The 144,179-nt window shown below is 43.7% G+C and overlaps 2 protein-coding genes and 2 pseudogenes across 5 annotated transcripts in view; 1 reads left to right on the top strand and 3 right to left on the bottom strand.

Moving 5' to 3' along the window:
- CAPN2 (calpain 2) overlaps positions 1-54,010 on the top strand; it is a 63,564-nt gene extending 9,554 nt beyond the window's left edge. Inside the window, exons 3-21 of the mRNA XM_003308765.5 lie at positions 22,215-22,333; positions 23,435-23,568; positions 25,156-25,324; positions 27,147-27,230; positions 29,002-29,087; positions 30,123-30,197; positions 30,933-31,093; positions 33,626-33,795; positions 35,521-35,532; positions 37,428-37,639; positions 39,737-39,773; positions 40,342-40,407; positions 42,307-42,364; positions 44,527-44,591; positions 48,006-48,074; positions 48,612-48,690; positions 49,976-50,092; positions 50,348-50,406; positions 53,000-54,010. Coding sequence (XP_003308813.1) covers positions 22,215-22,333; positions 23,435-23,568; positions 25,156-25,324; positions 27,147-27,230; positions 29,002-29,087; positions 30,123-30,197; positions 30,933-31,093; positions 33,626-33,795; positions 35,521-35,532; positions 37,428-37,639; positions 39,737-39,773; positions 40,342-40,407; positions 42,307-42,364; positions 44,527-44,591; positions 48,006-48,074; positions 48,612-48,690; positions 49,976-50,092; positions 50,348-50,406; positions 53,000-53,023 — 1,796 coding nt within the window. The 3' untranslated portion in view covers positions 53,024-54,010. The remainder of the gene's footprint in view (positions 1-22,214; positions 22,334-23,434; positions 23,569-25,155; positions 25,325-27,146; positions 27,231-29,001; positions 29,088-30,122; positions 30,198-30,932; positions 31,094-33,625; positions 33,796-35,520; positions 35,533-37,427; positions 37,640-39,736; positions 39,774-40,341; positions 40,408-42,306; positions 42,365-44,526; positions 44,592-48,005; positions 48,075-48,611; positions 48,691-49,975; positions 50,093-50,347; positions 50,407-52,999) is intronic.
- Positions 54,011-58,298: 4,288 nt separating this feature from the next.
- On the bottom strand, positions 58,299-124,015 carry TP53BP2 (tumor protein p53 binding protein 2). Of its 4 annotated transcripts, XM_063809871.1 has the most exons (19): positions 123,665-123,958; positions 99,245-99,392; positions 96,233-96,364; positions 92,420-92,533; positions 88,615-88,697; positions 85,067-85,168; positions 82,395-82,569; positions 81,492-81,673; positions 80,952-81,116; positions 80,337-80,565; positions 78,917-79,027; positions 78,110-78,258; positions 76,426-76,888; positions 74,016-74,791; positions 71,501-71,638; positions 70,585-70,718; positions 67,202-67,368; positions 62,317-62,516; positions 58,299-59,106 (listed from the first exon to the last, which is right to left on the bottom strand). In XM_063809871.1, the coding sequence occupies exons 4-19, from the start codon at positions 92,505-92,507 to the stop codon at positions 59,065-59,067; spliced, it is 3,204 nt and encodes a 1,067-aa protein (XP_063665941.1). In that variant the 5' UTR covers positions 92,508-92,533; positions 96,233-96,364; positions 99,245-99,392; positions 123,665-123,958; the 3' UTR covers positions 58,299-59,064. The 4 variants fall into 4 exon arrangements, with proteins under 4 accessions (XP_063665941.1, XP_009439834.3, XP_016795044.2 ...); XM_009441559.4 differs by lacking the exon at positions 96,233-96,364 and having other exon boundaries at positions 123,665-124,015; XM_016939555.4 differs by lacking the exons at positions 85,067-85,168; positions 96,233-96,364 and having other exon boundaries at positions 123,665-123,989.
- A 10,583-nt stretch (positions 124,016-134,598) lies between these two features.
- On the bottom strand, positions 134,599-135,506 carry LOC742751 (prohibitin 1-like; annotated as a pseudogene).
- Positions 135,507-141,776: 6,270 nt separating this feature from the next.
- LOC100614593 (actin, cytoplasmic 1-like) lies at positions 141,777-142,924 on the bottom strand (annotated as a pseudogene).
- Positions 142,925-144,179: the final 1,255 nt, after the last annotated feature.

The following is a 144,179-nucleotide window of genomic DNA, read 5'->3' as shown; positions in this document are numbered from 1 at the left end:
CAGACAAATTCAAGGGACCAGGATTATCATTACTGATTCCGGTTATGTGAAAAGTCCTTTTGCCAAATTGCCAAAGAAAAAGAGGATGGTGGAGGAAGAGAAAAGGAGGAGAAGAAAATAAGTTGGGTTGGAAACCAGATCCTTGTCCTTGAAAATTTCATAATCTAAGGGTGGAAATGCCAAAACGAGGAGAGACAAACTTGTGGCCTGTGTTTGGGTAACACACAGATTGAAACTCAGAAGAAGGAGAAACATATGGGGAGAAAATGAACACAAAGGGGTCAGATGTGCATTCCTCAATTTTAAAAATTGAATATTTAAGTGTTTTAAATAATTTTTATTTCTTTTCCTTTCTTTCTTTCTTTTTTTTTTTTTTTTTTTTTTTTTTTTGAGACAGGGTCTTGCTCTGTTGCCCAGACTAGAGTGCAGTAACAAAACCATAGCTCACTGCAGCCTTGACCTCCTGGGCTCAAGCAATCCTCCCACCTCAGCCTTCCAAGTAGCCAGGACTACAGGCACGCACCACCTCACCTGGCTAATTTTTGTGTGTGTCTGTGTGGAGGTGGGGTCTCACTGTGTTGCCCAGGCTGGTCTCAAGTTCCTGGGCTCAAGCAATCCTTCTGCCTTGTCCTCCCAAGGGCTGGGATTACAGGTGCGAGTCACCACACCTGGCAAATAATTTTTAAATTATAAATTTAAAAATGCATTTTTATAATAGGTACCTTTAAAAATGTTAATAGACTTTTTTTTAAGAACAGTGTTAGGTTTATAGAAAAGCTGAGATGATAATACAGGAAGTTCCAGATACCTCATACCCAGTTCCCCCTATTATTAACATGTTACATCAGTGTGGTACACGTGTTATAATGAATCAGCATTGATGCAGTATTATTAAAGTCCATGCTTTACGCAGATTCTCTTAGTTTTCCCCTAAGGTTCTTTCTCTATTCCGGGATCCCATCCAGGACCCCACGTTTCATTTAGTTGCCAAGTCTCCTTCGGCTCCTCTGGGCTGTGACAGTCTCTCAAGTCTTTCCTTAATTTTGATTACCTTGACAGTTTTGGGGAATATTGATCAGAGATTTTGTAAGATGCCTGTCTATTGGAATTTGTGGTGCCTTTTTAATAAGTATGCAGTGGCTCACACCTGTAATCCCAGCACTTTGGGAGGCTGGGGCAAGAGTATCGCTTGAACCCAAGAGTTTGGGACCAGCTTGGGCAACATAGCAAAACTCTGTCTCTACAAAAAAATTACCTGGGCTTGGTGGCACATGCCTGTCATCCCAGCTACTCGGGAGGCTGAAGCAGGAGGATCACTTGAGCCCAGGTGGTAGAAGCTGCTATGAGCCGTGCGCTCCAGCCTGGTTCTGGAGCCACTGCACTCCAGCCTGGGCGACAGAGGGAAAACTTATCTCAAAAAGTAAATAAATAAGTACCCATGTAGTTAAAATGTTTAAAGACTAGCAAATAGATGTTGGCTGGTTTGATGGAGAAAGCAAATCCATTCTTTTTCTTAAAAATGATCTCTTCACCACCAGTCCCAGCACCCCCCTTACCAGCCTCCCAGGGCACTGTCCATGGCTACATTGTCCGTGGGCCATCATGTCCCCTCGGCTTCTCTTCTGGTTGTAAATGCTCTTGCACTTTTCTCCCGTGTGGCTGCCGTCCACGCTCCCAGCTGCCTTCCCTCTGCACTTAAGATCTAAGATCTTAGAGACGAGATGAGACATCTCTTGCCTTAGTGCATCTAAGACAGCTCATCAACAGGTCCAGGTGAACTGCTAACACTGCTGTGTTGCTTGGAGGCCCCTGTCCCACCCTGGCTGCCTCAGCTTTGGCCATGGTACCCACGGTCTCCAGCTACATCAGATGCCTGAAGAACAAATCTCTCCTTAGCTCTCCCTGCCCCCTCTCCAGGAATAGGAGCAGTGGGACCCCCTTCAAGAATCCCCCATTTCCCATATACTTTCCTGCAAAGCCACAGGGCGTGCAAAGCGGGATTCCAGGGCTCCAGCCTGCCCCCCATGGGCCTCTGGATCCAGGGGTGACTCTTTGCCTGTTTGGGTGCCTCTTTAGATTTTCCACCAGCTTCCTGTGGCCAGGAGCCAGACCACGCCCCTATACGGCCATAGTTGTCTTATCTTGTCTCTGAGATTAGAAGGTTGGAACAGATTTTCCTGATGCCCCACTACTTCTGACATTCTGTGACTTTAGAATGTTACCTTCCTCGACAGCCCCCTGCACCCTCACACATCTGGCTTTAGCTGGACTGGTGTTTGTGAGGAATTATATCTCCACCTTGTTCAGCACCAGTCCCCAAGAAGACCAGCCAAGGGACACTCATCTGGGGATTTGAGAAATGAAGGACCGTGGGTTCCATGAGGTCTGTTGGGGTCCTGGCTAGCAACACTGTCTGGACGATTGAGCCCCAGGAGGAGGTGGCCTGGCCAGCAGGTGTGCAGTGAGGCCACTTCTAGACCACCCCTGTCCCATAGAGCTTCTAGTGATGACGGAAACCGTGTATATCTGCACTGCCCCAAACAGCAGCACTAGCCCTGTGTGGCTGTGGAGCACTTGAAATATGACTCATGCAACTGAGAAACTGAATTTGTAATTTCATTTAATTTAAATGTAAATAGCCACATGTTCCTTGTGGCTGCTGCACTGCACAGCAGCAGACTGTTGCGCTCTGGAATCCAGCCTCTCAGCCTTTACTCTCCAAAGCGGGATAGTATTCACATCGGAGCCAAGCAATGCACAGACATCAATAAACAGGCAGGGCATGGTGGCCCATGCCTGTAATCCCAACACTTTGGGAGGCTGAGGTGGGAGGGTCCCTTGAGCCCAGGAGTTCAAGACCAGCCAAGCAACATAATGAGAACCCATTTCCACAAAAAAAAAATTTTTTTTAATTAGCTGGGCATGGTGGTGTGCACCTGTAGTTCCAGCTACTTGGGAGGCTGAGGTGGGAGGATCACTTTGAGCCCAGGAGGTCAAGGCTGCAGTGAGTCGTGATTGCACCACAACATTCTAGCCTGGGTGATGGAGTGAGACCTTGTCTCAAAACAAACAGCTAAACCTACATCAATAAACATCTGTAAATATCAGGGTAGAGAATGAGGACTTGGTGTCTGGCAGTTAGGGATTGGCCTCTTATTCTGCCACGTACTGGCTCTGTCATTTTGAGTGGATCACTATCCTCTTCACACCTCAGTTTCCTCATCCGTGAAATGAAGATAATAATAGTGCCTACTATCAAGACCATCCTGGCTAACACGGTGAAACCCCGTCTCTACAAAAATACAATATGAAATACAAACAATTAGCCGGGCGTGGTGGCACGCACTTGTAGTCCCAGCTACTCAGGAGGCTGAGGCAGGAGGATCGCTTGAACCTGAGAGGTGGAGGTTGCAGTGAGCCATGATCGCACCACTGCACTCCATCCTGGGCAATAGAGCGAGACTTCATCTCAAAAAAAAAAAAAAAAAATTGTGTCTACCTCAGAGGACTGTAAAGATGAAATGAAATAATAGACATAAAGCTCAGAGCTCCAGAGGCTGGTACATAGTAAAGGTTTAATCCATGCAGATTGCACGTTCTCTTTGGGGACAGTACAGCTGGAGGGGAGTACTGTCAAATGAGGTCGGGTTGCTGAGGTGGAGACACATTGTGGCACATCTTGAATACCCGACTGGGTCCCAGCTTTAGCACTTGACATTGGCGGCCACCTAAGTCTTGGAGAGGGGTGTGACAGAGGAGATGGTGTCCCAGGGGCAAGGTCCGGAAACTCAGAAGAGTTTCCTGCTGTAATTTTCTTGGGTCACACAATGGTCATGGCCTCCTGATGTTTCCCACAAAGGGCCAAAGGCCCTTCAGTGCCAAGGAACGTGGACTCTCTCCTGTCCCAGCACATACACGTGCTTCCAGTACCTTGTGATCTTTAGCCGTAAGTTTCCACTCACCCATCTGCGAAATGGGAACAATGACGATGTTTGCGTCCTTTCTTTTTCTTTTCCTACAATGCAGGGAACTTTAAGACTATGTGACAGAAAGGTGCCACTGGAACCCAGGGCCTCGTGGGTTTCCTCCGTCTCTCGGGAGACCAGGATCCGAGTGAGAAAGTTTCCCACGTTCATTCTTGTTGGGCCCATTCTCAGGATGATGTTTCTCCTGTATTTTGCTACCCCAGCCCAAGCAAGACTTTAGTAGTTCAGCTTTGTGAATCCCCCCAGGAAGTCAGGAAAATAGATACTGTCTTTGGGCTTCCTCCAGGAGCTAAGAAAGGAGAGTTCCTGAAGAGCAGGAATTTAAGACAGGAATTGGCAGCCGAGGGCAAGGTTCCACCTCCTCCTCCCTTCTTCTGTGGGGTCTGTGATGAGAGCAGGGATGGGGAGGAAGAGGGTGGGTTTGCCTGCGCCTGGGGGGAGGGCAGCCATCAGGAAGGAGCTGCCACCTCTGCTGGGGTACTGGAGATTAAAACTCTGATATTGACTAGTGACCGTGGGGGCGATGGCCCAGGAGGGTCAGGGCTGCAGGGAACAGGGACACAAAAACGACAAAACATGCAACAGGTTATGTCCTTCTGGTCCAGGGCACGGCTGAGACAGGCAAGGGACTAGAGAGAGGAAGAGTGAACGTCAAGCCCCAGCACCCTCGCCTCCCTCCCATCCTCCCTTTTAGGGCCTCCCTTCTGGCAGATAGGGCAGGGAGAAGGGAAAGGAAAGGCCTGGGACACGTGGTTTGGATCACTGGCTGTGGCTCACAGTTCTGATGTGTGTGCAGTTTAGGGAAGGAGGCTGAAGACTTCTTGTTAATAAGGGTGGGGCATGAGTAAAATGGAGGATCTGCCCCCTCCCCTCCCAGCCCCTGATACAAATGATAGAATGATTGTACATGCATGGGGAATTCCACTTTGGGGGTATCCTTTTCTGGGCTGCTGCCAGACTCTGAAATGAGTAACAAAGGGATGGCCCAGGGTGACTCATCAGCTACCCTCTCGCAGGCCTAGCACGCTGGCGGGGTGTGCATTTCCTCTAGAGAAGCCCCTCCCTGCCAGTTTCAGAGGGGTGGCCCTGAATTGGCTTTTCAGAGGTTCCTTCTCCTCCCTTCCAAAGCGAAGACCCACAGCTGCCTGAAAATGTGGCTCTCCGCCTTCTTGGGCTGCCTAGGACCTTGAGAGATGTGTCTCTCTGGGACAGGGTGTCAGGTCTGCTGGAGATTGTTAAAATGCTGTTGTCTCAGGAAGGGTGAAATTTAGCCAGGAGCAGTCTTCAGTATCTTGGTCTGTTTATCGTGTATCTAGCTGTCAGCATGCAAAACAAAAGAACAAAAGGTCTAAAGAAATACAACACAAAACAAGTACGATTTGAGATCCATCAGGGTTTCTCAACCTTGGCACAACTGACTGGATAATTGTTCATTGTAGGGGGCTGTCCTGTGAATTATAGGATGTTTAGCTGCATCCTTGGCCTCTACCCACACACCCCCGTGTGCCACTCAAAAATGTCTGCAGACCTTGCCAAATGTCCCCTGGGGGCTTGGCGGAGTTGGGGGGCGCATGGAATGCCCCCAGTTGAGAACCACTGGCAGAGCAGGAGTGAAGGGGGAGGTACTGTGGGGGTCACTGGGCACACAGAATGCCATTTGGGGAGCCTGGTGCAAGGGAGTGGCCGGATGGGAGGTAGGAATAGCAGTGGTAATCAGTAGGTGAGTTGCTGAAGACAAACTAAATATTCTTTCCAGCATTGCTTCAATCTAATCCAGCCGCAAGTATGAGTAAATACTGTAGGAAAGGAGAAAACATTGCATGTACGGGGTCAGGGCAGCATTGCTGGGATATTTGAGCCTGTGGGAGGGGAGCTTCAAGCTTCCCACTAGCATTGGGAGCAACACAGCTAAGGAGGAGAAGGGCCCTCCCTGCTTCTTGGAGAATGGTTCCACTGGCAGGCCATTCCGTCTGCTCAGCTTCCTAGCTCAGGTGCCTTTCCAAACCACACATCAGCAGGGAGACAGTGGGAACATCTCAGGTCCAGGGTACCTTGGGAACTGCAGAGCAGCTGGGTGGCCTGACACTGGCATTTCTCAGTGTTGGCTCCATTCTCTTGCTGGCACCCCCAGGTGGGAGACTCTGTTAGCAGGTGTATCTTACTATCCCTGGCTCCCTGGTATGCATTACAGTTCAGACTCCCAAGCACAAGCTCCCTGTTTTGTCACACCTGTATCTAGTGTGTAACAATCCACCCCAAAACAAATGGCTTGAAACACAGGGCATTTTGTTCTCTCTCATGGTTCTGAAGGATGACGGGGCTGAGCTGGGCAACTCTCTCCTGCTCTCTCAAGTGGTTGCAATCAGATGGGGATGGGGACAGAGTCATCTGTAGGCCCCCTCAACCACATGTCTGGTGCCCGGGCTGAAGGGTGGATCAGCTGGGGTCCAGGGATCTCTGTCTCTTTTGTGGTCTCCCCATCACAGGGACTTGAAGGTAGCTGAACATCTTACAGCAGCTCATGTCCCAAGAGAAAGACCTGGGAGCTGTCTCATCTTTACGACCTAGGCTTGGAAGTCACATAGCATCACTTCTGCCATATCCTATTCATTGAGATCAATGAAGGCTCACCCAGGATCAAAGGGAAGGGACATGGAGCCCACTTCTAGATGGAGAGTGGCAGGGTTCTGGAAGAACATGTGAAACCAGAAATATTGTTGCCACCATTTTTGGAAGACACCACGATTCCTCCCCTTTGAATAAAGGCCTTCTTGTCCTTTACCAGTAATAACCCAAGCTGCTTGGACATTAGCTCTTCATGGTTTGCGGGGTGGGGAGGATGTGTTTTCTGGGACTTCCCAAGGTACACAGTAGTGAAGGACTTCACAAGCTGGGCTGATGTGCCAGCTTCAGGACTCCACTCACCCCCAAGCGTTCTGAGATGCCCATGGGGCTCAGGAGCCCTGACTTGCACAAGCCAGCAACTGCCTTTCTGCTTCCATTCAGCCAGCTTTACTGGGCATCTGTTATAGGAAGAGCAGTGGGCTGAGACTTCAGCAAAAAAGACAAAAGCAAAACACAATCCCTTCTCTATACAAGGTTCTTCCCTTTCTGTGTCCAACCAGTCCCTCCATTCTCGGTCCTTAACTCATCACCAAGCTGCCATTTTCTTCTATTCCCCCATTACTCCAAGGCGGGCCTCAGTTCTCACCTGGAGTCTGGCTCAGGATGCCTACAGGTGGCCCCAGAATTGTAATGGCTTGACATGCAATTTTTCAGCTTTACAATGGCATGAAAGCAATACACATTTAGTAGAAACTGTACTTGAAGTACCCATACAACCATTCTGTTTTTCACTTTCAGTACAGTATTCAATAAATTACATTGAGTTGTTCAGCATTTTATTTTAGAACAGGCTTTGCCTCCTTAGATAATTTTGCCCAACTGTAGGCTACTGTAAGTGTTCTGAGCACAATTAAGGTAGGCTAGGCTAAGCTATGGTGTTAGGTAGTGTCAACAAAATAGTCAAATTCTGTGAAATATTTAAAGAGTTTATTCTGAGCCAAATATGAGTGACCAAGGCCTGTGACAAAGCCCAAGGAGGTCCTGAGAACCTGTGCCCAAGGTGGTTGGTTTACAGCTTGGTTTTATACATTTTAGGAGAACAGAAGTTACAGGCAGACATCAATCCAGAAAGGCGGGACAACTTGAAGTGGATGGGGAAGGCACAGGGGCTGGAGGGGGCTCCAAGTCACAGGTGGATTCAGAGATTTTTCTGATTGGCAGTTAATTGAAAGCATTAAGTTATTATCTAAAGACCTGGAATCAAGGCCCGGTGCGGTGGCTCACACCTGTAATTCCAGCACTTTGGGAGGCCAAGGCGGGTGGATCACCTGAGTTCAGGAGTTCGAGCCTGGCCTGGCCAATGTGGTGAAACCTCGCCTCTACTAAAAATGCCAAAATTAACTGGGCATGGCGGTGTATGCCTGTAGTCCCAGCTACTCAGAGGCTGAGGCAGGAGAATCGCTTGAACCCAGAAAGTGAAGGTTGCAGTGAGCCAGGATTGCACCACTGCACTCCAGCCTAGGCAACAAGAGCAAGACTCTCTCCCAAAAAACCAAAAAAAAAAAAAAAAAAAAAAAAAAAAAAAAAAAACGAAAACCTGAAATCAGTTGAAAAGTGTGCCTGGGTTGAGATAAGAAGTTGTTAGAGACCAAGGTTTTTATTATGTAGATGAAGTCTCACAGAGGGCCACTCTCAAAGGCAATAGATGGCAAATGTTTTCTATTCAGACCTTTAAAAGGTGCTACTAGATGCTCAGCTAATCTCTTCAGGATCAGAAAAAGACCTGAAGGGAAGGTGATTCTCTACATCAAGCTTGTCCAACCCTCGTGCTGCCCAGGATGGCTTTGAATGTGGCCCAACACAAATTTGTGAACTTTCTCAAAATATTATGAGATTTTTTTTTTTAGCTCATCATCTATCCTTAGTGTTAGTGTATTTTACGTGTGGCCCAAGACAATTCTTCTTCTTCCAGTGTGGCCCAGGGAAGCCAAAAGATTGGACACCCCTGCTATAGAATGTAGATTTTCCCTCAAGAGACAGCTTTCAGAGACATTTCAAAATCTGTCAGAAAAATATATTTTGGGCTAAAATACTTTGATTTCTTTCAGGGCCTGCTATCTGTCATGTGATGCTCTACTAGAGTGTGGTTGGAATTTGGTATCTTATTGCTGGGAAGAGTCTGTTTTGTGAGTCTTAAGATCTCTGTTTTCAGTTAACGCTGGTCAGCTGTGCCTGAATTCCTAAAGGAGGAGGATAAAATGAGGCATGACGAACCTCCCTTCCCATCGTGGCCTGAACTTGTTTTTCAGGTTTACCTTGGAATCCCCTTGACTAAGGGGGCACCCATTCAGTTAGTTAAGGGGCTTAGACTTTGATTTTTAGTTTACAGTAGGCTGAGGTGTATTAAATGCATTTTCGACTTGCAATATTTTCAACTTCTGATGGATTTGTTCAGCTGTAACCCCGTTGTAAGTTAAGGAGCATGTATACTTGTATCTAATCCACTTTGGGCATTGCTGCCAGAAAACCTGTCCTCAGGGAGCTATGGAAGTAGTGGAGGCAAATTATTAAATGGATGGATTAATTCCAAGTTCAGATCATGTTGGGAGTCAGCTGGGAGTCAGTGTGAGGATCTGGGAGGGGAACAGTAAGGGGTTAAGAGAGATACCCCAAAGGATGATTAAGGAGGGAGAGTTGGAAGGAAGGTTTCCCACAAAGAGGAAGCAGGGAGTGATTCATTCTGAAAAAGGCAAATATTTTATTATGCTTGGAGGGTCTGGTGCAGAAGGGGAAAGGAAGAGAAGGAAGTTTGGCTTAAATTCCCTTAGGAGCCAGTTCAGATTCCTAAGCTGGCCCGGACATCCAACCCAATCCACCTAGCCCCAGCCCTCTCCAGTTCCCAATGCCCAGCCCCACAATGCCTGTCCTGCTGCCTGCCTGTTCTGGACTCTGCACTTGACCTTCCCTCTCCCTGAAAGTGCCCCTGCTCTTCCTCACCCAGCTCCCCACTCTAAGCCTTCCTCGCCCACCCCAGCCCTCCTACAGTCCCAGTCTGCCCTGTTCAGACTCAAAGCCTCATGCTCACCACCATCATCCACAACCAGTTTCCACGTCTGTCTCCTGCCGGCTGTGAGCTCACTGCCTCAGAACCAGCGCCAGTCTCCTCTAGACCGAGTACAGGCCTGGCACGGAGCCAGGAATGCACCAACAAGGAGCCTGAGACTAGATTGGAGGGGAAAGAGACATGTCCTCCAGAGTTGACTTACGCAAGGACAAAGGTGTGCAGAGGCACGGCAAGCTGGGCCCCAGGCGAGAAGCATGGAGTGAGGGATGTGGAGGCAGCGGAAGGCATCCGGGAGTCTGGGCTGCCCCGTGGCAGCTCTGTGTTCTGCCTGCTCTTCCTCCAAGATGAGCTCCCTCGGCCAGTGTGTGAAACGTGTGTGTGAGTGTGTCACCGGTAAGCTGAGTTCTTTCCCTACTTGGTATCAGTTGCAAAGAAAGAACACTCAGTTGGAAAAAAAGGCAAGAGGGTTTTATTCCTGACCAGGAGAAAGAGAAGGAGGGGGCTCTTGCTCTAAAGACACCTTCACCCCGAGCCATGGAAACTGGGGAGTTGTAAGGAGATAGGTGTGGGGCAGGGAGGTGTGTAAGCAGGTGCGGGGTCACGGTGTGGGGGTGGAGACCTCTAGACGCTCAGGCCCAGGTCATAAACATGCCTCTCCATACAATGCATGATGTGTTACCAGAAAGGGGTCCTGATCTAGAACTAAGAAAGGGTTCTTGGATCTCGCTCAAGAAAGAATTCAGGGTGAGTCCATACAGTAAAGTGAAAGCAAGTTTATTATGAAAATAAAGGAATAAAAGAAAATCTACTTTATAGAGCAGCCCTGAGGGCTGATGATTGCCCATTTTTATGGTTATTTCTTGATTATATGCTAAACTTCTTGATTATATGCTAAACAAGGGGTGGATTATTCATGCCTCCCCTTTTTAGATCACTTAGGGTAACTTCCTGATGTTGCCATGGCATCTGTAAACTGTCATGGCTCTGGTGGGAGTGTAGCAGTGAGGACGAGCAGAGGTCACTCTTGTCACCATCTTGGTTTTGGTAGGTTTTGGCCGCCTTCTTTACTGCAACTGTTTTATCAGCAAGGTCTTTATGACCTGTATCTTGTGCTGACTTCCTATCTCATCCTGTGACTTAGAATGCCTTAACCCTCTGGGAATGCAGCCCAGTAGGTCTCAGCCTCATTTTACTCAGCTCTTATTCAAGATGGAGTTGCTCTAGTTCACACGCCTCTGACACATGTTCAGAAATAATGGTGATTTTCTTCTACAGGTGGGGACGTTAACATTATAATGACATGGTAAAGTTCTGAAGGTAACAAGGGGTTGCCTGTTCCAGTTTCTGCCAGTTTTGGGGGTCTTATCTCCCTCTGGTATCTGGGCAGAGGTCAAGAAGCTCTGGCACCATCAGGGGCCAGCTTGTTTCTTTAAGCAGCTGTGCCTACAAATAAAGGGACTAAAGAAAACAATAAGAAAACCCATTTATTTCCTGGGGGTTGCTCTGGTATCCAGCGTGTTTTACTTCACCAAGCGCAATTCTTCCCAGTGCAGGCACTGGGTGTAACTGTGACAGCCAGCACCAACCTGCCCACATACCTCCTGTCCTGCAGGACTGTCAGCAGCCTCTGCACTCTAGTGTGACAGAGCCACAGGTAGCTCAGGTGTGCCTCAGCCCAGCCTCTCCTGCACTCCCCCTCCCCTGGCTTCCCAACTCTGCCTCACTTCTGTTTGTGAAGGAAAGACAGCAGTAGCGGAAGGGAAAGAAGGAGAAAATGCAGAGCAAATATTATGCTTTCCTCTTGGAAAACCTCCAGGAGCTGCAAATATTAGTAACCCAGCTGCATCCCACCCCCCAGGATGGGCTGGGCCTGTCACACAGCCAACCTTCAGGACGCAGACACCCAGGCTGGGGAGCACAGCTCTGGAAATTTACTGACATGGCCCTGAATGAATTTATCTTTTCAGTAGAAGGCCCTGGAGTTTAAAGGAGTCATTCATAAGGTCTGTCTGGGAGTGCCTTGTCCTCAGAGGAGGGTCTGGGTGGGTTGGAGTGGAAGGAAGGGCTGGCTACCTGGTGTGCTCTCCGTGGGTCCCCAAGAAAGGCAGCCCTGCTGGGGGCAGTGAAGCCCTTATCCAGGTCACATGAGTCTTGGAAGGGGAAGGCTGCTGTGCTTAACGATTCAAAAACACAAATCAAACCTCCTTTCCCAAACAAATTAGAAGGTGTGGAGGAAGCTTGAATTCAGAGAGGATTTCCCAGAGACCCATAGGCAAAAGTGGCTTAACTGAGCCCAGTGGGTGTCCCAGAATGGGCCAGAGAGAATGACACTAAAAAGTCTTTGAACAAATGAGCAAATGAATACAGGAATGCTCATCTGCCATAGGCACAAACGTGGTAAACGTTCCCTGAGAGAACTGACAGCCCAGGGGTGCAGGGAGAGAAACGGTCCCAACTGCAGACTGGGTCCCAACTGCAGACTCGGTCCCAACTGCAGACTCAGGAGGAGGGAGGCTGTTAAGGGGCCGTCTTTCCTTCTGTTATGTGAGGAGAAAAGCAGGGAAGGGACCTCAAGGCCAGCCTCTCCCAGGAGCTGCTGTTCTCAGCCCCGGGATCCAGCGCTACAGGGAAGTGCAAGGGAGGCTCCACAGTCCCGGCTGGAGACCCGGTCAGGCCTGGGTGGCCACTCTTCTTTGTAGTGGCCACCCTCGTGTCACCAGCAAATGCTTTTGTATCTACACCCTTCTCAGTGCTCACCCCTCTTTTAAAAAATGTACTTTCTTTTTTTAAAAAGAGTTGGGTCTTGCTTTGTCACCTATGCTGGAGTGCAGTGTTGCTGTCACAGCTCACTGCAAACTCCACCTCCTGGGCTCAACCCATCCTCCCACCTCAGCCTCCCAGGTAGCTGGGACCACAGGCACACACCAGGACACCTCGGCCAGTGCTCACTATTTACCTTTATTTCTTCCTTATTCGGACACCCCTTGCTTCCAAAGAAGAGTTTCGGAAGGCTCAAGACGGTGAGACAGACACCTTATGCACTGCTTCACTCTCCCCCGCAGCTCCCCTCCCTCCTCACTGACCCCCGGCCACAACCCTCTCTCCTTGCCCCTCACCAGCCGGCACCCTTGGCAACCCTGGCACCCTTTCCAGGACAATACTGCCAAATGTGGCCAAGGTCTGGCACACCATGTACCAATCGAAACTCCACTTCCCTTGAGTTTCAGTTTCCACGCCTATAAAATTAGCAAATGAAAAGAGCAAACACTTGGAGACACTGTTCTCAATGCTTTGCATATTTTTTTCATGTAATTCTCAGTGCCATGAGACAGTCTATTATTATTAAACCTATGTTATATATGAGGAAACTGAGGCACAGAGGGAGTAGTTTCCCCAGGTCACAGTCAGGATTTGAACTCCATGGTCTGGCTCTAGTGTTTCCCAACCATTCGGGGTGGGGAGCAGAAACCAGACTGCTCTCCCTAGAAAACAGCATGTGTTTGCCTGTGTGCCAAATTTGCATAAAACATTTGGGGTTCCAGGTCTCTAAAGCCCATGCATGGAACCCCGGTTTCCCTTCTCCCACGTGATCCTAACAACCTGCCGAGGATACACCTCATCACGATCCTCCTTTCACAGCTGAGAACACACCAGCTTAGAGAAATTAAGAAGTGTATCCAAGCTCACACAATCTTAAGTGGCCAGATCAGGACCAAAATCCAGGTCCTCTGGCTGGGCGCAGTGGCTCATGCATGTAATCCCAGCTCTTTGGGTGGCCAAGGCGGGTGGATCACCTGAGGCCAGGAGTTCAAAACCAGCTTGGCCAACATGGTGAAACCCCATCTCTACTAAAAATACAAAAATTATCTGGGCATGGTGGTGGGCGTCTGTAATCCCAGCTACTCGGGAGGCTGAGGCAGGAGAATTGCTTGAACCCAGGAAGCAGAGGTTGCAGTGAGCTAAGATGGCGCCATTGCATTCCAGCCTGGGCAACAGAGTGAGACTCTATCTAAAAAAAAAAAACAAAAGAAAAAATTTGTGGTCTTCTAACCACAAATCCAGTGCCCCTCCCCAACCACCTCTGGTCCAGCCTCTTAGATCTATCTAGGATGTCTTTCCACCATACTCCTTTCTGGTTTGAGAACCACCTGAAGGCTCAACGTGGCTGTGGGGTGCTCCGTGGAGCCATTTGGCCTGTGCCCAGCAGCGAGGGGGACAGCCAGCAAAGGTACCCCCGCCCCTGCCAGCCTGCCACCTACTTGGGACCTTTCTTTTCTTTTTTTTTTTTTTTTTTGAAACGGAGTCTCGATCTGTTGCCCAGGCTGGAGTGAAGTGACGTAATCTCAGCTCACTACAACCCCCACCTCCTGGATTCAAGTGATTCTCCTGCCTCAGCCTCCCTAGTAGCTGGGACTACAGGCGCATGCCACCATGCCCAGCTAATTTTTGTATCTTTAGTAGAGACGGGGTTTCACTATGTTGGCCAGGCTGGTCTTGAACTCCTGATCTCGTGATCTGCCCACCTCGGTCTCCCAAAGTGCTGAGATTACAGGGTGAGCCACCGCACCCAGCCTACTCGGGACCTTTCACCACCGAAGTGACCAGCACCCCTGCCCAGAGTGCCCCGGTTCTGTCCACCAGGCCAGCAGGGACCCCGCCTCTGGGATTGTTTGCTGGAGGGGTCCTGGACAATGTAGAAAGGGCAGCACACAGCCCTGGGCAGGAAGGGAGGCAGGAAGAGAGATCCTCAGGGGCTGGGCTGGTGGAGCAAAGCCAGCCAAAGGGGAGTGAGAGGGCAGTCAAGCACCTAGAAGCCAAGGAACCCCAGGAGGATGGCATCGGGCAGGTGCCTCCTGGTGCCCAGAGACAAAAAGATGTGTGGGAAGGTGACAGAATCAAGCGGTGAGGTCAGTGCTTTGAGGGAGCAGGCAACCACCAGCCTCCAGTGACACATGCCTTTCACAGGGATCCTGGAGGTCCCCATCTGGGAAGGTGGAAAATCTCAGTTCCAACCTAACCAAAAGATACAGGGGCAAGTTTGGCCTTGAAACCCTGGACCATCTGCCCTGGGTGATTTCCTTTCAACAGTGCTGGGTCCAGACTCCCAGAACCCTACCTCTCCCATCTTCCCCCATAAGCCTGCTTTCAGTCCTTTTCACACGAGAGCATTTAAATCCAAGGGTTCCCTTTCCCCTGGGTATTTGCAGCCCATCTGATCTCTAAATGTAGAGTGAGAGCCACTTGTAGAAATTAAGTCTAGGCTGGTCACAGTGGCTCACGCCTGTAATCCCAATACTTCGGGAGGCTGAGTCAGGAAGATCACTTGAGACCAGGAGTTTGAGACTAGCCTGGGCAACATAGCAAGACACCTCTACAAAAAAAAAGTTTTTTAATTAGCTGGGCATTGTGGTATGTGCTTGTAATCCCAGCTACAAGGTGAGGTGGGAGGATCACTTGAGCCCTGGAGGTCAAGGCTGCAGTGAACTATGATTGCACCACTGCACTCTAGCCTGGGTGACAGAGTGAGAACCTGTCTCAAAAAAAATAAAAATAAGAATAAAGAAATTAAGACCAGATGTAGGGGAGATTTGTGGAGGAAGGGACAGGAGGCCCCTGAAATCCCATCCTGTAGGCAGCCCCTGCTTGGCTAAGCATAAGGCTCATGGGGCACCCAGGTGGGCTTTTTCTGGAGAGGAAGCAAGGCAGAAAACCCCTCCATTTTCCATCCCCAGCCTCTCAGGTCTGTGCCAGTTGAGTGTCTTCCAGGACAGAAGCATGGCTGGGTATGGAGGCAGCCTGGATATAGGGATGGCCGGTCTGTCAAGCCCATGGTCAGGACCTTCACGGGGCAGCTTAGGAACCTCCAGGCAGGGCCTCATCTGCTGCCTTTAGTAATAAACATGGCCAGCAACAGCCAGGGCCCTGCTAGTGGGAGATGTCGTCGGTAGCCACCTTCCTTCTCTGCAGAGACACCGTCTGTCCCATGGATGAGCAGAGTCCCCTGGGGACCCAGCTCTGACACTTGTCCTTGCTCATGTCCAGGGTGCTGGACAGACTGAGGCAGGTGTCAGGCTCCTGGGATGAGAAAGGCAGATGAGAGATGGGAGTGGGAGCTTTACAGTGACTTAGGCAGAATTGCTTAGTATTTACATATGCCTTACCTCATTCCACAGAGAATTTAAGGCCTGACCAAAAGACACGGAGAGAGAGAGAGAGAGAGAGAGAGAATACAATAACGCCTTGTACTGTAAAGAAAAACAGTCAGTTCTAAAAGAAAAACAACCCAGAAAGAAGGGAATGTCAAAACCTGGAGAGGGGAGAGGGGAAAAAAAAGGCATACATGCTTTCAAAAGCACCTTAGGGGCTACAGATGGGCCCTATACTTAGTGTTGACACCCAACAGCCATAAAAGAATCTCACTGTGCCCCCAGGGGAGCACAGGGAAGGTCTGATTCTAGATTTTTTCTGTGCCATTTATTTATCTATATCCTCATGCACAAGTTCTATACTGTTTTAATTACTGTAGCTTTTTATGTGTTTAAACATCTAATAGAGGTAGACTTCCTTCTCTTAGATTTTTTTCTAGCTATGCTTCATATTTAATTTTTAAATAAACTTATCAGAATCAGCTAAGTTCAAAAACAATTTTTAATCTTATTACCTTTTTTTTTCTTTTTTGTGAGACGGGGTCTTGTTCTGTCACCCAGGCTGGAGTACAGTGGTACAATCATAGCTCACTGCAGCCTTGACCTCCCAGGTTCAAAGTGATTCTCCTGCCTCAGCCTCCCAAGTTGCTGGGACTATAGAAGCATGACACCACACCTGGCTAATTTTTTAAAAATAATTTTTATAGAGACAGGGTCTCACAGTATAGTGAGATTTCAGGGTGGTCTTGAAATCCTGAGGGCTCAAGAAATCCTCCAGCCCTGGCTTCCCAAGAGCTAGAATTACAGGCATGAGCCACCGTACCTAGCCCTATTGCTATTTTTATTAGCATTACATTAAGTTTATAGGCTAACTTAAGAGGACATGGCATTTTTGTGATAATGAGTTTTTGCAGTCAAGAACGCAGGCCAGTTTTTTTAAATGGGGTAAATGATTATCCAAGTGCCTCCAGGCAGGCTCATGTGCACACCCTGGAGTCAGTGAAGAAGGTGAACAGCTGACAGGAGCAGCCTCCCAGTCAGAGAAGCCCTGCACACTGTTGGAAACAGACAGCTTGTGTCTGGAGTCTTCTGTGATCCGAGGAGGAAGCGTGGCTGAGTCCTTCCCAGAAGAGGGTCTGGAGCTGTGAGTTGGGGACAATTGTCAAGATTCTAGCAGTGGAAGTGGTTCGTGTGCAGGTGCAACCTGCCCCGCAGTCACGGGACACAGCCACATGGAGCCGAGCCACGCTCTCAGAGAAGGAGCCAGGGAAGAAACACCCTAACTGCACTCCTCACTTCTTCTGGCCCCCAGCAGCCATAGGCCCTGGGCCCCCGGTGAGATACCCATAGAGGTCAGCTCCCAGGCAGCAGGATGGAGGGTGTAGACTGGACATGAAGAGGCAGCTGGAATGTATCGGGCACTCAGCTCCAGCTCACCACGATCCAGGCACTCAAGTTCCCAAGACAATAGTTTCTGCTCTCAGATAAATGGAATAATTAAGGATCAAAAGGTTATCAACAGGTAACCAAGCATAAACAGATTTTTTTTTTTTTTTTTTTTTAGACAGAGTCTCACTCTGTGCCCCAGGCTGGAATGCAGTGGTGCAATCTGGGCTTACTGCAACCTCCACCTCCCAGGTTCAAGCGATTCTCATGCCTCAGCCTCTCGAGTAGCTGGGACTACAGGCGCGTGCCAACATGCCTGGCTAATTTTTGTATTTTTAGTAAAGATGGAGTTTCACCATGTTGGCCAGGCTAGTCTTGAACTCCTGACCTCATGTGATCTGCCCACCTCGGCCTCCCAAAGTGATGGGATTACAGGTGTGAGTCACCATGCCTGGCCCATAAGCAGATTTTGTACCTGAGCAGGAAGGCTAAGAGCTTGTAACAACTGAACATTCCCCCCGGAGAGGAAGGCAGGAGTTTTGCTTGTGCCAAGTGCACTGTTCAGACAGTCCTCTGAGGTACACCAAGGTCTGAGTAGCCATCCCACCCTCCCCTCTGCCAAAATTTTTGTGTGACTGGAGAGCAGAGCCCTCCTCCAAAAAAAAAAAATGAGCACAAGGAAAATACTATTTGCAGATACATAATGTTAAAACCATAGGTCTTTCTTTTTCTAGTCCCATCCATATGGCAACATTCCAGGAGAGGCCTCCGTCACTGGAAGGCACCCTCAGGGGCTTTCCTGGAGCTAAAAACAGTTTAAGCCAAAAGTTATTTGTAGCATCTGAGTTAAACTCTTCGTCTCACCCTTCTCGAGCTAGCTGGCTTATTTTATCCGGACTAGGATATAACAGCTCTAAACAGGCTTTGCCAGGAAGAGACGTCATGGACTTCAACCAGGGCACCTGACCAGGAACAAATCACTGCAGGATGATCTGAAAGAGTTTTCATAAATTATTTTACGTAAGGTAGATTCTGACCTTGATGGGGACAGCCAAGGTTCTGGACCCTCAGCTGGGAAAGATGGGACTAAGTCTACAACTGCTGAGGTTGTAGAACAGGTTTCTTGTGGGGAGGAACCCTCTTGTGGACATGGGCCGTCGAGGTGGAGTGAGAGAACACTGTGCCACCTGGATGCTGAAACACCATTGAGTCACCTCTGTTTGAAATGCTTGTTCCCTGGTGCCGTAAAGAAATAGCATTTGAACATAAATTTAATGTACTCAGCAAGGCCATTTTTATAAAGGGTACACTCTTCAGGAGTTTTGCCACGAGAGTACACTGAACAAAGGAGACAGGGTCATTTATAACCTGACGCGTCCACCCTACTGCTGTGTCCGGTTTCCATTGGCTGGAACAGGACCTCTCATTCTGTATTTGTCCCGATTGGCTAACAACTTAGAACTTTTTAAAAGAGGCAAAGGCAGAGAAGAACAAAGGAAGGAGGAAGTAACTTGTGGAATGCTGAGAAAGGTAAAAACACCTTTAGATAAGGAAGAGGAACAGGCTATGACCTAATGCTTGCTTGGACCAGTACAAGCATGCCAGGGAAAATACTTAGGCTAAATTGTGGGAGCTAAGAACATAAAGTACATTGATTTCTTTATCATGGCTAGCAGATATTTAAGAATGTTAGCACAGGTCTTTGAATAAATTTTGCTTCTAAGAGAAGTTACTATTTATTCCTAATTAAATGGGGAGGAAGGTCTTTGAAGAGAAACCTTTACACCTCTTAAGGACAAAAGTCCCCAAGACATGTCCAATTTCGAATTCAATTAGGTGAATTCGAAATTGACACCAGCCTCTTTGCAGAGGAGACTGTTTTGGTTATACATCAAAAGCCTGTGCTTTGCAGATAGACCTGACAGCCACTAATTAGCTAGGAGCGTTGGGTGATCCAGTCCACCTCCTTAAACCTCAGTTTCCTCAACTATGAAATAGAATGAAAATAGTACCTACCTTGGAACTGTTCTGTGACAAGGAAATGAGATAACATGATAATGTGCATAAGACTTTTAGCTCGGGGCCTGGCACACCTAAGCCTTTGTGTAATCATTGTGTAGATCTTGTCACTGAGAACGCTTACACGAGCAGATATTAAAATAAAGGAAAGAAGTCAGTTGGGTAAGGGAGCTTCCCAACTTGGTTCAAAATATTTTGCTGATTGGGGTGAGGGAAAGAGTGAAGGAACCAGAAGCAAAAAAAGTAGGATTTCAAATGCTTCCCACCTTTTTAGAAATCAAGACATTCTTTAGTGGCCTCTACATCTCCTTCAACTCCAGAATTTGGAAAACTGATGAAAAACTTTTTGAATCTTTGGCTGTAAAATATATATATATATATATATATATATATATATATATATATATATATATATATATATATATATATTTGAGATGGAGTCTCATTCTTGTTGCCCAGGCTGGAATGCAATGGCACAATCTCGGCTCACTGCAACCTCCGCTTCCTGGATTCAAGCGATTCTCCTGCCTCAGCCTACCGAATAGCTGGGATTATAGGCGCATGCCACTATGCCCAGCTAATTTTTGTATTTTTAATAGAGATGGGATTTCACCATGTTGGCCAGGCTGGTCTCAAACTCCTGACCTCAGGCTATCTGCCCGCCTTGGCCTCCCAAAGTGCTGGGATTAAGAGGCATGAGCCACCACGCCTGGCCTCTTTTATCTTTTTCTTTTCTTTTCTTTTCTTTTTGGGGGGCACAGAGTCTCACTCTGTTGCCTAGGCTGGAGTGCAGTGGCGTGATCTTGGCTCACTGCAGACTCCATCTCCTGGGTTTAAGCAGTTCTCCTGCCTCAGCCTCCCAAGTAGCTGGGATTGCAGGCGTGAGCTACAAGGCTACCAACTGACTGACTGAGGGGATGTGTCTCCACTTACCATAGATCTGTCATTAGCGTATATAGGCCTCAAAGAGCTGTAAGCAACCATGTCTAAGTGCTAACAGGACAAGCTAGGTCAGGAACTCTCAGGATGCTAAGTCATCGACTAGAATTCAAAGAATTCAGTGAGCTTCAGCTGGTCCTGCTGGCTCACGCCTGTAATACCAGCACTTTGGGAGGCTGAGGTCGGCGATCACCTGAGGTCAGGAGTTAAAGATCAGCCTGGCCAACAAGGGGAAACCCTGTCTCTACTGAAAATACAAAAAATTAGCCAAGCATGGTGGCAGGTGCCTATAATCCCATCTACTTGGGAGGCTGAGGCAGGAGAATCACTTGAACCCAGGAGGCGGAGGTTGCAGTGAGCCAAGATGACACCATTGCACTCCAGCCTGGGTGACAAGAGCGAGACTGTCTCAAAAAACAAAACAAAACCAAAGAATTCAGTGAACTTCAATAACATATATATATGTTACTGATATATATAACAATATTACATATATTACATATTTTATATATATGTGTGTGTATATATATATATATTTTTTTTTTTTGAGACAGGGTCTTGCTCTTCTGTCACCCAGGCTGAGTGCAGTGGCATGATCACATCTCACTGCAGCCTCCACCTCCTGAGCTCAAATAGTCCTCCCACCTCAGCCTCCCAAGTAGCTGGACCACAGGTGTCTACCACCACACCTGGCAAATTTTTGTATTTTTTGTCGAGACAAAGTTTTACCATGTTGCTGAGGCGAGTCTCAAACTCCTGTGCTCAAACAACCCACTGACCTTGGCCTCCCAAAGTGTTGGGATTACAGGCGTGAGCCACTGCGCCTAGTCTTCAGTAACATTTTTAATAAACCTGTCAATTGGCGAAAATAAATCCAACAGTGAATTAAACTCCTTTGAGGCTACTTCCCATTATTGTCATGGGAAATTGTAGGAAAGTGCACATTCCTTAAGAATGGAGTAAACTTCCTCATCCTCTTCCCACGCCCCCTCCCCTTTGTTTGTGTTTTGTGGTGAAGATGACCCCTCCCTGCAAACCATCTGGGTGCTGTTGCTGGCATCAGCTTGCTTCTAACTGCATGAAATGATTGTGGTGCCTTCTGTGCTGAGAACCTAGCACTGGCACCAAATGGGTGCCGAGTGCTTACGCACCTGCTCTCATTATGCCTCACACTTATCCATGTCATGGGGGAGGGTTCTGAGGCTCAGAGAGGGACCAGGCTGCCTGGCCAGCTGCCCACCTCGTTGTGCCCATCCTTGTCTACCCCTTGAAGTGACCTCTGCCCCTCCGCACAGAAACCCTTCGGGACAGTCCAGCCTTCTGCCTCTGACTCAGGGCTTTTCCATCTGCACTGCTCCGTACTTACTTCCTGCGATTGTACTCCCTGCCAGAGCCTCTTTTCCTGGCTCTGACCTTCCTCCTAGGAGGCGTGCAACGTTTGTCCCCTTCCCATCTAGCACTACGTTTTCTTTCTCTCACTCAAACTCCCCTTTATATATTTGTTTGTTTATTTATTTAGAGATGAGGGTCTCCCTCTGTTGCCCAGGCTGGAGTGCAGTGGTGCAATCATGGCTCACTGCAGCCTTGAAATCCTGTGCTCAAGGGATCCTCCTGCCGCAGCCTCCCAAGTATTCGTATTATAGCTGGGACTCCAGGTGTATGCCACCACACCCAGCCCAAACTCCCATTCAAAGCCCGTGTGCTCAGAAGCCTCTGCAACTGCGCTGGTTTCATTCTCTCACTGTGGAGCATCTGCTGCGAATCAGGTGCAAGGCTGGGCTCTGAGGGCACAGTTCAGCCACCAGAGTTCTGGGTCTTTCAGGGAATGAAATTTCCCATCTCTGCCCAACCACAACACAGCAAAAACATTTCTCCCTTTGCATTTCCCTCAAAATACTAGGTTGGTGCAAAAATCACAATTACTTTTACACCAACCTAATAGCCCCCAAACCCTCCGACCCAACCCTCATATGGGGGACTGCCTGAAACTTCACTCTGTCTATTCACAGGTTGTCTTAGGCTTTAAGCCCCTGGAGGTGGAGACAAGATTTTTAACATCCTCCTGGTTCTAAGACCCTCTGATAAGAGCTCCTTGTGCTGTGTTCACAGGTGACTGCTGGCTGCTGGCAGCCATTGCCTCCCTCACCTTGAATGAAGAAATCCTGGCTCGAGTCGTCCCCCTAAACCAGAGCTTCCAGGAAAACTATGCAGGGATCTTTCACTTCCAGGTAACTTAATGGTTGGCTCAGGTGGTTCCTCAACAGGTCCAGGGGGCTAGGAACAGTCTTCTGGCTTGGCTGGGTTCATCAGTCCCTGGTGTTTGCAGACTCCCAAGACCAATACCGTTCTACAAAGGACATTGGGCGAGAGCAGGAAGCTTCCTGGCTTACCCGTGGCCAGGATGTGAGACCCGGCTGGGATGGCCCTGGGTGGTTTCTTGGGACATGTAAAAGGGAGGTAGAGCAAGGTGTTCAGGAACTAATTCCCAAGTTAAAAAAAAAAAAAAAAAAAAAAACTGTATTATTTGATGTTTGAGACAAAAACGTTAAAGTTCTCCTCCTTTTATGCCGGTAAATGAGAAATAATACTTGAAAAAGCTGGCTGGGCACGGTAGCTCATGCCTGTAATCTCAGCACTTTGGGAGGCCGAGGTGGGCGGATCATTTGAGGTCAGGAGTTCGAGACCAGCCTGGCCAACATGATGAAACCCCATCTCTACTAAAAGTACAAAAATCAGTTGGGCGTAGTAGTGCAGGCCTGTAATCCCAGCTACTTAGGAGGCTGAGGCAGGAGAATCACTTTAACCTGGGAGGCAGAGGTTGGGAGGCCAAGGTGGGTGGATCACTTGAGCCCAGGAGTTTGAGACCAGCTGGGGCAACATGCTGAAACTCCATCTCTACTAAAAACACACAAAAAATTAGCCGGGTGTGGTGGCACGTGCCCTTAATCCCAGCTACTCGGGAGGCTGAGGCAAGAGAATCACTTGCATCCAGGAGGCAGAGGTTGCAGTGAGCCGAGATCGTGCCACTGCACTCCAGCCTGGGCAGAGCGAGACTTGGTCTCAAAAAAAAAAAAAAAAAACAGCCTAAGGTACAGGGCAGAATGCTAAAGAGGCAGGTGTGGATTTGAAAGGATGGACATGCGCCTCTGTCTTCGCTTTTTTAGTGAGGACTTGGCCTGCATAGGAGAGTTAAGGGAGCACCTCCTCCCAGGATGGGCTCATGGAACCCATCCCAGGGGATCAGGGCAAGGGGAGCCAGAGGCAGCTGAGGCTCAGAGTCCCAGTGCTGCCACCAGCTCCTCCTGCAGCCCACCTCTCTTGTTCTGCAGTTCTGGCAATACGGCGAGTGGGTGGAGGTGGTGGTGGATGACAGGCTGCCCACCAAGGACGGGGAGCTGCTCTTTGTGCATTCAGCCGAGGGGAGCGAGTTCTGGAGCGCCCTGCTGGAGAAGGCATACGCCAAGTAAGTTGCCATCCTCCCCTGGCCCCATGGCCTTCCCCCAATGCCCTGGATTCCAAAAAATTCACTCATGCCTGTAATCTCAGCACTTTGGGAGGCCGAGGTGGGTGGATCATTTGAGGTCAGGAGTTCGAGACCAGCCTGGCCAACATGATGAAACCCCGTCTCTACTAAAAATACAAAAATCAGTTGGGTGTAGTAGAACTACTCCAGGACTACTTTGAGTGGAAGTCCTTTTCTATAGAAGGACTTCTTCGGCCAAAATTAGGCTCTAAATGCAAGGAGATAGTGCATGCAGGGTGCCTGGCCGCACTGTACGCTGATAAATGATGGCTATCACCATCTTTAACCAAATGCACAGGAACAAGTTATGGTACTGATTGTGCTGGCCTTGAGAAGGAGCTCTACTTCCTTGACAGGACACATTTGTATCAACTTAAAAAAGCAGAGTTTTTGCCAATGGGCAGAACTATTCATTGCAGAGGTAGGAAACTTGCCCAGAATAGATGATGTCACTGACTAGCAATGGCTTCCCCATCTCCCCACAGCTGCTTCCCACCCAGGTTGCCCACAGTTGAGTTTGTCCAGTGCTTAGGGCTGCCCACTCTCAGTAAGAAGCCCCACGCCAGCCCCTCTCCACAATGGCCCCATGTTGGCTGTGCCGCCCGGCTCCTTCCATTAAAGTGACCCCACTTTAGAGCAGCAAGTGGATTTCTGTTTCTTACAGTCCCAATCCAGGAAGGAGGAGTCAGCTGTGAGAACCTGGAGCCTGACGGATGCTTCTAAGTCCCACTGCTCAATACTGGAGTCAGGGAAGCCACCGGACTCCAGCATCAGCAGTCAGGAGCACTAAGCCCTTGCCAACACCGTGCCTGTTTCTCAGAGAAACTGCTTCCATTATTGAATGGTTGTCCTTTTTTAAGCTATCAATGCCAAACGACCCATTAGTAGACCTCCCCTTTCTTGTCAGGATGTAGAAGGAATCAATACAGGAGGTTCATCCAGAAAATCACTAAGGTCCTTCCGACTGTAAGGTTCTATGAGAATCTTTTTTTTTTTTTTTTTTTTTTTTTTTTTTTTTTTTTTTTTTAATACGGAGCCTCATTCTGTCACCCAGGCTGGAGTGAGCGGCATGATCTCAGCTCACTGCAATTTCCACGTTCTGAGTTTCAGCAATTCTTTTGCCTCAGCCTCCCAAGTAGCTGGGACTACAGGCATGCACCACCATGCCCGGCTAATTTTTTTGTATTTTTAGTAGAGATGGTGTTTTGCCATGTTGGCCAGGCTGGTCTTGAACTCCTGACCTCAAGTGATCCGCCCGCCTCGGCCTCCCAGAGTGCTGGGATTACAGGCGTGAGCTACCGTACCCGGCCTGAGATTTTCTTTAAAACACAAAATACCAGGGAAATGGTAACTGTGGACATAATACCTTGCCTTCCTGAGCACCCCGAGCTGGGAACAAGGCCAAGGAGAATGTGAGCAGGGGGTCCCTGGAGCATCAAATCTAGACGGTACTAGGGGGTGGCTGTTTGAGAGATTATAGCATCAGTAGTGTCAAGGGTAGCGGCAGCATCTAATCCCCTCTTGTAGGATCAACGGATGCTATGAAGCGCTATCAGGGGGTGCCACCACTGAGGGCTTCGAAGACTTCACCGGAGGCATTGCTGAGTGGTATGAGTTGAAGAAGCCCCCTCCCAACCTGTTCAAGATCATCCAGAAAGCTCTGCAAAAAGGCTCTCTCCTTGGCTGCTCCATCGACGTAAGTCCAGGCTGCCTTCCCTAGCCTCACCCCATCTGCTCTTGCTGAAGGGAGGCTCCCACAGTGCCCAAGGGAACCCACTGCTCCTGTGTACAACGTAATGCAGCCCTCGTCCACGTAGGGGCCAAAGGAAAACCTCCCTCCACCCTCTGAAGGTCCACTGAAAATCAACTGGCAAAAGGAAGACTAATACAAGAAATGGCATACAAATGTATGAATGTGCACAGGGGAGAATCACAAGAGATTTCCCTACCACGCATTGGGATACAGAGGGTTATATTCCCTTCCTCTTAGGGGAAGGGAGATGGGGAGGTGCGGATGATTTTAGGGATGTCGTAAATGATTTTTAGGGGAATTCATTGGGCTTAAAGAACATAAATGGTCTGGGATAAAGTCTGCTGGGCCTGCAGAGCAGACAGTGGTTTGTGACAAGTCTGTCTAGCCATGTTGACAGACTTGTCTTTCTTCCTGCAATATGAGTTCAGTTCATAATAACTCATGGAAAGGACCAGACGTCATTGTTTTTGTCTTTGGCAGGTCCAGACTTTAGGCAGGTGAGGGAACTTCAGAGAATAGCTTCCTGCTGTGCTTTGGGGGAGAGTGGATCGAGAGACAGAAGGAAAGGGGAGGTCAGAGAGATCTTGAGGCTTCTTCAGTTTAGCATTTCAAAGAGCCATCTCTTAGAGGTATTGGTTTCTGAGCACCCCAGTGTCTACCATTATTGCTCATCACCTGGAAGCCAAGGGTTGCTAGGCAAAAGTCAAGCTGGCTGGGGTGTAATGGATGGGGTGATGGTGCCTCCAGCCCTGCTGTCTTCAGTCCACTTCCCACTCTTAGCCTGCTCTGAATCACCCCCACCCCTCTGACCACAGGTTCCCTGGGAGCCCCTGCCACCTGCTGCCCCTGCCACCTTCCCCTCCATCTGCAGTGCTGTGCAGCCTTCCCCTGCACTCTTGCAGAGCTAATAGGCCTGTGGGAGACTTCGGAAGGAAGAGGAGGAACGATTTCCTCATAATAGCCTTGCTGGCAACGCTCACCAGGGGATGGGAGGTGGGCACTGTGCCCAGGAGCCTTGGAGCAAAGGCTGTGCCCAACCTCTGAGCCCTGTCCCATCCAGGTTCTGGTCTCTGCGGGGGACAGAGATAAGAAGCCCTGGCTTTTGGAGCCAAAATCTAGGTCAGACTCCCTAGGCAGGAATTCTCAAAGTTTATCAGCAGAACACGTTGAGGCAGAAGACCCTTTCTGCTCCAGCCCTTCTTCCCAGGCTCAACCTTCATCAGAATAGATAGGGGAAAGGAGAGGCTGTGAGGCGTTCTTAAAACAGAAGCAAATTCTGACTCAGACCGGAATAAACAACCGTCCTAGTATAAACCCTACAGTTGGGCTGGGCCAGACCACGGAGCATGGGCTGGTGGTGGGGCGAGGGTGTGCTCAGTGTCCCTGGGCCACTCAAGGCTGTCTGGGTATCAGCCCTGCGCCATCGAGGACCCCCTCCGGCCCTCTCTCGGCCGTGCGCCCTTTCCCGCCCTTCCCAGCCTGCAGAAATCCGTGGATGCGCTATTCACACGGGAATGCGTGTGCTCGTTCCGCGAGAGGGTTGCATTCCGCCTTTTCTCTGGTATTCTTGGCGTTCAAGCATTTGAACAGGGTAGGAAAGGTTCTCCAAGTGCAAGAAAGCGCAGCCCTGAGCCTCCGACCCCAGGCCTCGGCCGCTGCGCTAGTGCGTCCCGCGGTCCCGCCCGGCAGTAGGACACAGGGAGCGAGGGAGTCCGGGAGGAAGGGAGAGCGGGTGCGGCCAGTCTGACGGTTGCTGTGTTTGCAGATCACCAGCGCCGCGGACTCGGAGGCCATCACGTTTCAGAAGCTGGTGAAGGGGCACGCGTACTCGGTCACCGGAGCCGAGGAGGTAACGGCCGGCGCGGATGTGCAGGGGTCCTGCTGTCCTAACACGATGGCCACAGGCACAGTTTGTGGTGATGCCCAGGGGCCCGCGCGGCCCCACGGTGGTCCAGTTTACACTCGGGCCCCGCACTCCTGAAGTTCCGCGCGGGAGGAGAAGGGCGTCCCTTTCGCAGCTCGGGCGCCGGGTGCGCCGCGCTGCCACCTGGTGGCCGCAGTGGCCGGCGCCAGGGGCCCTGGTTTTACTTGTTTTAGATGTTACCCTGTTTTACAGTTACAACCTTACTATTTTGATAAGCTAAAAATAATAAAACAATGCATCTTCATAGTGTTTTATACTCTATAAGGTGCTTTCTCATTTGATCTCGTAAAAGTATTCGTGCCCATGTTCAAATCTGACTGCCTCTTACCAGCTGTGTGGCCTGGGCCAATTACTGGAACTCTCTGTCCCTTAGTTTCCTCATTTAAAAAATGGAAATAATGATAATATCCATTGGAAGGTCGTGGCGATTCAATCAAGTTAATATATGTAAAGTGCTCAGAGGTGCCTCACACATCATATATAAGGAGGTAGCTGTCCTCGCTGTTGTGATCACTGTTGTTATTGAAAATATTATGGGCTGACATGGTGGCTCACACCTGAAATCCCAACACTTTGGAAGACTGAGGTGGGAGGATCGCTTGAGCCTAGGAGTTCAAGACCAGCCTGGGCAACGTAGCAAGAACCTGTCTCTACCAAAAAAAGTTAGCTGGGCATGGTGGCATGCAACTGTCGTCCCAGCTACTCGGGAGGCTGAGGTGGGAGGATCACTTGAGCCCAGGAGGTCGAGGCTGTAGTGAGCCATGATCATGCCATTGCACCCCAGCCTCAGCGACAAAGTAAGACCATGTCTCAAAAAAAAAAAAATTATCAAGCAGCTCAAGTTCACTGTTAATTACAGAACCCAGTCTAGACTGCAGATCTTCTGCATGTCCAGTGTTCTTTTTTTAACCTTGATTTTTTTAACTACCCCCTCACACACACACGTCTTTTTATTTGAAAATTTTCACGTATACAGAAAAGTTGAAAGACTAACATAATAACTATCCAATTGCCACTCCCCTAGATTCACCGATTGCTAACATTTGCCATGTCTGCTTTATCTATGTGTGCACTTTTTTTGAGCCATATGAAAGTAAGTTGCAGACGTTATGACACTTCCCTCCTCAATACTTCAGCATTTATTCCCTATGAATAAGGACGTTCTGTTACATAATTCCTCTACTGTTGCCACACCTAAGAAAATAAACATTAATTCAGTAGTGTCATCTATTATAAAGTCTATATTAACATTTTCCCAGTTGCCCAAAATGTCCTTTCTGGCGACCCACCCCTACCCCATCCAGGACTCAATCCAGATTCACTCACTGCATGTGCCTGTTATCACCAATGATCTTTCAACAAATGGTAAAGCTTCCCTGAGCTCCTTTACCAAAAGCGCATCCTGTCAGTTAAGCTGAAGTTCAGAGATGAAGCACCAACAGCCCCATCCTCGAGAGCCGGATCCTGGGAGCTTTAAATCTCATTTTCCAAAGCTAGGCAGCAGTGAGAGGTCGGGGTGCCAAGCCCCCTCTAGCTTTTGTGATCCTCCCTCATACATGGACTCAACCCCCAAATCCTCCCCACCGTCCTCAGCCCCATACCTCCTGGCTCATGTGGAAGGGGGTTGGAGGCCCAAGCCTTCATAGCCCTGACTTGAACTCAACCTCTTCCTCCTCCCTTTTATCTAATCCTGCAGGTTGAAAGTAATGGAAGCCTACAGAAACTGATCCGCATCCGAAATCCCTGGGGAGAAGTGGAGTGGACAGGGCGGTGGAATGACAAGTGAGGAGGGCGCAGGCCTCGGGGCCCCAGGCGGGGGTGCATTGTGCTGGGAGGCTCTGGGAAGAGGGTGAGAGAAGAAGACATGTGCATTATGCTGAGAAATACAGCCAGGAGAGCCCAGGCCACGTGGACAGGGACCCGTGGACAGGGGCCCCTCAAAGGGTCTTTTAACCAGGACACTCCTCCAGCAGCCTGAGTGCCTTCTTCCAGGCCCCAAGCTGCTCGTGTGAAGTTCATTCCTGCCACTGCCTCCGGGTTCACCCCTTCCCCAGCTCAAATCCACCCTTCTATGGGGCTTTCAGGGAAAAAAATACACCCCACCTTCCCCCAGACACTTCTATTACAGGGATGTGAACTTTGTACCAAAGGCCAGAGACACATCCCTCTGTTGATTTCCAGGGCTTACTGGTAGGCATGTTGAACCCTCAACTATTTGGGTTAAACACTTGTTTGTACATCTGCTGTGGCAACCTCAGCCTACTTGCTCTGCGTCAGGTTGGAGAGGTGGGCAGTACAGAGGCCTGTGTGTAATTCCAGCCAAAGCTCAGGCAGTGGTTAGTTTACCCTGTGCACTGCCCCTGTGTACAGGGCCAGGTCCTTCTGCTCCGTGGACAGAGAGACACCTGCTGAGGCTTCCCAGGCCAGCTGCAGAGGCCAAGGCCGGAGGCTCCTCCTCAGATCTTCAGTTGTCTCTAAAAGAGCTGCCAGGCCCATCTCAATTGGGCAACTGCTCTGAGCTACTCCATCTCCCTCTAATGAACTGTGTTCATTTTCTGGACTCTTCCTTGCCACTGTCTTCCAGCACAACTCACCCGCTCACTTTGCTCCCTGGTTTGCATCTGTATAGTGTTCTATACTCTTTAAAGTGCTGTAAGAGTATTTAAATGCAGCTGTTAGCCAGATGTGGGCTACTTTCCCCCTTTCTGGAGCCTGAGCCCTCAGAGGTGAGAGCAGATGTCCCTCTTCCTCAACTCTGGGGACCTTTGGGGAGAAATCATCGTACACTAACGCCTCTCTCTTTACTTTGTTTTCCAGCTGCCCAAGCTGGAATACTATAGACCCAGAGGAGAGGGAAAGGCTGACCAGACGGCATGAAGATGGAGAATTCTGGTAAGATTAGTGGAGGCTTCAGGGAAAGCTCTGTCTGCCCCCAATGTTCTTTACTAGAAAACTGCTAATTAGAAAGAGTGTCGGCCAAAGTGAGTTTACCATGTCAAGGACACAAGGGTGTGGGATCCTGGTTTTGTTATTTTAAGTTCACTATAAGAGCCTGAATAAAGAAATTCTTAAGCCCCTTCAACGGTCCATCTTGACAATGGGGTTTATAAGCTGAGCAGCTTCAGAAAAAGGCTAAGAGGAATTCCTTTGGTAACGTTCAGATCCCAGGAAACAAGGGAAAGATGGGGCCTTTCTCCCTCAGGTTCCGGAGACTCATCCCAGCCCCTTAAGAAACTGGTCCCTTAGTGAGCAGCAATGGACCCACATGTCTGTGTGTCTGCGCCACTCTATAACCACCTGCACCTGGAGACAACATGCTCTTTATCAAATGGGGCCCAATGGGGCCCATATATTGTCACATTTGATGGGCACAGCTCCCATTTTTGCAGGTGAGAGTTCTGAGCTTCAGAGAAGTTTAAGTAACCTGCTCAAAGTCACCCAGCTAGAAAGTTGCAGCGCCAGGACTGGAATCTGGGCCTTCTGATTCTGAACCTGGTGCCCACCCACTCAGCTCTAATGAGCTGCTCTGCCTGGCTTTGGGTGGCTCCTGGTCTGGTGTTGGTGGAAAGTCAAGGCTTACCAGTGTGTCTTCTTATCACCTGTGATGGTTGTCTCTGCTTTTGCCAGGATGTCTTTCAGTGACTTCCTGAGGCACTATTCCCGCCTGGAGATCTGTAACCTGACCCCAGACACTCTCACCAGCGATACCTACAAGAAGTGGAAACTCACCAAAATGGATGGGAACTGGAGGCGGGGCTCCACCGCGGGAGGCTGCAGGAACTACCCGAGTAAGGGCTGTTGCAATGCGGGGCCACCAAAGGCCAAAGCTCCCCTTACCCCACCCTGTGTACCACACCCCAGCCTAGCAGCCCCAGGAGGCAGCTCCTGCTCACTGGAACCCTCTCTGTCTTCCTTCTCCCTGAGCCTTTTCTTTTCCCTGAGCCTTTTCTCAATGAGCCTTTTCTCCCTGAGCTCTCTTTCTCAATCCCTTACCTCCTGCCCTACCCAGGACAAACCCAAGAGCCACTATTTCTGTGATGTCCTCTCCAGGCCCTAGATTCCCTAGCGCCCATCATGACCTTCAGCCAGACCTTCCGCCATGCTCACAGAAGCAGTGCTCAATCGCACTTCACGGCCATGAGCTGCTGTATGCACCCCACACCCAGGCAGCCGAGCCTACAAGGGAACCTTGTCCCGGCACCCAGGGAGCCCTCCACATATCAGGCCCTGTTTGTTGCCCCATACTCACTTCAATCAGCAAATGTTGACTGGGCGCTGCCCAGATGGGGTGAAGATTTCTCCTCTGGTCCAGCCTTTGTTGAGCCCCTTGATTCTTCTGCCTTCATGGCTTAGTCCATCAGCAGTTGTCTGAACATGATGACATCTGCCAATTATGGGGCACACCTTCAGTGCTTGGAACTATCCTAAGTGTTTTGTACACAGGGTGAGGATCCATAATCTGAAAATGTGAAATCTGAAATGCTCCAAAATCCAAAACTTTTTGAGCCCCAACATGATGCCACAGGTGGAAAATTCGACACTTGACCTCAGGTGACAGGTCGCAGTCAAAACACAGTCAAAACTTTGTTTCATGCACAAAATTATTTTAAATATGCTATAGAATTACCTTCAGCCTATGTGTATAAATTATATATGAAACAGAAATGAGTTTTGTCTTTAGACTTGGATTCCATCCATAAGATATGTTATATATATACAAATATTCCAAAATCCAAAAAAATCCAAAATAGGAAACACTTCTGGCCCCAGGAATTTCAGATAAGGGATGTTCAGCCTGCATAACATTCTATCTAACCTTCCCAACAAACTTCTGAGGCAGGCACTTTCTTATCACCTCCATCTCTAAGATGAGGAAACTGAGGCTTGGAGAGGCTAGTGACTTGCTGAAGGCCACAGAGCGTGCTGGGATTTGAACCCAGGCCCCCTGACTGAGGAGTCACTGTGTAAGTACAGTGGCAGCAGACCATGGTCACATAGTGATTCTCTGTGACAGATGAGGAAGCTGAGCCTCAAAGTAGCATACCGGGGCCACAGAGCAAGTAGTCAGACTGCACCTAGCTGGCCTACAGCTCTGGGGCTCGGACTCCTTCCCCTCAAGTATGCAGCCACCAAGTGGCAGTCCCAGAGGCGCTGGGAAGGCCCTCTGCCCCCCACAAGGGACCCCTCCTACCCACTAGATCAGGAGTCAGAAAACTCCCTCTAAAGGGTCAGATAGTAAATAATTTTGGCTTTGTGGGCCACTCAGTCTCTATAACAACAACTCTATTGCTATAACCCAAAGGCAGCCATACTTAGGCGAATGGCCGTGGCTACGTTCCAATAAAACGTTATTTACAAAAACAGGCAGCGGCCTGCGGGGCCATAGCTGCCAACCCCTACACAAGATGGTGCCTGTAATTTCACAGTTAGGGTTTTATCCCATTAGGTATGGAAAGGCAATTAGCATAATTCCCCCTAAACATGAATGAATCTTAGATTTTTTAAATAAATAGGTTTTGGAAGTAAAGAGGGCAGAGACATCAGGAGCAGGGCAAGGGAATAGGCCTGAGAGGACAAGGGACGCAGAACAAGAAAGAGTCTGGAATTATACACAGGATGTTCTTGGCCTCCGGGCTCACCGAGGGGGCAGAGACTGGCAAGTGCAGGGAGCAGATCCCGGAGTCCCCCAGGCCAGCCGAGCCCCACCCCAGGCCCCCCATCAGAGCCCAGTGAAGAGAAGGTACCATGAGGGGAAGCCACAGCTCTAACCACCCTGCGTTCCAGAGTGACAGACCAGTCCCCAAGACAAGCCAGCCTGGAGCCAGAGAGAGAACTTCTAGGGGAAGTTTCTAATGTAGGTTCCTGTTAGATTCAGACAAGTGCAGGTCATCCTCTCTCCACAGCTACCGTCACCCGTCTCCAGCCTAACAAAGCCTGCAGTCCATACCCCAACCCTGGTGTCTCCCACCTCCTAGCCTCTCCCAACATCTCCTGCCGTCTCTGATCATCTTCTGCCATCCTCTGCCATCTCCCACCATCTCCCACTGTCTCCCACAGCCTCCCACCGCCTCTTGCCAACTCCCACCATCTCCCACCATCTTCTGCCATTTTCTGCCATCTCCCGCTGTCTCCCACCATCTTCTGCCATACTCTGCCATCTCCCACCATCCCCCACCACCTCTTACCATCTCCCACCACCTCCCACCATCTCCCTTTATCTCCATCCCTCTCAGAAGCCTCCAAGCCTGAGACCAGGGCCACCCCCCACCCCCATGCATTCCTGCTCAGGGCTGGGCTCCTCTGCCCCTTTCTGGCTGCAGACACATTCTGGATGAACCCTCAGTACCTGATCAAGCTGGAGGAGGAGGATGAGGACGAGGAGGATGGGGAGAGCGGCTGCACCTTCCTGGTGGGGCTCATTCAGAAGCACCGACGGCGGCAGAGGAAGATGGGCGAGGACATGCACACCATCGGCTTCGGCATCTATGAGGTGCAGAGCGCAGGGGCTCCTGCCCTCCCTTCCCCATGTGTTCATCTCAGCCCCTGCATGGAAAGCTGACCCCAGTGGCAGAACTGGGGATGGGATCCCAGACCGGGAGCTTGGCCAAGGAAAAACAAAACTACCAGCCTGGCCAGGCTCAGGAGTAGCCCCCATAGGGAGGCCCCTGCAGTGGGTCTGGGTTGTGGGGCCTTCTAAGCCCTTCACGGGCCCCCCACAGCCAGCCTGCAGGGAGTTCCACTCTCAAATGGCCTCCACATCCCTTCTCACATCCTCCAGGCCTGGCATTCTGGTCAGCCTACCCATCTTCAAAGAACAGAATATACTGGGCCACATCAGGCAATACTGTGAGGGCAGGACTGAGTCCATGGGTGCAGCTGCTCAGAGCTCAGCAAAGTCATTGGCCTGGATGGTGGAGAGCTTGGGGACAGGGGAACATTGGTCATGATGCTCCCCCCCAGGGCTCTGCTGGCTGGAGCCCAGATCCCTACACAGACTCCTGCTGTCTGCGTGTTTTCCTTTCACTCTGAGCCACAGCCAGAGGGCAGCCGCATTGCAGCCTCCTCTCCGCCCTCAGGCTGGGGCTGGGGCACTGAGAACTCACCCAACACGCTGGGCCCCTGGGCTCTCCCCACTCCCTTCTGCAAAACAAGAAAGAGCTTCCGTGGGCTGCAGGTAGCCATGCGAGGAGAGGGATGAAAGGAAGGCTTTAGGGCACTGACTGGGGATGCATTTCGGTTTGATGGGCTGGAGCTGGCTCCTCCCGGCTCCCAAAGCTCTTCTCTTTTCCCTGACCCATGTCTGCTGAGGTCCCTCAGCAGCCTGAAAAATGGCCCTGGCAGGGACCTGTTTACACCATGGAAAGTGGCAAATACTACAAATCAGAGCTTCCACCCTCTCCCAAGAGCCAGTTTCCCAGCACACCCCTGGGAGAATCCAGACGAGGTGTCAGGAGAGGAGGCTCTGTGCTCACCACTGGCAACGTTGCCACCCGTGGAACACTGACTTCTACCTGCTCACCCACCTGAGAAAGGCAGCTGGGCAAACACCATCAGTTGTAAAAATGCACATAGGCCCAAACCCCTCCGTCTCTGAAACAGGAGCTGAGGACTTCAGATCTGGGACAGAATCGCTCCAAGGACAATGCAAATGGAATTGTGATACACAGCTTCCCTCCCACCGGCTTATGGGCTTGGAAATGCAGCCACGGGCTTTCAGAGTTGGGACGGACCTTGGGGATCACTGGGTCCTATTTTTGAGACAAGAAAACTGAGGCCAGAGAGGAGAGGGGACTTGCTCAAGGAAATGCAGACCGGACCACTGGACCTGGCTGACAGAGGCCGGCACTGCTGGCTCCTAGCCCCAGGTGTATTTCACCTCGCCCGCTGCCTCCTCCAACAGGGCCCACCTGGCCCTCTTTCCCTGCGTGGAAGGCCGATATGGGCTTTGCCACCTTAGACAAGTCTCTTCACATCTCCGTGCCTGAGATTTATACTCTGTAAGTTAGGAAGGGAGGTGAGGGCTTATCAACATGATAAGAGGATTTTCTTCAGTGTTGGAGAGGCTTTGAGTTCCTTGGAAAACAGTTACTCGGTTGAATTAGTTGATATTGCTAATGCTACAGAGAAAACGGGGGCAGCGGAAGAGAAGAGCACAGTGATGCATTTTCTTACACTGCTTTTCCGGCATCTGAATTGCACCTCCTTTATTTTGCAGGTTCCAGAGGAGGTACGTCTGGCCCATGTCCCGGGGTGCTCAGGTCACCAAAAAAGCGAGAGGCTTAGACTGCTGGAGCTCAGGGAGCGTCGTGAAGCCCGGGCAGGGGCTGGTGGTCATGAAGGATGAGTCCTGGCCACCCCTGGGGCCCTGCTGAAGTTGCCCAGGCTCTAGAGCCCACTGGTCTAAGCTCTGGACAAGGTTTCCGGAAAGTCCTTGTGGGACCCGCTGCCTCCCTGTGACCTGGCAGAGCCCGTACAGGGTTTGGTTCTGGGCAGAAAATCCATGATCCTGAGACTGCAGGAGGCTTTTCACAAAGTCCTGTGTCACTCTTAGGAGAAGACTGAGTCAGGGAAAAGGTGAACCCTGCAGACTGTACTAGAAGACAACGCGGGAGCACAGAGGAGACCAGGACCCAATTCCCAGGCTGTGTGACCTTGGACACGTTACAGCTCCTCTCTGCATTTCAGGGTTTTGTTTTGTTTTGTTTTTTGATTTTTGGTTTTTTTGTTTGTTTTTTTCTCGCTCTTTCACCCAGGATGAAGTGCAGTGGCATGATCTCGACTCACTGCAACCTCTACCTCCTGGGTTCAAGTGATTCTCCTGCTTCAGCCTCCCCAGTAGCTGGGACTACAGGCACGCACGAGGATGCCAGGCCAATTTTTGTATTTTTAGTAGAGACGGGGTTTCACCATGTTGGCCAGGCTGGTCTTGAACTCCTGACCTCAGGTGATCCACCCCCTTCAGCCTCCCAAAGTGCTGGGATTACAGGCGTGAGCCGCTGTGCCTGGCTGCATTTCAGTTTATTTTTCACTAAAACTGGTCAACCATCCACCTCACTGCACTACCGTGGAATGACTTAAACTTTGCGAGAGCATTTGGGCCCACAGTCACCGCTGGCTGAAGCAGATGGGATGCCTGGTCCAAGGTCACGATTATTAAAGTAGACACACGGGGCACTTTGACCCACCTGTAGTACATTTCTTTCACAGCAAGGCAGTGCAACCGGTAGCACATCGGGCTCTTTTAGATGCTGCTCCAGCCTTGGTCCGGTGGATCATGCTTGGTTTAGAAGCTGGGTTGTCTTTTTCCTGCCCCCAGTCCTGTCTTTGCTTTTATAGTGCGTCATACACCACGTAGAACCGAGCCAGGTTCCTGCCATGTGGACGCTGTTCCTGCCTGAGAGTCTCTTAGAGGAAGGCTGGGAACACTGTGTGGAAAGACTGGGCATCTCTGCAGGCAGAGCTGAATGGATGTGAAACCCCTGTGGGCATGTGCTTCCGAGTTCCTCAGCAGGCATTTGTGTTTTTTGGTAGAAAGTTTGCCTTTTTTTTTTTTTTTTTTTAAGACAAGGTCTCATTCTGTCACCCAGGCTAGAGTACAGTGGTGTGATCATAGCTCACTGCCGTCCTTGAACTCTCAGACTCACGTGAGCCTCCTACCTCAGCCTCCTGAGTAGCTGAGACTACAGGCGCATGCCGCCACCCCTGGCTAATATTTTTATTTTTTGCAGAGACAGGGGTCTCACTACATTGCCCAGGCTGGTCTCAAACTCCTGGCCTCAAGCAATCCTCTCACAGCCTCCCAAAGTGCTGGTATTACAGGCGTGAGCCACCACACCTAACAAAAGTTTGCTTTTTATCTAAAATGACCCAGGCATTGTCACTGTACTGCTATTCTTTTTTTTTTTAATGTTGTTGTTTTGTTGTTGTTGTCGTCGTTATATAGATGAGGGCTTCCTGTGTTGCCCAGGCTGGTTTCTGACGCCTGGCCTCGCCTCCTTATACACCAGGACAGCAGGACTGAGCCACCACACTACCCAACTGCTTTTATCTCAGTGAATGAAAATGACACTTGCCTGGAGGCTTCCCCTCATCTACCCCCATGTTTCTCTATTTATTCCTCAGTTAAGTGGGCAGACCAACATCCACCTCAGCAAAAACTTCTTCCTGACGAATCGCGCCAGGGAGCGCTCAGACACCTTCATCAACCTCCGGGAGGTGCTCAACCGCTTCAAGCTGCCGCCAGGAGAGTACATTCTCGTGCCTTCCACCTTCGAACCCAACAAGGATGGGGATTTCTGCATCCGGGTCTTTTCTGAAAAGAAAGCTGACTACCAGTAGGTGGTTTGGTCCCTTCCTCTCCCCACCCTTCCCTGTCCCTACCCACTGGTCTGTTCCTCGGCCCCTAGAGAGCTCTTTCATCCTCTGAATGTCAGTTACTTTTGCTGTAACACCTGCCCACCTCGAAGGACTAGTGTGGGGATTTGATGGATTGAGGAAATTCTAGTGTTATAGTAAGGTAAACAATGGAAAAAGCCACTGTGGATATTTTTGGTTGGAAAGGGGTGGCTGTACAGTGAATTGCAGGGTCTAATTTCATAAGTGTGTCTCTGAATTCTCAACTTGGTACTTTAATGTTAAACTACGAATCCAGTCTCGTCATTTGAAGAAAGCTGAGCAGTGCTGGTGTAATCCTTGATTTTCCAGGCCACCTGGCCTAGCAGAGCCACCAAGGGTGTAAGGTGGGAACCATCTCAACGGTTCCCACCTCCAGAACCTCTCCCTATTATAGTCGTCATGTCACCAGCTCCCTCTCCCCTTCCTCATGGGATCCCACGTTTGGGAACCCTTTGTGGCTGACATCACCATTTCCTGCCACTGTCCAGGTGGCCTCAATTCACAATGGCTTCTGCCACTTTGACTTCTGCCTCAACCATGTATGTTCAGCTGGGCACTTGATTGGCAAAGGCAGAATCTACCCTGGGTGATTTAAGCTAAAGGGAATTCATCGAAAGGCCATTGGAGACTCCAGAACTGATGGGCGGTAGGGGGTCAGGCTAGGAAGAACAGGAGCCAAGGATGTGTTGGAGGACCAGGGTGTGAGATGACCCCTCGGACCCTGGGTCATGTGCTCAGGTCTGAAGATCTTGTGGAGTGTGTCTGAGGTGCTGGGCTTGGGTCAGCCACCTGGCCTGCTGGTTCCTGTAGAGGAAGAGCCAATGGGAGGTAGAGGCAGGGAACTGCCCTTGCCCCAAGATAATGCATGATGCAGAAATAATTTCCCATGGTGAAGGGAGACAAAGCAATGCCAGGCAGCTGCATACCAATGAATGCCACCATAGCACGGCTGTAGCCCCCCTGCCACTGACAGGCTGTCTTCATTTGCTAAAGCTTACCATGGGGGAAGGGACCTTTCCTCTCAGCTCTGAGGATGCTTAGAGGAAGACTGGTGTGTTCAGTTTAGTCCTCACTGACAAGAAAATAGGAGCATGACCTGGTGGCATTAGAATAACACTGTCCTTTGTCAAACCCATTACTCTCCCTGCCAGCCACAAGTCACTCTCCCAGGGAAGCCTCAACCCCTCAACTCTCTCCAGGGTGAGCTCCCTACCCCAAGAGGACACCCCACCTCTCAAAGGTTTCTGACTTCCTTGTCCCAAAATATTAATCCTTCTGCTCCAGATTCCAATGATCAGCACCAAGAGGTCCCCTTTTCCTTCTGCCAGGCATTGGCCCTGCAGATAGGACTCTTGGTCACTTAGTTAAAATCGCAGTGGCCCAAGGAAGAACCTCCTGAGCTTGATTACCCTCACTATGGAGCAGAAGGACCTGGCCCTGGACACAGGGGCGGTGCACAGTATAAACTAACCACTGCCTGACCTGAGCTTCGGCTGAAATGACACACAGGCCTCCGCACTGCCCACATCTCCAACCTGAGGCAGAACAAGTAGGCGATGATTTGCACTGCATGATTCTCAGTCTGAAAGTCTACGTTGGCAAAGGATATTTCAAGTGGAACTTAGAAGCTATTCCTTAAGGCTAGGACGAACACCACGCCACACGCGAAGGCTATCCTATTTGATAAAGATCAAAAACTAGCAAACAAAAATCTCCAGCTGCCCACGTTGCTTTGGTCATGACCCTTCCTTCAGATCACTTCTGCCTTTATTTTTGCTGTTTAGGGGATGTGTTATCACAGAAACTTGGAATGCAGAGAAATGTTATCACAGAAACTTGGAATGCAGAAAAATTTTTGCTTTTTAGGGGAGGTGTTATCACAGAAACTTGGAATACAAAGACCTCCCCCCACCGCAGCCCTGCCCCACCCCACCTACCCCCTGCTGGATTTAGCACTGCTTCCATTTTAGCAGTGATTTCCTTCCTTTTTGCCCTCGCCTGCCTTCCAGTAACACATAATTTCCTTCTATTTCCAGAGCTGTCGATGATGAAATCGAGGCCAATCTTGAAGAGGTATTTGTAACTCTTTGAATTTCACCCACTCTGTCCTAGACAATCCAGAGAGCAGAGGAGCAAAAAAACTCCAAGAGTTTTTGGACTTCACGAACAAAGCCTGAAACTAAGGATAAAGCCGGGTACTGGGAATCCAAGAGTCGACTACCTGCATCAGCTCTGGCCTCTGTGCTGGGGGCATGGGCCAGTCCCTTGCCTATTGGGCTGTGCTAGCCACTGTCAAAATCCATCCACAACATTCCAGCTAGTCTTTATTCTTCTGAGTCCCCACTAGAATAGATCCTAAAAGGCCATTTTAATTGGATGCTAGAGAAGATACCTCTGTGAGAAATTACAATCTATTACTCCTTCCCACATAATTTACATTCCCTCGTGTTTTAATTAGAAAAAAAAAACTTTATATTAATTCTTCACACTATACCTGATCTTAACCCAAATCACCGTAGAATTTGGGCCCCAGGGAGGGGTAGAGAAGGGGAGTGGGAGGTGGCTGCCATGGAAGGGCAGGCAGACACTTGGTGTCATGCCTCGCTCTGATGCATTCTCATGTCTCTGCCTCACCTTCCAGTTCGACATCAGCGAGGATGACATTGATGATGGATTCAGGAGACTGTTTGCCCAGTTGGCAGGAGAGGTAAATGTTCCCAAAAACGATGTTATGCACTCTGGTTGATGCAAAGGAAGAGACAGTGTGTGTCCCCAAGGGGACTTTAGTTTAAAGGGGAGAGGAAACAAACTGAACAAAAGCAAAGAGAAATTGCAAATGGCACTCGGGTTCCAGCTCAGCCCTCTTGCGTGTGTCCTCCCTAAGACCTCCGTGTGCTGCCGGGGGCTTCCATTTGCATGGTCAGCCCTGACTCTGTGTTCCTCCTTCCTTAGGATTCCTGGGCTCACCTTGTGACTGTTTTATTTTCTCTGTTCTACACCAATTGAGGCATGAAACTTGGCCCCTTATCCTTGATTTCCACAAAGGATTTGGAGAGGTGGAAGGGTTTCAAGTCTCAAGAATGCAGGCCACCTGCAACAGAGTGTTTGAATTAGGCTTCTCTGTTCTCTTTTCTTTTTTCTTTTTTTCTTTTTAGAGACAGGGTCTCTCTCTGTCACCCAGGCTGGAGTGCAGTGGCATGATCATAGCTCACTGCAGCCTCCACTTCCTGGGCTCAAGAGATCTTGCCACCTTAGTCTCCCAAGTAGCTGGGACTATAGGTGCACACCACCATGTCTAGCTAATTTGTATTTTATTTTTATTTTTATAGAGACGGGGTCTTGCCATGTTGCCTAGGCTGCTCTGGAACTCCTGGGCTCAACAATCCTCCAACCTTGGTCTGCCAAAGTGTTGGGATTACAGATGCATACCACCATGCCCAGCTAATTTTTCAATTTTTTTGAGAGACAGGGTCTCACTTTGGTGTCCAGGCTGGTCTTAAACCCCTGAGCTCAAGCAGTCCTCCCACCTCAGCCTCCCAAAGTGCTGGAATTACGGGTGTGAGCCACCATACCTGGCCACTTCCCTGTTCTTAAAAAAATCCCTCGGCCATTTAGTCCCATCACAAAGTTATTTAGCCCTCTTTCTTCCCAACAACTCCAAAAAAAAAAAAAAAGTCCTCTTTCTTCACTATGTGGAGGAACTTTCCAATCATTGAGCTCATCTGGTACTCCCTTCGCTGACCTAAAGACCCATCAAAGTACTAAGCCAGCCATCGTCTGCTCTGCGCCTCCACCGGCCTCTCACCCTCTGCTCCCTCCCAGATTCCCAAGGAAAGGGGCCATGAGAGTCTTCTTTCCCCTCTGATTGAATCCCACACATACACACCCCAAAAGGCAAAAATGACTGCAATCAATCTTGGTTTTAAACAAAGGAGTTTATCCATGAGTTACACAAATATGTGTAAGTGGATAGAGACATCTGAGCCCATGAGGGGCCCTGGCATGATGGGCATAGAGGAGGGCCGGCTAGGTCTTGGAGACAGCTGGTTTTCACCAGTTTTACAGGAAGTCTGAGCTTTGAGTTTTAAAGAATGAAGAAGACATGCCAGATAAGAGGAATGGTATAAGAGAATTAAGAAAGACCACAAACATGGGTAGAGGGGAGTATTTATTATTTATATTCTCTATAGCAAAGAAATGGTGAGTGAACTCTCCCTACTGCATCCGTACATTAAAACACCGTATCTAGGCTGGGCACAGTGGCTCACACCTGTAATCCCAGCACTTTGGGAGGCTGAGGCTGGAGGATCGTTTGAGCCTAGGAGTTTGAGGTTTCAGTGAGCTAGGATCATTCCACTGCAGTCCAGCCCAGCCTGGGTGTTCTGAAAAGAACCAAACCAAAAACACTGTATCTAAAATCCAGAATGGGGCAGTACTACTCAAAGTGTGGTCTGGGGACAGCAGCCCCAACATGGCTCGGGGGGCTTGTTAGAAATGCACATTCATAGGCCCCACCGCAGGCCTACCTAATGCACTGGTGTCCTGCCCTGTGCTCATCCAGCTCCCACGGGGGGCCAATAACTATGCTCTGGTTACGTGTCCACAGGATGCGGAGATCTCTGCCTTTGAGCTGCAGACCATCCTGAGAAGGGTTCTAGCAAAGCGTGAGTACCCCCTCATTGCAAAACCTCATCCTGCTCTTTCCCCTGTGGATGGGAGGGAACATGGAAATCTTTCCCCCTCCATGTCTGGCTGCTGTGACTAAACCACCACCCTCCATCCCCGCCAAGAAGTGGATGAAGGATTTGTATGATGTGATAAAAAAGAACAAGTGTTTGTAGCATCCACAGATCAAAGATCAAATCCAGGTTTCCACTACATACTAGCTTTGTGTGATCTATTTTTTTAATTTATTTTATTTTATTTTTGAGACAGAGTCTCACTCTGTCGCCCAGGCTGGAGTAAAGTGGCACAATCTCAGCTCACTGCAATCTCTACCTCCCAAATTCAAGCGATTCTCCTGCCTCAGCCTCCCAAGTAGCTGGAATCACAGGCAAGTGCCACCACAGCCAGCTGACTTTTGTATTTTTAGTAAAGACAGGGTTTCACCATATTGGCCAGGCTGGTCTTGAACTCCTGACCTCAAGTGATCCACCTGCCTTGGCCTCCCAAAATGCTGGGATTACAGGCATGCACTACCACATCCGGCTAATTTTTGTATTTTCCTAGAGACGGGGTTTCTCCATGTTGGCCAGGCTGGTCTTGAACTCCTGGCCTCAAGTGATCTGCCCACCTCGGCCTCCCAAAGTGCTGGGATTACAGGTGTGAGCCCCCGTGCCCGGCCACATCTTGTAACTAACTATTTCTTAAGCAAAAAAATGTCAGAGGATTGATTGTTCAACCCCTTACTGTGGATCACCAGCAGGGAGGAGCGGGAAACACAACACAGAGACATTTTTTCCCCTCAAATTATCAAAAGAATCACGCTGCATTTGTTAAGAGAGCAACTGGCAATCCAGGAAGCAGAGTTTTGAACATATCAGAAGTTAGGAATCTGCATCAGAGACAAATGCAGTCATGGTTGTTTGCTGCATACCAGCCCTAGGGATCATCTCGAGAAGCCTCATGGACTTCAAGGGACATCATTCCCTCTGACAAGATGGCCTCTAGCCTAACTCCATGAGATAAAATAAATCTGCCTTTCAGAGCCAAAGAAGAGTCCAGGGCCAGCTGGGTCTTCCCTCCCAGTGTGAACCAAGAGGGCTGGGCCAGTCAGGTTACGGTCAGTCCAGTGCAGGGCCTCCCCAGAGGAGACCCAGTCTGCACCCGCCCTCCTCTAATTTTCAGGGAAGGCAAGAAGATTGTGTTTACCCTGGAGGCCACCAAGCACAAGTGAGGTCACAGAGCTCTTCAGATATGCAGTCCTCATGAGCTGAGGAGACTAAAGCCTCATTGTTTCTGCACAGATGGAGGGTGGGGCTGGGAGGTGGGGAAGAAGCGGGCCTTGCCTGGATTCAGCCCACTCCTTGCTGGGGGAGCAGCATTCGCTCCGCACGTGCCTCTGAGCTTACTACCCTACCCCTAGCTGCCTGCTGACTCCAGCCTTCTGGAGGGCTCCACACCAGAGTCTGCATGCACAGCTGCTGGGCCAGAGCCTTACGACCATCTAAGAAGGGGTTGGTGCCCAGAGTGGCAGCTTTGAGGCAGGTCAGGCTCTAACCTCTTTCAGGGACATAACAAAAAGGCTGGGCTTTTCGTGAAGTCTGTGGGGAGCCAGGTTCACATTGGTGACCAGGGAGGGTCTCATGCCACCTGCCAAACACCAAGTGGACAGGACTCACTTAGTGCAGCACAAATAGCTCGTGGATCGATCCCAGTTCCTCAGGTTTCTCAGTCAGCTGGGGACACAGTCCATAAATGTCTGCAGATGGACAGTTCAAGTAAACCTCTTTCTCTCACGGGTCATAGCCTAGAATTAACACACCTGCTCTCTGTTTTCTTTTTCCCTGCCCAACAACTACAGGTGACTTTATATCCTGTGGGCACCTAAGGCCCAACCATTGATCATTCTGTTATTTATTTGTTCAAAAAGCACTTTTTAAAGCCCTGTTTGCCCACGGCAAATATACAGAGACATCAGGACAATGTGGACATCGTCTGCACTGTCCCAGTCTGGTAGTCACTAGCCACGTGTGGCTATTTAATATAATGGAAGTGGCTTCTATATGTGAAGGGCACAGATAAAGAATATCTCCATGATTGTGGAAAGTTCAACTGGACATCACCGCTCAGAGATTTTTCCTGTCACACTGATTTTGTCTTTTAGGCCAAGATATCAAGTCAGATGGCTTCAGCATCGAGACATGCAAAATTATGGTTGACATGCTAGATGTATCCTTTAATGTGCTCCAGGGAATAGAGACTGGGGGAGTTTAAAATCTCACTCCAGAAAGATTCAAACACATGGCCTTCTCCCTTTTCAAAATAGCCAGTTGTTCCCAACTTGCTGAGTTGCTGTCGGACAGTCAGCAGCGCTGACCTCCCTTACTAGGGAAATGCGAGAATCCTCTGATGAGGGAAAGCAAATGCTACACCCCCCCTCCCACCTACCCTGAAAGGCTTAGAATGCAGGCCCATGGCGGGCGGTGGCTCATGCCTGTAATCCCAGCACTTTGGAAGGCCAAGGTGGGCCTCCTGACTCACGAGGTCAGGAGTTCGAGACCAGCCTGACCAACATGGTGAAACCTTGTCTCTACTAAAAATACAAAAATTAGCTGGGTGTGGTGGCGGGCACCTGTAATCCCAGCTACTCAGGAGGCTGAGGCAGGAGAATCACTTGAACCTGGGAGGCGGAGGTTGCAGTGATCCGAGATCATGCCACTGCACTCCAGCCTGGGTGACAGAGCATGACTCATCGCCAAAAAAAAAAGAAAGAAAGAAAAAGAATGTAGGCCCACCAGTCCATTCCTGGGGCTGGTGCGGGAAATTCCTGACAATATGCCCATCACTTCTTTGCACAAAGCAGCTCGAATTTGTTTCCTCAGTGATGTGTTTCCATTACTTCCTCTAGGAAAATATTCCCTAACCACAGTATTTCTGATGTGAATCTGTTTTGTCTGATCAAGATTTTCTTCTTTATTTATTTATTTATTTATTTATCATTATTATACTTTAAGTTTTAGGGTACATGTGCACAATGTGCAGGTTAGTTACATATGTATACATGTGCCATGCTGGTACTTTGCACCCACTAACTCGTCATCTAGCATTAGGTATATCTCCCAATGCCATCCCTCCCCCCTCCCCCCACCCCACAACAGTCCCCAGAGTGTGATGTTCCCCTTCCTGTGTCCATGTGTTCTCATTGTTCAATTCCCACCTATGAGTGAGAATATGCAGTGTTTGGTTTTTTGTTCTTGCGACAGTTTACTGAGAATGATGATTTCCAATTTCATCCATGTCCCTACAAAGGACATGAACTCATCATTTTTTATGGCTGCATAGTATTCCATGGTGTATATGAGCCACATTTTCTTAATCCAGTCTATCGTTGTTGGACATTTGGGTTGGTTCCAAGTCTTTGCTATTGTGAATAATGCCGCAATAAACATACGTGTGCATGTGTCTTTATAGCAGCATGATTTATAGTCCTTTGGGTATATACCCAGTAATGGGATGGCTGGGTCAAACGGTATTTCTAGTTCTAGATCCCTGAAGAATCGCCACACTGACTTCCACAATGGTTGAACTAGTTTACAGTCCCACCAACAGTGTAAAAGTGTTCCTATTTCTCCACATCCTCTCCAGCACCTGTTGTTTCCTGACTTTTTAATGATTGCCATTCTAACTGGTGTGAGATGGTATCTCATTATGGTTTTGATTTGCATTTCTCTGATGGCCAGTGATGGTGAGCATTTTTTCATGTGTTTTTTGGCTGCATAAATGTCTTCTTTTGAGAAGTGTCTGTTCATGTCCTTTGCCCACTTTTTGATGGGGTTGTTTTTTTCTTGTAAATTTGTTTGAGTTCATTGTAGATTCTTGGTATTAGCCCTTTGTCAGATGAGCAGGTTGCAAAAATTTTCTCCCATTTTGTAGGTTGCCTGTTCACTCTGATGGTAGTTTCTTTTGCTGTGCAGAAGCTCTTTAGTTTAATTAGATCCCATTTGTCAATTTTGGCTTTTGTTGCCATTGCTTTTGGTGTTTTAGACATGAAGTCCTTGCCCATGCCTATGTCCTGAATGGTAATGGCTAGGTTTTCTTCTAGGGTTTTTATGGTTTTAGGTCTAACGTTTAAGTCTTTAATCCATCTTGAATTGATTTTTGTATAAGGTGTAAGGAAGGGATCCAGTTTCAGCTTTCTACATATGGCTAGCCAGTTTTCCCAGCACCATTTATTAAATAGGGAATCCTTTCCCCATTGCTTGTTTTTCCCAGGTTTATCAAAGATCAGATAGTTGTAGATATGCGGCGTTATTTCTGAGGGCTCTGTTCTGTTCCATTGATCTATATCTCTGTTTTGGTACCAGTACCATGCTGTTTTGGTTACTGTAGCCTTGTAGTATAGTTTGAAGTCAGGTAGTGTGATGCCTCCAGCTTTGTTCTTTTGGCTCAGGACTGACTTGGCAATGCGGGCTCTTTTTTGGTTCCATATGAACTTTAAAGTAGTTTTTTCCAATTCTGTGAAGAAAGTCATTGGTAGCTTGATGGGGATGGCATTGAATCTGTAAATTACCTTGGGCAGTATGGCCATTTTCACGATATTGATTCTTCCTACCCATGAGCATGGAATGTTCTTCCATTTGTTTGTATCCTCTTTTATTTCCTTGAGCAGTGGTTTGTAGTTCTCCTTGAAGAGGTCCTTCACATCCCTTGTAAGTTGGATAAGATGGTCTTCTTGATTTAGATAAGGGCTACTTTCATGAGCATCCTACTTCCCTTTTGCTCTAGCTCCTTCCCAGGCCACCCACCTGTCCCCAAGGCAAACTAGTCATCCATTTCCCCCTTGTTTCCAATGCTTAGTGAGAAGTGGTGGTAAGGGGCAGCCTAAGCTTCTGTGAAGTTTTTTCTGTTTGTTTGTTTGTTTAGTTGGTTGGTTGGTTTTTTGAGACGGGGTCTCACTGTGTCACTCAGGCTGGAGGGCAGTGGCATGATCTCAGCTCACTCCAACCTCCGCCTCCCAGGTTCAGGTGATTCTCCCCCCTCCAGCCTCCCTAGTAGCTAGGACTACAGGTGTGCGCCACCATGCCCAGCTGATTTTTCTATTTTTAGTAGAGACAGGGTTTCACCGTGTTGGCCAGGCTGGTCTCGAATTCCTGACCACAGGTGATCTGCCCACCTTGGCCTCCCAAAGTGCTGGGATTAGAGGTGTGAGCCACCATGCCTGGCCACTTCTGTGAAGTTTTATCTAGTGGATTCATGGTGTACACCTGCTAGCTCCCTTCACCAAAGGCCTCTTAGATATACTCCACATACTTTAAAAAAACAGCAAGGGCCTAGCCACTAGAAGCCATCCAAAGCCCTCTGCATGTCATCCAATACCTCATTTTTAGTAGTATCTGGGGCCTCCACAGCACCCCTAGATCAAAACAGCAACCAGAATCGGCAGGGAGCCAGCAGGTCTTTCTCGCCCTTCCTCCAATCCTTTAAATGGAGGTTTAGCCAGTGGGAAAAGCAGGAAAAGGATCCTTCTGCAAACCCTCCTTGTGTATGTGCTATGATATTCAAAAGATCCAGTTGAGAAGACAAACTAGGTGACACTATGTGCAAATGGACCCACACTCAAGGGCTTTCCTTGACTGAAGGCAGTCGGACGGGAGTGGCAAGCTGGGGCTGAAGGAGTTCTACATTCTCTGGACGAAGATTCAAAAATACCAAGTAAGATCCCAGAGATGCGGGTGGATCTGTGTTGGGGAACATTCTGTTCATATGCTTTAAGATGCAGCAACTCCTGCACAGAGTGGAGAAACATTTCCAAGGGGATTGGGATTTTACCCATAATGAAGCTCAGAGTGAGTAAAGATGGGGCTGAGGAAATGCAAACAAAAAACCAACCAGGACTTTGCAGGTGAAATGGCCTATTCCCTTCCTCCTGATTATTGGGATCATCTAAAGGCCACCATCAAGGGTTTCCTGAAAAGGGTTTTTGACAGCTAAAGTACAAAAATTATATAAGACAAGAACATGGACCTATGGGCGTTGGCTGGCTGATTTGATGGGCGTATTTACAAACCAGCTCACAGACAGAAGCAAAATACTATTAGTTATTTAAGGCAGAAACATAAGTGATTCTTCCAAGGCCAAACTAGAGGCACAGAGCTGGAAAAACTTCATCCCCACTCAGCACATACTAGGGAGGTAACTTGCCAGCTTTGCTTTGGGTCATAGTTCTTACAGCTAACTTATGTGTTCCAGAAAATTTACCGAGAAATCGACGTTGACAGGTCTGGTACCATGAATTCCTATGAAATGCGGAAGGCGTTAGAAGAAGCAGGTAACCCTTTATAACTGCATTTTCGTTCCTAGTTTAATCTGTCTGTAGAATATGTGAACACTCATCTTATACCATATAACACAAGATTTGGTAAAGCTATAAAATAAAGTAGGTGCTGGTTTAATACAGACACCTCCTTTTCATTCCCCTTTCAAAGACTAATTGGTAAAATTAAATGCAGTAGGATGCTCTGCCCTCTGTGCCTTCTTGAATCCAAGTTTCCTTTGGAGCCGCCTGGCACAGTAAGCAGGCAAAGCCAGGTCTCAACAGCCTCCTCCAGGTGCTTCCTTTCTGGTGCAGGGTTGGTTAGGCAGAAATGGAATGTCTCAGCTCAGCCCTTAGGGTAAGACCCTAGCAGAATTGGATATCAATAAAAGGACACAAGCGAGTGGTAGACCAGCAAAGCAGGAGACTGCTGGGCTTTGGGAACAAATGTGTCAGCATGAGGCTGTTCATTCTATTTGCTGGAATATAATGCTGCTGCAGAGACCCCACACAACATTGGTTTATACGAGGTATGTCTTTCTGTCGTATAGCAATCCCAGCTCCAGCAGTCCACGGCTAGGACGGTGCCTCCTACTATCCTACCATGTCACTATCTGATCACGCTTCCCCCAGCCTCCCCCCATCCATGATGCCCACCGGACCTTCGAGGGTCGCCCTCATCCAAGGGACCTGGGACAGCCTGCCACCACAAACACATGCCACCAACAGGTTGACAGAAGAAGGGCCCCTTGCCTTTAAGGGCACACAGGCCATTTCCGGTCACACATCCCACCAGCCAGACTCTGATCACAAGGCCTCTGTTGACTGCAAGGAAGCTGGGACAGGCAGTCTTGATGCTAGGTGGCCACAGGCTCAATAAAAATTATTTTACTCTGGAAGGAGGGAGAACTACTGTGAGTTTACCAGGAAAGCTTCTGCTCACATATATCCAGGAAGAATCTGACCTTCAAGACGATTGAGAGCTAAACAAAAAATCAAACAGCAGCAGCATGGTTAACAACATGAAGCAACCGTGACCATGAGAACAGAAACAGGCAAGAAAACACTTATGTGTCAGCAAAGGACACAGGCAGGGTGAAGGTGGACAGTTCAAAAACAAAAGAAACAGCAGAAGGTACTGGCTTTGCAAAATCAAACACCAGTCTCACAGAAGAGCAGCCAAGGAACAAAAGCAATTGTACCTCATTTAAATCACCACATTAGTTTCATAGCCTGTGAGCGCAGCTAAATGGAACAATCTAATGCTTAGCAATGAGTTTGTTTGTTCATGTAACTTCAGGTTTCAAGATGCCCTGTCAACTCCACCAAGTCATCGTTGCTCGGTTTGCAGATGACCAGCTCATCATCGATTTTGATAATTTTGTTCGGTGTTTGGTTCGGCTGGAAACGCTATTCAGTAAGTGGATATTTGGGGAATGATTCATTTCTGTTCTCTTGATATTAAAGTGGCCTGCCTTTCACCTCGGTGAAATCATCTAAACTAGAGACATGTCTTCCAGGAGTTGAGAATGAAATTCCCTCTTTACTAATTTGAGGGTGAGGAAGAAAGCATGTATGGTGGTCAATGAAGTCAGCTGCTGAACTGAAAAGAGGATAATGTGATCTGTTTCAGCTCACTCACTTGTGACACCCTCTTTTTCTCCCTCCACAGAGATATTTAAGCAGCTGGATCCCGAGAATACTGGAACAATAGAGCTCGACCTTATCTCTGTGAGTCAGCAGCTCGTGCCCCCGCCTTGCTTCTAAGGGGATGGGGGAGGCATGGGGCGGAAAGGGCTGTTACTTGAGTGATCTGCTTTTTCAAGTTTTGCTTTAAAGAGCTCTTGGTCTGTCGGGGCCAGGCCTGTAACCGGTTGTAAGATCCCACAATGCACTTTTACTTGCAGTTGTTTTCCAACCACCTATTCTCAAGTCCAAAATGCACGCCTGGCTCCCTCTTCCCATGAGCTTTGACTTGAGTGTAGCTCAAGGTTAAACTAAGGAGTGGCTGCAGGATCATGCTTAGAAAAATGAACTCCTGATTAGCATGCAAGGGAGAACATGTTTATATAAAGAAATCCTTCAGCTGAAATTCAAGTTGGGTTTTGGGAAGATCCATCATTCTTAGAAGGGATCTACTTAAAATACTTTAAGCAAATTAGTTTTCTCTACTCCCTCCCCGTTTAAGATAAAACCAATACTAGTAAATACGTTTGCCATTTTTTATTATTATTGCACTCATGTGTCTGGAACCCTAGCAATACACATCTCTGAAATGATCATCAATCTGAATTAAGTGGGTATGCTAATTTCACAAAAAGCAAAGCGTAAAATGTTCTCGTGTCATCCCAATGACAGGAAGTTCTCTCACTGAAAGAAAGAAGCCAGGTGGGGTATACTTCCATTATCACCTGGCTCCAGTCAGCATTTCCTCTATACTCAGGGAAGGCCACAGAGGGCTGGGCGAAGTGGCTGACACTGGGTGAGAATGGCAGTTGTCAGTCCTGTCCGTGTAACAGAGGAGCGAAGTGGTGAGGAGGGCAGGTCTAAGGCACTGGCAGCTCTTTTCCGTGGATTTTGAACTCTGGAGGAAGGCAGCAACTAAATAACTGTCTCATTCTGCTATTATGCATTGTATTAGCAAAGTGAAAATATAGTCTATCTGGTTACAAATAACACTAACTTGCTTAAAACTTTACATATCCTAGGAAATATCTCTACCCCTAGATTGCAATGTAGAGTCAACCCCATCTCTAAAAAAATAAAAAATTAGGCTGGCCGCAGTGGTTCATGCCTGTAATCCCATCACTTTGGGAGGCCAAGGCAGGTGGATCACCTGAGGTCAGGAGCTCAAGACCAGCCTGGCCAACATGGTGAAACCGCGTCTCTACTGAAAATACAAAAATTAGGGCTGGGCGCGGTGGCTCACATCTATAATCCTAGCACTTTGGGAGGCCAAGGCGGGCGAATCACCTGAGGTTGGGAGTTCAAGACCAGCCTGAGCAACATGGAGAAACCCCATCTCTACTAAAAATACAAAATTAGCCAGGCGTGGTGACACATGCCTGTTAATCCCAGCTACTCGGGAGGCTGAAGCAAAAGGATTGCTTGAACCTGGGAGGCGGAGGTTGCGGCGAGCTGAGATTGCACCATTGTACTCCAGCCTGGGCAACAAGAGCAAAACTGCATCTAAAAAAAAAATTAGCTGGGCGTGGTGGCAGGTGCTTGTAAATACGTTACTCCGGAGGCTGAGGCAGGAGAATCACATGAACCTAGGAGGTGGAGGTTGCAGTGAACTGAGATGGCGCCACTGCACTCCAGCCTAGGCAACAAGAGCAAAACTCTGTCTCAGAAAAAAATAAAAAATAAAAAATTAGCCAGGCATGGTGGTGCGTGCCTGTAGACCCAGCTACCCAGGAGGCTAAGGTGGGAGGAACACCTGAGCCCAGAAGTCAAGGCCGCAGTGAGCCATGATCTCCCCACTACATTCCATCTTGGGTGACAGACCGAGGCCCTGTCTCAAAAAATTTAAAATAAAATAAATAGTAGAGTCAACACAACTGTGACACGAAACATGCCACATGTTAAGTTCTGGAAATCCTAGCCTGTCATTCTTGCTGGATATCCTATTCTACCCCAGCCACCCACCCCCACTCCAGGGTCCACCTGGCCTGCCTGCTCAGTCCACTCCCTCCGCATCTCCTCCGAGAAGCATCTTCTTACCCACTGGCTTTTCCTGCCACTCCTAAGCCTTACCTTTTGCAGGTTCCTGGAGATCCTCGCTTCTCGTAGTCTTTGCAAGGATGAGCCATGTTCAGAAGCTCTCCGTTCAGTCTGCAGGGATTTCAACCTTGGCTGCAGATTCCATCACATGGGGAGCTTTGCCAAAGTGCTGGTGTCCTGGCTGTATCCCAGACCAGTTGAATCAATCTGATTTAAAGTTTCTGTATCACTACAACTTAGAACCAATGCTGAACACCATTGGTTGCAGGGATATCCACATCCCAAACTAACTTCTGATGTGATACTCTGAGGCAGAGATGTGAAAATGCTAATTTCTGTTGTGTGAATTTCACTTTTCATGTGTGCAATCAACCCTGTAATATGATTCACGGCCACTTAATGCAAATCACACAGACTACTGACCTGTTAAAAGCTAGACTCTAGAAATCAGGTAAGAAAAATATGAGTTAGTGCACTGATATTGTAGCCCTCAATCAGCTTTTCCAGTACAAGTTTTTTGGAACAATCTACAGGTACTTAAATAGCCTTTAATTTTAAAAGTGGTCACTGAGCTGACTTGGTTTTTTTTCCTTCCTCACAGTGGCTCTGTTTCTCAGTACTTTGAAGTTATAACTAATCTGCCTGAAGACTTCTCATGATGGAAAATCAGCCAAGGACTAAGCTTCCATAGAAAAACACTTTGTATCTGGACCTCAAAATTATGGGAACATTTACTTAAACGGATGATCATAGCTGAAAATAATGATACTGTCAATTTGAGATAGCAGAAGTTTCACACATCAAAGTAAAAGATTTGCATATCATTATACTAAATGCAAATGAGTCGCTTAACCCTTGACAAGGTCAAAGAAAGCTTTAAATCTGTAAATAGTATACACTTTTTACTTTTACACACTTTCCTGTTCATAGCAATATTAAATCAGGAAAAAAAAATGCAGGGAGGTATTTAACAGCTGAGCAAAAACACTGAGTCACTCTCAAAGGACACGAGGCCCTTGGCAGGGAATATTTAAAGCAACTTCAAGTTTAAAACACAGCTGTTGATTCTACCAAACAACAGTCCAAGATTACCATTTCCCATGAGCCAACTGGGAAACATGGTATATCATGAAGTAATCTTGTCAAGGCATCTGGAGAGTCCAGGAGAGAAGACTCACCTCTGTCGCTTGGGTTAAACAAGAGACAGGTTTTGTAGAATACTGATTGGTAATAGTAAATCGTTCTCCTTACAATCAAGTTCTTGACCCTATTCTGCCTTATACATCTGGTCTTACAAAGACCAAAGGGATCCTGCGCTTGATCAACTGAACCAGTATGCCAAAACCAGGCATCCAATTTGTAAACCAATTATGATTAAGGACAAAATAAGCTGTTTGCCACCTCAAAACTTTATGAACTTCACCACCACTAGTGTCTGTCCATGGAGTTAGAGGGGACATCACTTAGAAGTTCTTATAGAAAGGACACAAGTTTGTTTCCTGGCTTTACCTTGGGAAAATGCTAGCAACATTATAGAAATTTTGCCTTGTTGCCTTATCTTCTTCCAAATGTACTGTTAAATAAAAATAAAGGGTTACCCCATGCAATCACACCATGCCATGTTTTCCTTCCTGGAGGGCAGCCCCACAGGACGGTTTATGAGCACACGATTATAGCTTGTTTCTACTTTAACAAGGTATGCTGCCTCTGTAAATTCATGTATTCAAAGGAAAAGACATCTTGCCTATAATTAAAATGTGGAACTATAAAATTTTTTAAAATCCAATTCAGAAACTTTGATAATCTGACCATAACATAAGGGAAGCTCTAATTTCTACTGCTTGCTGATCTGCTGTTAGGCAGCACAGAGACGTATGTGCCTCTCAGGAAGTTCCCTGCTCGACACAGAGACGTATGTGCCTCTCAGGAAGTTCCCTGCTCGACCTTGGCCAGCTCCTCCTGGGGTAGGGACAAGCAAGGGAGCTGAGAAAACATGCAGATGAAGTCACTGGTCTGGTGCTTGTGGTTCTTGATGAATCATTTCCTCAAGATGACTTGAGATAGGCAAATGCCATCCTAGTATTTCCTGAACAAGGTGAGACGATGGATTTCCCAAACTCAGCTCAAATGAGTTGAAGTTCTCTTGCTTGCTGAGTGGATTTTGAGGGCAAAGGGGAGGCTGGTGGCCATGAGAGTGCAGGAGTCCCAACCTCCTCGCATCGGTGATTTCTCTGTCCAGCTGCACAGGTGGCAGGAAAGATGTGGGAGATGTTTGGACTGACTCAAGATTGGAGGTGGGCAAGGGAAGGGTGGCTGAAGGATCAGGGGACAAGGGGATGGACAGTGGGGACTGAAGTGGTTGCAACACAGGACCCCAGGGTCCAGGCTGGGAGGGGGTGGGAGTGAAAGGCAGGAGGGATCAGCTTTTGATTCTGAGGAAGAGAGTGGTCTCCAGAGACGAGGTACACAGTGGAGCAGGAAGGAGGCCCCTCCCATCCGCAGAGGCCATTCCAAACCTGGACTACTGTGCTGACGGCCCTGCATCTCCTGGTGCACTTTCATCTGTGGGACTGACCTAGTCTCTGAGATAACATTAAATAAATAAGGTATATGCTTATCAGAGCAAATTTAGAAAAGACTGAACAAGAAAAGGGAACAGAGATTACCAAGCATCCTGAGTTTTCCCATCTAGTGTAACGTTTGCTAATGCCTGTTTTACAGGGGGCAAAAATAGATACGCAAATAGATGATAAGCAAAGTAAAGCTCAACTTTCTGAGCCTGTACGAACTCGCCACCCCCCGCCCCCGCCGCCGCCACCAACCCTCACTACTTCCCTCCTGGGTCTCTGCTCTGAATTGCAGTCTCAGGCCCATCAGTCAGTCAGCCCTCTATCAATTAACTCCTCTCTCTCTCTTCCCCTCTCCTGTTTTTCTTTCCACAGCTCTTCCCTCACAGCATGTAAACATATATAAATACCTACCACATCCTAAAGTATACTCAATACTCTTACCTCCCCTGCTGCGGCCTCTCCTTCCTCCAGAGCCAAGCTTCTGCTTCCGGAGAAGCTGTCCACACTGGATCTCAATTCATTTTCCACCCACTACAGTCTGGCTAGTCACCTACCTCTCTTTGCTGCTGCTTTTTATGATCACCAGTTACCTCCTAATGCCAAATCCTATAAACATCTACCAGCCATTATCTCCCTGGACCTTTCTGCTGCCTTTAACACCATTTACGATTCTCCTGAGAACCCACATTCCTTTGGTTTCCTTCAGGTCTGCTTCTCTGGCTAACTCCATCTCCATTCATGTGACAATCTCCACATCCCCAGTGGCTCCACTGCCGTTAGAATGTGCACAGCTGGTTTGCATACTCTCCCCTTTAGCATGGTCTGTTCCCCACCTGCTTTCTTCCCTTTTGTTTTGTAAAGACCTAAAAACTGTGCTACCATAAAAACATGACTATAGCATCAATACACAAGAATTGTTCAACATTAGACAAATGATTCAATGACATGATGGAATATTAGGAAGCCATTAAAATTCATGTTAATAGGCCAGGCATGGTGGCTCACACCTGTAATCCCAGCACTTTGGGAGGCTGAGGCAAGTGAATCACTTGAGGTCAGGAGTTCAAGGCCAGCCTGGCCAACATGGCAAAACCCCGTCTCTAATAAAAATACAAAAATTAGCCGGGTGTGGTGGCGCAGGCCTGTAATCCCAGCTACTCAGGAGGCTGAGATGAGAATCATTTGAACCCAGGAGGTGGAGGTTGCCATGAGCCGACATCGCGCCACTACACTCCAGCCTAGGTGACAGAATGAGACTCTGGCTCAAAAAAAAAATTTTTTTTTCATGTTAATATTTATGATACAATATCAAGTATAATATAGGAGAATGCAGAATTGCTTAAACAATAAGCTCTCAACTATATAAAGAGAAAAAAATCATAGATAAGACTACAAAGAAATAGGCCCAAGTGTGAATGGTACCTCCAGAGTGGTCTTTTTCCCTCCCTCCTTCATAATCTTTTTCTGTACTATTTCTATAAGGAGCTTTGATATAAGGATACTTACTTTAATAATAAAACAAACTAAAGAACAGAAAGACTAACAACAATGATGTTCTCAGTTTAGAATTAAGGAATATAAAACTGGGATCACAGTTCCCTAATTTTCACATCTTCTCTGTTCATATATCTGTGTAATTCTTTAGTGTGCCAAGTACCTTCATGCACAGAACTTAGGTTTTCCTCAACAACTCGGAAGCATGCCAAGGCAATGGCATTAAACTCCGCAGATGAGGGAAGAAGGCTCAGGGAGGTCGGGTGTCCTTGGCAAGGTCACCTGATGGGTAAGTACGACAGCCCCGGACTAGAATCCATGTTGTTTCCTGTAGTTGTAACAAATTAAGACAAATTTAGTGGCCTAAAAAAATAGCCATTATCTCACAATTCTGTAGATGAGAAGTCCAACGCTGGTCTCACTGGACTAATGCATTCCTTCTGGAGACCTGGGGAGGATTCATTTCCAGCCAGGCCCACTCAGGTTAGCAGAGTTCAGTTCCATGTGGCCATCAGGACTGAAGTCCCCATCTCCTGGCTGGGCCAGCCGGGGGTCTTTCTCAGCTTCCATGTTCCCTGACCCCCACATTCCATGACCCTCTTCATCTTTAAAGCCAATGACAGCAGGTCAAGTCTTCACACTCCAAGTCTTACTACTGCCCACCCACCTGCCCCGCCCACCCTCCTGCCTCAGCCCTCCTGCCTTCCTCTCCTGCCGTGAAGGGATCTTGTGATTACGGTGGCCCACCAGGACAATCTAGGCTAAACACCCTATTTTAAGGTCAACTGATTCGTAAACTTAATTAAATCTTAAAAGTCCTTCAAAGCAGTACAGTAAGTCGTCAAAACCTAGCATCACGGATAGGTTCTTGGTAACTGCAAATTAGAGCAAAATGATGTAAAACCAACCAACAAGAAACAGCAGGTCCTCGAATAACATCACTTCATGTTGTACCATTAGAACACTGATGAGAAAAAGAAATGGTTTTGTTACACACCTTTTCACTTTGAGTTTTGGCCAGGTGCGGTGGCTCACACCTGTAATCCCAACGCTTTGGGAGGCCTAGGTAGGACCACTGGAGGCCAGGCATCAGAGACCAGCCCGGGCAGCATGGCAAGACCCTGCCTCCCCCAAAAAAAAAAAAGAAAAGAAAAGAAAGGAAAGAAAAGAAAAATAAAGTGACAGTTTCCAAGAACCTAATGGTGATGTTAAGTAAAGACTTATTGTACCTACATTAGTGATACAAGGAATAACCAGGAGACAGGGATGGGGGTGCGGGGCATCTTTAGAATTCTGCCTACCACACGTCTTCGGATGTTTAGTTTATGTTGTCACTCCTTCTCCGTTACTCTCAAAAGTGTTATTCTCAAAATTATGTTCTTTCATCTACTTTCCTTGCTAGAATTTAGCTACTCATAAAAATGTGTAAGGAAGAGTGACCATGGTTTTTCATTTGTATCTTCTACTAAAGTAGTTCCACTAAGCAAATGGGTTTGGAAACAATTCACAAACCTATTAACATATTAATAAAATGATGTGGAGATTTTGCCTATATAAGTTTTCACCCCATAAATCAATGAGGACACTAAAACAGTCTATTAGAGGCTCTAGGTAAAATGTAAAGTAGGCTTCTATCACCATGATCTCTACAGTATTTTATTTTAAAAACCACTTACATTGAATCACTTGGCTGGTAAAAAAAAAAAAACTCTTATTACGATACATATACTTATGTTAAGCAGTTTGTTCTTTTTCAGCTGGGTATGATATCCCAACGGCTTGTGACTATTAAACAAGGTCTATTTATGACATCAAAAACAAAAACCAGTAAACAGCTTAGCATCAAAAAGTTTATTACAACTGTTTTTAAAGTCAGCTATGATCTTGACAAATATTACGGGTAAGTCTGTAGCAAGTTTCTAATTTCTGAGATACAAAAGACAATAAATACAGATTAAAATTCAGCCTACAAACAAGATTCTACATCTAATTACTGGTACTGTAGCTTAGTTTCAATATTTCAAACATATGTATAATTCTTAAGATGCTACAAGAACTCATATAATAAAGTTATTGTTCACTGACAACCAACTAACAGTTCTTCACTGACAATATACAAGTGTGCAGTGCCTTCGAGCCTTCAGGTGAGCCCCCCAAGGGCCTGCTGGTGCCAGGGACAATCAGAGACAGCGATGTGACGGCACTGGTCCTTTCTGGCAGGAGGACTGGTTTAGGAGCAGCTGCTGAAAACACTCAACAGGACAGAGAGCTGATTTCCCAACTGCCCAATAAATGATCCTATTTACTAGACAGGATTCTTGTAGAAAACAGGATTGTCGCTGTATACTTATCTGAGTGCTACACGGGACACCTTTGCCCCAACACGGTATGGCCTGCTGACGTAGATGCTTTATTTCATCACGCTAAATGTCCTCTAATGGTGAATTCTTCAATCCTTCATTTTCTTCTAGAGACATTCTTCATCGCTTTCAAGCTACATTGTCATTAAAATAAGTCTTGTGAAATTTTTGCCAAAAATAATCGTATTACTTCTTCTTAACAGAGATTAATTCTTCATTGACTAAAATTCTGTGTGGAAGTTTCAGGCCAAGCTCCTTTGTCTTGGTTTAATTCTTGGGTACAGCTGCAAGAGAGTTTAAAAATTTTTACATACTATAATAGATGTGTGGGAATATAACAAAATTTCAAGAAATAATGAGGTTAGGGGACAGATGTCATGGGAAGGAAATCAAAGTGAGAAAAGCACTCTTTGTGGTGTGTGTGGCACCTAGAGCTTTACGTTTAGCAACGTGCTCATCAGCTAGACTCAGCAGGACGTTCAAAGATCACAAGGGCCCGTCAACTGTGACAACTCTACAAAGCAGTAATATAAAAACCCATGACAGTTCTAGGTATTAACTCAATCTGCACAGCTTGTTGAGCTGTAAATCGGCTCTAACAAGGAAGGCAAACTGCTGTATGCTCTATGCTCCAGCATTTGGAGCTTCTATTAGGAAGGAAGAAAGAGACTGAATTCTTTTACCTTTATTCACAATGGACATGACATTGTGTCATGGGACTTCAGACTGTCAGAAATGAAATGCCACAGATTAAAAGTCTATAAATTTAAGGAAGATTAGGTGGAGTTTTTTGCTTTACAATTCTGTGGTTTTGTGTTTCCACAAGAGCTGTAAAGGTGAGTCCTAGTGAAGGTTGCAAGGCCTCTAGGCCTGAGCCAGGACCAAGTCAAACTGGTAAATTCAACTGACACACCAAACAAAAGCAGCCCTCTTGACAAAAGAAGAGGAAGAAAAAGGATTACTCAAAGAAAGTAGAAGCATAGGCTTTAATTACATCCCAATTAAAAAATTTAAAAATAATAAATAATTTAAAAAAGAGTCAGACTTCCAGTTAAAACTGAAAAACTGGTGGATCCATGTTACAGAAAATATTACTTTTCTATCTGAAAAAAAGACATTTAGCTAATACAATTTTCTAGACTGCTATCTGAGCCCTAACTACATATATGCACTTTCCTTTAAAAAAAAAAGATCAGGAAAACAAACCAAAAAAGTGGTGTAGAGGATACTTCTAACAAGAAAAGATTTTCAAAGTACTAAGAAAATCTAAATTTAGGACTAAAATGAAAATATTCAGTCCAGTCTGTTAATTTCAGAATCTTCTAAGCACCACACACACGAGAGAAAACTCACTCTCTGACCCACTGCTCCCGCACTTGGAAACATGCAATGTTCCCCGTGTCATTAACCACAGGACCTCTGTATTAGAAAATTTAAATAATTCAAAAGATCTACTGTACAACTTGGTGACTATAATTAATAATGTATTATGAACTTGAAAATCACTAATAGATGTTCTCACCAAAAAAATGATGACCATGTGAGATGATGCATGTATTTAGCTCAATTTAGCCATTCTACAAGTATACATATTTCAAATCATGTTATACACCATAAATATACACAATTTTTGCCAATTTAAAAAAAGAAAATACAAGACTCAAGTAAGCAACTAGTTCTAAGGAGGTAAAGACTTTCCCAGATAAGAAACTATACAAAAGGGCTTATTTACCATTGATGTTTATGTTTATCAGAGAAGGAAAGGGGCTGTAGGCAAGAGACTGTACTTCTCTACTGCTAGAGACTCTGGAGAAGCAACTGAGGGTGCTTGAAAGAGAACAACCTTTATATTTCTACTTTCCTCTGGTCATCTGAAAGCTTTTTTTTAAGACAGGGTCACCGAGGCTGGAGTGCAGTGGCACAATCTCGGCTCACCACAACCTCTGCCTCCCAGGCTCAACCGACTCTCCTGCCTCAACCTCCCGAGTAGCTGGGATTACAGTATTTTTAGTAGAGACAGGGTTTCACCATGTTGGCCAGGCTGGTCTCAAACTCCTGACCTCAAGTGATCCTCCTGCCTCGGCCTCCCAAAGTGCTGGGATTACAGGCGTGAGCCACTATGCCGGGCCCCTGAAAGTTTTTTTTAAGGGCTGCATAGTCTAATTTTATTTGTTTTTCACTTTCATTATTCTTTAAAGTTACATTATGATCACCCAAATGAATACTGTCTAATCATCTATTCAAAACTTATTATGAAATGGTTATTTCATAATAAATTTTGCTGTCAGGACAGCAGCAGTCAAGGTGTATAAGTCATTTACACTGCACGTTAGACAAACAACAGTGTGGAAGGGAGAGTCAGGGAGAGATGCTGGTCAGAATCCAGGCAGTCAGGTCCCAACACTGAAGTCATTTCAAGGAATCCCATTGAAAGTAATGCCTAAGCAGTGGATCACTCGCAGACAGAATCCGAATCCTGTTCATCACCTAGACGCCAGAGTAGAAGCTCCATGTGGGTGGAGGCCATGTCCATCCGACACTTGATGAAAAGACCAAGAATACATCTACCATTTGCTCTCTATTAGACCTCTGAGTTATCCCCACACTAATCTTGGGAGGCAGGATTCTCCAGCCCTCCCCACGTTCCTTTCTGCAGCCTGGATATCCAGATAACAGGTGCTGCAGATGGAGCTGAAGCAACGTGGAGGCCAGTGCTCACAACCTACACACCATCTTCTGTGTATCACAACTGGCTCTTCCATTCCTCAACCCTTTCCTTACTTCCTCACCAACAGCAGATTCTGCAAGCACTTTAAACTTTTATCTCAATCTCTCGATTACCCTGATCATTTCTCTCACTCTTTCATACACCCTCCATGCCCCTTGCACACACACAACTGCTATAAGAGAACAGCTGAATCTATAAAGAGCTTACTGCAAAGCCCTGGAATCTGTTATTCTCGCTTTCTCTCCTCTGTCTGACCATACGCCAGCCTTCCCCTGAAAATACTCCAGGAGAATCTTTACATGATGACAGCAGTCCCATTGTACTACACTATAGAAGTGGTACATATGTGCTGGCATGATATTATGTTCTTGCTTTTTATGAAATATAAATCAAATAGTACAGAAAAAGAATCTTGTCCTTAATGCCCTGCTGAAGCTCTCTACCAGATTTGCAAATCCTGATTTAGACAGATTAAAAATTGATTTCAGATGTCACAGGCTCAATTCCAATCATATTATCCAGTTATCTTTAGTCTGTTTATAAATGTAGGGAGGATCCCTGACCTCCAGGGCTGGCAAACATATGTTATTGGTCATAATAAGAATCACTGAAAATGAGGCTTTAAGTCTAAGACTATCAAAATGTTTAAATTCCATGTCTTATTAACAAAGGGCAGTTTGGTGCACTGTACACGTAACATACAGCAGTTTTTACAAAGCCCCTCTCTGGCACATATGAAAACACCGTAAGCGTCAGAATAACTTACTCCCAGCAAGTTACGTGGAACATATCCCTCCTTATCATTAAGGCGCGCCCACCACCATTCGATTTCATCTTCGTCTTCCCTGTGGATGATTGTCATGCAGTCTCCTTCTTTCATGGGCAGCTCATCATCATTCTGAGGTTCATAATCCCAAAGTGCATAAATGACTCCTTTATTCATTATGCCCATCTTCTCCTGAACTCCTAAAATCATGACAGTAAGATAAAGCACAGAATATACAACTTGGAGTATACCACTCTACAACTTTTAGCTATATGAAACAAAATGGGAAGAAACAGGTACAGGCTGGAATGTTAGTACTACATTAAATATACAATAAAATGTCCTGAGGTGGGGGGTAGCGTGCAGTGGAAGGCAACAGTGTATAGGGAACATACAAAGGACACATTACTGTATGCTATCGTCTCTAAAACACCTCTAAAACCTAGCACTTTATAAGCATCTCTTAAAGGAGCTACTCAGAGTACAAAACTTTTGCAAGCTTAGGAACTAAAAAAAGAACTGTTCAAGTCTAGGATATTAAAAAAGTGAACGATATGCCTGTCCAATTTCAGCCTACTCCCAAATGTAATGACTAAGGAATTCTAGAAACATTACTTCATTCTTTACCCAAAATTCAGAGCAGACAGAGAAAAAAAGATGGAGGCACAATGGTCTCTATGAATTTCCGAATGGGGAAAGACAGAGGAAAAAATATATATAGAATATGTTAGAATGCAAAAATATGGCATTTTAGACATGATCAAAGTCTTCATATAACCAACTCTAATATAGTAAGAATCCGAATCTTAAAAGATGTCGAAATCCTCAAACTAGGAAGGGAAAAATCCTCAGAAGTCCACCTTTCACCAGAGTTAGTAACAGATTTGCAAATTAACTACACATTTAAGTTTTGCCCTTCTTCACTTATACCTTCCTATCCTAAAGGGCAATGCTAGTAAGAAATAACAATCATCAACTGGCAGGCAATAGGAAAAAAGCAGAGGAGAAGGAAAATAAGGTAATAAAGTTCTCAGCAATTCAGAATTATTATTTTCACTTTTATAATTTTTTAAAAACCAGGAAAATACTTGCTAGCTTTTGAATAGTTAGCTTTTTCAACTTATGTGAGCACTACACTATTGATTATGAAATTATTCCTGTATCAACTAATGATATAGCACACAGTATACTTCTCTCACTCTGGGAAAAACTGAAACAAGAAATTCTTCTTTTCTAGAAGAAGGCTCTGCCAATCTAAAGAGACAATTTCCAACTTTTCTTGTTTAAAGATGACATGCAAAGCATGACAGACTCACATGGTGATCAAACTTTATATAACTGTAATTTCACAAAGTTTTTAAAATGGCCACAGTGTCTGAGATGGGAATGAAGAAAGACGTAGGAGATTCTGGATATTTTAGTATACTCAAAATAACAGCTCAAGTCCCAGTTTGCAATAAATTAGGGACCAGGGTCTTGCCCAGGCTGGTATAGAATTCCTGGGCTCAGGAGATCCTCCCACTTCAGCCTCCAAAGTGCTGGGATTACAGGCATGAGCCACTGCACCCAGCCTCCAATAAATCATTAGGAATGGAGAAAAATTCTCATTACTTTGCTATTTATCAGATTAAGAGTTGTAAATTACTTTTTAAAAATTTTTTTGAGGGGACTAAAAACATGCTCAATCTTACCGGTAACTTGGGAAATGCAAACTAAAGCTACGAGGTATCATTCCAAATCCACCAGGAGTCAAAGAGAACGTGGAGTAAAAGGAACCCTCTGCTAGATGTGTATCACTGTGACCTGGCAAGTCCACTTGTAGATAAACACCAGAAGACAAGTACCAAAATGTTCACAGGGATGTTTACAGTGGAAGGAAAGGAAGGAGGGAGGGAAGGAGGGAAGGAGGGAAACAGCACACATGTCCTTCGAAAGTAGAATAAAAAGATAAATTGTACAGTGAAAATAAACTATAGCTACAGGCAACACGAGTGAATCTCAAAAACCATGTTGAATGAGAAAAGCAGGCCACAGAATCACCAGTATGATTTTATATAAAGGGCAAAACCAAGCAAAACTGAAAATATTAGTTATAGGACTCATATACAAATGATGTAATTATTTTACAAAACAAGGAATGCTAAACGTAAAAGCAGTGGTCACTACAGACGTGAGAAGGGGCCACATCAGGGAGGGGCATCCAAACAATGTCAGAGACAGTGGTTATGTTCTGTTTCCTAAGGTGGGTACACAATTACTCACTGTGTGTAATCTACTATCATTATTACTTAAACAGCACATCCTGGTATCTATGTTATACTTCATAAATTTTAAGAATCTGACCAAATATCCCTAATGTTTAAAAAAATCATATTCCATATCTAAATATAGGTCAGATGGTCAATAAATTTAATACAGCAAAACACATATTAACACATTATATATATATGCGTGTGTGCGTGTGTGTGCGTGTGTGCGTGTGTGTGTGTGTATTTTTTTTTCCCCCGAGACGGAGTCTCGCTCTGTTGCCCAGGCTGGAGTGCAGTGGCGTGATCTCAGCTCACTGCAAGTTCCTCCTCCGGCGTTCACGCCATTCTCCTGCCTCGGCCTCCCGAATAGCTGGGACTACAGGCGCCCGCCACCACGCCTGTCTAATTTTTTGTATTTTTAGTAGAGACGGAGTTTCACCATGTTAGCCAGAATGGTCTCGATCTCCTGACCTCGTGATCTGCCCACCTCAGCCTCCCAAAGTGCTGGGATTATAGGCGTGAGCCACCGCGCCCGGCTTTTTTTGTGAGACAAAGTTTCACTCTTGTTGCCCAGGCTGGAGTGCAATGGCATGGTCTCAGCTCACTGCAACCTCCGCGTCCGGGTTCAAACAGTTCTCCTGCCTCGGCCTCCCAAGTAGCTGGGATTACAGGTGCCCGCCACCACAGCTGGCTAATTTTTGTATTTTTAGTACAGATGGAGTTTCACCATGTTGGCCAGGCTGGTCTCGAACTTCTGACCTCAAGAGATCCACCTGCCTCGGCCTCCCAAAGTGTTGGGATTACAGGCATGAGCCACCACACCCGGCCAACACATTATACCGGTTAACACATTATATTAACGCCCATAACTTCAGCACTTTGGAAGGCCAACGTGGGAGGATTGCTTGAGCCTAGGAGTTCAGGGTTGTAGTGAGCTATGATCACACCACTGCATTCCAACCTAAGTAACAGAGCAAGATTGTCTCAAAAACAAAATACATACATAAATATATAAAATATATATTTATATATATAAATTTTTAAATATGTTACTATATCAAAATATTCTATGGTCCAGAGTTCAAAACATAAACAAAGGCTGGGCATGGTGGCTCACACCTGTAATCTCAGCTCTGGGAGGCTGAGACAAGAGGATTCTCTGAGGCCAGGAGTTTGAGACTAGCCTGGGCAACAGACTGAGGCCCCAACTCCAAACGAACTTTAAAAGGTCAGGCATGGTGGCTCACACCTGTAATGCCAGCACTTTGGGAAGCCAAGACAGGCAGATTGCCTAAGCTCAGGAGTTTGAGAACCAGCCTGGACAATATGGCAAAATTCCATCTCTACTAAAAATACAAAAACTAGCTGGGTGTGGTGGTACATGCCTGTAGTCCCAGTTACTCTGGAGGCTGAGGTGGAAGGATCACCTGAGCCTTGGCAGTCAAGGCTGCAGTGAGCTGTGATTGTGCCACTGCACTCCAACCTGAGTGACAGAGCAAGACCCTACCTCAAAAATAAATAAATAAATAAATAATAATTAAAAATTAGCCAGGTGTGGTGGCAGGTGCCTGTGGTCCCAGCTATTTGAAAGACTGAGGCAGAAGGGTCACCTGAGCCTGGGAGTTTGGGGCTACAGTGGGCAATGACCATGCCACTGCACTCCAGCCTGGGTGACAGAGTGAGACCTCGCCTCTGAAAAAATAAAATAAAATAATCACAAATATCAACAATAAAAACTACCAGCTGAGAGAGATGAAGAAGGGAACTCCAGGTTTGTGGTTCTCTGACCCCTCTCTCTTCATATCTAGGGCCTGAAAAAAGGCCTAGAGACAAAGGGAAAAGTTCAGCAGAGAGGGCAGAGGCGTCTGTTTTACCCTTAGGGGTCTTCCAATCAACTGGGAAAGGAGTTACTGAAAACTTGAGCAGTATGGAGTTCTGGGACCTCCTCATTTGTCTCTGTCTTCCCTCCTTCTTTAATTCCTCTCAAGCCCAACTAAAGAGGAAAATTTACCTCAACTTCTAAGCCTTGTAAACAAAAAAAATTTTCCTTGTATATACAAATGCCAATCAACATATATCTATCTAAAACTTCAAGTCCATTTTCCTCTAGGTACAGATCTGATGTTACCAATCAGAATCATAAACTCAAAATCAAGAAAACAAAAGAGAAAAAAATAAAAGACAGCTCCAAAATATATGTGGCCTTTATTTCACTTTATGACAAGTTTGATTTTTAGGAAAACTTGGACCATTTGGGTTCTTAAACTGATCCTTCACTTCTCTTGATCATGTTGTTAGGAGAGGGGGGTCTGTTTACTTATTTGCAAGGATACACCATCAATCTATAAGTACTAAAGCCTTAATAGAGGGTCTTTTGATGGTCAAAGTCATTAACACCACTAGGTCAGCTGCTGCAACACTGTCTTTTGTAATTGAAGAAGTCCCTGACAATAGCTGTTTCTAAGCATACAAACAGAAACTGTATTATCTGTGACCAAGGCTGTTGTATTTTCAAGGCCCAAGACTATGGATAACACAAGATTTTTTCCAAACAAAAATACTTATTGAATTATACCCTGGAGATACAGAATAAATGAATGCAGTAATCAATACATTTAGTTCTACTTGTCACATACCATAAAGAAATTGGGAGCACTGAGTGTAGCCTTCCTCCATTTCCTCGCACTTATCTGCAGCAGTCTGCATGTCACTATAGGTCATGGCAAACACAGCGGCTCCTGACTCCACCAAAAACTTACACACTTGGACGTTGTTACATGAGGCAGCACAATGTAATGGAGTCCTGTGAAGCAAGATACAAGGGCTAGAACTGTTTTCCTAAACTGAATGACATCTGCTGATAAGATATCTGGAAAGAAAGTTCTTGAGTCTCTCATCTACCAAGTTTTCTTCTGAAAACCTCTTAGACAGTTTTTTAAAAACCAGTTCAACACAGATGATTGAACCCATCAAAGAATTACAGCCACAAATGAAAATTTCAGAGAGTCATGGACCACACTGGGGCTGGGAGCTTGGCAAAGGGTGAGAAGAATCAAGGACGTGAATAAACAGAAATGAAATGTGTATAAACATTTAAGAAAAACAATATTAACATGGATTTAGTTCTATGTCGCACCCAGCCTAATTCTTTCTGTCAGAGTAGAAGGCCTAACAGTCCTTAAGTTATTTAAGTTATACACCTTCACTCAAAACACTGGCCTTCAAATATCTATTTATCGTCATCAATTTTGAAGGAATTAAGTTGCATATATGAACTAATTTTATATTTTTTAAATCCCAAGTTAAAATAAATTTTAATTGAAAAAATTTGTCAAATCAATTGAGACCAGAAAAGTGACTGTAAAATACACATATTTCAACTATAGGTAACTGGTCAGCAGGAATTTATTAATACCATTAAAGAGAACTCTCTCCAGCATCTCAAATGTTTTATAATAGATTATAAATGACCCTAGACTAATGGTAAAGGTATAAGAGCCAGTACCACTGTCCAAACTCAGAAGTTGAGTGTGAAAATGTTAATCAGGCTCTAAAGTACATAAGATTTAGTTTCTTTACTCTTTCCTCTCCCCTTTATTCTCCTTGGGTATACAGACTTGAAAAAAAAAATTTAGACCAGGCGCAGTGGCTCCCAGCACTTTGGGAGGCCGAGGCGGGCAGACCACCTGAGGTCAGGAGTTTGAGACCAGCCTGGTCAACATGGTAAAACCCCAACTCTACTAAAAATACAAAAATTAGCCAGGTGTGTAATCCCTGCTACAGGGGAGGCTGAGGCATGAGAATCACCTGAACAGGAGGCGGAGGTTGCAGTGAGCCAAGATCACACCAGTGCACTCCAGGGTGACACAGCAAGACTCTGTCTCAAAAAAAATTTTATTTTTTTTTTGGCCAGGCACAGTGGTGACTCACACCTGTAATCCTGGCACTCGGAGAGGCCAAGGAGGGCAGATCACTTGAGTTCAAGGATTCAAGACCAGCCTGGGCAACACAGCAAAACCCCATCTCTACTAAAAATACAAAAAAATAGCCAGGTGTGGTGGCACACATCTGTGGTCCTAGCTACTTGGGAGGCTGAGACGGGGGGCTGCTTCAGCCCAGAGGGCAGAAGTTACAGTGAGCCAAGATTGTGCCACTGCACTCTGGCCTGGGTGACAGAATAAGACCCTGCCTCAAAAAAAAACAAAAAAAGAAAAAAAATTTTTTTTAATTCCCCATTCCAGATCACTTTTTTTCTTTTTTTTTTTTTTGAGGATCTTGCTCTGTCACCCAGACTGGAGTACAGCGATGCCATCTTGGCTCACTGCAGTCTTGACCTCCAGGCTCCAGCGATCCTCCCACCTCAGCCTCCCCAGTAGCTGGGACTACAGGCACACACCAGTGCACCTAGCTAATTTTTAAAAATTTTTTGTAGAGACAGGGTCTCTCTCTGTTGCCCAGGCTGATCTCAAACTCCTGGGCTCAAGTGATCTTCTGCTTCAGCATCCCAAAGTGCTAGGATTACAGGTATTAGCCACCATGCCTGGCCAGAACACTATTATTAATAGTTTGGCAAATATTACTATAGATGTTTTCATTGCATGCTTTTTAATAATGAAAAATTATATACAACATAAACTCCCAACATTAGGAAAACAAGGGCATTATGACACAGTAAGAATTTTTTTTCTTTATGCTATAATGTTAAACTAAAAATATAGGCTTAAAACATTACATATGTATTAGGAACTTAACTACATTTGTGAAAAGCATATGAAAAAGAGCTTGGGCCAAGTACGGTGGCTCATACCTATAAACCCACCACTTTGAAAGGCTCGGGCAGGAGGATCACTTGAGTCCAGGAGTTTGAGACCAACCTGGGCAACACAGTGAGACCCTGTCTCTACAAAAATAAAAATAAAAAATAAAATTTTTTTAAAAAGAGCCTGAAGAAAATATATTAAAATATGAATGGTGTTTACCTGTACACTGTGGGGATACAGATGGCTTGTTTTCCCCTTATTTCTATTTTGCATGTTTCCCACAGTAGACACACATTAAAATATAAATGTTTAAAAATTGTAACCAAAGTGCTTCTCCAAGCATTAAAGCAAAAATTGGAAAACAATCTCAATGTCTAATAAAAGGGAGACCGTCACAATAAATGAGTACACAGTCATGCGGTAGAGTAATACGAGGCTAACTGAAATGTATGTATGTGTGTATGCAATTTATATATGCATACGTGAGAATTTTATATGGTAACTATTTTCCATATTATGAGGAAAACAAGTTGTGAAACTAAAATACTGGAGTAAATATAGTGTGATTACAACTTTTAAAAATCCTATAAAGAAAAAAGTCAATTGTTTGTATTCTTCCACAAAAGTAACACAATATAACTTAAAACTTTCTTTTTTAAAAATAACATACAAAATTTGCTATCTATTCTGTTAGTTTTGGGGATGACAGGACCTTATTAGGACCTTTATTATTATTATTTAATGTTGACTAACATTTCCCCTATCCTGCAAACAATACTCATCACTTGCAGTACCGCTTGTGTTTTACGTACACCCTGGTTCCACGAAAAATGGATTCCATGGTCAAATATATTTGGGATATGTTGCAAGTTATAATCCCCTCTTGGAGATATAGAATGGACATTAATATATTGAAGACTGAACCATTTCAGGGGCTTAGGGATACCTTGCCTAAATCAGCACTTCTCTCTTAAGCTTTGCTTAAGGATGCTAATTAACTGTGTACTACTTTGTTACACTTATTTTTATCATTACTAAACTTTTTAAAACTCCACCTACTTCCAGGATGGGAATGAGATGACTGTTACATGAACACATGTTAATCCCTCAAAAATAGATACCACATTTCTCCAGCTAGATTACAAGCAGCTCAAGGACATAACTGACATACTTCTTTGTCTTCCAACAGCACTATGACAACTGCTTATAAACCGATTCCCACAACTGAAGTTTGACTGGAGTTTAAAAGAAAATCTTACCATCCATCACTATCAGCAGCATTTACATTTACACCAAACTGTACCAGGAACTTAACGATTTCTGTGTGGCCTGCACACACAGCATTGTGAAGAGCCGTGATGCCTTCATCATTGGGCAGGCTTGGGTCATCAACCTATATCAAGAAGAAGGGTGAGCATCACTCTAGTTTCTTGTCACCTGAACTGTCACTACTAACTGGCTCCTTTAGGGTCAAGAGGACAGAAATGGACTCTTGTGACACTTTTAAAAATCATAATTAAAACCTATAGGAGCCAAGAAAACTATACCAAGAACAATTCTAGAAATAAGACAGACAGAATAACCACATTAAGTAGGCAGTCACTATAAAAAGGTTTTTTTTTAAAAAAAGTAAGTACCAGAAACTATATCCTTATAGTCATTTTTGTTTATTTATCCTCCCAACTTCTCACCACAAATTAGTTTCTAAGTAGAAGTTGCATTTGCTATGGAAAGCAAAAAAAAAAAAAAGGTCAACTAAAAATATTTTAAATAGTAGGCTTCTAAAAGTAGAGACCGCATCTCTAACCTAATACAGTATAGTACAAATCCATATATGAACAATTTCTAAAGGGGAGTAATGATCTCTCTTAAGAAAGAAAAGTACTCTAGAGGACTCCAAGTGAAAACCGAACTTCCAAATGATGACAATTCCATAGTCATACCTTTAAAACAGCAAAGCCTATTCTAAAGCGTGCCCAAGAGTTCCTGAACACAACCCCACAATGCCTAAAAGGAAAACAATTTTAAAATACAATTTCTCTACAGTAGCTTTCTAATTAGAGCTTTAAAACAAAATACAAGGTCATATTTTAAAAATTTACTAATTATACTCTAGCCTGGATGACAGAGCGAGACTCTGACTCAAAAAAAAAAATTTACTGATTATAATCATACCTCATAAATGATTCTCTGTACAAGGTCAAATTCTCCCTCCAAAGACGAATCTAGCAGTAAAGCAAGGGGGTTGAATTTCACCCTCATTCCATGAGCAATACGCTCTGAGCCAGTTTTACGCAAGTTTGTCCTTTTACCCTGCAAAGAAAATGAGTGGAAAATTTAGGATCCTGGTCTATGCAAGAGAACAACAGCAGCAAATGGGAAGGAATGACTTCTCACCTAAATTAGTGAGAGGAACTTTAACAATATAGATTTGGCACATTTTATTGAAGTATAACATTATTCAGAAAAGTATACGAATCTGATATGCAGCGTAATGAACTTTCACAAAGTGAACAAATACCATGGAGCAAAGTTGGAGGAACATAACTTTATAAAATCTAACATAATTACGTTTGGGTTATATGTTATAGTATGAATTAAACTAAGAGTATAATCAGAAGTGGCAAATAGGCTAGCGTTCTGTCAAGTATCAGAATTAGCCAAGACTGATCTTTAGATTGCCTATCTAATACAGTACAGCAAACTCCACTCTCTTAAAGTGAGCAACAGCACAGCCCACAACTACAACAGCTAACCTATATTGAATGATTATTCATTAACCCTCACAAAAACCCTATGATCCCTAGTTTACAGATAAGGAAACCAAGGCACACAGCCGGCAAATGGCAGAGCTGGGACGCAAATCTAGGTAAGCTGGCTTCTTTAAAGTCTGCCATCTTAACCATTTCACACCAGAATGCCTCCTCGGGGGAAAGCATATAATTAAGGTAAATAATACAGATTATTAGTCTGTCTTAGGTATAACAAGGATAAATCCTACCAGCTTAAACTTTTAATGAATCGGACTTAAAAAAAAAAAAAAGGCAAAATTTTAAAGACTAGATCCAGAATCCTGTAAAACAGGTTTCTTAAACACACCCAACAAAGTAGAGACGTTTACTGGCGTGAGGTGTGATATATGTACTCCACATAATTCTTTCATTTTATCTCAGATGTGGAAAATTGCCAAGTTTTAAAAAACATTAAGTGACAATACATTTCACAATGTGCAATGACTAAAATGTTGCTCTCTGAATGTTATCTGACTGTGGTTAATACAAGTCATAAGCAGTACAGTGTAATGACACTTGCCGATCCCACTGTTAAAGAATGTACGAGATAGTTGCTTCTATTTTACTTAAATCGAGAAGGAAAAGGTAAGACACCTTCCTAGGAAGAGAACAGCAGAATCTTAAAAAGAAAGTATAATACTTTTACCAATTCTAGTGTTCCTTTTTTCTCCTTGAAAATGTGGATTATTTTGACACAGCAACAAAAAGGCCAGAAAATAACAAGTGGCTGTAACGTGGATTGGTTTTGGCCAATGTGGCATAAAACGTCCTTCTTTTCTTATGTTTAAAACTCAAAGAGAATCAAGCCTCAGAACTTAGGAGGCACAGGGTTGTTTAAAAACTGTTAACCTCTATTTTAAAACTTTTTTTTCTAGCTTCAAATGTTTAGTACATAAAACTTTTAAGCAAACATTTACTGTAACCAATTGTTAAAAATAACTCTGGACAATTATTATCTTTGAATACTATCATATCTAAAAGATAATAAGGAATCAAACATGCAAAGTACATTTAAAAAAATTCTTTTAATGCTATTTTGCTTTTCACTAGGTTTTAAATTCATAGTTCAGCATCCTACTTCCTTCCGTGCTTACTGAAGCAAAGTGGCTTCAAATTAAACTATGAAAAAGCAGACTTCATTCAGACATTCTGGGATTTTTATTTTCTCTCACCTATATCAAAGTGAGAGGATGGAAGCTTAAATTTCAAACAAACGCTTACTATTTGGAAGGAGTGTAGAAGGTGCACTCAAGTCAAAACATACAAAATTTTAGAATAACTTTCGTATGTTAAAGTACAAAGAAATCTTAGGGATCACCATATTAGCCAGAGATTTTCAGACTTCGTTGAAGGGGAGGAAGGGGCTGAAGAGGGGCCCCTCAGCCCAGTTACCCCTCCCTGCCCTCACTCCATCCAGAACCGTTCCAATTTTACCACTGTTGTAAGTTTGAGGTTTCACCTAACATTTCATTTTTTAAAATTTCACTGCTAGAAAATTTTTAAAAAGATTGACATCATCAATGAGAGAAGTTATACCATCTGCCTGATTTCACACAGCTAAGCTAGTAATCAAAAGTTTCAAACCCAGGTCTTTTGAGTCCCAGTCGGGTGCTGCTTCCCTAATATGTGACATCAGCTAGAGAAGAAACAGCAAATGCAGTGTTTATAAGGATAAGAACAAAACTCTGTTTCTTTCACAAATAAATGGGTTCTCTCTAAAACAGAAAAATGTTCTTTATATTGAATAAACTGCATTATGAAAACATTTATAAGATCCACTCTGTGCCAAGGGAATCGTAAAATAAAAATGCAAACTGGAGAAGATGAATGTGACCACCAAGAAAATCATAACAAAGTAAAGGACTCCGGAAAAGGCTATGAGATAGTACATTACTTACAGGAGGCAGAGAGACCTGCCCGGTGATTTCAGGCGGGCGCATGCTCACCGAGTCTTCTCCGGGCCCTTCAGGCTCCCCAGATGGGTACGGTGGGGGTGGGTATGGAGGGTACTCCTCCAGGTACACATCAAGCAGATGTGGAGCCTCTGGATTTGGTTCTTCTGGGTTATTCTGGAGATTTGGGCTGTTGTCTGGGACTCCCTCAGGCTCATAATCAAGGCCTGGAGAAGGAGCTGGCATGTCACTGTTCTCTGTACTGGCATTCCCCACATCCTCTGGGGACAATGATTCAGGAACCAGAGAGACCACCTCCTTTTCGGGCTCCACATGTAAATATGGATTCTGGATTTCTACTGGGCTTTCTGAGCTGGCAGTCACAGAAGCTGACTTGGATGGGTATGATGGGACAGAGATGGTCTCCATGGCCGCTATGGTGGTCCTCTGATATAAAAGCTTCTGAATATTTGGCCCATTAGGACCCTCTGGCTCTGTAATAGAACTACGTTTCTTTAGAGGCCTTGGTGCATTAGACAGTTTCTTTCGTAAGGCTTCTAGGTCAGCATCACTCTGGTTTCGGTAAGGATTAGATAAGAAAGGCAGTAATTTAGTTGGGCTGAGTGGCCGAGGAATTCTTTCATTTTCATGGTTATCCTGAACTGAAGAAACAGGCTCTGTTTCAGGTTCTGGACTGCCAGGCTTGCCCTGGCTATTGGAATAAATGTTCTCTGGGTGCTGCTGTTGATTCTGGGCAGCAGCAATTACAGGCTTACCATATACTAATTGGAAAAGGAAAAAAAAAAGCCCTCATTAGCATTAATTAAACAAAACTGGCAAGAAACAGAAACAGCTAACAATAACTAAAGCCTCTTTTAATTTCATAGTTGTTACTACATAATCCCCTTCAAATATAATTAATTTTTAAAAATAAATGACAAAGCAGGGAATCCATCTTTGCATAATAAACTTATTACAGAATCAAAACCCCCACTGATTGTAACATGCACCATATCTCATGAAACAATAAGAAAATGTTGCCGTTTTAAGAAATCACTGTAGCATCCAAATTTAAAATAACAAAATGTGAAAAACGTTTAGATGCAATGAAAACAGATAATCCTCATGTGTCCAGATTAAAACTAAACATGTACTATCCCATCTTTCACTTTTCAAAAGTGAATCAACGTGAGAACTTCTATTTGGCTTATAAAATTATTAAGAACCACTTATAGTTACCAAAGATATTCCCTGTTAACATTCTGATTATATTAAAATTATCTAATTCCCAAATTATTCCATTTTCACTAAAGACCCATGAAAAGAAAAGAGTAAGAGGTAGCATATATACTGATTCTTTGCTAATTTTAATTCTGGCATCTTAGGTCACAATTACATGGTTATTTCATGACTACAAAGCTATTTTCATTCAATTAAAACATGGTAAGTTTTATTCTAGTCCTATGAAGTAATAATTTAGAAAGAACCCAACAAATTTCCAAACTGTGTATGTTTAATACAAGCTAACCTTCTGTTTTTACATTTAGCTGGCGGCTATGTCCCCATTACAATGACTTAAAATACAGTAGAGAATATATATGTATGTATGTATGTATGTATGTATGTATTTTTTTTTTTAGATGGAGTTTCACTCTTGTTGCCCAGGCTGGAGTGCACCATCTCGGCTCACTGCAACCTCCGCCTCCCAGGTTCAAGTAATTCTCCTGCCTCAATCTCCTGAGTAGCTGGGATTACAGGCATGTACCACCACGCCCAGCTAATTTTGTATTTTGGTAGAGGTGGGGCTTCTCCATGTTGGTCAGGCTGGTCTCGAACTCCCAACCTCAGGTGACCCGCCCACCTTGGCCTCCCAAAGTGCTGGGATTACAGGCGTGAGCCACTGCGCCCAGCCACAGTTATATATAAAGACATATAGACACAGACACACACATACAGAGACACACATATATATATGTGTGTGATGTGTGTGTGTGTGTATATATCTATATATACATGTCTACGTATATATGTCTCTCTATATGTATATACACACACACACACAGACAGGGGCAGTGGTCCAGTCCTCTATGTGACAAGAACATCTGGTCAACCTACAGTGAAGACACACACCTTCCTTCTGCACTGTAATGACCCATTATATTTGGTTCTCCCTCACCAATAAGCCCCTCCAGACTTGAGACCACACTTTATTCATCTATTATCTTTAGTGCCTACTACTGTAGGAGCAGACATTTAGCAAGCACTCTTTTAAACTCCCAGTAAAGAACAGAAGCCACAGTTAAAAACCCTTAGCGTCAGTCAAAATAGGGATTAGTTATTTTGCTGTCTGCTGAGGGATGGCTTAAGTTCTGGTATAGAACTTAAGCACGTCACCTATGAACGTTAAGAACCTTACCACTTGAAAAGTGTGGCCCTCTGGTATGAGTCTTGGTCAACGCGCTCTGCACAGCCTGCTGGAAGTTTTTTCCTGGCGCCTGCTGCTGCGTATACATGGAATATATTGAACTTGCTGCCACGGTCTGGGGTTTTCTGAAGGGTGGAAGTAAGGTGTCTTTGGAAGGCTGGGGAGTAAAGGGCCGGACGGCAGCAGCAGGTGGATTTTCTTGCTTAGAACCTGGAGAAAGGGTCTGGTCTTGGCCAACTGAAGGTATGCTGGGAGACAGCAGCACTCTCGGCTGCTGCCCTGCTGGTTTTGGTTTAGTTCCCACGGACGGAACAACTGCTGACAACTGCTGAGAACTTCCGTCTGGCTTAATGTCTGAAGGTGGCTGATTAGTTTGTCCAAAATAAGGCAAATTAATCTGTTTTGGTTTTGTAGGAACAGGAGGTGGTACTTTAGCCACATTTTTATTTGCAACCTATAACACACACATAAAAAGCCAGTTAAAATACTATATAACTGGGTACACAGGATGTTCTAGATAACCTAATTTCACAAATGTAAATATACACTATAAAAATATTAGCTCTGGCCGGGTGCAGTGGCTCACACCTGTAATCCCAGCACTTTGGGAGGCCGAAGCAGGCGGATCACGAGGTCAGGAGTTTGAGACCAGCCTGGCTAATATGGTGAAACTCCGTCTCTACTAAAAAAATACAAAAATCAGCCAGGCATGGTGGCGGGCACCTGTAGTCCCAACTACTCGGGAGGCTGAGGCAGAAGAATCTCTTGAATCCGGGAGGTGGAGGTTGTAGTGAGCTAAGATTGCACCACTGCGTTCCAGCCTGGGCGACAGAACAAGACTCCATCTCGGAAAATATATCTATATAAGCTCATATTTTTTAATTGTTAATTAGCTTTTGTTTTGTTTTATGTACTTATTTATTTTTATATAGACAGGGTCTCGTTTTGTTGCCCAGGCTGGTCTCGAACTCCTAGTCTCAAGTGATCCTCCCACCTCAACTTCCCAAAGTGCCGGGATTACAGGTGTGAGCCACCACACCTGGCTGTTAACTAATTTTAAATTTCTGTATTTACTCACATTTAATAATGGATTTCATTAATGCAATACAATCTCTTCCCTTTATGACTTCCTCCTTGTTTCCACTTCCTATCTGGGCAATTTTAATACATTTAAGTGCCCACTTGAAAACTTTTACTGTCATCTTTCATATTCAGATGGCATCAATAATGGGAAATCATTCTTGTTCACTGGAATTTCATGCAATCTAGACAACTGTAATAAAACACACCTAACTTGGAGCACTCACACATAACCTGGTTATCAAGGATTAAGACTGTAACAGTTACAGAAAATTCACCACACAAGCATTTTGTAACTTTGAAGAAATAAGATACTTGAACAAAACAAATACAGTGTTCTTCGATGCACTTATACTTTTTAGAGAATCACATGAAATATGACCCAAAACAAGCATGTCAGCCATTCTCCCACCGGGTGTGAGAGCACAAACAGACTCACGCAAGAGAAATTAAAATAGCAGAATGCTAATGTATTTTCTAATCTCCTAGGTACATCCTGTTTCTTCTGCTCTCCCTCACACAATACTTTATCCCTTCTAAAAACTGCATTATAGAATTACTATTAAATTTTAAAAACCAGGATATTTGTAGGTACCTGAGCATCCCGCAAGATATCTTCACTGCTCTGGTTCTTCCTCAGAGTACCAAAGGAAGGTGGGGCAGTGGACTGGTCTACTGCATCAAACATTGAGAACGGACGCACTTTCTTCTCTTTCTCCCTCAGCGGAACCTCTCCATCATCAACTAAAGACAAAAAAATCACAATGACATTCAAACTGTTTAGAATAAAGTATCTCATTCACTCGTAAGTTTCTCTCCCCTAAATCTCCCTGAAAATCTGTGTCCACAAAGCGCGTTCCTATTTTTTAATTAAACTAATAAAAGGATAACCCAAGCACTATAATGATCGTACCTGAGTTCTCCAGCTAAATTAAGGTGTTCTGGAAATAAATATTGTTAAATATTGTCCCTAGTGTTAACACACTAGAAAATGATTTATCAGGCGGGTGCAGGGGCTCACGCCTGTAATCCAAGCACTTTGGGAAGTGGAAGCGGGTAGATCACTTGAGCCCAGGAGTCCAGTCTGGGCAACATGGTGAAACCCCATCTCTACAAAAAATACAGAAATTAGTCAGGCATGGTGGCCTGCACCTGTAGTACCAGCTACTAGGGAGGCTGAGGTAGGAGAATCACTTGAGCCCAGGAGGTGGAGGCTGCACCAGTGAGCCATGAGCGCACCACTGCACTCCAGCCTGGATGACAAGAGTGAGATCCTGTCTTTAAAAAAAAACAAAAAAAGAAAGAAAGAAAGAAAAGAGAAAATGGACTCTCTAAAAAGAATACACAGCACCTTTCAGATGACCAAAATTTAATGTTCAAGAGTAGCACAAATAAATCTCACCTTGATCCAGAGCATTCCCAGTGCTTTGAGGTGCAGAAGCAGAGCCTTGGCTTGGGAAAAGATCTGCATTTGAAGGACTCCAATCAGGGCCAACTGGATGGATTTTAGAGCCTAAAATACAGAAAAGCAGCTACAAATAACTCAGCATTCTAAAGAGATTTTTAATGATTTTTACTGCTAAGACTTTTAATCTCTAAAAACAGCTTTAAATTCCAGACTCACAACACCCCAATAAATTTACTTAGAAAATACTGTATTATATTTTATATTTCTAATTTAAGATTCTTCCACTTTACTCAAGCAATTTAAAATTAGTCACAGCAAGTCTGCTTGAACCAGCAAAGACACATTATTCTTCACTGTGTTAGAAAACATCACCATCACATCCAGAAAATACTTTCCAATTCAAGAGACCTAAGGGTCTAAGGTGTATTTTATAAATGATATTTTAAGTGATACATGCACAACACAAAAGTAAATATGTGGATCCTTAATCCAGGACTTCAACTGCAGTCTTTCACAAATCAGTATGTTCAGGTTTTTTTCTACACTGATGCTTAAATTTCAAAAGCCACTGCTTTCATTTTTCCTTACAGAAACAAAGCAAATATAACTCTTTCCACAATAAAATCCAGACTGCATGGTACTATTGCTTCACAGTAGCAGTTATGGTAAAATAACAAATAATTTGAAAATCAGCTATTTTTTTGCATGTGATAATTGTAAGAGAACAGAGACAATACTGGCTATTACTTCTGTTCAGGGGTCTGAATGATAAGGTCATTAAAGGATGCTTTACCCCAATTTTTCTACAATTCTCCCCACACTTTCTCCTCCCATTACAAAACTATGGCTTGTACCTCTCCATGTATCTGAGAAGTACACAGAATGCAAAGATCACTAACACAAGGAGCCTCTGCTATTTTCACTTTTAATCTCCCGATATGTTTAATATTATTCTAAAAATTATCAGCAAATTCTCACATGTAAGCAGATATGAATATTTAACACCACTCATCAACATAATAGATTCAGAACCTCACATTCTATACAGATAACACCACAAACACATATGTTTTTACCCAAAAAGAAAAGTTCTCAAGTTATTAATATCAGATCAAAATTTCCTTAGTAACAAGAAGGAACTTTTTAAAACAATTTTCAGGTTTATAAAGATATTATATTTTATTTCATTTCCTGAATAGAATTGTATTATTTAGGGTTAAGAAAAATCATCCTTGTACAACCAGGGTATCAATTTTAATTTTTTAAACGTCTCATTACACTAGCAAAGAATACAAAAGGATTTTTAGAATTCAAACATGAATAATGAATACAAAGAGAGATTTTTTTTAAACTCAAACTTGGGAGAAAGAATAGGTGGGGACAGGGAAGAACTAGGCTGTGCAGGACTTTTTACCTTTAGTTTGTGAAGCAGCCCCAGATCTCATGTTGGGCAGTGTCTGTATTTTCATCGGCCCCTCTGAAGCCTGCATGACCAAGGAACCATCCGGCAGGGCTGGCTTCACCAGCAATTCAGGCCTTGAGGGCATCCGAGGCATAGTAGACGACTGGATATAGGGACCTACTGCAGCCACACGGCTTGGGGCTGACGCGGCTTGCTGGGGAGGATTTCCATCAGATGAAACCTTAGGAAAGAAGCACAGGTCCTTTAGTATTAAAAATCATCTCAGGTGATCAGACTTAGAAACTAAGATGTGACATTTTCTTACTTTTTAAAATGAGCAGTTTCAGAATCTAGCCATAGAGTCTACAAAAAACATTCCAAAATAAACACTCCCCAATGAACTCTCACCCACACTTTATTACAAGTATTAGAGACAAACAGAGCTACACAGGTAATAACATTAAAAAGTAAAAAAGCAGCGGATTGTCTTTTAAGGATCCATAAACAGCATCTGTTTTCTGAGGGCACACTGAGTAATGATTCTGAAGAAGATGCCTATGAGTAACCTCACTGGGCTGGTCATCTTTTTCCCTCCTCCCCAAAACCATTACAAAACGGCCCACTTACTGGTAGATTTTCTTTTTGCTGTAGAGCTGCCTTCTTCTTCCACAGCCGGTCCCTCAGCTCATTAACACGCTTATCCATGACTGCCACTTCTGAATTACGCTTATTCAAACACTCCCTCTGTTGTTGTAGCTTGGCATTCTGCTCTTGATTCAATTTGTTTCTTAGCTGAATAAAAGAGAGGGGAAAAAAGGTAGCCAAGGAGTAGGAAGAAAATGTCTCAAACAGTTAATCACATGGTTAACTATTATATAATTTCTAAAAATATGAGGTCCCTCCACCCCTCCACACTTCTCATCTCATGGTTTAAAATTAAGTGACACCTGTGCAAGACCACCAGCTGTGGTTATGAGGAATGTCTCAAATTTCCTGTCTAGGGTACTATAAAGTTTACTCTGGATTCTCTGGAGTTTGGGTTCCCCCCACAACCTGCCTTCTCTTTAAGGAAAGGCAACTGAAATCTAGCACCTCTTGCTACTTATATGAGCAACTCTGTTTCTGGAAAGGAGGTTGTACAGCTTTTGGCAAACAGCTACGGTCTACCTGCAGCTCCTTATAGAGGCGATCAAGCTCAGCCACTGCAGACTGATTGTCATGGTGGCCGTCGATCCTGCCGTTCTTGAGCATCTCTAGCTGCCTGGTCAGTTCTTCTACTTTTGACACAGCCAGGACGAGCTCCCTCTGTTTTTGCTGGAACAAATTATTCATCTGTTCAATTTCCTCCACTAGATGAGACAGAGAACAGCAACAACAGTTGAAAAGAAAAATAAGAATGGACTACTTCCCAGGCAACCGGGCTTTACAATGAACTTTCTAATAAACAGCAGAAAAATTTTTCAGAATGTCCTGGAAGCAACCGACTTCTTTTAGAAGCAAGTGAAATCAACAGAGACATCTCTAAATCTCTGTGCTTCAATATCAATGTATCTTTATCAGAATTTGCATTAAAAATATTATTAAACTCCAAATTTTAGAAACAATAAAAATTTCTTTAGAACTTTCAATTTTATAACATTAGGTGGATCTATTAAACCACAAACATTCTGATTAAAATGGTATCGTAATAGATGGAGCTATTATATGAACAAAAATCCTTGACTTCATCAAATTCTCAGTCAAAAAATATTAAGGGGAAAAAATGCTACATTTTCCAAAGGTATCTTAGAAATCCTGTATAAAACATTCAACAGCTGAATTCAATTCAGAGGAACCTGCAGCATCAAAACTGCAGTAAATTATATTTTTTCAAAAGATACCCTTTAAAGTTATCTACAGATCAACCATGGTGGCTTGCACCTGTAACCCCAGCTACTCAGGAGGCTGAGGTGGGAGGATCACTTGAGGCCACGGTTCAAAAGACCAGCCTGGGCAACGCAGTAAGACCCTGTCTCAAAAAAACCAGACAAATAAATGTATAAAAAAGTAAATCTATGAGGAACAACTCACCAAGTTTCCCATTGCTTAGTCTCTTCTGTTCCACGTGGCCTTTAAGTGCTCTCACTTTTTTTAGCTTAGCTTCCTGATTCTCAGCTATTTCTTTTAGCCTTTTAAGTTTCTCCTGCTCGGCAACTTGTTGCTGTTGTCGCTGATCTTGCTGTTTCAAAAACTTTAAGCGCTGTTCCTAAAAATAAAAGTAATCATTAGGCATGTCATTTTAGGTAAGTACACCACTAAGCTCAAAATAGCCTAACTGCAACACTTAGATGTTGAGATTGAGGTACACTTGTAACCCTGGTCTGGTCTCACCTTCTTCCTAAACACTGCCATCAGAATCACACTGGAAATCTGTTCAAAACAGATACTCCTGAGCCCACCCTAGAATCTTCTGGGGATAAGATCCAGGAATCAGTATTTTTAACCCAAGTGGTTCTTATGCAGCAAGGATGCAGCAATTCTTGAACTAGTTTTCATAAACTGTTGCAACAATTTTAAAAAGCAGCTCATGTAGAAATGGGAAGCATTATAAGAAACTATTTAAATGCACAAGATTTGGAGTACATTTAGATTCAAGCCCAGCTCTGCCACTTATTAGCTATGAGACCTTGAATAAATTGCATAACCTCACCAAGCATGCAAGTCTATGTTTCTTCATCTATAAAACAGGGATGATCAATAGTAACTACCAATGTTACTATAGTGAAGATTAAATGAAATGTGAAATGTAAATGTCTTTGAATGATATTTTACATAATACTCAATAAATGGTCACTGAAAAGAGCTAAAGAAATATTTAACACCTTTAGAAAGCTGCAATCATGGAATCTGAAATTGTTTCTTTCCCCTGCCCCAAGGTACTTTTGTTATAGCAGAAATTTTGTTTTTATTACATTAAAATTTTTAACTAAAACTGAGTAACAGAGCCACACAATTTATAATCACAGGTAAACTATTTCTTAGATTAGTATGCCTAGAACATATAAGTAACATGGAAAGAATCAAAATAAAAACCCTGGCTAAGGCAGAAGATCACTTGAACCCAGGAATTCAAGTCCAGCCTGGGCAACACAGTGAGAACCCATCTCAAAAGAAAAAAAAACCCACAAGGACTTGTTTTTAAGTCCTTGAAGACTAAAAAGCTTAGAGATTTGTTCTTCAACAACCAATCTTTTTATTTGACTACATATCCTTGCTACTCAATGTAATGTGCATCAGCATCACCTGGAAGCTTGTGAGAAATGCAGAAGCTCAAACCTCAACTCACCTACTGAATCAGAATATGCATTTTCAACACAATCCCCAGGTGATTCATATGTATCTTAAGGTTTGAGAAGCAATGATATACATGATTTTGGAAAAACTGGGGTCTGGTATTACAAACAGAAATGGATGCACAGGAACCCTAGGAAGTATGACATGGAAGTCCACACTGCCTTCAGAACTGCCTTGAAGAATTCCTGGCCATTATTTCAAAGCCCTATTGGGTAACTTTGCCCATGACAAACCAACAATTGTCTACCCCAGCTTCAGTGACCTGATAATCACTAAAGGACTGTTAATTGTGGATCCTGGGTGTTTAGACCAGGGGTTGATAAACTATAGCCTGCAGGCCAAATCCAGCTTGCTATCTTGTTTTTGTAAGCAAAGTTTTATTGGGACACAGCCACACCATCTGTTTACCTATTATCCATGACTGCTTATAACAGCAGAGTTGAGTAGCTGCAACAGAGGCAGCAAAGTTTGCAAAGCCCAAAATATTTACCATGTAGCCCTTTACAGAGAAAGGTCTGTTGGCTTTTGGGTCAGATTGGAAGCCTATGGCTGGCAGGAGAAGCAGCAGTTCTGATGGTAATGGAGTGGCTTCTTATATTTTCCTTGTTCAAGGCCAGGACTAGGGTTAGTTTGTGGATAAAGAATGTTCCCCAAATAAAGGCAAGCAGCCCGTTATTGGTGCCAAGCTCCAGAAGGGGACAGTATTAGATTAATCTGATCCAAGATTAATCTATGGTATGGTTATACCATGTTAGAACTTTAATATTCCTCTTGCTGTGGCCCAGAGTAGTTCCTAGGAGCAAAGATGAAGGGCTCTTTCCACCTTTCCTGTCTGACTGATACCCAACATAGCATGGTTACTCTTGATCAGAATCAGGAGTCAGAAACATCTTGAACAATTAGGATGATACAAGGATTTCTACAAAATGCTGTAGTAAGGACTCAAAGAGACCACAAAGAGAGCACCAAACAGCAGGTGGCTTTTGGGTTGATAATGTCACCTCATATCTGTGAGGTAACTGGCTTAATGGGGGTAGAATGTAAATAGCCTTATACATACATTAACAATAGTGGCCTGTTAGCTCTTTTAAAAGAAGATACTACCAGCTGGGCACGGGGGCTCACGCCTGTAATCCCAGCACTTTGGGAGGCCGAAGTGGGCGGATCACCTGAGGTCAGGAGTTTGAGACCAGCCTGGCCAACATGGTGAAACCCCATCTCCACAAAACATACAAAATTTAGCCAGGTGTGGTGGCGTCTGCCTGTAATCCCAGCTACTTGAGAGGCTGAGACAGGAGAATCACTTGAACTCAGGAGGCGGAGGTTGCAGTGAGCCGAGATCGTGCCACTGCACTCCAACCTAGGCGACAGAGTGAGACTTCATCTCCAAAAAAAAAAGACGATACTACCTTAGTTGCCAGTAATTGTTGCTGGGCTTCAATCTGTTGCTGCTGGCGAGATGCCATTTCCTGAAGTTCAGCAAGAGTCAGATCCATCCTAGGACTATTAACCTACAAATAAACACAATCCCAGCTTACTATAAAACTACCACAGAGATTCCGCCCTCAAAGTTCTATGTAAAAGCTTCATCTGAACCAACTATGACAAAATTATTTAGCGATTTTTCTTTCATAATATCAAGCAGACCATTAATTCTTATATTAATACTCACCACATTGACTTTTTAAGATGTAAAACATACTAATATACAATAATCTTTTATTTTAAGTTGTAAGTTTAAAATTAAATAGTTTCAACAGTCAGGGACATAAATGGAACAATTTAGAATTACCTTGTTCTGTAATTTACATTACAACAGAAGTGTTTGATCATATTAAACATGGTATTGAGGCACTGGCAGCAAACCTAGAATTTAGTCATTGGAATATCATTTAAAAATACTTTAGCACTAAAAAATTCAAGACACATTGAGTCATCAGAAACAAAGCAAGGACATCCACTCTCACAACATCTATTCAACATTGTCCTAGAGGTTCTAGCCAATGCAATAAAACAAGAAAGAGAAATAAACAGCATCCAGATTGGTAAGAAAGAAGTTCAACTGCCTTCACAGACAATATAATCATCTATGAAGAAAATGCTACGGAATCTACAAAAAAGCTACCAGATAAATAGGTTACATAGCAAGACTGCAGGATAAAAAAAAAAAAAAATCAATATGCAAAAGTCAAGTGTATTTCAATATATTAGAAACAATTAGAAATTTAAAACTTTTAAATTTAAATACCATTTATAGTATCAAAAATATGAAATACTTAGGGATAAATTTAATAAATAGGTAAGATGTATATACTAAAATCTCAAAAACTGCTGAAAGAAAATGCAAATAAATGGAGAGTTACACCATGTTCATGAATTGGAAGCTCAATACTGTCAAGACAGCAATTATTCTCAAATTGATTCAACAAAATCTCAACTGAAACCCAAACAGGCATTTTTGTAAAAATTGATGTTGATTCTAAAATTCATATGGAAGTACAAAGCATCTAGAATAGCCAAAATAACTCTGAAAATAATCAAGCTGGAAAACTTACACTACCTGACTTCAAGACTTATAAAAGTTCCAGTGACCAATGCACGTGGTATTGACGTCAAAATAGACAAGTAGATCAATCAAACAGAATAGAGAGTACAAAAATAGCCCCACATACATGAGGCAACTGATTTTAGACAAAAGGTGCAAAAGCAACTGAGTGGAAAAAGAATAATCTTTCCAATAAATACTGCTTATACAATTAGATATTCATATTACAAAGATAAACCTCAGGGCCGGGCACGGTGGCTCACGCCTGTAATCCCAGCACTTTGGGAGGCCGAGGCGGGTGGATCACCTGAGGTCAGGAGTTCGAGACCAGCCTGACCAATATGGTGAAACCCCATCTCTACTAAAAGTACAAAAACTAGCTGGGCATGGTGGCAGGCACCTATAATCCCAGCTACTCGGGAGGCTGAGGCAGGAGAGTCACTTGAACATAGGAGGTGGAGGTTGCAGTGAGCCAAGATCGCGCCACTGCACTCCAGCCTAGGTGACAGAGTGAGACTCTGTATCAAAAAAAAAAAAAAATGAACTTTGATTCTCACACCATATGCAAACATTAACTCAATAGGGATCATAGATTTAGAGGTAAAACTGAAAACTACAAAACTTCCAAAAGAAAACAAAGGAAAAAAAAATCTCTATGACCCTGGGTTGGACAAAGAGTTCTTAGATACAACACTAAAAGTATGCTCCATTAAAAAAAAAAAAAAAATTGGATCCAGACTATTAGAACTTTCAAACTCAGTGACAGAGCAAAAAACTGGGCAAAAGATTTGAACAAATAATTTCACCAAAGAAGAAACACAGAGAGCAAATAAGCACATGAAAAGATGTCCAAAATCATTAGTCATTAGAGAAATACAAATTAAAACCACAATGCAATACCACTACACATATATTTTAATGGCTAAAATTAAAAAGACTGACCATACCAAACTTTGGCAAGGATGTGGAAACAGTAAAACTCTGGTGGGCATGTAAAATAATATGATCGCTTTGGAAACACTTGGCAGCTTTTTAAAAATATATATATAAAGATATAATATATCTCTTTAATAGAAACACAGTCTCACTTTGTTGCCCAGGCTAGCCTCAAACTTCTGGCTTCAAGTCATCCTCATGCCTCAGCCTCTAGTTGGTGGAGGAGAAGACACATTGTGTCCATATGCAGTAAAACAATGGCTAAGATCATTTTTATCATCTACATTTCATCTTTTCATCATTGTAAGACAATTATTAAATCAAAGAAAAGCTCAGGCACCATGGCTAACATCTGTAATCCCAGCACTTTGGGAGGCAGAGGTGGGTGGATCACTTGAGGTCAGGAGTTCGAAACCAGCCTGGCCAACATGGTGAAACCCCGACTCTACTAAAAATACAAAAATTAGCTGGGTGTGGTCGCAGGCACCTGTAATCCCAGCTACTCGGGAGGCTGAGGCAGGAGAATTGCTTGAACCCAGGAGGTGGAGGTTGCAGTGAGCCGAGATCACACCACTGCACTCCAGCCTGGGCAACAGAATGTGACTTCATCCCAGAAAACAATAAAATAAAATAAAAATAAAAATAAGTAAATCAAAGAAAAGAAAAAGAAGAATCTGAAAAAAGACACAGTAGGAGAAAATGGTACTTAAGATCATCTGAATTCTACTATAAATGTACTGATGATTGGAGAAAGGTAGTTTAGCTAATCCCTAATGGCACTAAAAATAGTGACCGCTGAAAAGAAATGTCTTCAAAATATACCAAAGATGCATGCTCAAATTCACATGCAATAGCAAGAGTATAAATACATAATTTTCCTTTTTTTTTTGAGACAGAGTGTCACTCTTGTTGCCCAGGCTGGAGTGCCATGGCGCAACCTAGGCTCACTGCAATTTCTGCCTCCCGGGTTCAAGAGATTCTCCTGCCTCAGCCTCCTGAGTAGCTGGGATTACAGACATGTACTACTACACCCGGCTAATTCTGTATTTTTAGTGGAGATGGGGTTTCTCCATGTTGGTCAGACTGGTTTTGAACTCCTGACCTCAGGTGAGTCACCCACTTCAGCCTCCCAAAGTGCTGGGATAACAGGCGTGAGCCACTGCACCCGGCCAATTTTGCATTTTTAATAAAGTGATGATTGCAACAAATAAAATCACCAAATAAGAAATACTTCCTCAAACTTGCTCAGCATTTATTTTGTCTGAATTTGTGTCACATTAAACATATAACTTCTTCCAATAGTCAGCCATATACAGATCATTAAAATTAATAGTTTCTATGAAACAAATTTAAAATAACCTTTAAAAAGCGGCCATCCTTAGCCCATTGAATAACAAAGAAATAATGAATAAGATTTAAAGTTAAAAAATATGTATCACTGTGGTATATATAGTATGGATAAAAACAACAACTTACACCGTTCTCCTTTCTTCGATATTCACCAGGAACTTTTACACCATTTCTTTTTAAACTTGGATCCTGAGATCTTGGTCCACTCACTAAGGACAAAATTCAAAAACTATGCATTAACACTAGAGTTGACAGATATTTTAAGAACCAGTTCATTTCTGAGTTCTGTCATTACTGTTGTTTGATATTTTAAGTTGAATGTATTCTTAAAATATTTTCTAATAGCAATGGACTTAAGGTCTCATAACTCAGTGTGTTTTGCAAAATTAATTTCATGGAACAGTGAATACTCAGCACTACTAAATATCAAATGCCACCTATTCATTAGGAAAGCTGTCTGATTCACATACCAAAGGAGGAAAAATTAACAAACGTAATGTACTTCTGACTATGAGTAATTCATACCATTTGCTTATAGTTGCTCTTCCTAGTCATCTATTTAGCTACTCAGTAGTTAAACCAAGAAAAACTTCACTGAAATAGTTGAAAATTACATCAATGCATCCTTGTACTCGCTAACAATATTTTTAACTTATTATGAGAAGAAAGCACTTAAAAAAAGGAACAAGTAGTATCTTAATTATTTGGTTTATTGCAAACATTTTGTGGTAATTTGTAAGTACTATGAAGTACTTCCACATTTATTTAAGCAAAATGTTTGTTTAAGTTTGTGAAGGTACTATCCAGAAACACTATATATTCTGCTTTTTTGGCTAAAAAGAATTTTTAAAGACAAAATACATGGGTCTTTCAGTACCACTTAATGTATCATAAAAGGAAACGTCTTAATTTAAACTAATAGATTATAAGAAGCAAATAATACCAACAGAGAATTTTAAAAATACATTAAATTAAGCTCATACGTGTACTTCCCAGAAATTAAAAAAATTATCAAATTACCTCCCAAGAAACTTAAGTAAAATGTCTATTATAACTGTCAGGAATCTTAGCACAAATTCCCGTTGCTAATAAACAAATAAATAAACATGTCTACTCAGAGCCAAGTATCACACTTGCACCTAATTCTAGTACGATCAGCTTTTATTTTTAAAATGCAGCTCAATTATCTGGCAAAATAGCTCAGGTAATCTGCCACAATATTTCTGTAAGAAAAAAAAACTTCTATAATTTCAGAATAATTGCTTTCTTTGCTGTCTTAAAGAGAGAGCACTTAACTAGTTTCTCCTTTGTATCATCAGTTACCTAATTAAAGTAAGCAGCAAGAGCCTTAAACATAATTTCATATACATTCAGGGTCACAGGTCCTAATTGAATTGGAAAAAGAATATGGTGACAGTCTCCTAATCCTTAATCAAGAGGTCTAGACTAAAAACAGTAAGTTAACACCTTAATAAAGGAGACTGAAAAATAATCCTTGTTTTATCCCAATTTCAACACTATGTGGCACTGGTGTTTTGTGACAACGTGAAAACAGCTCCTTTATCTTCAGATTATATTTCTCACATTGCTGACACTGAAACTGCATATTGCACTATTGAGAGACTATTTAATAATTTATCCAGTACTATACAGCAAGATATTTGAACAGGTAGATGAATGGGTAAAATTCAACTAATTAGATGAGTGCATGCGATGTAAATAGAGAACAAAAAAAAAATAAGATGCAAATGCCAATATAAAACTACAAAAAAAAAAAGAAAAAAAGCCTACGGAAAAAAATACATGTTTACTTAAAATAAAATTACAGACACCAGTGATACTGAAAGGCAACCAGGTAGCTTGGCTGAGGTGATTCAGGTTCCACTCCTGGCTCTGCCTCTAGGTGTGTGGCCTCTGACAAGTCACTTAACCCCTAAGTATCAGCATTTCTCATCTGTAGGGTAGAAGGGGCCAAACTAAGTCAATTCTGCCCCTCAGCTAACCCATACTCTAAATTTAATCATTCCTAATGGTCAGGTACCATATAGACACTTGCGTTAATGCAACAGTTAGTTAATAAAACTGAACTTTTTTTTTGGAGACGGAGTCTCGCTCTGTCGCCCAGGCTGGAGTGCAAATGGTGTGATCTCGGCTCACTGCAACATCCGCCTCCCGGGTTCAAGCGATTCTTCCACTTCAGCCTCCCAAGTAGCTGGGATTACAGACGCCCGGCTAATTTTTGTCTTTTGTTGTTGTTGTTGTTTTCGTTTTTTCAGATGAGTCTTGCTGTGTCGCCAGGCTGGAGTGCGTGGCGCCATCTCAGCTCACTGTAACCTCCAACTCCCTGATTCAAGTGATTCTCCCGCCTCAGCCTCCCGAGTAGCTGGGATCACAGGCACATGCCACCATGCCCAGCTAATTTTTGTATTTTTAGTAGAGACGGGGTTTCACCATGTTGGCCAGGATGGTCTGTCTCGATCTCCTGACTTCATGATCCTCCCGCCTCGGCCTCCCAAAGTGCTGGGATTACAGGCGTGAGCCACCATACCCGGCCTAATTTTTATATTTTTAGTAGAGACAGAGTTTCGTCATGTTGGCCAGGCTGGTCTCAAACTCCTGATCTAAGGTGATCCACCCACCTCAGCCTCCCAGAGTGCTGGGATTACAGGCATGAGCCACCGCGCTCAGCCAAAATTGAGCTTTTATAATGTCCAATAACCCTGCTCGTTCTCCCACATCCTACAAGACTGCTGGGTCACAGGGATGGCTGTGTCCCCAGTGTCTACTGCTGCTTCCCACCCACATTCTCTCTCCATCCTCTCCCTACAGTCATCTATAAACTCTGGTCACAATCCCTGGTCACTAACGATGTGACCAATTGACTCCCTTGTTCTCTCCACCTCCAAGTCCTGCCTTCATTCTGGATGACATTACCGCCCAAATGCTAGCCTCTCAGTTCTAGCTTTCTCGTCTCCACTCTAATTCAGCCTCATTTCAGGGCCCCACCTGGGACCACAACACTAGACGCCCTCTACCTCCGAAATTTTCAATTCAAACCTTCTGTTTTTTGACCACTATTTCCTTTCAATCTCAGGCGTCTCACTCATTTCCTCTCACACCTGTTTTTTATCTAACTGAGACTCACAGCCTCTTAACTCTGTCTACTCTTTCCCCACAGCCCCTCCTGTCTTCACTTCTTCCCCACCCAGCTGAGGTATCACCTTGCCAATACCCTCTTCTCCCCTGTCCCACTGACCTCCCATTGAATTTGTCTAGAAACCTTGGGTTTTCTAGACAATTGCCTAGAAAAATTTGTCTAGACACCTTTGTTTTCTTCTCTTCTTACAACCCACCTGGGCTGTAGACCACCACTGGAGAAAAATCATGTATGGTCTCATGGTCTCTAATCTCAACTGGCCTCAATGGTTCCCAGCAGTCTGGCTTCCCTAGTAAGCCCTCTCTCCTAATCTCCAAAACAGCTCCAGCTTCCCACCCACCTCCATCATCACTCCTACCTCAGAGAAAACAAATGTTTTTAGATGAGAAATCCCTCAACTTACTCCCACAAAATGCACAAATTTAGCCACATCTGCCACAGTTTTATTTCTGTCCTATTATTATGGAAGAGGGATCCTTCCTCTTGTCTAAGAGGACTTTCTGCCTCAGGGCTGTGGAAGGACCTAATCAGGGACCCTGCCTAACAAGTGTTTCCTTTCTTATAGTTTCAACCCCCTGCTCTAATGACTCCTTCCCACCTGCATTAAACAACTATAGTCAAACTTCTCCCCTCGACAGTCTATCTCCACTGTTGCCACTTCCTAACCTCTCCTTCACCTCTCAAATTACCTGGCTTCTCATCATGTGCCACCTACTACTCCCAGCACAAAATAAAAGCTTAAATATCTGCCACGATTCACAGAGCACTACCTACCAATGTCTCTGCCAGGGGGGCGTTCATGACGAAGGAAGAAGCGAACTTCGTTCCTCTGACTTCCAAATCGTTGAAGAACATCAAACATTCGCTCATTATCCGCAACTGGACGTTCTAAAGCAAATGAGTAGAAACCGCATTATTTTCAGGTAAAAGAAAGATAAATATATCATTCACCATCTATCCTTCATGCAAATTATACATTATGGATACAACAAATGCTTAGTATCTCAGGTAAATTTTTTTCATTAAAACACGTCTTAGAAACTGAAGTCACACAGATTTTCCACACACACAGAGTCAAGCCAGGGTGGAATACTACAAAGGGCAATGCATCTCAGCCAGCTGTCAGGAGCTCAGCAGTCTAAATCCAGTGGGCTCCGCGCTGGCCACAGGCGCACCATTTAACTTCTGTGGTTCCAAAAGTTTCTGTAAAATCTATATTAGATCAGATAGTCCCTTCTAACACTAATATTCATGATTCTCCGAATATACAAAGAAAATATTAAAAAGCTACTTTCTAAATAGCCTAGTCTTTTTTTTTTTAATTGTAGTTTTCAATACAGGCTATTTTTAAATTATAATTTTACAAACAATATTTTAAAAAATCAGACCCATCCATTTCCAAATAAAAGTCTATTTACTGCTGTAAAATGTATCTATATTTGCCCCTCTTCCAGTGAGAATACCAGTGTCAGAATTTTCCTGGAAACAAAAAGAAGGGCACACCTAAATACCTAGTAAAAATAGAAGCTTCAGGAGAAACAATATATCTCAAGCTGTCCTAAAAAAATCTTCCAATCTCAAGGGATCTGGATATAAAAACGAGACACACTGTTTGAGGAGGCAATTGCTTAAAATCAATGAAACTCCAGTAATGTCAACATGATTTTTAAATATAAGAATGTTGAAATACCCTAAGAAAACTCAACACATTTATCAGTAATCAAGGACACTATCTCAACACCTTAAATAAACATGGGCAGAGAACAGAGCAGGCAAGCATTCACCAGCCAATTTGGTGAACCAACCCTGAACTTAATCTGCTTGGCTGCAACAAAATGCAGTTCTGGTTCTACTTCCAGTAACATAACATACTGAGTTGACATAGATAATCCCCTTTTATAAACCACACATATTCTAAGACCTCCCCCAAAAAGGATACACCACAGTTAGAGAGAAACACCTCCAAAAGAAATTCTGAGTAGCCCTTCCACCCACCCCTACAAAATACACACACACATGCTGTACTCAAAACAAGTAAAATCTCCAGGTTCCAGGAGCAAAGAGAGAACTCAAAGGAAGTAAAGTAGCTTGCTGTCCACGCTGGACTGCCCCAGAAAGATATGGACTTCTCACAAGCTCTAGGCTAACATCCCGATGGCCCTGTGATGGCAAAAGATCAGGCATAGGCCTGCATAAGCTGAAACAGACACTTCGAAGGCTCTCAAAGCTCCCTACTAACACTCATGTGCCAACCACACCTACGGTCATGCACTGCATGTTGACAGTGGTCCCATAAGATTTTAAGGCCATATTTTTACGGTACCTTTTCCTATGTTTAAATATGTTTAGATACACAAATATGTACCACTGTGTTACAACTGCCTACAGTATTCAATACAGTAACATGCTGTACAGGTTTGTAGCCTAGGAGCAAAAGGCTGTATACCATATAGCCTAGGTGTGTAGTAGGCTATACCATCTAGATTTGTGTAAGTACGCTCTATGATGTTCACACAACAACAAAATCACCTACTGACAAATTTCTCGGCACATATCACCATTATTGACACATGACTGTATCTCCTTGACAGGGCATTCCTGCCTATGTGACTCTGAACATGACATTCCTATCATTCATCATCCCCCCCAGCACCCTTTTCTCCTGCAGATGAAATACATCTATTACTGCAACTATCACATTGTATTATAAATGTCTGTGGATACTTGTTTCTCTTTGTGCCCTGTAAGATACCTGAAGGCAACTTTCATCTCTGTATCCCTCTCAATCAAGTGCAGTCCCTAGCACATAACAGGCATCCGAGAAATATTCACTAAGCAAATACACGAGTGGGTAGTGAGGAAATGCAAAAGGAAACAAGAGAGGAGAGGAGAAGAAAGGCTTAACACTTAGAGAATTAAGTAATAGGGGAACACATTTACACCTTTGGAATAAGATTTTTTTTTTTTTAATAACACACAAATAGGCCTGACATCCTGAATGGTTTTTAAATGCCTACAAATCAAGAGGGAAGGGAAAAAGCCAGAGTAAACATGAGCAAAGAATATAAAGAAACAATTTCAAAAACCAAAAAGCCAAATGGCCAACGAACAAATGAAAAAACAGGCAACCACATTTGAAATCAGAAATATGCAAATTTAAACAAAAGTCAGGTTTTCAGCTATCAGTTTAGTAAAAGTTAAAATATTATAACTTGATGAGGATATACATCTAGAAATAACTGGAAAGGGTATGAACTGATATAACCTTTGCAGAAGAAAATCTGACAATATATATTACATTTTCAAATGTGTGAACCTTTATGTTAATGTGGTTCATGATAGTAACCTTTTTACTACCTATGGGTATCCCATAACATCATGTTGTATACCTTAAATATACACATTAAAAAAAAAAAAAAAAGTGTGGCCTGGCCAGGCACAGTGGCTCACACCTGTAATCCCAACACTTTGGAAGGCTGAGGCTGAAGGATCACTTAAGCCCAGGAGTCTAAGACCAGCCTAGGCAACATAGCAAAACCCCATCTTTACAAAAAATACAAAAATTAGCTGGGTGTGGTGGCACATTCCTATAGTCCCAACTACTCAGGAGGCTGAGGTGGGAGGATCACTTGAGCCTAGAAGGTCAAGGCTGCAGCAAGCCAAGACTGAATCACACTGCACTCCAGCCTGGGCGACACAGCAAGACCTTGTCTCAATAAAAAAATAAAATATTTCACATCAATTACTGCATGTGGAGGAGGGGGAGGGAAAGGAGGAAGGGGAGGGAAAGAAAGAAGAAGAAAAACAAAATTTTTTTTGAAAATTTAAAAAATGTATGAACTTTTAACCAAAGAATTCCATTTTTGGCATCCACCCCCTAGAGAAATGCTTGCATAGGATCAGAAGAGGTTCCTAAAAGGATTTTTACTGCAGCACTTATTAAAACAAGATAATTTATTTAAATGTTTGTAAATAAAGCAATTGTTAGCTCAACTATAGTTTATGCATACTGGGGGAAATTATGTGATAATTTAAAAATAACGTGGTGGCTCATGTCTGTAATCCCAGCACTTTGAGAGGCTGAGGCAGGCGGATCACTTGAGGTCAGGAGTTCAAAACCAGCCTGGCCAACATGGTGAAACTCCATCTCTACTGAAAATATAAAAATTAGCTGGGCGTGGTGGTGGGCGCCTGTAGTTCCAGCTACTCAGGGGGCTGAGGCAGCAGAATCACTTGAACATAGGAGGCAGAGATGGCAGTGAGCCGAGATGGTACCACTGCACTCCAGCCTGGGCAACAGAGTGAGACTCAGTCTCAAAAAAAAGATACAGATTTACACATACTAATCTGAAAAGAAAAGATCTACAAGCTATGTTGTAAGGTAAAATAGTAAACTGGAGAACACTGATATGTATGCTACTGTTTACATAAAGGAAAAATAGAGAAACAACACAAAAATATTTCTACAGTTACTTATAAATGCAGAGAAAAGGTCTGAGAATTATCTGGCTAAAATCATAAGTGATTACATCAAGAGATCAGGGGAATCGCTTAGGACAGAGACATCCATTCTGTTTATATTATTACCTTTTTTAAAAACTAGAGGCTGATCGTGGTGGCTCACACCTGTAATCCAGCACTTTGGGAGGCCGAGGCAGGCGGATCACAAGGTCAGGAGATCGAGACCATCCTAGCCAACATGATGAAACTCTCTCTCTACTAAAAATACAAAAAAAATTAGCTGGTGTGGTGGCGCGTGCCTGTAATCCCAACTACTCAGAAGGCTGAGGCACGAGAATCACTTGAACCCAGGAGGCGGAAGTTGCAGTGGGCCGAGATCGCACCACTGCACTTCAGCCTGGTGACGGAGCGAGACTCCATCTCAAAAAAAAAAAAAAGAAAAGAAAAAGAAAAAAATCTAGAACACTTATCGATGTTATCATTAAAAAAAAATTTTTTTTTTTGAGACAGAATCTTGCTGTCACCCAGGCTGGAGTGGAGTGGAGTTGCGCGATCTCGGCTCATTGCAACCTCTGCCTCCTGAGTTCAAGGGATTCTCCTGCCTCAGCCTCCCCAGTAGCTGGGATTACAGGTGCCCGCCATCATGCCTGGCTAATTTTTGTATTTTACTTTAGTAGAAGCGGGGTTTCACCATGTTGGCCAGGCTGGTCTCAAACTCCTAAACTCAGGTGATCAACCCTCCTCGGCCTCCCAAAGTGCTGGGATTATAGGCGTCAGCCACCATGTCCGGCCAAAAATTTTTTAATTAAAAAGTTGTGCCGGGCGCAGTGGCTCACACCTGTAATCCCAGCACTTTGGGAGGCCGAGGTGGTGGATCACCTGAGGTAGGGAGTTCGAGTTTCTCCATGACCAACATGGAGAAAGCCCGTCTCTACTAAAAATACAAAATTAGTTGGGCGTGGTGGCGTATGCCTGTAATCCCCAGCTACTCGGGAGGCTGAGGCAGGAGAATTGCTTGAACCCAGGAGGCGGAGGTTGCAGTGAGCCGAGATCGCGCCATTGCACTCCAGTCTGGGCAACAAGAGCGAAACTCTGTCTCAAAAAAAAAAAAAAAGTTGTAAGAAAGAAAATCCTTTACATGTCATCATCACATAGTAAAGGTTATTAAATTCAAGTGAGCAAGAGGAATAAGTGGGATCAAAAGTATCAAGGAACAGAGTACAGCCCTGGCAAAGATAGAACACTTCTTCCTCTATGAAAATGAGAAGAAAATGGAGACACACAGAGAGAATCTGAGGTAGAGAGTAAGAAAACTGAGGGGCCAGGCGCGGTGGCTCACACCTGTAATCCCAGCGCTTTGGGAGGCCGAGACGGGTGGATCACGAGGTCAGGAGATCAAGACCATCCTGGCTAACACGGTGAAACCCCGTCTCTACTAAAAATACAAAAAATTAGCCGGGCATGGGGGTGGGTGCCTGTAGTCCCAGCTACTCGGGAGGCTGAGGCAGGAGAATGGCGTGAACCTGGGAGGCAGAGCTTTCAGTGAGCCAAAATCGCGCCACTGCACTCCAGCCTGGGCGACAGAGTGAGACTCCGTCTCAAAAAAAAAAAAAAAAAAGAAAACTGAGGAAGCACACAATGGATGGTTTCAATTATCTCAGTAAAGAATAAAGCAAGGTAATTTGCTAAATGCAAGGAGGTTACCAGGAGCAGCTAGAAGTTCATTTCCTCATTCTGTAAATATTTCTACAGCATCTACTAGGTACAAGGCACTCCCCTTGAGCTGGGGATACAGCAGTGAACAAGATAAACAAGGTCTCTACCCTTAAATAGTTTACATTCTAGTGCATATGTTTGGGGCTATCAGGATAAAAGAAGCAATAAACTAATAAACACACACAAAGAGTGACGGGCCTTCTGCAGAGGATTACATCAGGATGATGTAACTGAGAACTAACTTCATGGCTACTTTTGGCAGGGTGCTCAGGAAAAGCCTCTCCAGAAGGAGATTAACATTTTAGCTGCAATCCAGAAGGAACCAGCAATGACAGTATCTGGAGACAGAGCAATACAAACAGTGGGAATGGCTATCACCAATGACTCTAAGGTGGGAATGAGCTTAGCATATTCGAGAAATATTTTTAAAGCTGCAGGAAGACGCAGAGAAGAAAATGGTACCAGATAAGAGCAAAGACAAAGAATCTACAGAACTTCACAACCTAATATTAAAAGTTTGGATTTTATTCTAAGTGGAGGAGAAGTCGCTAGTTTTAAGCAGGAAAGTGAAATTATCTAATTTTCATTTTCAAAAGATCCCTTGGGCTTCTTCATGTGATTGTTCTAATCTGGTTCCTATGTAAACAGAAAAGAAAGTAATTCGGAGACTGCAGAAGACCTTCCAGAACATCCAACTGTAGAAAAGTTAACCAAAGATGAATAAAAGGACTTGCCTGAAAAGAAGTGGGGGCTCAGCTGAAGTTAGCTATCATGAATGGCATGAACTCAATTAACACAGTGTGTGACTTGCTCTGGGGATATCTGGCATCCCCAGAGGTGAAAAAGGAAACCAGCAGGAGTTCACCCAGCCTGTGTAGGAACAAGGCAGAAATGATGAAAAATTACTCCCACATCTACCACCTCCTATGGAGCCAAAAAGAAACCAGGCTATCCCATTTTAGAGCTCCAAAGAACCATACAGAAGGATTGATTTCAAGGCTTACAATAATGCCCACGAGTTCACCACTGCTGTCTGCCACTACAGTTCCTCAACACTGAGTAGCTTCCTCTAAAAACCTACAGAAATTGAGAGAAGGCAAACCAGTTAGGATGCCTCAAATTTCTAATTAAGTAAAGCTTACACATACAAAGACACTGTTGAGCACCATCCACTGGACCACAACAGCCCAGATGACCTTTTGTATTTTATATTGTGGTGTCTCCATTTTATTGGAGAAAAAGAAAACAGAAAAAGACTTCATGTATCATACCAAAGCTGGATCAGGAACACTATTTCTGCCGGACATGCTATTCTCCAGTTTCTCCCCGGAGAAACATGAGCATTCACACAGTGCCACATCTACAAACCAACATTAATAGAAGACAGAAGAACTAAAGCACGAGGCTGTCAGCGTCTCTCACCAGAGCCACACCACACTTCAGCCAAATGGCAATCACTCTCGCCGGGTTCTTTGCACAGATCCACCACGTCTCTGCATATTGTTTCTGGAGTAACTGGAACTTCTGTGAAGTGCTGCTCATTGTTACTGAGATACACGGTAAGAAACATCTAAAAATTAAGAGAGAAACACACGGTTACTGGTACTGTCTGCCTAATGTGGTATTCACCTTAAATTCCTTTCTCCAAACAAAATCTCAGTTGGAAGTGCAAACGTACAACAGAACAGCCTGGCTGTCACCCGGCCAAAGGTGAGGTGTGGACTGGGGGTTGAGGGAGACCTGGAGCCCAGCCCCTACCATGGGGCAGTAGCTCTAGAACCCTTGGTGACCCTGGAATACAGTCACATCAGTTCAAATTAAATCTGTTTTTGCCAGTTTTATTCATGTTGTTTGCCAAATACTTATATATGCTGGACCCATACTACAAATATATCTTCCTGTCAATCCTGTAAAGGTTGATGCGACAACCTCATCCATATATACTTATTTATGCACAGTCTCTTTTTTGGAAGGACACGTAAGAATGTAACATGCTGCTTCTGAAGTGGAAGCAGGAGGGAACAGAGCTTGTGGGGCAGCTCTGTATAAACCTAATCTTTATATAATGTACATATATTACCTATTCAAAAAATTGTACTTTTTTTTTTGGAGACAGAGTCTCACTCCATCTCCCAGGCTGGAGCACAGTGGCATGATCTCGGCTCACTGCAACATCCGCCTCCCGAGTTCAAGTGATTCTCCTGTCTCAGCCTCCCGAGTAGCTGGGATTACAGGCGCATGCCATATCACACCACACCACACCATGCCACATCTGGCTAATTTTTGTATTTTTAGTAGAGACGGGGTTTCATTATGTTGGCCAGGCTGGTTTCAAACTCCTGACTTCAGGTGATCCACCCACCTCGGCCTCCCAAAGTGCTGGGATTACAGGCGTGAGCCACTGCGCCCGGCCAAAAAATTGTACTTCTAAAATGTTTTAAGCAAATTAAATACCTACTTTGAAGTACAAGATTTCATTAACAAAGTATAAGTAGAAATGAGTAGCTGTTATGTTAACACCTACCTGACCTTGTATATAAACACTGAGACCAACAGAAGGTTTACATTTAAAACTCACTAATAGGCTGGGTGTAGTGGCCTACACCTGTAATCCCAACACTTTGGGAGGCCAAGGCGGGAAGATCATGTGAGTCCAGGAGTTTAAGACCAGTCTGGGCAACGAAGCAACACTCCATTTCTACCAAAAATTAAAAGAAAATCAGCCAGACATGGTGGCACATGCCTGTGGTCCCTGCTACTTGGAAGGCTGAGTGGGGAAGACTGCTTGAGTCCAGGAGGTCGCAGCTGTAGTGAGAAGTGACTGCACCACTGCACTCCAGCCTGGGTGAGACCCTGACTCAAAAAAAAAAAAAAAAAAAAAAAAAAAACCTAACAATCTTGACAATCTTTCTCCTAGTAAAAAAAGACACTGTATCTTAGAAAACTGCTACTAAAGAATTAAATTTTTCACACCTATTAAATTACAAAAAAAAAAAATCTTGTTAATTTCCAATGCTGAAGAAACTAAGTGAAACAGGAAACAAGTTTTCGACAGTGATGCAAATTAGTAAGGCTCTATGTTTATTCAATTCAATGAGTAACTCCATGCAAGTCAGTATGTATCAGGATTAAAAAATAATAATTTGAAAGCGTTACCTCACAGTGAGAATACATCCTGTGAAAATAATTCCAATCAAAGAAAGAGAATGCATAACCTATGGAACATAAACTTGAGGGACAAGTTTAGTCTTTTAAAATCATTAATGAAACTATGCTAAGCACTGGGAAAAGTTTGGGTTTTAAGACTGCAAAAAAGCAGAATAAGTAGGATATACCCTATGACCACAATGACAGGAGGACATCACACAGCAATTGGAGGGCCTACCAACAGTCACACAACTCCCCTTCCAACTTAAATGTCTCTGCCCATTACCCCCAAGTGGAGAAAGCTGCATTAAGATGTTGTTTGGGAAAAGGCAGCACCTGATTAGGGATGATGATGGAAACTGGCTAAGACATCAGACTCGGTGCCTCAAGAATTGGTCAGAGAAAGAGGAGATATACATGAGAGAAAGAGCGGACCCTTGCACTCAAGCCAGTCCAAGCCTCCACATTCTGCAACCAAAGCTGTTAACTCACATGAACAGGTATAACAGAGGGTGATCCAGAAAAATTAAAATAGTGAACACTGTTGAAACAATTTTTTAATGGAAAAAAAAAAACACTGTAGACTTTCCCAGTATGAGCTCAAAAGCTCTCAAGCTAATTATCTCAGGCTTTTCACATTTTGACTACATAAAGGTACATAGTTCTAGAGTTCAACTTAGCCAACAAGGCAGCACTCAAAATTATTACACAAAAATCATAAAGCCTTGACTAAATCATTGAAAAAATAAAACGATTAACAAAGCACAGAAGTACACTCGTCTGCTGCTCCCAAAGTATACAGCATATTCAGTGATGGAGACAAATAATGTACACTTTAGCATTAAATACTCCCTCTCCATACTCCCTACCGATGCAAAAACTTGCTTTGAAGTTTATCACTTTGAAAATAGTAACTTTTCATTGTAAATATGAAGCTTAGAGGTGTTAAGTTACAGAAATACTGGAAATACAGAGTATATGCTAAACACACACCTTATCAACAAATAAAAGCCTATTATGTAAGATAGCACCTTACCTCTGTAAACTTCATCTTTCAGACACATTATCTCAGAAACTTACATCAACTCTCAGATAAACAGCAGGTGTTATTTTCTCTTTATAAATGAAGAAAAAGACTCAGATAAGTGATCTATTTGCCTACTGAAATGAGAAAGGTACAATTCTGTTTTTCTGATCTATCCTCTATTCTTTAAGCTGTCCTTTATAGAAAGAAAATACTAGGAAATGCTCCATTTAACCACAGTTACCCACACTTTAACAGAGATCTGATCTTTTACTTTCTGGAAAACCAACAGCTTCATTTATTTAAAAGTACAATTAAAAATAAGAATGATGACAGATGTGTTCTATTTACGGTTACTTTTCCCACAGGTTTAACACTGGTATGAACAGTAAGTGTACGAGTTGACCCCGCTTCTACCTGTAATGTATGGAGATTAGCTCTGCGGTGATTTTAGTAATTGTACTGCAGTCCGCGATGCTGGGCCAGCAACACGCTATTTTTGTCGATTCCCAGGCAGGAGATCTAGTTCAAACTCCAGATTTCTTCATAATTAGTTAGACTACCTTAGGCAAGTAATGTCACCTCTCTGAAACTCAGCATCCTCATCTTCAAAGTGAGTCTTTAAGTTCCCCAATAGCTACACGTTTACCTACGTAACAAACCTGCACATCCTGCACCTGTATCCCAGAACTTCAAATTAATTTTTTTTTAAAAAAGTTCCCTAAGAGCTACTATTTAGTAAATGCTTACTAGGTACCAGAGTAAAAGTCAACATTTTTACAGCAGCCTACAAGGTCTGCTGTAGTCATGATCTGGCCCCCATTTCCTTCTAATCCCCCCTCACTCTGTGCTCTATCAGCGTCCTCTTTGCTGTTCATCAAACACACCAGGCATGTTCCCAGGTGGGAGCCTCTGTACTTGCTGTTCCTCTATTTGGAATGCGCTTCTTTGTATGCCAGTGTAACTCTCCCTTCCTCATCTCCGTCACGCCTTTACTCAGATGTCACCCTCTCAGTGAAGCCTTACCTAGGAACCCTACCTAGAATTCCAACACCAAACACACACACACACACACCCTAGCCCATTCTTCTGCTTTATTTCCCTCCTTAGCACAGTCACTAACATGTCATATGTTATATTTATTTAACTCATTTTTATTATCTGCCTTTCCTACTAGAAAGTAAGCTCCATACAGTCAAAGGTTTTGTCTTTGTTCAGTGTTGTAGACTCAGCGCCTAGAACTGTGCTTGGTATGTAACAAGTACACGCTAAGTATTAAATCCTGCAAATGTGATTGCATTTTACAGATGAAAACACTGAAGCACAGAGGGATTTAAGTAACTCACCCAGGTCACACAGCTATTAAGTGGCAAAACCAAGATTGAGCCCCTTCCTTGAGAGCATACAGGTAAAGACTCTCCTGAATCTGGACCACACGGTGCCAAGTGTGTCACTGCCTCTAGTTCTGTCTTTTAGAGCAACATTTTGCCCACAAGCCATCATCTCACCTGATTTATTTTCACGGTCAGTTTTGTTTCAGGTACTGCTAAACGGTATGGCATGTAGCGTGTAGCACAGCTATATACTCTCAAATGAGAGAGTGTGTTGTCCACTCATATCTTCAGCTTACATCCTGCTACCATCATTCTACTTCTGTTTCAACATTATTTTCATTCATTCAGTATTTACAGATCATCTGCTATATGGTCTCTGTTCTAATGTAAAAATAATCTTTACTAAACAGCTAATAGTACAGACAGTACAAAATTCAAAGAGAGAGAAAGAAAGCTGTGAGAAGGACACAGCCAGCCCACAGGAAGGAAGTCAAAAAAATAAACACCACAACCTGGCTCCTTCCCTCTCATGTCCACCCACTACTCTCCACTGGACAAACCCAACTACCTACCAGATGGCAAGGGAAGCGGTTGATGCAGTTTAGAGAAGTCAACCTCCTAAGGCTCAAAGCAGGGTGGAGGAAGGTGAAAAGTGAATGCAGAGGGGCAAAAAAAAGACACTCAGCACAGGAGCCCTCCTCTCCGTACTATGCAGTCAGAGGACTCTTGAGCAACCGAGCAACCATCTAAAGGAAGTGAGGACACAGCCCAGCTAAGGTCTGGGAGAAGAATGTGCCAACCAGAGGCAACACATTTAAAGCCCTTGAGAAGGAAACAAGTTTGTCACATTTGCACAAGAGGAAGGTCACTGCAGACGAAGCAAGAGGAAAGGGTTAATTCAAGGAGGCAAGCAAAAGCCAGATCATGCATGTCTTTATAGGCTGGAGGTTCCCAAACTTTGGTGTGGACAGAGGGTCGTTATTAAACACAGATTGCAGGGCTCCACCCCAAGAATTCCAAAATCAATAGATCTGGGTTGGAGACTGAAAATTCTGCATTTCTAACAAGCCCTCAGGTGATGTTGATACTGCTGGTCTAGAAACCACGTCCTGAGAACCATCGTCTAAGGCTAGGGCAAGGACTGTGGATTTTAATCTAAAAGCCCACTGGAGGCAAATCGTTAAAGTCAGAAAGTAGATCACTGGGTGTCAGGAGCTGCAGGAAGGGGAAATGGGAAGTGACTGCTAATAGGTACAGGGCTACTTTTTGGGGTGATGAAAATATTCTGGAATTAGTGGTGATAGTTACACAACATTGTGAATACATTAAATACCACTGAATTACGTATTTCAAAATGATTAGTTTTATGGTATGTGAAGTATATCTCAATTTTCAAAAGTAAGAGGTTACTGGAGGATTTTGAACGGGGTAGCTATTTATGCCCTTAAAAAAAATCACTATATGAACAAACTACAGGAGGACTGGCATGAAAGTCCAATTAAGAGGTAAATGCTACACACGGAATGAGATACGATGGTAGCACAGACTGCAAATTAATAGCAAAGGTGGTGAAAATGGCTGGATTTGGGTTATTATTTGAAGATAGAGCCAGTAAGACTCGCTTGGTGGACAGAATGTGGGATTTGAAAGTAGAGAGAAATTAAGAGTGACTCTGGATCTGCTACCTAAGCACTAGGTACAAAGTGAGGAAGGAGGAACAGGTTGGGAAGGGCCCACAGAATGAGGCCTCTATGTTAAATATGAGACACCTATGGAACATTCAAACGGAGACATGAAGAGGCCGTCTAATATGCAAGTTTGACTGAGATAAGAAAGCAAGAGATGAGCATGCAGAGGCATTTAAAGCCTAAGCCTGGATGAGAGCAGCTAGGGCCAGCTAGAGACAGGAAAGAATGCTGAGGACTGTGTCCTAAGCTAACCAAGCAACCTCCAGAGGTCCCACGGAGGACAAGGATTCAGCAGAGAAGCCTGAGAAAGAGCCACCAAAAAAAGACAGGAAGAAGTCCAGAAGAGTGCGGGACACCAGGAACCAAGCAAAGAAAGTGTGTGAGGGAGGAAGATGCAAAAGTGTACAATCAGATTTGGCAAGATGGAGGCTGCTGACTGCCTTGACCAGCACTGAGTCATGGGAATAAGGGCCTGGCTGGAACAGGCTAGAGAACCTGAGGGAAGGAAGCAGAGGCACAGTACAGACAACTAGTTCTTCCAGTGTGTTCTGCCCTAACCCAAGGCAGAGAAAATGGAGCCATCTAGGGAAGGAGACACAGGGTAAAAGGAGTGTTTTGTTTTTATCTCAAGGTGAGAGTTTTTACAGACCATTTTAATTGATGGGAATGACCTAGTTGAGAGGGAAAATGGTGTTGATAGGAAACTAACTATAGATATAAGTATATCCTCAAGTTATAAAGGTTATTTTTTTCCAATATGTATCAATTCCCTTTTCCTTCCTTTACTTGGAAGAGGAAAAAAAAAATAAGAAAAATAATCAAAAGAGAGGCTGGTTTCACTAACCTATCATGTTAACATGAGAAAATGCAGGCAGGCACACATGTTCTTTTTATTGCTACCATCCTTTTATCTTTGTTTTACAAATTTACTGTATTACAAAAAGAATTATTCAAAAAGTAATTGAATTTTCTGTCTAATAAAAAAATGAATTCACTTCTGTTTCATTTTGGTGAAGCAGTTTTTATCAGCATGTTGAAAATTTTACTTAGAAAAGAAATTTTAGGCTACTCTATCAACTAAGTCCTTTAGAAAACAATTCTGGCCTAGAATCCACCATTTTTAAAGATAAAAAATAAAACTATTAAATCTAAGAAGTTTCCTGCATCTGATACCAAAATATTTTTGAAGGCAATGAATAAAAAATGAAACATTTTTATTAAAAATATTTCAGTTACACGTTTTGTTATAAAACAGTGCTCACTGTACCCTATTATGCATACACATCTACAGACACAGAAAAAAGCCTGAAACTATATTCACCAAATTAACAGTAGTTATGCCCTGGTGGTGGGATGACTAAGTGAATTTTTAGGAACTTATCTATGTTTAAATTTTCTAGAATGTACCACGTGCACAATAAAATTGATTTTTTAAGCAATCAATGATGAAAATAACCACATACCATTTTTATTCATATACATTGTGCCTTCCCTGGATCCTTACCGTGAGATATGGAAGACAAATATCTGTTGAGACTGTTTTTCTTGGGTCACTATCTTGCCTCAAATTTAGTCAGGAATGATTAAAAACAAGCAATTAAGAAGCACATCTTAAAAGTCCACTATATTAGAATGGAATATTATTCAGCCATCAAAAGGAATGAGGTACTGATACACGCTACCGCACAGATAAACCTTGAAAATATTACGCTAAGTGATAGAAGCCAGACATGAAAGACCACATAGCATATAATTCCATTTATATGAAATGTCTAGAATATGCAAATGCATACAGACAAAAAGTTGATAATTGCCAAGGACTGAGGAAGGGGGAATAGGGAGTGACTGATAAAGGCATGGGGTTTCTTTCTTGGGTGATGAAAATGTTCTGTAATTAGTGGTGATAGCAGCACAACCTTGTGAATATACTAAAAACCACTGAATTGTACATTTTATATGGGTGAATTTTATGGTATGTGAATATATCACTTTAAAAAAAAAAGAGCCCACTGTATGCTTAGTATGTGAGAGATACAAAAATCTCAGGCCGGGCATGGTGGCTCACACCTATAATCCCAGCACTTTGGCAGGCAGAGGCAGGGGAATCACTTGAGCCCAGGAATTTGAGAGCAGACCATCCGGGGCAACATGGCAAAACCCTGTCTCTACAAAAAAACACAAAAAATTAGCCAAGCATGGTAGCGTATACCTATAGTCCAAGCTACCCAGGAAGCTGAGGTGGGAGGATCACCTGAGTCCAGGAGATCACTGCATGCCAGTCTGGGTATCAGAGTGAGACCCTGTCTCAAAAGCTACATATATATTTTTATATGTTTAGTACTCTATTACATGAATGAGAATGTGGGTAAAATGGAAATTCAGAAATGAAAAAGATGATTATGAACTGAGGTAGACGAGGTTTCAACAAACAGGCACAAATTAATAGTAAGCATAAGGAAATAATGTTTTTAAATTATCTGTCATAACTTTACTTCCAAAATGCCTTCTCCTGACACTATATGTTCTTTAAATACCATATTCTCAAGAATGTAAGATGACTTCATTAGCTCCTTTCCCATAAGGAACCAAGCAAAATGGGGTTCCCTAGAGTTGAAGCCTCTGGGAAGCTGTTGTGAGAAATCCTGCTATTCTCATTGAATCAAGTTATAAATGTGTTCCTGCCAACTTTTGAGGTAAATTGTTTTCATCATAAAGAGTGCAGCAATAATCAGGTCAAAAAAAAAAAAAAAACAGCTGTTACAGATTTACCCATACTACAAGGACAGCAAATTGCTGGGACATCTGAAAAGGCTCGTGACATCTTGCTTACTTGGTAACAGAGTACAGTTTTTCTTCCCCAGGTAGAAAAAGTGCATATTAGATCAGCCCTTCTTGGTGACCACGTACACATTAAAATGTTAACTTCCTTTGAACTTAGAAATCAGGAACATCATTTTTTATAGCAGGAACAAAAAGAGAAGACATTCATCAATAAACAATAAACTCTAAAGCATACTTAAGAGCAGAAGATATAAATGACAGATCCCACAAGACAATACAAATATGAAGACATGCAGGGAAATAAATATTAATTAAAACAATGAGGTACCACTTAACAGCTACAGGTTGAGTATCCCCTATCTGAAACGCTTAGGACCAGAAGTGTCTTGTATTTCAGAATTTTTTCGGATTTTAGAATATATGGATAAGCAGTTGAGCACCCCAATCCAAATATCCAAAATCCAAAATGCACCAATGTGCATCTCCTTTGAGCATCATGTAGGCACTCAGAAAGTTTTCAATTTTGGAGCATTTCAGATTTCAGATTTTTGGATTAAGGATGCTCAACCTGTAGTAAATTGTCTTCAATTAAAAGACAAGATCCAACATGGATGAGGTTGTACAAAAGTTATTTGCTCAAAGATATGATGGTAGTACTATAAATTATTAAAAATCCTTAGAAAGTAAAATAAACCATGTATCAAAAGCCACAGAATTATGTATATCTCATGACCTTACTCCTGGGAATTTATCCTAAAAAAAAAAAAAACTGAAATGAAGAAAAACTCTAAATGCCTGAAGATTTTCACTATAGTGTGAGGTCTATATATAGTAAGATGGAAAACTAAATATACAAAAACATGGAAAAGTCTTTAAACAGGGAAAAAGTTAAGTAAATTAAAATCATTTGCCAGAGGGACTATGTCCAGCCACCAACTCCTGTAAGTATAAATAGAGTGTTAGGAAAATGTTAAGAAAAGTTATAAAACAGAACAATACTAAGTGTTTTTAACTTTAAAAATATATGTACCATCGGCCGGGCACAGTGGCTCACGCCTGTAATCCCAGAACTTTGGGAGGCCGAGGCAGGAGGATCACGAGGTCAGGAGATCAAGACCATCTTGGCTAACACGGTGAAACCCCGTCTCTACTAAAAATACAAAAAATTAGCCGGGCATGGTGGCGGGCGCCTGTAGTCCCAGCTACTCAGGAGGCTGGGGCAGGAGAATGGCATGAACCTGGGAGGCGGAGCTTGCAGTGAGCCGAGATCGCGCCACCGCACTCCAGCCTGGGAGAGAGAGTGAGACTCTGTCTCAAAAAAGCAGGCAGGGTGGCTCCTGCCTGTAATCTCAGTATTTTGGGAGGCTGAGGCGGGAGGATCACTTTAGGCCAGGAGCTAGAGGCCAGCCTGGGCAACACAGTAAGACCCCATTTCCCCATGTATATTTAAAAAAAAAAAATAGCTCGCTGTGGTAGCATGTACCTGCAGTCTGTCCTAGCTACTGAAGAGGCCAAGGTGGGAGGATCACTTGACCCCAGGAATTCAAGGTTATAGTGAGCTATGATCATGCCACTGCACTCCAGCTTGGGCGACAGAGCAAGACGCTGTCTCCCAAAAAAAAAAAAAAAGTAAAAATATGTGTGTGTGTCTGTGTGTACACATGCACACACAAATGTACCATCTAAAAAAAAAAAAAATATATATATATATATATATATACTGACCTGTATGAAATACACAGAAAATCAGCGACACCAGTGGCAAGTATAGCTATCACTTTTAAATTTTTAAAATCTCAACAGTAAAATATTTTTATAATAATTTATAATTTAAAAGTATACTTAATACAAACTGGGATAAAAGAACATGAAAATATTTCATTAAAAATGGTAAATGTGATTACAACTTGTTTCTACCTCCTATAGTCATCTATCTCAAGAGAAGGAAAGTCGAAGGAAAGATAAAAAAAACACTGTGTTAAGTTGTGCCAGGCCACCTACAGGCACACTGCATAGTAATTCATGTCAGTCATATCCAGATGAAGACGTGCCCTTCCAAAAATTCAAAGTCACAGATAATTTTCATTTAAAAAAATGGGTCATAGATTTATTTTAAGAGTCCTGTGTTTATAGAGCATGTATGTACTGTAAATATGATGTTATGCTATCAACATAAGAATGACTCATTTTAAAGAGGAATTATTTCAGATCAAAATCTGAAAGACTTTTCTAAGAGGAAATACAAAAAAAAAACTGATTAGGGCATTTACAAGATGAGTCAGAGGCTAACATTTATTCATTTGATTCAGAAAATCATGTGAAGTTCTACAGAAAGAAGAAAGGAACCAAGAGTATAAGATGTTCCCTGTCACCAAAGGGAAATTACGCTCTACAACAGCACCTTCAGAGTTTTCATTTATAAAAACTCAAATCCTTCAAGTTTACCTAAGAGGAAGAAAGAGAAAATTATGAAATGAACAATCTATAAAAAGAGTGACACAAATCCTCCCCAAATTTTGCAAATCACAAGAAATACCACAGGAACAGCCAGGTGATTATGCTTGTAGAGAGATTAGGGGAAAATCTGAATGGTTTCTGTGTTTCACAATTCCTCTGCAGAAAGATAAATGTAAAACTATTACTTCAGTTTCTATATTTTGTTGTACCCCTTATGGAGGCAGGCCCGAAAATATTTCTTGTAAGAGGAGAATGCCACTAGGCTTCCTATAACCCAGTCAAGCAAAAACACCTCTCCCAACACTGTGATACAGAGTGGGGATTAAATTAAGATATAACCAAAGTTTCTTTCAAACTCATACACAGCCATTTAGCCCAACTATGACTTCTAACACTGGGCAGCGTTTAGGAAGGAGATGCCGACCCTTCCAGTCCTCAAGAGTACTCTGCCTGTCTCTGCACAGACCTGGAGCTCTGCTCCAGTGCTCACTCTGCCAGCTGAGACTGCACACCAAGGGCACTCATGAGCTTGGCTCCCTAATTCAGACATGCCGCACCCTAGCTGTGAGCTAGGCTGCCAGTCTTCTGCAAGAAGTGTGCTGCTCCACTACCCCAGCTTGAGCTTGAGCTGTCCTTCCTCGTCTCCCCAATATCTGAGTAGGCAACCCACAGGGGTCTCTGTGGAACCTTCCTCAGGAGCCACAGGGACACTACATATTTGAGTCCTTTCCCTCAAAGAGACACTCTCTACCTCCCTGACGATGGGTCCCAACATTATTAAAGTTATCAGAGAATCACTGCTTACAAAGGCCTATCATGATTTCTTAGCTGTTTCTCTAGAGTTTACTCTTGGAGCCATTAAACTGCTTTTAAAAATATTCACCAATTACCATGAGTTATGTATACCAATGTTCTATTAAGGCTCAATGATATTAAACCTACTTCTACACTAAGTATACCACTTTATATGATGGCATATTTTTAACATTAACCCATCAGTTCCTATCAGTTACATCTGAGTTTATTTAAAGCAAAATCATAAAATCATATTCAAAGGATTTTTTTTACTTCATAAACTATTCCTTTGCTCACTTACAGCAAGTTAGTAGAATTCAGAAATCAATAACGTGAAGTCTCAATATCAATTTGAACAATATTCTGTTAAAAATGTTAATCATGCATGGACTATCCTGACCATCCATTCAATATCATCTGGAGCACACAATCATATTCCGAAATAGTCAACACTCTGGAAAAAAATGATAGAGCAAATATGAAGTAGTTACTTTAATTAAGGAAAAAATCATAAAGTAGCCTGCTGGTCATAGATGTCTGGTAAAAGAACCACTTCATATACATGAACAGGTAACAGGGACCTCTACATAGAAACCTATAGGAGTCATATCCTGTCAAAGCCAGCCATGCCAAAGAAGCTCCTGGTTCTATGCCTTCCCCTCAATCCTAACTTCTTGCTGACTTCAACAAGAAGTTTCATTCATTCACCCGTTAGTACTTACTAAATACCTATTAAGAAAGGACAGTTAAAGCAAAAGGAACACAGTGATGAAAAAGCTTGCCTTCTTTAGGGCAGAGAAGAGAGGCTGGTAGCACACAAATGAGCATGGTATATAAAGTGATATGATAAAGAATTATGGAAGTGATGAGGGGAGGATGGCTGATCATGATTAGGAAAGACACCTCAGGGTGAAGGGGACTTTTGAGCTGAGACTGAAGAAGCCACAGCCACTTGAAAGATCTGAAGGAAGACATTTCATCAAAGGCCCAGAGGTGGTAATGAACTTGGACTATTCCACGACCAGAAAAAAACGCCACATCAGGAATACAGACTTGTGCCAATGAGGGCAGGGAGAACAGGGGGTAGCTCAGGCAGGGCCTTGTAGGTCAAGAATAAGGAGTATGGACTTTATTGCAAGGGAAAAGTCATAGAGTAGTGATTTGCAACATGCAATTCTGAGACAAACAGCATAAGCATCACCTGGGAACTTGTCAGAAATATAAAGTTCCAGGCCCTGCTCCACATCTCCTGATTCAGAAACCCCAGAGGAGAGGCCCAGTACTCACACTTAAGTTTAAGAACCACTGCATTAGAGGGTTTTGAGCAGGGAAGTAACATGAAACTAGGTTTCTGAGTAATTTGCTGCAAATAATGTAGAGTATTAATTTCACTAGCAGATAACAACAGTGTGTTTTAATCTATGTAGTATATATTAATTATAATACCAGTAGTTAACCCAACAACAATAGCAATACATTATGACACATATACACTGGTATTTATATTTGCATATTTTGAATTTCAGGGAATTCCATTTCAATTACAAGAAATATTAAGACCTAAAATTTATTTTAAATTATCTACTCCACAGTTATAGCCTCGAGTCACCAAATGAGAAATCTAAAATAGCCACTTTTCCTCACTTCTCTCCCCAGAGTAGCTCACCTGATTCCTACTCTGTCCTGTAGTGTCAATTCATCCCCATCCTTCCAGAATAACTCAAAGACCATAAAACTTCCTCCAATCCATCCATCCCTACCCACACACCCACCTCCAGCCAGAAGTAAATGTTCTCTTTGCTTCTCTGACAACCATTCACACTGTAGTTGTCTGTATCCCTGTCTTATCTGTCCTACTGGTCTATACATTCTTTAGGACACACGTTTTGGTTCTTAAATGCCTCCTCCCTGGTTTTTCTCCTCCTACATTATAACTCACTCCCCAAAAAACTCTGTCAGATCTCACACAAAGCAAATATGCAATACATGTTTGTTGGACTGAACTGAAACTGTGATGCAGGGATTCAAAGTTCCACGAAGAGGAGAAAGTTAACAGGCAACAAGAACATGACAAAGAGGATGTTCACATCCTGAAGCATCAAGAAATGTTTATCTATAAATGGTATTACTTCACAGTGAATGTTTTCAAAGCCAGACAATGTCTCAAAGAATTCTGCTTTAAGTAAAATTAAGAAACCTTTTCTCTTCTTTCAACTATGCCTGAAGCTGAATTTAGATAAGTTTCAAATTCTGAACGTATCCTCTAAAGCAACTCATCTTAGGTTACTCTGCTTCAATATCTGTCATAAACAATCAATGTATAAAGCAAAAGAACAAATACATTTAGTTAATTCCTCCCCGGCTCCAACTATTGATAAGTTTAGTGTTGGTGTGCTTCCTTCTAAACTGAGTCTTGTTGTCTGCCAGGCATTCGTCTTATTTTATGTAAAGGTACTGTTACAGATTTCATTCTGTTTTTTACTTTTACTCACTAAGCACTACATTTTTAAGATCTATCCGTGATGATCTAACTACAACCGATCCATTGCTTCTAGTTATTTCCTTCCTACCTCCCACTTTGCTATGGAAGTAGAGGCAAGAACTACACTCACCAAAGAAAATCCAAAATAAGAATATTCATTCACCCATTAACTCAAACAATATTTATTAAATCCCTACAGTGTGCCAAACACTGTGCTAAGTGCTAGAAACACAAAGATGAAAAGGCATGCTCCATGTCCTCACAGAGCTTATGGAACAATGAAGAAGCACTGCAAACCACGAAAAGGGTGCAATGTTGAGAAATGAGAACTTCCTGGTGAAAGTACATTTAAAGCATTTGAAGTCCAGTGAGAACAGAAAAAAAAATCCCCTCCAAGCAGTGGAAGAAGGCTTAACATAAAAGAAGTACTATTAAGCTAAAACTGTAGGATGAATAAGACAAGCAGGAAGAGGACCATCTAGGGAGAGAAACACTGTGTATAAAGACACAGGAAACTGTGGCATGCCCTCACAACTATAGTCCTGGAACTGTTGAAGCACAGAGGTGGGACGCAAGGCAGGACAAAGAAGAAGAGATGGGTCAATTCCCAACCCACAAGCCATGAATGTGCTGCAAAAACTTTCAATGCACAAAATTTGTTTTATACACATGCTGTTATGGCAAAGTCCGATGGAGTGGAGCACGTCATGGAGGGCAATATGCAAGAGTGGAGAGCAATATGCAACAGAGTACAACTTGCTGTGAGCAAGAGGAAACACAATTCCGAAGGAAGGCCGAATGAACCACGAGGTGACCGGATGCTCTTCTGCGCAGCACAAGGCATTCCCACTACTGTGCCATAGCTGGTGCTATGTTTTAATAACTGACTTGGTGTTTTGAGTTTTTCAATCATTTCCATTATGCAGCTAAAAATTCTGAAATGGAAATGTATCAATGACACAAAAAGGCTGAAATCCACTGGGCTACACAATAAAGAAACTTTCTATCTCACTAAAGAATTTATATATTTTATGCTGTAAGGAACAGAGGTCAGACTTGAAGAATTCTGGAGAGGGAAGAGACACATTGCTGTTTCAGAAAGACCACCAGGGAAGCAGTGTGTTAAATGGCCTGATGGGGCAGAGAACAGAAAAGGTAAGAAAATAGATAAGGAGAGCATTACAACAGTCCAGGCAGGAGAGGGGTGAGGCCAAACAGGTGCCCCAGGAAATGGAGAGGAGGGATCTGTGTGCCCTGGTGACTCAACAGCTCCAGGAGAAGACAGAAGAGAGGAAAGGAAGCAGGATGAAAGCCCAGGTCCGTGGCTACTAAAAGCAACAAGCAAAACCTACCAGAGAAAGATCCTATCTACCTTTAAAATAAATGCATTATCCAAAATAGATACCCCCCAAACTTTTCAGGAAATTAACAAAATTTTTGAAAATTACCTACATATCACAAACTAAGCAGTTATTATCTAGATTTTGTTGTGATGCAGAAAACACTGCCACAAAGAGACCGTTCTAGAATTAAAGTTAACTCAGACTTGATTTTCCTAGGTCACTCGCTACTTTGTGTCAGGAAAATGAAGATACTATTGTTTTAAAATTTTAAAAAAAGGGGGGGGGCGGGGGGTCAAGGAACTTTTAGGTTGAAGCATCAGAAGCTTCCAGAGCACTCTGGTCATGTGGTCAAAAGTAAAGCTGTCCTAAAGCATTTTAAGACAGACTATGGCTTCCTTGAGAAACCTGATACACCCTACTCAGTTGAAAAGAAACATGGTGACAGAAGGCTTTTTCTCAAGCCTAAATTTAAACTGCTCTGTGTAGCTGTCAGAGCTCTGTGGTGATATAAAAAGTATGGTTTCTCTTTAGCCCCACAGGAAGGAGCTTGTGGATACAGGAGTGATCTTCCACCATTCCTGTCTTGTCTTACTTCCAACCCTGGGTAAGTGCTACTGTTTCTCCTCTCACCCCTGGGGCTTCTGAGGGTCACTAAAACAATTTATTAGAGCAAGTGACAAACTCTTGAGTGCCTTCACAACCAATTCTGTCAGCTGGGCCTTAGGTGTGGTAAAAAATAAAAAATAAATAAAATTAAAACCCTTTAATTTATTTTTGGCAGCTTTCTGTAGACTTTCCTACTCTTCCCACCTTGCCCAAGTCTTACACTCTGGCACCTCTAAGGTCCACTGTCCACACAGCAACAGAGTGAGCTTTCCTAATCAATCAGGTTGTCACTTTTGCTAACTAAACCTCCTGTGGCTCCCACGTCCCTTCCCATGCCACCTCCACCCTTCCCTCTGGCCCGCGAAAACCTATATGCTGACAGGTCTTTTGCTTCGGCTCTTGTCACTCTGCCCTCTGCCCACGAAGCCCTGCCCCGCCCCCGCCGCCCCTCTCCCCTTGCCCCAGCCTCCAGTGCTTCCTCCCGGCCTCTGCACCAGTCCCTAGGAATCGTGCCCACTTGAAATGCTCCACCTGCAAATCTTCACAGGACCAGCTCCTTCTTGTCATTCAGGTCTCAGCTGAAATGTCACTTCCTGACCATCCAATCTAAAGTAGCCATCGCAGTCACATTACCCTTCTTAAATCCCATTTAACTCTCATGTTTTTCTTTTTTGTTTATTTTCTCTCTCTCCCACCCAAGTCTCCCATTAAGCACTATGAAAGAAAGCTAAGCTCCCTGAAAACTTCCTTTCCTGTCTCCATGGCATTTACAACAGTGCCTGGAATACAGAAGATGTTAACTAAATATTTGTTGAGCAGATGTTATCCCCAAAAGGCCATCCAAAAACAATTAAATGGTTAATGAGGGAGAATGAAAAGCAATGATTTAATGTGATTTCATTCAAAATCAGCCCCTAATCTATTTCCAACAAAGGTATCTGACTACATTGAATTACTGCTCCCTACTACACGGGCAGCCCTCAAGCTGCAAGTGGAGACACTCACTCCACTCCCATCTGGACACTTCAAAGTCACTGCTGCACCATTCGAGCAACTGGAAATGGCTGAATGTCACTGGTCATCTCACAGCAGACATTCTATGCGTCCCTGTCCTCCACTTCTCCCAACATGCCTATCCTACTCTGCTCCTTTCCTATTAGGGTGATCCAAAAGTAATTGTGGTTTTGCCATCAAAGGTGACGGTAAGAACCGCAATTACTTTTGCACCAACCTAATACATCATCACCTTCAAGCCGTATTTACAGATATCATCTCAGGAAAGACTATTCAACACCCCTCATACAAAAGCTAATTATCACACCCCTTCTCTTTCCCTGCAGATGTGGAAGATCTGAGATCTCTATGGTAATATTAGATAGAGGTGGGAAGAAATAGCTATTGAGATGTTTCCTTTGCCCAGGGGGAGGTAACCACCTCCACATCATTTGAAAGTTGATAAGAGAACTATTTGCCAATCTTCTCATCAGTATGGATTTAAATAAGGGACGATGTCTCCATTTTTTTCTTTTTTTTTTTCCCATTGTTCCTTTTCTACTTTAAAACTACAGTAAGGTTATGCTTTGAAAAGCAATTTTTGAAGTTACCATTAGCCAAAACAACATCATTACCATTGTTTGTCCTGTCAAACATATAAAAATACTCTAACCCAAGCATTTGCCATCTTGAACAGAGTATGTGTTTGCAGGCAGACAGTTCGAATCTCATTTCTACTAGTGACCAGAAACAAATTACTTAAGCCCTTTGAGCTTCAAATTCCTTATCTGTTGAATGAGAGTGGGAAGATCAACTTCAGAGTGTAATAAGGGGATTAGACGGGATGACCAACCTAAATCACCAGGCACAGTGTGAGGCACAGAAAGGGGGCTCCTCTTCATCCCTGGGAGGGAAGTTAGAGTGAAGCTTCCACTCCCCCTGCTTTTACATATAAATTGTTCACTCCCCTGTGGAAGAACAGTAAATTGCCTTAATCATTTTTTATTACCACAAGTAGTTTAAACTGGTAATCTATAATAGTTTATTCATTATGGTTTTCTACCACTTTTCTATGCTTGTGCCTTAAGGAATTTTGGATTGATATGTTTGAAATTTAAATAAAGTAGTATTAAGTTATAAATCTGTATCCAGAAAAACAACTGAAGTGAAAGTTCGGCCAACGGCAGTGGCTCACGCCTGTAATCCCAGCACTTTGGGAGGCAGATCACTTGAGGTCAGGAGCTCGAGACCAGCCTGGCCAACATGGTGAAACTCTGTCTCTACTAAAAATAGAAAAAAAAATTTAGCTGAGTGTGGTGGCGCACTCCTGTAATCCCAACTACTCGGGAGGCTGCTGCTAGAGAATCACTTGAGCCCAGGAGGCAGAGGTTGCAGTGAGCTGAGATGGCGCCACGCCACTGCACTCCAGCCTGGGTGATAGAGCAAGACTCTGTCTAAAAAAAAACAACAACAACAAGTGAAAGTTCAGTACTTACTGGTCCAATGAACATATTCATTGAAAATCTGGTTCGATTATCATCCAAATAAATAATTTGTTTTCGAGTATACTTTATGTAGAAAAAAAGTTTCTAAATCTGTAAAACTACTTTTCCTGCCCATTATCTACTGATGTTTAAAACTTGCATTTCTTTAATAAGACACATTTATTTTAGTAAGATGGTATGCAAAGTGTTTTAAGAAATCACTGACTACTTAAAACTTGATGCTTATAAAGGATCCCCGAATGACCAAACTTCTTGGCTTGCCCCAATAAGACATAGAATTTTAATGTCTCACCTACCACTGCAATATAACTATACATTTCATACATAGTCACATCATCTGTGTTTTCTTTTTTCAATTACATCTGATTAAACAGAATGTTCTGTTCAGTACCTAGCACACCATCAAAAACAAGTATTTAAATAATGTGTGGCTTAAGTGGCATGAGCTGAAAAGAACACTCTGGATTCCTAAACTCTTAATTCCTGTTCTTCTTATTCTGTGAGATCCTTGTGGAGAAAGCTGGTGAGAGGTATGGTATGCAGTTATCCCATTTAAGCTAAGGAGAGGCTAGATAACATGAGCTTCAAGAATACTCAGTGTTAACTTCAGAAAGACTTTTTAAAGAGTGCCATACACTATGGTAGATCACCAAAGGAGACAAAGGTCTACAGTATTCTTTAAAAGCTCCAGAAAAGAAAGTTTTGTTTTATTGTCTGCTGAGGCGGTGGGGATAAAGACGGAGGGAACACAGCTCTTCCTAGAAGCAGTGTATGCGAATAAATGACCCTCCATGTGTCTTCCAGATAAATACATTCTCCTTAATTGTTAAACATAAGCAGGTGTATGCTTGTGTAAATTTCTTTTAAAAAGTCTAAATCTGGTTTCTCTGAAACAGGTAAAAATACAGAAATTTTCAAACGTCTTTCAGCTTTTAAGAGCTGAAGTCACAAGGCAACAAAACTAACGCACATGAAATGTGAGATGCTGCTGGGTGCGGTGGCTCATGCCTGTAATCCCAGCACTTTGGGAGGCCAAGGCTAGTGGATCACGGGGTCAGGAGTTCAAGATCAGCCTGGCCAATACAGGGAAACCCTGTCTCTACTAAAAAATACAAAAATTAGCAGAGCGTGGCCTGTAATCCCAGCTACTCGGGAGGCTGAGGCAGAGAACTGCTTTAACCCCAGGAGGCGGAGGCTGCAGTGAGCCGAGATCGCGCCACTGCACTGCAGCCTGGACTACAGAGTGGTGAGACTCCGTCTCAATAAATAAATAAATAAATAAATGAATAAATAAATAAAAGAAATATTTTGCACATTTCTAAAAATAGATTATTTGTTTAACAGCCTTTGATAACTGTAATTCTATAAAGATAGGAACCTCCCTTTAGGGACCTAATCTAAACTTTATTCTGGAATAAAGCCTGATCTAAGCTAATTTGCTACACTATTACTCAAGCAAAAAGAATTCTTTCAGACCACGATATAATCATACAAATAAAATGTTCCAAATACATAACTTGAAGTCATACAAATATAATGTTTCAAATACACAACTTGAAAGATTTTTAGTTTCAAAACACAATTTTGGTTGTGTTTTGTGCAAATTTGTGCAAATAAAACCAGACCTTTGTAAATAATAATACAAGTATTTAAGCAAAAGTTAAGCTACTGGTCTGTAGAGCTGCACACTTTGCAGTTATGCTCAGAAATATACAAATCCTACTGATCAGGTGGTCAAACTGCTAAAGGAGATACTGTAATATCCCATTTTTTTTCCTAGACCCTCAAAATTAGAAGCTCAAATTTTATTCTACAGCATCATGAAATAACTAGAAATAATTATGCCTCTGCAGCAATGAAAGATAAAATGCCATAAACTTAGGAATTAAACTATGATCACTTCAACTGAGCTTTTTAAAATAAGCCATTATTTTCTCTTTCTTTTTTTTTTTTTTTTTTGAGACAGTCTCGCTCTGTCCCCCAGGCTAGAATGCAATGGCTCACTGCAACCTCCGCCTCAAGGGTTCAAGATTCGCGATCTCGGCTCACTGCAACCTCCGCCTCAAGGGTTCAAGATTCTCCTGCCTCAGCCTCCTGAGTAGCTGGGATTACAAGCACACGCCACCACGCCCAGCTAATTTTTGTATTTTTGGTAGAGATGGGGTTTCACCATGTTGGTCAGGCTGGTCTCAAACTCCTGACCTCGTGATCCACCCACCTCGGCCTCCCAAAGTGCTGGGATTACAGGCGTAGCCACCGTGCCCGGCCCAGCTATTATTTTCTTAAAAACATCTATATAAGGGCTATATGATGACATCGGTTTGACTGCATTGTCATACAGTAGCCACCAGGCATGTGGCTATTTAAATATAATTAAAATTAACTCTTAAGTTCAGTTCTTCAGTTCCCTTGGCCACATTTGAAGTGCAGTAGCCACATGTGGCTGGTGACTGCCATGCTGGACAGCAAAGATACAGAGCATTTCCATTACAGCTGGACATTCATGCCAAATATACAGCATCTCCAATGACCAAGTGACAGGCAAATTCAAGCCTTCTGGTCTTCCAGGTGGCACTACCAAATACTGTGTAGTTTTGTAAATAATTTTTTAAAATTTATTATTTCAACAGCAGATACAAACAAAAATTTTTATGAAACTATCAGCTGAAAAGAGCAGAGAGTAGCTTTTAGAGTTAGCCAAGCTCTTTCTTAAGAACACATTTTTGTTTTGAGCATAACACTTCACAAAATCAAAGTAGTGAATAAAAGATATCTAATGTAATTTTCAAACGACTAAGAATTTTTGCTTTTGGTAACTGCCTCCCTTTATATGAAAATCAAATACAACATGCGGATCACTAAAAAGCCAAACTCTCAAAGTGCAAATAATCTCTTCTTTCATCAGGAAAAAGATGTCAAGTATGAAAGTATAACCAGTTTCTCCTCGGCAAGTTGTGGAAATATCATAGAACTAGAGATACTAACAATGGCAGGTATCTGAAAGTGAGAGTAATTATCACTCCCATTTCTGCAGTACCCTTTCATTATCTCTACTGTGATTTGCAGAGCTTGCTATTTATTTTTAGTTAGCCTTCTAAAATACATCTTCCACTTTTGGTTTTGGATCCAATTATCACTTCATGTCCCACATAAAAGAAAACCACTTGATCCTGTACGATTTGGTGAGAAAACACATGAACACAATTTATTTGCACTTTTTTTTTTTTATGGAGTCACTCTTAGTTACCAGGCTGGAGTACAGTGGTGCCATCTCGGCTCACTGCAACCTCCACCTCCAGGGTTCAAGCAATTTTGCCTCAGCCTCCCGAGTAGCTGGGACTACAGGCGCACGCCACCACGCCCAGCTAATTTTTGTATTTTTAGTAGAGACAAGGTTTCACCATGTTGACCAGGAGGGTCTCAATCTCTTGACCTCGTGATCCGCCCGCCTCGGCCTCCCAAAGTGCTGAGATTACAGGCATGAGCCACCGCTCCTGGCCTATTTGCACATTTTTAATATAATGCAGTCTAAATAGTAAACCATTATCTTCAGAATGCCTTTAAAAGCAAATCAAGGGTTGTACCTAATGCCACAGAACTGTACACTTAAATATAGTTAAAATGGCATATTTTATTTTATGTATATTTTACCACAATAAAAGTACATCAAGGCAATTGTCTACATTCTGAGACTATCCATTTTTTTACACTAAATGGCTTTTCCTGATAAATTGGTTAGAATTTTCCAAAGTAATGTAACAAAATTACATTTATGTTGGAATAAAAATCCAAGCATATGAAAAGCCAAAGATGAGAAATATACTTAATAAAATAGTTTTATTTTCAAATATCCAAAATATTACAGTATAAAGACACATATAACATGAGTCTACTAAATGAAAAATTATTTCATATTTTTATATATCACAAATCTGAGAATCTCCACTTTAACCAACATTGGAAATTCAGAGGCGTTTATCTACCGCCTATTGCAAGCTAGACACTGTACTAATCACACTTCCTTCATAAACATAACTCTAATCCTCAAACCACCCTAACAGCTGAGTACTATTATCCCCATTTTACAGATGATGAAACTGAGGGACAAGTTTTTTTAAAGTGGCTACATCACTAAAGGTAGTAGCTGAGCAATACTGAAGTGTTAGTCTGACTTCAAAGCTGGTGTAAGTGCCATCATACCACACTGAGTCTGTGTTAGGATTGTATTCTGACATCAGAAAGGCAATCAGAAGAACCATACTGCTAAATTGAATATAGTCTCAAGAGCCACATAACGTTTTATGAATTCGGCTACACAACGGATACCTTGGTAGGGTATCTCCAAAGGATACCTTGACAAAAAACAAGGAAGAAACCACATAGCAACAACTGATACGTGTTTCTCTTGCTCCTACTGTTAGGAAAAATTCACAGACAATCCGTACAAGTTACTTCAACACAAAGAAATGTAAATCCAGGAAATAAAAATCTTAACAGCAAAATCCATCACCCTTATCTATGGTCCATTATTTCAATATTGGGTATTCACACTACAAACCTGATTTCATAACCAGGCATTAAACTAAAATAAGATGCATAATGCTATTAATACTTTCAAATTCCTTGAATCCTGGCAGGACAAAATATCCCAAACCATCTTAACCCAATTACTAATTCTAGTGAATTGTTAGGTCGGCCCAGTGAGAGTTTGGGACGCCCTCCATGACACAAGCAGGGGGCCAGGGAACAGCATATTATACTCTGTATGTGTGACTGCAAACTTTGTCATCACTCCATTCCACAGACTTCATAAAAGTAAAAGCTTTTTGTTTCTTTGTCTGAACAAATGGAGCCACAAGCATAGGATGCCTGCAAGATGTCCCCACTTCAGTGGGAGAGGTGCAAATACAACTTCCACGAAGAAACTCGCTACTGAAGTCTGCAGAAGCCACCGCAACCCACCACAAACCTCCATTCCGCGATCGCTGAATGACAGAGACATTTCTGAAATGTCTCAAACCTGCTGTTCATCTGTGGCCTGGTGGCCGTGTCAAAAGCCTGCGGAGCTCCTAAAGAAGGCACTAATCCTCTCCGGAGGTCTTGCTAAAAGCTGTGGGAAACGAAGGGAGCCAGGCACGTACGCTTTCCTGCAATCTAAAACTTCCGAGATTGCATTTACCAAAACCCCTTTCCACAAAGAGGTAAGGGTGACTTAGCTGCTACTGTGGATATCAAGATCGAAATTCAATTAAAAACAAAGCAAAGGTACCCGTTCCAGTAACGTATGTTTCACTCCAGTAAAAAGTAAAAAGACACAGCAAAGAACAAGGTCCCCGGTTCCCGTATTCTTGACCTTCAAGAACTGCAAAAAAGTCAAGACCCAGTGAAAGACGAAAAGTTTGAGTGGCTGCTGGGCTCGCGGGCGGCTCGCCTGACTCCGGAGCAGCTGGAGGAACCCGCCTCGAGGTTAGGGTCTCGCCGCGCCCCCACGACGGCTGTGGGCGCAGAGCCCAGAGGATGGAGCCTCCCCTTCCTGAAACCCGCTCGAAGCTCGGAAAGCCCCGGCCCCTACGCGCGGGCTGCGGCCCCCAGGCTCCTTCCCCGACGCGCCCGAGGGCGCGGACCAGCCACCGGCAGGCGACCCCGCACACTTCCGGGCCCGACGCCCCGGCCGCTCGCCCACTTACCGGCATCATCTTGGACCCGAACCGCATGGAAGCGGGTGGCCAGACTGCGGCCCCGGCCGAGCTGAGGTGCCCCGGAGGGTCGCAGATGCGGGGGAGGGGAGCGGAGAGCGAGGCCGCCCGGACCTGTTGCGAGGCGGCGGCGGCGGCAGCGGCGGCGCGCGGGTCCGAAGGGCCCTCCGCGCGGGCTGGGGCACCAACAAGCCCCGGGCTCCCCCGCCCCGGCCGGGCCCCCTGACGCGGCTTTGTCTCTTCGACGCTCGTGACGGCCGGGGCTCCCTCCTCCGCTCCGAAACCAACTAATCCCGGGCCGGGCCCCAGCCGAGCCCGTGCCGGCTCCGCCCCCCGCGCCGACCCCGCCCGCGGCGCGCCTGGCGGCCTGGGGGAGGGGCGGCCGCGGGAACGGGAGCTGCGCGCGCCTGCGCGGGCCCGGCTGGGTGGACGGGGAGCGGCGGGAGCCGGCCGCCTTTTCTTTCTTCGCCCCGGACTGAAGTGCGGTCGGGGCCGCGCGGCGGAGCGGCTGGAGCGCGCGCCTCCTAGCGGAGCCGGGGCAATTGGAAGGCGGCGCCTCAGGAAAACAGAATGGTAGTGAATGGCACCGAGCCGCCCCAGGGCTGCCGCCGTCACCTCCTCGGCGGCTCCGAGTCGTGCGAGGCAGGGGACCCTTTGCCTTCAGAACAGGGCGCCCGACGTTGGGCGCGTGGACAGAGTCCTCCGGCGGCCGCGCCGCTGGGCCAGGCGGAGAGAGACGGAGAGAGGCGGACGGACTTCAGGGGAGGCCCGGGCCACGCCGCGGAAACTACCCGACTCCCTGGAGGCGGCCAGGACCGACCCTGTCCCGACAAAATGGAGTTCCCCGTGTGGCTTCAGCTCGCGGCGCGTTCCCAGAGCTCCTCAGTGATCCGGCTTTCGGATTGTTCGCCTTTCGTCTCATTTGCCGTTGTCCAAATTCTAATTTAAAACTCATGTGTTACTTGCTGTAAGGTTAACAAACGTACACCGCAAACTGGATAAAGGGATAACTTTTATGTTGTGTATGTTTTACCACAATAAAAATAAACTTTGTAAAAATGTGTCAGGCAGCATTCTGAGGAGCTTCCCTGGGGGGTGCTGGGAACACCCTGCAAACAGCCTCCGATACGGGGAGCCGGTGGATACCATCCTTTTCCAGGGAGGGAGGCCAAGGCCTAGGGAAATGGCAGGGCTGCCTTCCAAAGAGTAGCAGAGCGGGTTCAGGCTTTTATTCCACCTTCCAGGGAGACACATACTGCGGGAACCCTAACTCCAGGAAGCTTTGTTCTAGTAAGTTGTCAGTGCAAGTTCACTCAGAATCACTTTTCTCTGCCTTTATACATGATTCTAGAACCTGAAGTGGGGTAAATCCCCTGGGTTTATCTAGTATCAAGAACAGACAATTCTTTCTTAGCCCACCATATCCCTTACCAGAATCTCCATCGAACTCCCTATTGCACCATCCCAGATACTGTATCTGGAAATACTAAATTACGGTTAATTCAACTAGAATTTAACGTTCTCGCCCGGGCGCAGTGGCTCACGCCTGTAATCCCAGCACTTTGGGAGGCCGAGGCGGGCAGATCACCTGAGGTCAGGAGTTCGAGACCAGCCTGGCCACGTGGTGAAACCCTTGTCTCTACTAAAAATATAAAAATTAGCCGGGCATGGTGGCGCATGCCTGTAATGCCAGCTACTCGGGAGGCTGAGGCAGGAGAATCTCTTGAACCTGGGAAGCGGAGGTTGCAGTGAGCAGAGATCACCCCACTGCACTTCAGCCTGGGCAACGAGAGTGAAACTCCATCTGAAAAAAAAAAAAAAAGAATTTAACGTTCTCAAAAAATCTGGTTTATAGTCTTGTTTTCTTAAGAGCGTTATACTGAGTTAAGCAAAATAAATTCATCCCTCATTCAGTAAATATTTATTAAATACCTGCCACTTGGTAGATATTCTTCTAAGTCCTAGGGATACATCAATGAACAAAAAGTTCAAAAGACAAGTGTAGTTATTGTGAAAAAAATAGAATAAGGTAAGGGAAGGGGATAAGGTGTACAGGTGCAACTTTAAATATGGTGGTCAAGGTAAGCCTCACTGAAAAGGCGGTGTGTGAGCACAGTCTTGAAGGAAATGAGGGTGTGAACTCCACAAATATGAAGGAAGATTTCCAGGCAGAGGGAACAGCCAACGCTAAGGCCTGATATGGGAGCCTGCCTGGCAAATTCTGGGACCATCAAGGGGGCTAAGATAGCTGGAGCAGACGATGAGGGGAGAGTAGTAGGAGATGAGATGGAGTGATATGAAGGGCCAGACAAGGAGGGCCTTGTAGGCTATTCTAAGGACTTTACCTTTGCTCTGAGTGAAATGGGGAGTTATGGAAAGGTTTTGAACAGAAGAGTGATGTCAGCTGACATATTTTAAGAGCTGCTGTGGAAAACTGAAAGTCAACAGAGAACAGTAAGAAACTCTTGTGATAAGCCAAGCAAAAGATGTAAGTGGCTTGCGCAAAGGCGATAACAGCGTCTATGGCAAATAGTGGTCAGGTTTTGGATATATTTTCAAGTCCAAACCCACAGAATTTCCTGACAGATTAGATGTGGAATATGAGAGAAAGAAGCCCAAATTTTTGTCCCAAAAGATGGAAGTTGCCACAAACCAAAATGGAGAAGACCATGAGTGGACCAAGTTACAGAAAAGAGGAGATCAATTGGGAACATGTTAACTTTCAGAATCTTAATAATAAAAGAAACCCTAATACTGAAATTTAGCACGTTTGTGGGAAGAAATAATTCTTTTTTCTTTTAACTTTTAGGTTTGGGGCTACATATGCAGGTTTGTTACATAGGCAAACTCGTGTCACAGGGGTTTGTTGTACTGATTATTTCATCACCCAGGTATTAAGCCCAGTACCCAATAGTTATCTTTTCTGCTCCACTCCTTCCGCTCACCCTCCACCCTCAAGTAGGCCCTACTGTCTGTTGTTCCCTTCTTTGCATTCATGAGTTCTCATCATTTAGCTCCCTCTTCTAAGTGAGAACATGCAGTATTGGGTTTTCTGTTCCTACGTTAGCTTGCTAAGGATAATAGCCTCCACTTCCATTCACGTTCCCACAAAAGACATGATCTTGATATTTTTTATGGCTGCATAGTATTCCATGGTATATATGTAGCACATTTTCTTTATCCAGTCTGTTATTGATGGATATTTAGGTTGACTCAATGTCTTTGCTATTGTGAATAGTGCTGCAATGAACATTCACATGCATGTGTCTTTATGGTAGAATGATTTATATTCCTCTGGGTATGCACTCAATAACGGGATTCGTGGGTTGAATGGTAGTTCTGGGAAGCAACAATTCTTTTTGGTAAACTGCAGTTCATAAAGGGACTATTTTACACCAAAAAACCTACTTCATATTCCACTGGGTTTTTTTTTTTTTTTTTTTTTGCAGACAAAGAAGTCCCCAAAACAGCTGAAGATATTATGATCCACAGTCATCCAGGAAAAGAATTCTGGATATTGGTCACTAACCTTCCAGTTCTCACCAAAAAACCGTGTCTCATTACCACCCTAAAACTGGTTGTACACAATAGTAAATTATACTTAGTATGAGTGCTGGCAGCCCTAGCTTATTAATAAAATAATTACAATAGAAATGGAAGCAAGGAGAGAAGAATTGGAATAAGACAGTCCAGTTCTATTTCTTTACTGTCTGTTTACACAAATGCCCTGCCCAAGGGAAGGGAGGAGAAAAGGGACAGCAATTGGCAATATGTCCTGAAACTCACTTCTAGCCAATTGAGAATTCCCAGCTGCCAAATAGCAGGTATGTTGAGGACCTTTTTTTTTTAATCATAGAAGCGTGAAACCAAAGAACCCTTGTCTGTGCTTTGGTTTCATTCTCTCAGATTCTGTACCACTCAAACATGGCTCTCAGATGGGTTGTTTTCTACCAAGTTTCAATTTCTCTCCACTCCCACCCTCACCTGCTTATTCTTTCAAGAGCCTCTGTTTGGTTCTCCCCACCCTATAATTCTCTATTCAACTCCAAGAAAGATAAGTCAAAATGCCACATTCTGAGTGGGGAGGAGCTATCTTCTCTTTTGGCTCTCACCCCACCCCTTGGCACAGTACAATTAATTATCTATTTGGCTTGAATTCAAATGTTTAAGTTCCCAACTTTCTCCCTGTGTTACTCGTTCTCGTCTTCCACAGATGTTCCAAACTTTGAGTCCCTCTCTCCTCTCAGAAGATGAATTCCTATCTTACTCAGCCAACGAAACAGAGACTATTGAGATTGCACTCCTGCAATACCTATTCCCTTCACCTCCAACTCATCTGGGTTCTTCTCTACCCTCTCCCCACTCCTTTTGTTTATCTCTTTTACTAATACTCGTGTGGCTGTATTTTGCCAGGCCCTGTTCTAGACTTCAGAGGTAACAGAGAAGAGACTTGCCTTCATGGAGCTTATATTCTAGTTGGGAGGAGCTAGATAACAAACACATGAATAAGGTAATAATAAATGCTACGAAAAAAATAGCAACTAGGTAAATCTAAGAGAATAGCACCTGTTTTAGATAGGCTGGCCAGAGAAAGCCTCTGAGGAATGAGGGGAGGGAGGGAATCAGACTCTGGGCAGTGGGAACAGCAAGGACAAAGAGCTTGAGGCAGCCTTGTGCTTGGCATCTCAAAGACATGGCAAAAAGACCAGTGTGCCCAGGGCAGAGTGAACAAGGAGGGGAGTGGTAAGAGAGGTGGAATATGTAGCCAGTGCCCAGGTCATGTAGAATCATTTAATATTCCACCAATTATCCTCCCTCTTGAAACCGGAGATACTCCATTTTTACAGTTTCCTTAACCTACGGATTTATTCAGTTATCTCCTACATTCCCCTCAAGTTAGCAGTAATCTGAAAGAAAAATGGGGCAGAAGCTTGTGTATCAAGCCTCTTTGCATCCATTTATACTTTTCCCTCTGCCTTAAAAACCTTCCCCTCCCTCCACCTTACCCTATATGGTAAACTTTTATTCACCTTTCAAGTTCCTACCTAAATGCCTAAATGTCTTTTTTTTTTTTAAGAAACAAGGTCTTACACTGTTACTGAGGTTGGAGTGCAGTGGCATGATTATAGCTCACTGTAACCTCAAACTGCTGAGATCAAGCCATCCTCCCACCTCAGCCTCCCAAGTAGCTGTGATTACAAGCATGCATCACCATGCCTGGCTGATTTTTAAATGTTTTGTAGAGACGGTGTCTCACTGTGTTGCCCAGGCTGGTCTAGAACTCCTGGCCTGAAGCAATCCTCCTGCCTCAGCCTCCCAAAGTGTTGGGCTTACAGGCATGAGCCACTACATTGGCTAAATGTCACTCTTAAGGCCATGTTTGATGTTTCTTACACAGAATTAATCAATATTTCATGTATATTCCATAGTACCATGTTGTGGTATTTACAACATGACAGAAAAAAACCACATCTGTCTCCCTAACTAGCTGCAAGGCAAAAACGATTTCTTACTCATTTATTTGTATATCTTTAGCCCTAACATTGTGCCTAGGGAATAATAGATACTCAATGGTATAGTACCTAATAAATGCTTACCATGCTGTCTTTTCTCTTTACTAGGTACAGGAATAGCGAGATTTTTGTTCTGATTCCTGCAATAGCCTTGGGCAAGTCTTCCCACAACTTCTCTTGCCTGCTGCAATTCATTCTCTACCCTAGAGCTTAGCAAACTACAGCCCAAATTTGGCCTTCTGCCTGTTTTTGTATTGCCTATGAGCAAAAATCATTTTTACATTTTTAAATTGTGAGGGGGAAAATCAAAACAAGATGAAGAATATTTTGTGACATGCAAAAACTATATGAAATTCAAATTTCAGTGTCCATAAATAAGGTTTTATTGGAACACAGCCACGCTTATTTATTTATGTATTGTCTAGTGCGGCTTTCAAGCTACAACAGGAGTTAAATAGTTGCAACAGAGCCTGTACAGCCAGCAAAGCCTAAAATATTTACTACCTGGAAATGTGCTGACTTTTACTCTACCCAGCAGCAAGAATGGTCTTTTTAAGACAAGTGTAATTATATCACTCCTGTGGTTAAAACTTCTCATCTAAGTAGATGGGGTATGGATGGGCCAGGACTAAAGGCTGAAGGGTGTTAGGGTCAGGTGATGAATAATACCTGGGAGTGATGAGTTACATTTTTCTCTCTTCTTCTGTATGCTCTAAATTTTAGATAATAAAATGACTTTAAAAAGAAAAGCCTTCAGTTGCTTTTTATTGCTGTTAGGATAAAGAATACTTCAACATGGCCTCTAAGCCTTCACATGGTCTATTTCATACCCACCCTCCAAGGTAGTTGGAGTAGGAAGAAAACCCAGCAGACATATATCTCCTCATATTCATGACAAAAGATTCAAAATTGTTAACTTTGTAGGATAAACTCAGTGTTTGAAGACATATATCTATGATATATGACTCTAGCTTGATTTGGCTAAAGTAATTCCCTGTTTTATTGGTAGCCCGTGGAAAAAGGAGCCCATGATTTCTTTTCTTCTATTGTCAGTTCTCTCTCCATTACCTCACCCTCTCCTCACTCATTTAGTCTGCCTTTCAGCCTCATCCCTCCTCTGAAACAGCTCTTGCCAAAGTCACCAATGGCCTCTGTTTCACTGATCCAATAAACATCTTCAGTCTCATCTTCCTCAACCTTCTAGAACAACTTAGCTGTTGCTCATTCCTTTCAAAACACCCTTTTCTCTTGACTTATATGACAAAGCTCTTACAGTTTTTCTCCTACCTCCCTGATTACTTCTTGGTATCCTTTGAAGGCTCATTTTTGTTCACCAGCCTTTACAAGTTGAAGGCCCTTTAGTCTCAGTCCTAGCCATTTCCTCTTTTCACTGACTACCTTCACTTCTTCCTTAGAAAGTTGTCTTCACAGTCTTAAACCTCATCAACACACATCTCTCTCTTTTTTTTTTTTTTTTAAGAGATGGAGTCTTGCTTTGTTCCCGGGCTGGAGTGCAATGGTGCTATCATAGTTCACTGCAGCCCCAAACTCCTGGAATCAAGCAAGACTTCTACCTCAGCCTACTGAGTAGCTGGAACTACAGGTGCACACCATCATGTATGACTAAATTTAATTTTTTTTAATTTTTTAATTGTTATGTATTTATTTATTTTTTTTTAGGTGGAATTTTGCTCTTGTTGCCCAGGCTGGAGTACAATGGCAAGATCTCGGCTCACTGCAACCTCCGCCTCCCCGGTTCAAGCAATTCTCCTGCCTCAGCCTCCCAAGTAACTGGGATTACAGGCATGCACCACTATGCCAGGCTAATTTTGTATTTTTAGTAGAGATGGGGTTTCTCCATGCTGGTCAGGCTGGTCTCAAACTCCCGACCTCAGGTGATCTGCCCTCCTCGGCCTCCCAAAGTGCTGGGATTACAGGCGTGAGCCACTGTGCCCAGACTATTTTCATATTTTTTTTATAGCTGCAGGATCTCACTGTGTTGTCTAAGCTGGTCTCAAATTCCTGGCCTCAAGCAATTCTTCTGGATTGACCTCTCAAAGTGCTGAGATTATAGGCATAAACCACCATGCCTGGCTAATTTTTTATATTTTCAACCTAGGCTGCTTCTCTAGGCTCTAGAACTGCATTGTCAAATGCAAAAATCACTAGCCACATATAGCTGTTGGGCACTTGAAATGTGGCTAGTGCAACTGCGAAACTAAATCTTTTATTTTAGCTTAAATGTAAATAGCTACATGTGAGTAATGGCTAAAATACTCAGCAGTGTAGATACAGAACACTTCCATCATCACAGAAAGCTCTATTGAATAGTGCTGGATTTCCATATCAACATGTCTCAACTCAGCATGTCTAAAACCAAGGGATAGTTTTTATTCCCAATTCTGGTTCTCATCTAGTACTTCCTGTCTCAGTGTATGCCACAAGTGTTCTCCCATTTTCTCAAGCCACAGACCTGAGAATCATGTTTGACCTTATTTCTCCCTCATCTCTAAGATCTATTCAATCATCAAGTTCTATTCATTCCGTCTCCTAAATATCTCATCAAGCTCCCTTTCTTCCTTGACTACAGCCATGCTATTCAAGCTACCATCATTTCTCATAAATCTGATCACAAGATAGCACTGCTTGATGTCCTTCCTTAACTCTGCCTCCAAGCCCTTGAATGCCTGTCTCTGCCCATCCTTCAGTGGTACTAGGTACCACAGTCCTCTCCTTCTGTGAGACTCAGCCACACCACCTTTTTCAGTTTCCCTTTTGCCCTTCATGCTTCCTCTAGCACATGCTGTAGCATAGCTCCAAGGACCTCACCTTCACACCATGTGTCACCACTGTATTCACTGTATTCATTACACTGGTTTGTGTTATTCAATTAATGTCAGTCTCTCCCACAATACTGTAACCCACAGGTAGGGACTCTACTCATCCTTGTTTAGCATGGATTCTTCAGTACTTAAAACAGTGCTCAGTCCATAATAGTAGAATGAATAAATAAATTAATTAATTAAAGAGTGACTAAATCAATGAATTATTCATTTGTCTGTAGCTTACATGATTCGAGTCAGTGTTTCCCAGTTCTATGGCCATAGATTATATCTGTCACCCCAAATAGCCATCTCATAAATGCCTACAAAAAGTTCTGATTGAATGAGAGTGAAAGGATCTATGGAATGTAAATCTCTTGCTGAAATACAGACCTAAAGTGCTCCCCTTCTGATGATTGGCCAATGGTGGTGTCTTTCATAAACAACTATATTTATGAGGCCGGGCGGTGGCTCGCACCTGTAATACCAGTACTTTGGGAGGCTGAGGCAGATGGATTACTTGAGGTTAGGAGTTCGAGACCAGCCTGGCCAACATGGTGAAACCCCGTATCTACTTAAAATACACTGGCCGGGCGCAGTGGCTCACTCCTGTAATCCCAGCACTTTGGGAGACCAAGGCGGGTGGATCACCTGAGATCAAGAGTTCAAGACAAGCGTGGCCAACGTGGCAAAACCTTGTCTCTACTAAAAATACAAAAATTAGCCGGGCTTGGTAGTGGCCGCCTATAATCCTAGCTACTCAGGAGGCTGAGGAAGGAGAATTGCTTGAACCCGGGAGGCAGAGGTTGTAGTGAGTGGAGATCGCACCATTGCACTCCAGTCTGGGCAACAGAGTGAGACTCTGTCTTAAAATAAATAAATAAAATACAAATACAAATACAAAAATTAGCTGGGCATGGTGGTGAGCACCTGTTAACTCAGCTACTTGGGTGGCTGAGACAGGAAAATCGCTTAAACCCAGAAGGTGGAGACTGCAGTGAGCCGAGATGGTGCCACTATACTCCAGCCTGGGCAACAGAGTGAGACTCTGTCTCAGAAAAAAACAAAACAAAACAAAACAAAAAAACTATATTTATAACTACCGTGTTACCATGAGCATTTGAAAAAAAAAAAAGAAAATCTATGTGATGAGACTTTAGAAAGAAAAATTAAGGCTTCTCTATTGACAAGCAAGAGAATTTTAGCCTGAAATACTGAAAACAGGCTTCCAAGTGCCAAGAACTCACAAAGGCCCGTTGGCCACCAACGAAGTATGTCACAGCTTCCATTCTCCCCCTTGCAAAGGGGCTTTATTCTACTGTAAGGAATGTACATGTATTTCTTCTTGGTCATCTCTTAAACTCACAGTGTTAGATGAGAATGAACTGAATGAACTGCATCCTAACCATTTTTAAATCATTTTTAAACTTGGGATTTATTCAAGTATTTTTCAAGAATACCTATGAAAAGCACACTGATTTTACAGCTACGTGGCCTAAGTTCCTTTGAGGAAAGGACCAGTTCTTAAAGTTCTGGGCATTCCCTTTAGCCTAGCACACAATGTTTGACTCTCAATTACTAAATGAATGTAATTGTGTTGCTGCCACAAAAGTTTTTCTCTGAATAGCTAAAGATAAATAATTAGAAAAGGAAAAACTAGGCCGGGCATGGTGGCTCACGCCTGTAATCCAAGCACTTTGGGAGGCTGAGGTGGGCAGATTGCCTGAGGTCAGGAGTTCAAGACCAGTCTGGCCAACATGGTGAAACCCCGTCTCTACTAAAAAAAAAAAAAAAAAAAAAATTAGCTGGGCATGGTGGTGTGCGCCTGTAATCCCAACTATTCGGGAGGCTGAGGCAGGGTAATTGCTTGAATCAGGGAGGTGGAGGTGGCAGTGAGCCGAGATCACACCACTGTATCCAGCCTGGGCGACAGAGTGAGACTCAACTCAAAAAAAAAAAAAAGGAGAGACAAGGAGAAACTAACTCGATGATTTTATATCATCATTTAAATCCCACTTATGAGGAATTCATAACTCACTTCTAATAACTGTTATGTATGACATTTAAGTTTCTTATTGACAGTTGAGAATATTTCACCCCACCTCTTATTGTCGCCCAATGTACATTAATTGAGAAAGAGTAACTTTTTATGTATTTTGTTAGGCAGCCCCTGAACCCCAGAACAGGTTCAGAGAGACTCCCAAGAGTAAAATTTGTAAAAGTCTTGGCCAAACTCAATTTTTATTGCTCTAGTTAAGGCCCAGAGGGAGCTTTTAAAAGGTCAGCAGAGAAGGTAAATTTAGGAGACTACAAAACTGAAAAAAGAGAATAGTATCTGCTTAGAGAGAATTTTCACTTCGAACTGATGAGTCCTCAAACTGTAACCACTGAAGATTTTTTTCCTAAAGTAATTGTTTTCTGAAATCTATTTTCTTTCTTTTTTTATTTTTTGAGATCTGAAGTGGTTTTACCTTTATTTCCTTCACTTTAAGTCAATCATGAAATTTCACAGTGATTTCTGGGGTGGGAGCAGAAGGGAGGCGGTGTTAAGAATCACCGGGGCTGTGGCCCGGTCAGCCCGCGGTAGTGGAGGCCGTGTGGGCCCTCACTGGGGCAGCTGGAGGAGCACGGACTGCCCCGCCAGCAGATAGGTGATGTTCCAAGAGCGTGAGAGCAGGTACGCGATGTCTTCCACAGCTTCCTGCTCGATCAGACCGTCCCCCGCGGTGACCAGTGAGTTGACAATCAGCTCAGCTGCCTTGGAGTCGCCCTCAGCAGAGATGATGGCCACCTTTTTCTGCTGCTCAGCCTTTTCCACCACAAATCTCGCCCTCTCTACTTCCTGCTGAGCCACCTGTTTGGCTTCCATCGCTTCTGTGAACTCCTTCCCGAAGGTCAGATGTGTCAAGGACACGTCGTCCAGGATGAGCCCAAAGGTGGCTGCTCGCTCCGTAAGGTCATTGCTTACCTACCTGGAGACCAGCTCTCTCTGGGTGATTAGCTCTCCAGCATCAAAGCGAGTCATCGCTGACTTGAGGATGCCGGTCGTGATGGACAGCAGCACACGCTCATCATAGTCCTCTCTGATGCTGGTGAAGATGCGAGAAACTGGCTAGCAATGGCCCAGAAGAGGATGCGCAGTGTGATGTTGACATTCTGTAAGTCTTTGCTACCGGTGATGACTGGCACTTTACGTGGTCGAGAACGGCAGTCAAAGATAATTGGTTTCTGTACCCAGGGGATGAGACAGTGAGTCCCTTCCCCTACCACAATGTCCTGTACTCCATGGAATCGGTCAAAGATGACAGCTCTGTGCCCAGCATCCACATTATATAAAGCAGAGTTCACCACGCCTCCTGCAACAGCTAAGGCCAGGCCAAACTTGCCGATGGACTCAAACACTTTGGCAGCCATGTTTTCTTCTGCTTGACCCTCTCACATCTGCTTCTACTCTGACCTCCACATGAATTCCCCAACCACACATACCCTGAAATCTATTTTCAAACATACATCACATTTACTACATCTAATAGAATAAATATGAACTTGAAAAAAGTAATCAAAGTATGCTTATACAAAAGAACCGACTATGGCAAATTCTCCCTGTCCATTTAAATACACATTTAGCCCAGCATGGTAGCATGCGCCTATAGTCCCAGCTACAAAAATAAATAAATAAACATGCTTTTCTTTACCCCTGAATATCAATTTACATTCAAGTTTTCAATTTAATTCAATAAACACGACTGAATGTCTATTATGATCCAGTCACTGTCTGGGGCACATTTATGTGAAATGAAATACACATAAAATCGAAGGCATTTGGCCAGGCGTGGTGGCTCATGCCTGTAATCGCAGTACTTTGTGAAGCCACAGTGGGTGGATCACCTGAGGTCAGGAGTTCAAGACCAGCCTGGCCAACATAGTGAAACCCCAACTTACTAAAAATACAAAAATTAGCCAGGTGTGGTGGTGCAAACCTGTAGTGTCAGCTACTTGGGAGGCTGAGGCAGGAGAATTGCTTGAACCTGGGAGGTGGAGGTTGCAGTGAGCCGAGATCGCCTGGGCGACAGGGCAAGACTCTGTCTCAAAAAAGAAAAAAAAAAAAGCATTATTTTAAGAACCCTATAGGTAGGAAATATTTTCATTGCCATATTCATGAAATTGGTACTTTTGTTCTCCTCATTTTATGAATGAGGAACTTGAGGCACACAGAGAAGTTAAGTAACTTGTCTGAAGCCTCCCAGTTGGTAAGTGGCAGAAGCTAGAAGCTAGGATTTGAACCTAGATGCTTTGAGCCCAGAGTCTACATTCTTAATCCCTGTACTATTGTCCCTTTACCACTGTTCTATTCTTCAATACTTCTATACTGAGTACGAGAGAAGGCAAGGGGCCAGCCAGTGGGGATACAAAGGTAAGTAATTCAAAGCACACACAATCTAGCAGAGGAAAACGTACCTATGAGCACATGAGTGAAATCAAATGCACTGGTGCTCTGGCTGAAGTCCACACAAGGGATAGTCACCTTATCCCCTGACCCTCCCAGGATGAGACAGTCATGAAAGCCCTCACTGGGAGGAGGGCTGATTAACTGAGTCCAAAAGATAAGCTCACCATCTTTGGTTGGTTCAGTTAGTGTATTTTCTATTTAACTTATTCGAAGCCTTGATTTACTAGGAAAAATTTTTATTTCATTGAAACTAAGTTTTATTGTCTACTATATCCATAGCAATATGAAATATACAAATAAGGCATTGTCTATGCTCTAGAGGAGCTTATATACTCAGGAGAGGGGAAATGGAGGCAGAAAGAATAATAACTATGTCTACCATTTATAGCACAATTACTGTATGTCAGGCATCATGCTCAGCCCTTTACGAACATTTCCTCATATTATCTTCATTAACCCTATAGGAAAGTACTATTATCTCTATTTTACAGATAAACTAAAGCTTAGAGATGTTAACTTACCGACTGATTGAATAGATAACTTTCTAAAAACCTGCTATGTATGTGCTGGGTACAATTCTAAACTTTAGGGATACTGTGGTGAAAAAGACAGATAAGTTCCTCCTGCCCTGCCCTGCTCTCTAGATGTTTTTATTCTTTTTGTTTTGTTTTGTTTTTTGCAGATGGGCTCTCACTCCATCACCCAGGCTGGAGTGCAGTGGCATGATCACAGTTCACTGCAGCCTCGACCTCCCCTGGTTTATGTGGTCCTCCCACCTCAACCTCCGGAGTAGCTGGGACTACAAGTGCATGGCACCGTGCCCAGCTAATATTTTGGTATTTTTTTGTAGAGATAAGATATGGCAACGTTGCCCAGGCGGGTCTCAAACTCCAGAGCTCAAGCTATCCGCCTACCTCAGCCTCCCCAAGTGCTAGGATTACAAGCGTGAGCCACTGTGCCCAGCTTAGAAGTTTTTATTCTAATTGGGGAAGAGAGATGATAAACAAGTAAATAAGATAAATGCTATGAAGACACTAAAATAAGATGGTGCAATAGTGACCGAGGTGGGGCATTTTAGAAATAATGGTGAGGAAAGTTCTATCCAAAGAGATGACATTTGAACAGAGATCCGAGAGACAAGAAGAAACTATCCTCAGAAGTCCTGGATGAAAAGGGTCTCAGGCAGAGAGACGAGCAAATGCAAAAACCTTGGAAGAGTGAGGTTGGCATGCTGGAGAGGCAGAAGAAAGGCCAGAATGGCTAGAGCAGAGGGCCTCACCCCAAATCACACAACTCATAAATAGCAGAGATGATTCAAATCTATGCCTGCCTAAGGTGAAAACCACTATGTAATATTGCCTAAAAAAACAAATAGAATGTTCTACACATTGTCATCACTGGGTGTGTTTTTAGGTTAACCTGAGCAATATCCAAAGGCAAGGGAACATATGGAACGAAAAGTCGAAAGAGAGGAAACTCTTGCAAACAGAAAGGCTTCCTCTAGAACAGGAGATACAAAGACAAATAAGGCATTGTATGCACGAGCTGTATCAAACCCCGCTTCATTAAACTCTGGTCTTAATCTCCACCCATTATGCATCCTCAATTCTTATCTTAGACTGAAATCCCTTGCAGGGGTGATGGAATGCAGCTTTGATACTTCAGATTAGAAATTCAGATAAGTGTAATCTAAAAATTTCTTCCTGCTTCTCCCAGGTGCCAGCAGAGAGCTATTCAGTCTGAAGGGTTCACTCTTCTGGTGGCTCCAAGAGAAGAGCCATCTGGGCAAGAAGGCAGCAGCCATCTGGACAAGAAGTTCTGCAGGAGGTGGTGCAGAGCTGGCTAGTCAGGCTGTGATTAAACTGGTGTGTGAGTGGTAAGTTCAGACAGGAGCTGTTACTGAGATACTAATCATAAGGTAAGTGGCAGAGAACCAAACTGTGGGCAGAGCAGGTTCAAGTTGCTAAGCAAGCTGTCATAGACAAGGAGGGCAGAAAACCTTAGCGAAACATAACACCACAGATGAATCTAAGACAGACCTGTTGTTCTGACACCTAGCTGGGTCAGATGAGCCCATTTTTACTCGAGTCAGCCTGGAGTAGCTCCAGGCTAACTGGGTAGCTCTGCTCCAAAGAAATCTCAATTCGTAATAAAAGATTGGGCCCCTCCCTGTATCCAGGCACACAGATTGTCATACTCTAGCTCAGCTGGGAGAGGAAGTTTAGCCCAATTTCCCTGCTGATAGTTGGCATTAAAGAAGGTGCTTTTCCAGGGTACGGTCTGTATTTTCTGCCTGCCTGATCTGTGGGTGGTAGGCAAAGGTGCACATCTACTCTGAGATCTATAAAGGCAGCTCTTCTGAAAAATGGGCTGAACTGTCAACTGCATTCTTTCATGATGTGATTAGAAAAAAACCATGTGTAGTAGTAATAGGAACTACCTTTGATTTTTAAGTTCCATGACAGATCTTGGAAGTATACAACATATAATGTCTTATTAAATCTCAAAACAACCCTATGAAATTGATACTATTAATATTCCCAGTTTACAGATAAAGAAATTCGAACTTAGATAAGTAACTTATACAAGGGGTACAAGTGAGAAATAGTAACAGGTCACTGTAATGCAAAAGCCTGTGTTCTTCATTTTTTAAATCAACTTTATTGACATATAATTTACATACAAAGTAATGCACGTATCTTAAATGTATAGTTATTTGAGTTTTGCCAATGTATACACCCTTGCAAATACAAACAGATCAAGCTATATAACATTTCCTTCATCCTCATACCCCTTTGTATTAATCTTCTCTACACTGGCAACCACAGATCTGCTTTCTGATGCCAGAGAGTAGTTTTCCATGTTCCAGAATGTCATATGAATAAAATAAAATAGTATGTACTCTTTCGTGTTGCTCTTCTTTTGTTCACCATAATGTTTTTGTTGTTGTTGTTGTATTTTGGGGGGAATTATAATTTGAAATTCCTGTACCCTACACAGATAAGTATCTGTTTCTCAAAGAGAGATTTCAATTTTCAGTCTGTCTCCCCATTTTTTTTCTTTTCTTTTTTTTTTTTTTTTGAGATGCAGTTTCGCTCTTGTTGCCCATGCTGGAGTGCAATGGCACAATCTCAGCTCACCACAACCTCCGCCTCCTGGGTTCAAGCCATTCTCCTGCCTCAGCCTCCCAAGTAGCTGGAATTACAGGCATGCACCACAACGCCCAGCTAATTTTGTATTTTCAGTAGAGATGGGGTTTTTGCATGTTGGCCAGGCTGGTCTCGAACTCCTGACCTCAGGTGATCCACCCACCTCAGCCTCCCAAAGTGCTGGGATTACAGGCATGAGCCACCACACCTGACCTCAGTCTCATTTTTATATACATTTTAAAAGTCATATGAATAAGATCAAACCTTGCTTGTATTGTACAAAGCAGAATTACCATCTGTTTACCTCTTACGGTGTTATATTTTTTAAGTGTGTAAGGGTTTTCCGAAGCTTTATTGAGGAATAGCTGACAAATACAATTATATATATTTTAGGTATACAACATGATGCTTTGATATACATATAAATGGTGAACTGATTACCATGATCAAGTTAGTTAACACACCCATTACCTCACATAATTACCATTTGTGTATGTGTGGTGAGAACATTTAAGACTTACTCTCTTAGCAAATTTCACTAGTCAGCATAACCTTTTGAGATTCATTCATGTTATTGCATATATCAGTAATTCATTTCTATTATTGCTAAATAACTTTCCACTATTTATATGTACCATGATTTTTGTACCCATTCACCTACAGAGAGATATTTGGGTTATTTCCTATTTCTCTGGCTATTGTGAATAAATAAACCTGCTATGAACACTTATGTACAAGCCTTTCTGTGAACACATTTTCACTTTTTTTTTTTTTTTTGAGACAGGGTCTCACTCTGTTGCCCAGGCTAGAGTGCAGTGGCATGATCTTAGCTCACTGCAACCTCCGCCTCCCGGGTTCAAGCTATTCTCCCACCTCAGCCTCCCCAGTAGCTGGGACTACAGGCACCCACCAGTGTGGGCCCAGCTAATTTTGTATTTTTTGGTAGAGTCAGGGGTTTCACCATGTTGGCCAGGCTGGTTTCAAACTCCTGACCTCAGGTGTTTGATCCACCCACCTTGGCCTCCCAAAGTGCTGGGAGCCACCGCACCCAACCTGTTTTCACTTTTCTTTGATACATATCTAGTAACAGAATTGGTGGGTGTATGTCTACCTTTATTTTAAAAATTGGCAGACTTTTCCAAGACGGTTGTACGGTTTCACATTCCCACCAGCAATGTACAAAAGAGTTCTGGTGCTCCACATATTTGAGAATACTTGATATTGTCTGATAACTTGTGATAAGCATCTTTTCATATGCTTATTGGCCATCTGTATTTTTTTGTGAAGTATCTGTTCAAGTGTAAGCCCATCTTTAATTGAATTATTTATTATTGAGTTGTAAGAATTTTTTTATAGATTCTGGGAAAATGTCCTTTAACAGACATGTGTATTGAGAACATTTTCTCCCAAAGGTGCATTGCTTTCATTTTCTTTTTTTAAATTATTTATTTTTCAATTTTTTAAATTTTACTCTAAGTTTTTGGATACATGTGCAGAACATGCAGGTTTGTTACATAGGTATACATTTGCCATGGTGGTTTCCTGCACCAATCAACCCGTCATCTAGGTTTTTTTTTTTTTAAGGTGTGCACTTTTATTCAGCTGGTCTCAAGTCAGTGTACAGGTAAGCCCTGGCTGCCTCCACCCACTCCCAGGGAGACCGAAAGCCTTCATACATCTCAAGTTGAGGGACAAAAAAGGGGGCCACAAAGGCTGATCATTCAAAATAAAACAAAATAAAAAAGTGTTAAGGTGAAGATTTTTAAAAATTGGCATTACATAATTTACATGAGAGCAATGCTATCACCTCCCCTGTGTGGATGTGGGAGAGGACTGGGCCATTCTCCTTAGAGAGAAGTGGGGCGGCTTTTAGGAGGGCAAGGAACTTCCTGTAACAATGCATCTCATGATATTTGGAATGACTATTTTTTAAAAAAAGAACAACGTACAATCAATGTCCTCGGCCACATTGTAGAACTCTGGGGGATGCTCGCTCCAACAGACTGCTGTCACCTTCACCATTCCAGTTTTTAAATCCTGAGTCAAGCCAAAAAAAAAAAAAAAAAAACCAAAACAAAAAAAAAACAAAGCCATGCGAATCTCATATTGTTTTCTGCTCAAGTTAGGTTTTGACAAGAAAGGGTGTAATGTAACTAAGTCACAGTCCGCCTAGAAGCATTTGCAGTGGACAGTGGAGGGGCCGGATTCGTCATACTCCTCCTGCTTGCTGATCCATATCTGCTGGAAGGTGGACAGAGAGGCCAGGATAGAGGTGCCGATCCACACGGAGTACTTGCGCTCGGGAGGAGCAATGATCTTGATCTTCATCGTGCTGGGGGCCAGGGCGGTGATCTCCTTCTGCATCCTGTCCGCGATGCAGGCCAGAGTACACGGTGGTGCTGCCAGACAGCACTGTGTTGGAGTACAGGTCTTTGCAGATGTCCACGTCACACTTCATGATGGAGTTGAAGGTAGTTTCATGGATGCCACATGATTACATGCACAGGAAGGAAGGCTGGAAGAGTGCCTCAGAGCAGCAGAACCGCTTTGATGATGACCTGGCTATCATGCAGCTTATAGCTCTTCTCCAGGAAGGAGCTGGAGGCCCCTGTGGCCATCTCCTGCTCGAAGTCCAGGGCGATGTAACACGGCTTCTCCTTGATGTCATGCACGATTTCCTGCTCAGCCGTAGTGGTGAAGCTGTAGCCGCGCTCCGTGAGGATCTTCATGAGGTAGTCAGTTAGGTCCCGGCCAGCCAGGTCCAGACACATGATGGCGTGGGGGAGGGCATACCCCCCGTAGAAGGGCACAGTGTGGGTGACCTCGTCACCAGAGTCCATCATGATGCCAGTGGTACGGCCAGAGGCATACAGGGACAGCAGAGCCTGGATGGCCACGTACATGGCTGCCGTGTTAAAGGTCTCAAACATGATCTGGGTCATCTTCTCACGGTTGGCCTTGGGGTTCAGGGGGCCTTGGTCAGCAGCACGGGGTGCTGCTCGGGAGCCACACGCAGCTCATTGTGGAAGATATGGTGCCAGATCTTCTCCATGTCGTCCCAGTTGGTGACGATGCCGTGCTCGATGGGGTACTTCAGGGTCAGGATGCCTCTCTTGCTCTGGGCCTCGTCACCCACATAGGAATCCTTCTGACCCATGCTCACCATCACGCCCCGGTGCCTGGGGCGCCCCACCATGGAAGGGAAGATGGCCCAGGGGTCATCATCGCCCGTGAAGCCAGCCTTGCACATACCGGAGCTGTTGTCAATGACGAGCGCCGCGATATCATCATCCATGGTGAGCTGGCGGCGGGTGTGGACAGGCCGCAGAGCAGCCAGGGCAAGGCTCTGTGCTCACCAGGCAGACATGGTCTTGGCAGTCCATCATCTAGGTTTTAAGCCCCGCATGCATTAGGTATTTGTCCTAATGCTCTCCCTCCCCTTCACCCCCACCCTGGAAAGGCCTCAGTGTGTGATGTTCCCCTCTCTGTGTCCGTGTGTTCTCATTATTCAACTCCCACTTATGAGTGAGAACATACAGTGTTTAGTTTTCTGTTCCTGTGTTAGTTTGCTGAGAATGATGGTTTCCAGCTTCATCCATGTCCCTGCAAAGGACATGAACTCATTCTCTTTTAAGGCTGCATAGTATTCCATGGTGTATATGTGCCACATTTTCTTTCTCCAGTCTGTCATTGCTGGGCATTTGGGTTGGTTCCAAGTCTTTGCTTTAGTAAATAGTGCTGCAATAAACATACGTGTGCATGTGACTTTACAGTAGAATGTTATAACGCTTTGGGTACATACCCAGTAATGGGATTGCTGGGTCAAATGGTATTTCTGGTTCTAGATCCTTGAGGAATTGCCACACTGTCTTCCACAATGGTTGAACTAATTTACACTCCCACCAACGGTGTAAAAGCATTCCTATTTCTCCACAGCCTTGCCAACATCTGTTGTTTCCTGACGTAGAATCGCCATTCTAACTGGCATGAGATGGTATCTCATTGTGGTTTTGACTGGCATTTCTCTAATGATCAGTGATGATGAGCTTTTTTTCATATGTTTGTTGGCTGCATAAATGTCTTCTATTGAGAAGTGTCTGTTCATATTCTTCACCCACTTTTCAATGCAGTTGTTTGTTTTTTTCTTGTAAATTTGTTTAAGTTCCTTGTAGATTCTGGATATTAGACCTTTGTCAGATGGGTAGATTGCAAAAATTTTCTCCCATTCTGTAGGTTGCCTGTTCACTCTGATGATAGTTTCTTTTGCTGTCCAGAGGCTCTTTAGTTCAATTAGATCCCATTTGTCAATTTTGGCTTTTGTTGCGATTGCTTTTGGTGTTTCAGTCATGAAGTCTTTGCCTGTGCCTATGTCCTGAATGGTATTGCCTAGGTTTTCTTCTAGAGTTTTTTATGGTTTCAGGTTTTTCATTTAAGTCTTTAATCCATCTTGAGTTAATTTTTGTATAAGGTGTAAGGAAGGGGTCCAGTTTCTGTTTTCTGCATATGGCTAGCCAGTTTTCCCAGCACCATTTATGAAATAGTGAATCTTTTCCCCATTGCTTGTTTTTGTCA

This window comes from Pan troglodytes, chromosome 1, assembly GCF_028858775.2.
Source record: "Pan troglodytes isolate AG18354 chromosome 1, NHGRI_mPanTro3-v2.0_pri, whole genome shotgun sequence".
Classification (NCBI taxonomy): Eukaryota; Metazoa; Chordata; class Mammalia; order Primates; family Hominidae; genus Pan; species Pan troglodytes.
Note: the sequence above shows the minus strand (reverse complement) of the source record. Positions and strands in the feature narration are given on the sequence as shown.

Bases quoted from the DNA above. Each gene is read 5' to 3' on its own strand.
- TP53BP2 (XM_009441559.4), bottom strand. From the start codon at position 123,691: ATGCGGTTCGGGTCCAAGATGATGCCG. The intron at 82,570-85,066 runs GTAGTATCGTCT...TTTTATTTTTAG, and splicing joins AACAATTACTGGCAACTAAG to GAACAGCGCTTAAAGTTTTT. The intron at 62,517-67,201 runs GTATGTGACAAG...TCATGATTTTAG, and splicing joins GTGCTCCCAATTTCTTTATG to GAGTTCAGGAGAAGATGGGC.